At 46.4% G+C, this 144,179-nt stretch overlaps 1 protein-coding gene across 3 annotated transcripts; it reads left to right on the top strand.

Annotated features, from left to right (window-relative positions):
• The first annotated feature begins 45,326 nt into the window (after positions 1–45,326).
• Positions 45,327–102,970, top strand: LOC142493888 (membrane progestin receptor beta-like). Of its 3 annotated transcripts, XM_075598586.1 has the most exons (3): positions 45,337–45,464; positions 60,162–60,524; positions 98,735–102,970. In XM_075598586.1, the coding sequence occupies exon 3, from the start codon at positions 98,784–98,786 to the stop codon at positions 99,843–99,845; it is 1,062 nt and encodes a 353-aa protein (XP_075454701.1). In that variant the 5' UTR covers positions 45,337–45,464; positions 60,162–60,524; positions 98,735–98,783; the 3' UTR covers positions 99,846–102,970. The 3 variants fall into 3 exon arrangements, with proteins under 3 accessions (XP_075454702.1, XP_075454701.1, XP_075454700.1); XM_075598587.1 differs by lacking the exon at positions 60,162–60,524 and having other exon boundaries at positions 45,327–45,464; XM_075598585.1 differs by lacking the exons at positions 45,337–45,464; positions 60,162–60,524 and adding an exon at positions 89,791–90,052.
• The last annotated feature ends 41,209 nt before the right edge of the window (positions 102,971–144,179 follow it).

Genomic DNA, 144,179 nt, shown 5'->3' with positions numbered 1-144,179 from the left:
CACTTTAACATCCGCTGATAATGCTCGCCATACACTTTATTAACATCCGCTGATAATGCTCGCCATACAAAAACAGGCTTCACTTCAGACATTAACTGGTGTAAAAAAATATGGTTACTCTGTGCTTCTTCCCCTGAAGCTCTCACTCCGACGCTGTCGAGGTAATTATGCGTGTTTCCCTTAGTATTGTTCCAGTGGCAATCTGCTGCATAGTTTCAATAATGCCCCATCTCAGGTGGACCCTTGTTGGGACACGCACACTATTCTCTGGGATCACTATCCCGTTTCGGTGCACGAGTTTTACTTAGGACCAGTGGGGCCAATCCGATTATGCTCCGGATCATCTACTCAAAGAACTCCCTGCTGAGCACATACTCCTCTTCTGACCAGAGAACAATGTTGGGCCATTACTAAGGGGTTCCAACCAGGGCAAGGCGCCGCGTTCCCTCCTCTCGGCACCGGATCCAACTTTCCGGAGGAGGGAGTGTGGGGGCCCCCTCCACTCCAGCTTCTCCAGTCGGAAGTTGGATCCTTCAACCGACAGGAGTAAAGAGAAGAGGGGGGCCCTGGACCGGCAGAGAGAGGTAAGTGTGTGCGGGCATTTTTTGTTTCTTCCTTTTCCGGAGCGGGATGCCTCCTGTAGCGGCGTCACGTGACTATGGCAATGTGACATGACGCCACGACTGCATCGCTGCCGGGGGAGGGTTGCTAGTCAAGGTAAGTCCCCCTTTGTTTAAAGGGTGCCCTGCTGTCAGCATGCTGCCTTGGGCCCCATAAAGCCTAAGCATTCTAACTATATAAGGCACGTTAGTTAACTGAAAACATTGAATGGTGACAAGACACTTCTTAATACACATAACTACTCACAGACCTATTTACAGGACTCACGGGGAGGCTTCAGTCTGAACTCTGAGGAACCTTTTCCTAGAACATTAGAAGGATCTATATTCCGTTATATAGATCAAGTGACATCACTGGTCACAAGACATGCAAAGAAGAGGATTTTCTGGATAGTCATTCTGCATCACATGATTTCCTTTCCTATTGTCTGATTTCGCTGCACTTATTGTATAATTACAATTCCCTGTACTGTATTCTTTGTGAAGCGCCGAGTACACCTTTGGCGCTATATAAATAAAGACATATGTAACCCATATTCCCCCCCCCCCCCAGACACAGATGCTATATCTAGGGTGTAGTGAGGGCTGGCTACATGTGCTTTGGTGGTGCGTACCTGTGAGGAACAGGAGGGCCTGAGCTTCCCGCGATGTTGTTGGGGAGCCAGGACCAGGCTTCTGGGGTAGTTGCCTCATTGTGTTTAGTGGTGGTGCAGCGCCTTCATCCTCTATAACTCCCAGGAATATGGGGTAGGACCCTTATAGAAGAAATATCCCTGGTCCCAGGGGGTGCTCCAGAATCACACACAGTCTCTGGTAAATGCGGCAATGTCTCTTTATTCTCTTGCAACAGCAGCAAGGCAGCACACAGCAACCCAGTACACACAGCACTCCAAATGTATGTACAGGCTTCTCTCCTCCTCTCCTTCCCTCCAAATGTGTACTCCGACAGGATGGTCTGTGGGGTCTTTGCTCCATGCCTCCACCCCCAGCTCAGGGCGCTCAGGGTGGGGCTAGCTCTTCCCTCACCCCCTAAGCAGGGTGAGGGGCACTGGTCCACCTATTGCTAACTAGGCCCTACTCCACAGGAACGTAGCTAACTTACTCTGTCTGACTGTCCAGTCAGACACTCCAACACTAACTGAGCTGCACACAGACAGGAACAGCAACTAAGTTTAGTCAGCCCCACCCCTCATGATGTCAGCAGGACCTCCCCTCTGTCTCATGCCTGTAGCAGAGTCAGGGGCCTGCATCTATCACTCAAGGCAGGGCTTGAAGCAGGGAAATACCCATGATTACTACTGGTGCTTGCCATTAACAGGACTTACCACAGTAGGAGAAAGATATATAGCCCGTGCTGTTTACAGGGGGCTACACATACAATACATGATGGGGAGTAACCTGAGTGATCCCACACAGTTAACTCATTAAGGCTGCTAACCCCTTATACTAACCAGTAGTCCTCGAGGGGGGGGGGGGGGGGATACATACGGTTTTAGGCAACGTCACATTATGAGAAATAAAAACACAAAAAAAGCGCAAGACGCAAATGGTGAAGTATATCAAAGTAATCAATATTAGTATTAAAAGGGTAAGTAATCTGCGTACATCAATGTTGTAAAATAAGCGCATTTACGTGTTAATAACACGAAATTACCACACGGCAAGGTGAGACCTGATATAACTAACATTTGTGGATCTACCCCTAAGATTAATACCTTGTATTTGCTGTAATATGGTTATTGCACACACATTATTGTATGTTGCCACTTGATGGAGCCAGGTTAATGGGACACATGCCACTGTCGATCTGAAAAAAAATTGTCTATGCTTCCTAACTACAGTCCTTCCCCCTACATCAATGGACAGAGCTTGTTACTACAATATCAATAAACTGAATGACATTTTGTGGGTCATCCTCTGGAGTAGTCTGTCCGGGTCATGAATTCAATTGGCAAGATTTTGAGACCTGTAAATATTCCTTACATGTGAACTGGAATTCAGAGAAGACACTCGCAGGATTTACATGGGCTTATATAAAAGGAAAGGTATGCCTCATAAAGATAACGGAGCAGGAGAGTAAGCTTCTCTCAGGTGAGATATTCAACCAACCATTAAGCAGCTTTTTTTTTATTATCAGAGAAAGGTGATTGTTCCCTTGAATAACATACTTTGCAAAGCAAAAGATATCTATAGAAAGCAGAGATTATTCATTAAAATGACTTAATACGGTCAGCACTAAGAGAATAACGTGCCTCTGCTTCGCAGTTTTCTGTTCATCTATTTCAGGCAGATACTAAGAGTAATGTTTGACAGAGAAACTATTCATAGCTCCCAAGACAGCTTAGCTGTATTAATGAACAAAATCATGTTCAAATAATATATAGTCCAGAATGAGATGGCATAGAAGCAGCAGCGTTAATGTGCAGGTGTAGTGTAGTATATATATTGAGAAAGCGCTACGATAGCGTGAAACGCGTGGGAGGAGAACCCCTTTTTGTTTTGTGTTCCCTTTATGTTTTTTATGTAGTTTAATTAAACCATTTTTAACCTGCCCTTACCCGGTGAGTTGTGAGTGCTGTTTTGGCTTTTTTGGCTGTCCGCCAATCCCCTCCGGTGTTTCTAGATACTAAGAGTAATTTGGCTATCTATATCATGGCTGAAAAATAGAAAAACAAAATGACCCATAAGGCCTGGTTGGATTACAAAAAAAGCCCTAACTTTTATTAGCCACATTAGTAATGACGGTGCGGGTAATTAAGAACGTAATAAACAAACACTAAACTACTGTAACTCCTTCCATGCAGAAGAAGCTAGCAAGGCATTACAATACATTGATTTACTAAGCACTAAGGAATGCAAGGGGATAAATGCCCACAACTCGCCCCTGCACCTGTTTCGGAATTCCTGGGATTCGGGAACAAAAAGACAAACATTTTTATTCCATTCCCAATGTTTCAGTCCTGCACTAAGGCAGTGTTTGTTGTTAGGCTGCTGACTGTCACCTACCTTTACACCCTACCCTAAAATACTGGCTGTCACCAACCTTTACACCCTACCCTAAAATACTGGCTGTCACCTACCTTTACACCGTACCCTAAAATACTGACTGTCACCTAACTTTACACCCTATCCTAAAATACTGACTCGCCTACCTTTACAATATCCTAAAATACTGACACCTACATTTACCCTCTATCCTAAAATACTGACTTTCACCTACCTGTACACTCTCTCCTAAAATACTGTCACCTACCTTTATACTCTATCCTAAAATACTGACTGTCACCTACCTTTAAACTCTATCCTAAAATACCGACTGTCACCTACCTTTATACTCTATCCTAAAATACTGACTGTCACCTACCTTTAAACTCTATCCTAAAATACCGACTGTCACCTACCTTTACACTCTATCCTAAAATACCGACTGTCACCTACCTTTACACTTTCCTAAAATACTGACTGTCACCTACCTTTACACTCTGAACTAAAATTCTGACTGTCACCTACCTTTACACTACCATAAAAAAACTCAATTTCTGTTTGACTTTGCGATCTTGAAAATTCAGCATTAAGCGATATAATTGCGCACTAGTCGCAGGTCAATGTCTGCTATAGATGTGACGGAGAGGAGGGAAGATGTTTGCACGTAGCTATCATACAGCTCATCTCACAGATCCCTCCAGGAAACCGCGGCCTCGCGGAATCAATAGCACAGCCTCCCATAGGAGATGTTTGCATCAAGCTTTGTTGTTCCAGATGCACCAACAGACAATGAATTGACAATGGCAACTGTGTTTATTTGAACTAAAATACATATTATTTATTTATCTAGCAACAAAATCATCTGTTGTGCAAAGGAATAGACCACATAATGAGTAGTTCAGAAAGACAAAGTAGATAACATGAACACCATTGCTTTGCATTATCATCGAATACAACAGGCTCCGCTCCAGCAGCCCGCTGTCTCTCTCTAGTGCAGAGGAAGTGGATATACTGTACACCTGGCCTGTATCGTAGCTTGTCCACACTCCATCAGCTACTTAGTGACAGAGCTCTGATACATACTGCTCCTCTCCTGTGCTAATTACTAGTTCCCAATGAAAAGAAGACGTACGGGACTGTATTCATCAGGTAACAAAGTAGGAGTTTCCCAGACATTTCCCAGAAGTTCCTTCTACATTAGGTTGAGCGGCAGGCCCTTCTTGCTGGTTTCCCAGACATTTCCCAGAAGTTCCTTCTACATTAGGTTGAGCGGCAGGCCCTTCTTGCTGGTTTCCCAGACATTTCCCAGAAGTTCCTTCTACATTAGGTTGAGCGGCAGGCCCTTCTTGCTGGTTTCCCAGACATTTCCCAGAAGTTCCTTCTACATTAGGTTGAGCGGCAGGCCCTTCTTGCTGGTTTCCCAGACATTTCCCAGAAGTTCCTTCTACATTAGGTTGAGCGGCAGGCCCTTCTTGCTGGTTTCCCAGACACACCTAGTTTAAACATAAAGTAACAAAAAAAAATACCAGTGCTCCCGATCAACGGGGACTTTCCTGGACGTCCCCGGAGAATAGCTCGCCGGAAGAAGTGAAGAGGAGGACACATGCAACCTTTATCAAGGCCACAGTGCCCTCCTCGCTTCTTAAAGCATTTATCAGCGCACCATAAGCAGCTTAAGCAGAGGGGGGAAGTTCCTACCCACAGCTGCAATGTTACCTCTACCTGTGCACCATATACACTGTGTTAAGGAAACCCCCCTCCCCCTTTCCCTTTTAGTTTTTCATCATGTCTTATTTATTTCTCGCTCAAACCCCATGAAAATGTGCACAATTGTAGGTCGGTTACAGTATGGAGATTAAGGCCTGGGACATGGTAAAGCAGACCCCGCTGAGCTGCGCTGAGCAGGTGTACTTACCCCCTGCATCTGTAATCAGCGCGGCTTTAGGAGCCGCTTCCGCATGCGTGCGGAGGCTCAGAAAATTTCAGGAGACAGGCAGGTTTAAATTTCCGCGCTGAGGGGAGCGGAGGAGCGGTCACGTGACCGCAAACATCCAATGGGAGTGAGGGACTAGCCCCGCATCCCGCCACGCCTTTGCACCCGCCCCCAAAGTGCGCTCACTGCCTCGCCTGCCAGGACGCAAAAAAGCACCAGCTTGAGCAGGCGAGGCAGAGCAGGAGCACGGCTCAGCGCGCCCCGAAGCCTAACACTATACAGGTGGTCCTTGCTAGCCGACTGTCCATTATCCATCGAACAGCTTATCCGACCCTAGCTAATACATTCCGCTGAACGCATTCTCCGATGTTGGAACGGATTATCGGACCCTAGCTAATACATTCCGCTGAACGCATTCTCCGATGTTGGAACGGATTATCGGACCTTAGCTAATACATTCCGCTGAACGGATTCTCCAATGTTGGAACGGATTATCCGACCCTAGCTAATACATTCCGCTGAACGCATTCTCCGATGTTGGAACGGATTATCCGACCCTAGTTAATACATTCCGCTGAACGCATTCTCCGTTGTTGGAACGGATTATCGGACCCTAGCTAATACATTCCGCTGAACGCATTCTCCGATGTTGGAACGGCTTATCCGACCCTAGCTAATACATTCCGCTGAACGGATTCTCAAATGTTGGAACGGATTATCCGACCCTAGCTAATAAATTCCGCTAAACGCATTGTCCGATGTTGGAACGGATTATCCGACCCTAGCTAATACATTCCGCTGAACGGATTCTCCAATGTTGGAACGGATTATCCGACCCTAGCTAATACATTCCGCTGAACGCATTCTCCGATGTTGGAACGGATTATCCGAACCTAGCTAATAGATTCCGCTGAACGCATTCTCCGATGTTGGAACGGATTATCCGACTCTAGCTAATACATTCCGCTGAACGCATTCTCCGATGTTGGAACGGATTATCCAACCCTAGCTGATTCTCCGATGTTGGAACGGATTATCCGACCCTAGCTAATACATTCCGCTGAACGGATTCTCCAATGTTGGAACGGATTATCCGACCCTAGCTAATACATTCCGCTGAACGCATTCTCCGATGTTGGAACGGATTATCCGACCCTAGCTAATACATTACGCTGAACGCATTCTCCGATGTTGGAACGGATTATCCGACCCTAGCTAATACATTCCGCTGAACGCATTCTCCGATGTTGGAACGGATTATCCGACCCTAGCTAATACATTCCGCTGAACGGATTCTCCAATGTTGGAACGGATTATCCGACCCTAGCTAATACATTCCGCTGAACGGATTCTCCGATGTTGGAACGGATTATCCGACCCTAGCTAATACATTCCGCTGAACGCATTCTCCGATGTTGGAACGGATTATCCGACCCTAGCTAATACATTCCGCTGAACGCATTCTCCGATGTTGGAACGGATTATCCGACCCTAGCTAATACATTCCGCTGGACGCATTCTCTGATGTTGGAACGGCTTATCCGACCCTAGCTAATACATTCCGCTGAACGCATTCTCCGATGCTGATTATCCGACACTCACTGTCGCGGATTAACATTAGATCCGCAATCCGACGGTCCGCTATTTTATGGCCAATTGTGGTATGGATTCCGGCAGATAACCGAGGATCGCCTGTATAAAAAGCACAATGTAGACAATCAACTGATGTTAACTACATTGATGTCACTGTATTATGTCAACAAGTACCAGATACACTGCGGCAGGTTCATGTTCATTAAAAGAGAAATAGGAGTTTTTCCTTCGTAGCTCGTTAATGTATTAAACTGTTGTAATCTAATCTGAAAAACTAAGATTACTATAAAGTTTGAGTTCAAAGTATCATTGAAAGTGTGTATTGAAAATGTCCTCCATCTGCCGAAACGCCAGCCTGACGACTAGATCCAGCTGTCTCCCACTCCTTAACGAAACATTGTCACAGCTCATCAACAACTCGTATCTTCTCCCTGTAGACTCGTTCTTGCATGCTGCCCCTGATTTTTTAGTCGTCAGGATTAAAATCCGGGCTGCTGGGAGGCCAAAGGGTCGGTGGAATGAAGTCTCAAGCACTTTGTAATGTTCTTATCTTCTTCAGTAAACAAAGTTCTTATCCAAGTAGGATCAAAAGGATCCTCCAAATAGTTACATTCAATGCTATTATAATGATATATTGGACCACAATGGTCCGGCAGAAAGTATGTCTGCAAGGCTGTCAGTGAGACATCAGGATTAGCAGTTAAACTAAAATAATACAATTTTATTACATCCAAAATTATGGTGACAAGTAGTGATAACTATATACAGTGACAGAGAAGAATAAAAGAATATAGTAAAGAATCCCTGTAGTGTATGTAAGACCTTTTTTAAACTATTTTAGTTGCGTGTCTAAACATACAAGCCCAGAATTTCTACTCTACTCATCCAAGAAATGCAGAGGTGTATATATGCTGTGATCTCTGATAATGATCAGTAGATATAGGTCTCAGTGTGTATTATTGTATATAATCGCATGTTTAGAATGATGTGTATTTAATGATGGATAGATGTAGGTCTATCACTGCCAATGAAAACAAAAACATCATTTAGTAACAAGCACTCAGAAAAAGAGAGATGTCAACTCACATGTCTGTAAAATGGCTAGATAACAGTATTCACATAAGTGAAATAACAGGCGTATGAGGCTATTTTATACCACTCCTCTTACAACGTGTTTCTTGACCAACTGTCCCTTCATCTGGAGAGTCGTAATCTGAGCACAATACACCTTCCTCAGGATATTAATAGTAAAATGGTGAAGGAGTAACGGAGCGTAATCAATATATAGCGGGCAGATAAATAATAATCAAGAGGGCAATGCCATAAAAAAATAATTTATTAGATCACATATGACCAAAATCGGGGTAAAAAAATGCACCTATGCGTTTCGAACATAATGCGCTTTATCACCATGAGAAAGCGCATTGTGCGCGAAACGCGCTGGCGTGTTTTTACCCCGATTTTGGTCATATGTGATCTAATAAAAAAATTTTTTATGTCAGTCCCCTCTTGATCATAATTTTTTCTGCCCGCTGAATATTGTTTGGGCTTTGTTACTCCTCCTTTCTACTATTAATTACCATCTACAAAGGACTCTGCATACCGATGGACCTCCACGGATTCCAAGGATGGATAATGGGCACTCTGAAACTATGTGAGTTAGCCCTTTTTACCACCTTGAGTTATGCAATCAACTCCAATTTCTTTATTATGGGAGGTGTTTATTGTGCCACATTTTTGTGTATGTGCTGATCCGATTGAGTCATCACTAGGCACTATTCTTCCCACAAAGTGCCACCTATTTATATATCACATGTATTCTCTGGATAAAGAGGATCTGGACTTAAAATTACTTATCCATACTACTGGCATAACGTGTTGTGTCTGAAGCACAGGAGCCTCTGTGGATAATTGTTTCTCAGGATGATATAACCTCTCACCATCTCAGCTATCGATGAATACATTAGAGGACAGTATCCCAGCTACAGTATGCTAATCTTCTGAACACATCATTAAGACCACTGCTGTGATGAACCTCATGCGCTTAGTATTGAAAGGTGCAATCCCACACAAGTCAGCCAGTTGAATTTCTTAAAGGGCTCTGAATGGGGAAGTGTTTGCCAATCACGTGTTTTCTTTCCCCTTATCCGAGAACCAATAAAGTAAGGGGAGGTGGCTGTACGAACAGCCGCTGAACAACAGTGACATTACACAAAATGGAGCAGCCAGAGGAAAACAAAACCCTCCCAAATCTAACTTTAAAGAATAAAAATACTCATAGATGTAACAGGGTATGTCTATTCTGCCTGTCTATCCCCTCCATGTTACGTAAGTTCCTGCTAGCTGCAGGCTGTAAGGGGTTAATTCTGTGGGCTTGTGACCTCCCCCCCCCCACATGCTCCTCTCCGATGGACAGAAGTAAGGTGGTGACTCATGGTCTGTGTAAGACTGTCAGGGATAGGTTTAGACCATGAGCCCGTCCCTTCTGGTTCCTGATGAGGGGCAGTGCCAAATGTACCCAGTCCTGCTCTGGAAGAGGAAGAGAGCAACAGGGCTATGAATCTCTCCCATCGCGGGATGAGTGTGCCCACCTCAAGTCCCTGGGGCTGGGGGAACATCTGATCTGAGAGAGGAGACCCTGTACTAGCTGGGGTCAAGCATCATCCAGAGACCTGGAGCCTCTGAGACCTTGCACCGCTGTAAGACCATCATGCAGTGACTGCTGGAATAAAGATCCCCTTGTTCTATTATACACCTGTCTGGAGAAGGTGTGTGAAAGTGCTTCACAGGGAACTGCTCCTGGTACTTCCAGGATACCCACTGAAGCTGGAGGCGCTGACACTGAACTAAGATGACATCAAAAGTCTGTCCTGGTCTCCATTACAACGCAGACAGCTCAGGTCTCCACCACACAGTAGCAACAGCAGTAAATCTCCCAGAGGGCAGGGGAAACAGTGCTACATAGATCTCAGATTTGAGTTAAAAAAAAGTGTATCAATTACCTAGGGGGACATATTAAATATATCACGGAAATTGGTATACTTTGGTCCTGGAAGGGATTCCCTCTTCAATCCTCCCATATTCAGCTTAGAGATCGCATCTAATGAAGAGACATCGGCACTCCCGAAAGCGATTGCAGAAGAAATCAATTGAACAAGGTTATATTGATTCATTGCAAGGTATCACAACCTACAAAGTATCATTATCATTTAACAACGTATAACGGGATAAAATATAAACGAACTACACCTTTTATTCTCTGTTATACCATCTCTGCATGGGTAAAGAGCGAAGCAGAGGAATGTCTTAGTTATACATTTACAATGCTGCCACTATAAGGCCTCGGGAAAGTGAAAGCCAAGGAAATGCCTTGAAACGACGCCAAATCGTAGCTCCGCTAAGAGAAAAAAAAACAACAAGTAAATATGGAAAATGCACTGAAAGATAGGCCATTGAACTGAGGTATCAGAGTACTGTGCACGGTGTGATCTGTAGTGCACTCGGACATAAAAGACTGGCCGGCCCTGTTTAGTATTTACATTGCTGACCAGAAATAACCTTGGAGGATGTCCAAGGTTCGTTAACGTGAATGAAGTGTGGGAATTGGAGAACAGGCCATAATACCCTTAGCTTTCTTTAGCAGTCCCAACAAAGGCACTGTGGGAATAAGCACCTTAACAATGGTTCGTGAATAGAGCTTTTGTGGTAGATTTAAGCAAGCATAACCTATTTTCCCCTTTGGATTGATCCAATGTCACTGATCTGACGTATGTAGTCAGTGACAAACGAACGCAGCTGCAACTAAACTCCAGTGAGCGAGAGTCCCCAAGTTACTGCAGTCTTCAATATGTTCATATCTTAACATTATTTTATGGGATTTCAATCTTGTTTTGTGATATCTGATCATTAACTCTTGCGTGAACTGCAACATGTTAAGGATCAGCGTTTTAAAAGCCTCAGCTAAAGATGTCCATCCAGCTTCTTCTACACATTGGATATTAAAATAAAAAGTCTTCAACCAGTTTGGGCTTTTACAATGAACACCCCAGTTGGACATGATTGAGTTATCAGCGGCCAGGTTAAAACCCGCCTAGGAATTAACACCCCTTTGGGTTAAATTAGTCATTTAAAAAGGTAGCAAAGTACAATACAGCTCAAAACCAACTCGCAGTCTCCGACACATTTTGTTAAAGAAGAGCTGAACGAGTATAGTGGCAATGTTAGAAAAGTTTGCAGAAGATTTTAAAGACCATTGTCTTAGTATAGAGCAAGAGGACTTAAACTTGCGTTAGGAAGAGCTACGGAGCTTGTAGCTAATGATAGCAGCGACCCTCCTTAACTTCAATATTGATTCTTTGCATACAGTGTAATGAGAATGGAGTTTGTGTTTCTGATGGCGAAGGTGCATGATGGGTTAACTTTTGTCTCTTACAGACATGCTTAAATGTAGTTAGTTAGTTTTGCTGTGAACAGGATACAGAGTGGAAAGTTACCTTTATTATGAGAAACTCTCCAGAGATGTGTGCGAGTCCCCCGGGAGCGGGCCTCCCCTCTTGCCTCCCTAAGGCCTCGGCCAGGGTGGCACTGAGAGGGCTGGCTCACGCTGGCCGCGATGAAACACATTGCGGCAATGTGTGTGGCCAGCGTGAGCAAGCGCGGCGCTTAGCTGCTTGCCAAGCAAATTTGAATTTGCCGCTTGCTTGCGCCGCCGCGCATGAGCGCCTGCACGCTCAGCGCCACCCTGGCCGCAGCCTAACTGGGATGTTGGCTGAATGCCTGGATGTGTTCTCTGATACATTTGTACAGCACAGAAATGTGCCAGACTCTCAACTGTGGCAAAGCTGATAGTATACTCAGGACTGCGCGCAGTACAAATTGATCACAGAATAGCCACTATTGACCAGGCAGTTCATCTTTACCGATGATGGAAGTCCCCTGGTTGTTGATGACATCATGAGCGGTATCCTGAGTGCCATAGAATGCAGAAATATATCCGAAGCGAAGTACCCAATAAATTATATTTACTCATAACAACTGGTGTTGGTGTTATTCATGTGTGAACACTTTTACTCTCACCCCCATTGTCTCACTCCCTTGGGTGCATGCCACCAGGGCCAAGTGCTTTATTTACTTTCGTTTGATCAAGCCGCCTATGCACTTCTTCCTCAGTTAACTAATTGCTCGTTAATATAGAGGTTGTGGCTTCCTCATGTTGCAATATTTTCGCAATCGATTCTTCCCTGGTAAATACAGGGGCAGCTAATATATTTAATACCTCTGCTTTTTCCTTATCTCCAATAATCTGCCTGCCCATCTCACACTCAAAGGGTCCTATATTTTCTTTTCTCCCTTTTTTTGTTAATAAAAGGTACTTAAATAACTTTTTAGGGTTGACCTTACTTTCTATTGCAATCCTTTTTTCATTTTCCATTTTTGCTAATTTGATTGCCCTTTTGCAATTTTTGTTACATTCCATATAATTCTGATACAATGTCTCTGTCCCTTCTGACTTAAAGAATCTAAACGCCTTCCTCTTCTTGTCCATTTCCTCCCCCACCTGTTTATTTATTGAGGTTTTCAGAACCAAACTGATGTTCTGTTATAAACATGGACACACCTGAAGGGATTATTTGGCACACACGAATTTTCTTTACCCAGGACAACCTTTCGTTCGCACAAACCTGGGTATTATAAATGTGCAGGATGCACAATTTGCAGATATATGGTTACAGGTAAGAATTTCAAACGCTCACATAGAGGGACCATCATTAAGATTAAAATAAAAAAACACCCGTCACATGTTTTAGCCAATACGTGATTTACGTAATCATTTGTTCTAGCGGGCTTTATTATGGCGGTAAGACCGGTTCGCACATTGAGATAATGCCCGATACAACATCGGTCGGAGATTAGAGCAGCAATCAAGGAGCATCCCACTTACCAAGCAGGATATCAAATACCATCTTTTAGATATATAGGATTAATCGATCCAGTGATCGAATCTACTTCTGCGTAGTGAAGCAAGCTCTCTTTTCCGGACAGTGTCCTTGAAGGGGTTAAATGAAAATCTGTCTCTTGCGTGCTTCCTAACAGAAGGGCGATGACTGAAGTGGACTGTTGAGATCCTTCTCATCCGGCACGTGTCACGGGCACTTGTGTGTCTAAGGGGATCACATCTGCTCACTGACATCAGTCCATGGACTAAAACAGAAAAGCCAGCACATCATACAAAATGACACAACATATAGTGCAAGACCTCAGTGCTTATCTGCTCATGAAAGAAAGGGTCATTTAGTTAAACCCTTTGGCCAAAAGGTTATAAGCCTGCAGCCACCTCATGGCATGCCCAATCTGCAGGTCCTAACATTACCTGGCACAATTCTCATGTACCTCTCTTTTCTGCTGGAGGGAGAAAGACCATACTGGGTCTGTGATTCACAGGATCATGAGAAAAACTGCTAATTGGAAAGTGGGGCGGGGCGAGCTTTAAAGCATGGGGAGGAGGACCACACCTCCAAGCAACAACAGCTGCATAACCCATCAAGCTCCAGAACCCCAAAACCCACCCTCACATCATATATACAGGATATATATATATATATATATATATATATATATATATATATATATATATATTAGTGTCCATGGACTGTTTAACTGTATAACACCAGGAACCTGTTGAGCCTGTCCCTTTCTTTGGACTCGGAGTTATCTAACGACATTTATTTACATATTCTGATTAATTCCTTATATGTGGGCCATGTGCTTATATTCCAGCTGCTATATCTTTCTGTGTCGGGATCAGATGCACTTTTCAGACTGTCCTATTCCTGTGCGCTGCTTATCGCGCGCTGCACTGTAATTGTGAAGCACTTTCAGTCCTAGTTGGGAGAAGAGCGCTATAAAAAATAAAGTTAGTATTATTATCATTATTATATGTCTCTTTTGAATAATGCTATGACAGGTTCTCGTGGTAACATAGTACCCTCTCCCAGGCATTACATTAAGCTACTGACTAATTAGTTGTTTATCAGGGATTCATTAGTATCCCTTTCATTGATACTTTGTTACCTTTCAGATTAGTTGATATTTGTTTCTGATCAACCTGTGATACATTGTTTATATCATGTGTGGCCTGGGTTCCCAGGGACACGGTTGCGATGTTGCGCAGCACTAGATAGCGGTGGTCACCAGGACTGAAGTAAGGGACTATCTTCGTGTGGGACAATCCCGCGGGATACCACCCCACGCAGAGGCGGACTCATCGCGGAGGACATCTCTGGATCGGCGGATCCCATTGTTTCCTCAGTCGGCGCGCCCGGGTGCTGGAGCACCCGGCAGGTATCTATATCCTAAATGCACCAACAGAGAACACACACCATAGTGGCAGCGCTGGCCACATACAAGGGTGGGGCTGTTATTCTTGTGGATGGTTGGGTGCCCGAGGGCCCCTCAGGTACGGTGGACACGGTGTGGGTTACACGGTGGTGGGATAAGGCCCTGCGAGGCGAAGGGGTAGCTGAAACCAGTACAGTTATTATCGGTTCTCATTGTCTATTTGCATGTTCTTTAGTAAAAGGTTATTCTTATCATATACTGTGTGTGTATATCAGTGTTGTGGTTCCTGTGAGGGGCCCCTCGCACTATGTTGGGATCCCTCCTAGGTGGAGGCGCTGTACCAAGTTGTATGGTTGTATCACCCTGGGCTCCCCGTGGCGGAGGTTTGGGATCTCAGTGAACCAACAGGTAAAGCCAGCACCCGTAGACCCCTTACCCCGGGGGGGATAGGGGATAAACATGTATTATATCATTCATGTGGTGTGTTCTCAGGTTCTGTTTGTAACGTTTGCTCAGCCATTATTTGGTCTATTTGAATGCACATTGCTGTATGATTACACCACAGGGTGCATACTCTGGTTTCAAGTTCCCTTCCTGTTTACACTTGGTTACCATGGTAACACCAGGGGTCAACATCTGCGCCGGCTTTTTTACTTACGCACGAAGGGTATATATTGTGGGTTTGGTTTGTTCACATTATGGTCTTGAGAAAGGTACTGGACAGGACCAAAATGTTGATTGATAAAAAATCATCTGTTTTTCTTCTTAAAGCAGCAAAACATGTGAAATCTTATATATTTATATAAAATAAATCAGTTCTGCAGTATTAGATAATACTGTATATTTTTTATCAATCAACTCTTAATGCCATTTTAATGAGTTTTAAAGCATCCTTTGATTTCTATAGCAGGATTTACCACCTCCCCAGCAGTTCATCATTTTTGTAGCACTTTCCTGTTTGTGATACTTTGTTGCCAATATTCCCAGCAGTTTGAGCTGCAAACTGTAACAATAAATAATGTTACTGTAGTGATATAAGCAGTGGCATAGCTAGACATGCACGGGCCCCCGAGCAAAAATCTTTGCAGGGCCCCAATTTTTTTTCTCCTTCTCCCGTCTTCTCCTTGATCCTCTCTCTTATCTCACCCCATCCCTCCTCCTCATCATTATCATCATCTCTCCCCCCCTCTCATCATTATCATCATCTCTCCCTCATCATCATCATCATCATCATCAACACCACCAGCTCTCCCCCTCACCATCATCATCATCATCAGCTCTCCCCCTCATTATCACCACCTCCGGTGTTGTCTGCTGCTATAGCGCGCTCCTCCCCCGCCGTTTTGCTCTGCCGCTGTAACAACTGCTGATTCCTCTGCCAGCGTATCCTCTGTTTAACGCCGGGGCCCGCCGTCCCTGCATACCATTTCCCTCCACCTGTCCCTATCTGAAGAGAGATGGGCTGCCGACAAGGGGGTAGGGGGAAGGGCTTGGGGGGGGGGGGAGAGCCCCCCCAAGAGCTACACCCCTGGATATAAGGATACATTGTAGCTGGTGAGTTACACTGACTGAAGCAGCCATTATGTTAGGCACACAATCAGGATTTTGACAGATTTATAACAGGCGCACCAAACAATTGCCAGTTTAGGTAGGAATGTAGAATTATACATTGTAACATGGTTTACATATACAAATAATAAAAAAATTAAAAAAGGGGGAATTTTGCTGCTTCAAACTAAAGACTGGTGAGTGCCGACTTCATAAGTCAGTCATTCACTCTCTCTCTCTCTCTCTCTCTCTCTCTCTCTCTCTCTCTCTCTCTCTCTCTCTCTCTCTCTCTCTCTCTCTCTCTCTCTCTCTCTCATTATTCTTGCATCTTTTTTTGTTTCAATTTATTTTTATTGTTTTAGAGAGACATAACAAATATATTGTCCATACAACAAAGAGCATTAACAGTTCGTCATCTGAAATAAAATAATTGATATAACACGCGTCTCTCATGAGCTTAACAAAGGATAGAGAAGAACGTAGAAAAGAAGAAAAAGAAGGGTGGGAGGGGTGGAAGGGGGGGGGGGGGGTAGGACGAGCCCATTTGTCTGGTATTTCTGTATTTATTTATATAAATGATATATATTTATATATATTTCCCTAGTTTCCTGGCCATATTTCCCAAATTTTGTGAAATTTGTCAGTTTTCTGGTTCAACTGTGCTGTGAGGAGCTCCATCATCTTTATTTCCCTTAGTCTCCGTAAGACAGTCTGCCTAGAAGGCGCATTCACCTTTTTCCAGGCAGCCGCAATAACACAGCGGGCAGCTGTCAGTACATGAGTGATCATCTTACTTTCTGCCGTTCCTAATTCATCTATTGGTTTGGCCAGCACCATGGTCAGCGGTTCCACCTCAACCTCCACCCCCAAGTACTCTCTGATCAATCTTTGTATCATGACCCAGAATACCTGAATTTTTGGGCAACTCCACCAAATATGAACCATATCTCCTTTTTGCCCGCATCCCCTCCAGCACAAATCCGGGAACCCGGGGAAGATCTTAGCCAGCCTACTCGGGGTTAGGTACCAATGAAATAGAATTTTATAAATATTCTCTTTGATAGTGGTACAGATTGAAGTTTTTGCAGCTACCTCCCAAATGTCCTCCCAGTCTTCTCTATCGATCTCTGTATTCAAATCTTCTGCCCATTTGATCATATAGCTATGTTGGGAACCACCCGCTAATCGCGCCAGACCCAGATATATCTCCGAAATCAGTCCTTTACAGTAATATCCTTTCCTACACAGTCTTTCAAAATTTGTTAAATCTTTGAATGCCGAATCTTTGGAGACTGATTGCAGGTAATGCTTAATTTGGAGGTAACCAAACACTGGTATATTTATGATTTTGTGTTTCTTCTCCAGCGCTTGGAGTGGTAGAATTATACCGTTATCTACAAAGTCGTCAGCTACCATCAGCTTTAACGTCTTAAATTTATTGAGTCTCTGTGGAAGCCAGCCTGGGGAGAATTCAGGGTTATAGAATATAGGGGTTAGTAGTGTTGGACTGGCTGTCAGACCATATTTATTTTTATTTCTAGACCATATCCGCCATGTACATTTCATTGCTCCCAGTTTTAATGTTTCCAAGAAGGTCTCTCCTCCCCTCTCGGTCCACATAGCAGCCGGGAGAGAGAGAGGTCTTGTATAAGTAGACTCAAGTCCCACCCAGCAACTGGTGGCTGGATCATTATTCCAAATTATTGCTTGTTTGAGTTGGGCCGCCAAATAGTATTTAATGATATCCGGGACTGCCAAGCCTCCGCAATCTTTTGGGGCTAGCATAATAGATCTAGCTACCCTGGGTCTTTTATTTTGCCAGATAAATTGGAAAATTCTGTTTTGTATGTTTTTAAGCTCCGGCATTGGAATATCTATAGGAAGAGTCTGGAAATAATACAGGAGTCTTGGTAGGATATTCATTTTGATCGTGGCTATTCTTCCTAACCAAGATATCTGGTATTCGTTCCAGCTCTGTAGGTCATTTTTTAGCCTCTCAAATAATGGTGGATAGTTATGTTTGTATAGTGTATTATACTCCCTTGTTATTTGGATTCCTAAGTATTTGATCTTTGTGGAGTTCCACTTATATTTAAAATTTGCGTGTAATAATTTGATTTCAGAATCCGATAGGGTTAGATTCAATGCTTCCGACTTATCCATGTTGATTTTATATCCCGATATTTTGCTAAATTTATCTAGTTGTGAATGTAAATTCGGGAGTGAAATCAAGGGGTTGGCGAGAGTTAGGATAATGTCGTCGGCAAATAGGGATATTTTGTAGTTTGTCTCTTCTATTACAATTCCATTTATTTTTTTTCCGTCTCTAATTGTTGCTGCCAAGGGTTCAATAGAGAGAGCAAACAAAAGCGGAGACAAGGGACATCCCTGTCGAGTACCATTCTTTATGTTTATAGGGTTTGAGTCTCCTCCTGGGAGTTTCACTATAGCCGTGGGAGATCTGTATAAGGCTCTTACACCTTCTAGATATGGGCCCTGAAATCCATATTTAAGTAGGGTTTGGTCTAGGAAGTCCCACCTAATCCTGTCGAATGCTTTTTCCGCATCCAAGCTCAACAGGATGGCCTTTGTGGATGAGAGATGTACATGGTCGATTATATCTATAATTTTTCTAGTATTGTCTGAGGCCTGTCTGCCGGAAATAAACCTGACTTGATCTATATGTATCAGGCTTGGGAGTATGGGGGTCAATCTATTTGCCAGAATTTTGCTGAACAGTTTTAGATCCGAATTAAGGAGGGCTATGGGGCGATAGTTACCACACTGTAGTGGGTCTCTCCCCTCCTTTGGTATGATTGCTAAATTAGCTTTAGACATAGATGGTGGGATGACTGTTCCTTCCAGAAACGCATTAAACATATCGAGTAGATACGGGGCCAGGACCGCCTTAAATTTTTTGTAGTATTGATTGGAGAATCCATCTGGGCCTGGCGTTTTGTTGGGTTTTAATTGGGCAATTGCATCTATCAATTCTTCTAGAGAGATTTCTTTATTTAGGTCTGAGAGGTTACTTTCCGAAAGTGTCGGAAGTTTACACGCCTCCAAGTATGTATAGATAGCCTCTGCATCTGATGATTTATTTTTGGGAAAATTTAGGTTATATAGTTTGTTATAATAGTCCGAAAATTCGTTCGCTATTTGCGTCTCACAATGTGTCTTCGTACCTGATTTTGTCAAAATAGCTGTTATTTGGGATTTAGCTCTCATACCGCGCAATTTGGAAGCGAGTAATCGGTCTGCTTTATTACCTTTATCATAATATTTTTGTTTGGTCCACCGTAACGCCCTCTCCACTTCATCCATTTGGGTCTGCTTAAGTTCAGATCTAGTTTTATCTAGCAATTTGAATAGATTTTTCGAGGGATTAGTTTTATGTTTCTGCTCCAAAAGTTGGACTTTCTCCACTAGCTCATTATAGAGTTTTTGCTTTATTTTTTTCTTATGTGATGCTATGGAGATGATATTCCCTCTGATTGTCGCCTTATGGGCTTCCCATAACATTGCTGGTGACTCTACAGAGCCCTTATTCAGCATAAAATATTCTCTGAGTTTTTGTTTAATCTCTATTTCTACATCTACTTGGTTTAACAGAGAATCATTCAGTTTCCAATTATATTGGTTAGTTCTATAGAAGGGGAGGGAGAGTGTCAGCGAGACCGGGGCGTGATCCGACCAAGATATTGATCCTATGTCTGACTGGGAGGTTGCCTGGAAGATGTCTTTAGTACCCAGAAAATAATCAATCCTTGAGTAGGTTTGGTGTGGGGGGGAGAAATAGGAGTAGTCCCTCTGCCCCTGGTGCTGGGCCCTCCAAATGTCTGTCAGGGAGAACTCCTTCATTATCTGTCTAAATTCTCTGGCATTCTTTTCCGTGACACGGGGATGTGGAGTCCCTGAGGGATTTGTTCTATCTAGTTCCGGCATTGCTATCATATTTAAATCTCCTGCTAATAACAATGTAGTTCTAGTTTGGGGGTTGATAAGGTCACATAGATCTCTTAAGAATTTGGGTTGGCCTTCGTTTGGGGCATAAATGTTAACAAGAGTGACATCCACTCCCGACAGTGTACCTTGGAGAATAATGTATCTCCCTTCTGGGTCAGCATTCTCTTGTTTTAACAAGAATTTGACCGTATGCTTAAATAAGACTGCTACCCCTCTTTTTTTTGTGGGGCATGACGCATAGTACTCCTGTGGGAAAACCCTCTGGAAAGTATTTGGGGGGGTCGTAGTATTGAAATGCGTTTCCTGTAAAAACAGTATGTCGCCTTTTGTTTTTTTGAACTCTTGGAGGGCAAGTTTTCTTTTGATGGTTGAATTTAACCCTCTAACATTTAAGAATATTAATTTAAGTGTCGTTTTAAGAGCCATTTATGGTTTTGGCATGTGTATTGCGTCTTACCTTTCCCTCCATTTTCCCACGATGGAGGGGGGACTTGCCTTCGGAGCTCCTCTTGTGCTCAGCGTAGTTGCTTTGTGTAATCTCAATGTCTTGTCTTTCCTTTCGGCTCAGCTGGGTTTTGTCTCTGTTTAGTGTGGGCTGGGGGAGGTAGGTAGGGAATAATGAGGGGGTGATAGAAAGGAAGAAAAAGAAAAAGAGAATGAGTGGGCGATATGTACGCCCCGTCATGGGTACCCCCATCTCTCTAAGGATGGGGGGGTGTAGGGCATAGTGCCCCTTGAGAACCTCTCGGGATGCTCCGTCCATGGACACATCCGGATACACCCCGGACCCCCTGTGATTAGTCATGTGGTCATCTGGACTTAGTTAAAAGGCAAATACATTAACAAGAAAATGGACCTAGTTAAAAGGCAAATACATTAACAAGAAAATGTATAACAAGTTAACTGCATCTTCTTGGAGCTCCGCATGTCAGCAGGCCAGGCAAGTGCTCCTCTTATGCGTACTGCAGATGAGATGAGTGGGGGGGATTCCCTACTCCTCCTCTGCTGGGGCCCTCTGTGTGGCGATCCTTTGTGATGCTCGCTGTGGTCTCGACTGCTGGTGTTGGCGCTCTGTATCCTCCGCATCTCCAGCGTCATCCTCTTCTCCAGCTTGCGTCAGACCCAGGCCTCGTAGGAACCGCGTGCAGTCCTCAGGATAGGAGAGCGTATGGAATTTGCCTCCCTTATTTACCACAATTTTAAAGGGAAAACCCCAGCGATATTTTATGTTGTTGTCTTTTAGTTTTTGAGTCAAAGGCTTTAGCTCTCTCCGTCTGTCAATGGTTTTTTTTGAGAGGTCACTGTATATTTCAAGTTTAGTGTTCTGAAACTGCACTGTGCCCCTCTCCCTGCTGGCCTTCAGGATCGCCTCCTTTGTCAGGTAGTAGTGCAATTTAACTATGACATCTCTTGTTCTTCTGGGATCTGCAGACCTTGGCCCCAAAGCTCTGTGGGCACGGTCCATCTCCATCTTGTCGAGAGTGAGGCCTGGGACCAAATCCTTAAACAGATCTAGCAGATATGGGCGAAGCAGGTCCGTGTCAACCGTCTCTGGGATATATCTGATCCGAACGTTTTGTCTGCGGTCGCGGTTCTCCTGTTCTTCCTCTTGTTCATTGAGTGCCCGTATTTCGAACTGCATTCTGTTAATTTCATCTTCTACAGATGATTGGGCATGTTCCAGATTGTCCACTTTATTTTTAATAGTGTCTGTGCGTTGTGAGAGGCGATTCATGTCAGTTTGCAGGGTATGCACTGCTTTAGAGAGATCGTCCTGGAAGCCTTGTCTCATCCTGGTGAACAAGTCTTCAAGATATGCCTTATTTATTTCCCTACTCACACCTTCATTGTCAGTCGCACCGCTAGGCCCTTCCCGCGAGTTTGATGCGTCTCCATCTTGGAGTAGGCCACAGTTCCCTGCGGGTCTCTGACTTGTCGGGAAGTAGCTAGAGACGCTTTGCTGCGCCTGTTTCTTCGAGCGATTAGCCATATCTTGTGTGCTTCTCCTATTATTTACTTATATTACTTATACTTATATTTCTGGAGCGTTTTGGGGTCCAGTAACCTCTATTATGTTATATTAGACTTCAGGGGGTCGGGAGCTCTCCATCTATGTATCCATGTGCGGCATCTTTACCGGAAGTCCTCCTATATTGTATTTTTTAATTCTTTGCTTTGGGGTTTCATGTCTGTTTGTTGTGGACATTTGACAGGGGGGGGGGGGGGATCCACCTGGCCAGTATTGGTATTGTTCTTAGATGGATCAGATAATTTTATTTTATGTGTTTGTGTGCTTGTGTACTTATTTTTCTTTTTCCCTTTTTTTTTAAAAAAAAGTCTTTGTTTATTAGGCTGACTGAGTGCAGGGTTCCTTTAATTTTGTCCAGCGGCCATTTTGGAAATTTTTACTGTAGGGACACTGAGGTTGCGGTTCTCCTGAGCACTTGTCATTCACTCGTTTTGGGGCCTCTCGAGGTGCAGGTGAGTCTCTCTTGCTCTCTGGGCACTTTTTTGCTTCTTTCTTTTGCCTCTCCCGGTCGTCAGCCCTTTCTTCTTAACCGCCGAATTTCAGCTGCAGTTTCAGCAGTTTCAGCAGTCCCGCGCGGCTCCAGTGGCCATCTTAGTTAATGTCGGGCACAGAGGGAGATGAGGGAGTTTATTTATTTAATTGTTACTGGGTTTCTAGCGGCTCTGCAGCGATATATACGGGCAGGAAAGTACAGGGGTGGGGATAGGATCCACTCACTCTGCCTCCACCAAGCCCTTCTCCTCAACCGCTGAAATTCAAAAGTCCCGCGCGGTTCCGATCGCCATCTTGTTAGTGTCAGGCGCAAAGGGAGATGAGGGAGATAAGCCTCCAGCTGCCGAGGAATCCCAAATGCTCCCCGTTTTTATTTTATTTATTTATTTATTATTTTGTTAGGCAGCAGTTTGTACGGGCAGTAAAGTACAGTAAAGTACAGTAAAGTACAGGGGGAGGGACAGGATCCACTCACTCTCTCCGCTGAGCCTCTCCCCACCACCTCTCTTCAGCAGCAGGTCTCTATCTGGGCCCGTCTTCTTCAATATCTGTTTACAAGATTTCAGCTCCAATTCGTGAGAAACCGGATCCCACCGATCAAAGAGGGCTTCTTCCCCTAGCAAACCTGGCCTCCGTGGAGTTATTTCTCAATGTATTTTTTTCACTTTTTCCCCCTTATTTAGTCCTTTGGGACGGAGCTCTGCTGCAGCACGTCTTTCTCCTGTGGTGTCTTGGCCACGCCCCCTATTCTTGCAAAATAAACACAGGTGTGCGCTACCTGAATACAAAAATAAGCTATGTTAGATATATATATATTCCACCATTTATTGATGTGTACAAGCTCCTATGTGTCAACTAATCTTCCCATTCTCAGACGGACTCGTTTTATGTGATCTTGAGCAAGTTACTTTTTTCTCTCTGTGCCTCGCATAGCAATAATTAGACTGTAAGCTCTTTGGAACAGGGATCGATTGTACTTGTAAATCCTACAATGCATATCTCCGTGTACACTGTGTTAACCGTATACAAATACACAATTGTTATCATAACTATGTTTCTTCACAAAAGTATCGTTGCTTGTACTGGGGTGAGGGTCAGTTCCATGTTGACTTGCATTTGAGGATTTTCAAAGTTTCAGTAACATGTCTTAATTGCCATAAATTTTGTGTAGCATAAATATAGTATACCATAGACCAGCACTGTAGGGGTTAATGTGACAAAGCAATGTGGTTTCTAAAAAACAAGAGTCATTATTCCCGGTGACATGAAAGCTTCTCTCTTCTATGCCGGCATCCGAGAATGGCTTCCCCTTTTTTCCGAGTAATCTAACACAGAATGCTGGCGAAGCATCGGCGAGGAAATACACATCGTGACATTGTCACGATTGTCCTGAGAAATCACAGGGAGGTCAGCTGATTCAGGTTCGGCCCGTGCAGATATTGAACCCAGAAGAAGAAGACCAGGACCCTAACTAAGATACTACCATCACCTACTGGGAAAAACAAGGGGGTGATGCCACATTATTAGTAATCAGGGCCGCAGACAGATTTCCCGGGGCGCAGGACTAGAGTTACGGACACCCTCCCCCCCCCGGCGGTATTGCATCCCCCCCATTTCACACCTCACGAGTCACCTTCTGTCAACTGCCCTACTCTAAAAAGCCCTCCACTCCCCCAATACATTTTAAAAAGCTCCCCCCCGAATACATTTTAAAAAGCCCCCCCAATACATTTTAAAAAGACCCCCACTCATCCAATACATTTAAAAAAAAAAAAACAGACTTGTGGGCTTGGGGGGAAGGGGGTTAAGTATGGGTGGGTGATTGACTGCCTGGGTGGGTGACTCGGGTGACTGCCTGGGTGGCTGGCTGGGTGATCACGTAGAAGATGGCAGCGCCCTGTGGAGAGGGCCCGCCGGAGCCACCGGCGATCCTGTCGCCAGCCACACTCCCCTGCATCACGGAGGTAAGGGGAGTGAAAACGGAGGTCTGGGGAGTCAAAACAGAGGTCTGGGGAGCCAGAGGGGACCTGGCTACCTAAGTATTGCTCCTTTTCGCCATTACCCGGTTTTTAGCACTTTTTGTACTCCTTTTTGCACGATATTAGGTATTAGGTGATGTGTAGCCTATTCACTCATTACTCCATGGTGCTTTTTTAAAAAAATATATACTGTATCTCTCTTTAATGTGTGTTAGTGATTTATTTTCACCTTGTATTTCCAGGTAATTGTTTGTTACCTTTCATGACTGTGACAGTAGTTTTTTAACCTTATACTGTATGCAGTTTTCTACTGATATATAAAAATTGAATTATAGACAGTGCTTTGTCAGTAGTTTTCTTGTTTGTATGCGGGTCACATTTATTTATGTAAATACCCCAAAAGATCAGGGTTTAAGGATATCCCTGCTTGGGCACAGGTGGCTCAATCAGTGACTCAACCATTTTGACTCAAACCACCTGGTGATTCTTGAGGACGGAGTTGAGAACCACAGTGTCATGGGATAAACCTGAGTGATATACAAGAGCGTGCTTTCCCCTCTTCTGTACAACATGCCACAACAAATTGAAGGTTATGTGCTAATATCTGGACAAGAAAGATAAAGGAGGCAAGGTATAAATAATAGAGTTTTGGAAAATAAATTATGAGAGTGCCTTGCATAAAATGATCTATTATTCTCCTAAAATCATAAACAGTATATATTGATATGTCATATATTATGTTCTTACATTTGGCTCACGTTGTTTGCCAATTCTTGCATTTGTGTTGAGCCCGCAGAAAGACGACAGACAATGGTGACACATGTCTGATTTTATGGAGCATACGTGACGTTTATTATTACATATCGTTTGCATATGTGCTCCACAGACAACCTCCAGACCCCCCGTCTAACTCCACACTCTGTCATTGTTCTATTTGTGAAAAAGAAGGAGACGCACACCCCACACAAACACATAGCAATTGATTTTATACATTGGCGCACGGAGAAGCGCTAAATGGCTATTCTTCTGAGCGTCTGTGTTAGGACAAACTCTCTTATAGCGACGCTTTATGCATTGGCTCCAAAATGTGTGTGGGGTGCCTCTTCATTTTTGTGTGCAGTGGTATGACTGGTACCAATAACAAGGGGCAGGGCAAATATGTGTAAGTGCAAATTATAACCCCATTCACTTACAAATTCAAACCCTCATTTGCTGCCACTCTGATAGTGACGGGGTTAATGGTGTCCTCTGCCACTGAGACTTGTTGACCCCGAAGACAGATCTGGGTACTCTTTAACCTTACTGCACAGATGCACTGGCACAGAATGTGTATACTAGACACAGTCAGACACACGGATGCGCTGGCACACAGTACACATTCATTAACACACAGATACACACAGGGCACTGTAATACAGTCTAAACACACAATGATACTGTACATACACAGATCTGCACATGTACATTAACACGTGCAAATATATGCACAGCCTCACACGTGTATGTACACTGTTATAAACCACAGAACCGGTACGTCTGTGTTTCTTGCTTATGCAGCCCTGATTACCAGGACATCCCTTTCTGCAGCTGGAATCGCTATGAATTAGGGTTGGGCTCAGCTGCCTCTGCAGCTGTTACCGAATACTACAGTGGAGGTTTAAAAAGCGGAATGGGACATTTTGCCACGGCACTTCTCCGCAGCTATTATTCCGCCACCGAGGGCAGCTAGCCACCGGCTGTTTCGCCCCTAAGGTAAGTGTAGCCAGGTCACCTGATGGCTACTATTCTGCCCTTGAGCTGGCAGTAAACCCTGGTACAATCAGGTTGCCAGTAGTTGCTATGGGGTTTTTCCCCTCCAAGGAGCTGCATTTGAGTGACAGCGGGAGGCAGTGACATCAGGCCTGGGCATGACCAATCATGAGCCAGACCTGGTACCCTCTTCCTGTCTGTACTTAAAGGCAGTACCGTCCTAAATTTAGGCGTGTCTTTCCCCACTGAGGAAGGCAGGTCAAACAACCGGGAGCCTGAGATTGGGGTGTTCCCTTGTGCTCTTCCTTCCGGGGGAGAGTGAGTGTGGACCAATACCTCTGCCTCTGCTAGGGAGGTGGGGAAGAGCTAGGACGGCTGCGGGTGCCCTTGGTCTGTAGTGACGGTCCAGGGACCATCCTTCAGTGAGAGCTGAGAGTATTGGATCGGGCAGAAGCCTGCCGTGGAACTGTGATGTACACAAGACAATAAACCGTTCATGTTGTTGTATACCTCCTGCCTGGTGCGTGACCTTACTGGGGGGAGAAGTAATAAGTTCTACTGTGGGAGATCACCTTCCGTTCCTGGAGGCTATGGCAGATGGAGGCGCTGCACTGCTAAAGCCTGTTCCTGTGCCCCCACTACCATCGGCGGACGACTCAGCCCTCCTGTTGCCAGCAGGTATATGCACCATACACCGTAGTAATGGTCAAATCTCCCACTGGGTGGGGGAAACACCTTTACATAAGTAATTTACGTTAGCATTAGGGGTTTTAGGGAAAGGGGTTAAGGTTTTTAGGGAAAGGGGTGAGGTTAGGGTAATGGGTTAAGGTTAGGGGATTTAGGGAAAGGGGTGAGGTTAGGGTAATGGGTTAAGGCTAGGGGATTTAGGGAAAGGGGTGAGGTTAGGGTAATGGGTTAAATTTAGGGGATTTTAGGGTAAGCGGTTAAGGTTTTCGTGGTAAAGATTTGCATTAGCGTTAGGGGTTTAAGTGTAAGGGGTTAACGGATTTAGGTAAGGAGTCAAGGTTAAAGGCTTTTAGGGTAAGGGGTAAGGTTTCATGGCAAAACAGCTGGCAGCTAAATCGGTGGCGGCTTAATGGCAGTGCCGTAGTGGCTGTGGTGAGATGTCCTAGACACTTTTCTGGGGGGTCGCAGCGTTTACAGTCCAGTGCTGAGAGCGCGAGACCTCTGTAAACTTACTTACCTGGCTCCAGTCACGCGTCTCTATGACAACGCTGTGTCAATTGACACCTGTTGCCATGGAGACGTGACGTCAAATGATGCCGCGGGTCACGTGACGTGATGTCACATGACCCTGCAGCGTCATTTGACGCAAGATTAGAGGGAGGGTGGGTACAACGGAGGAGCAAAGCAGGTAGGGGGGCGCAGACGCGGGGAGTTTGCACAACGCTGTCCTAGACCAGGGCTGCGCAAACAGGTGGGTGTAATTTTCGGTGGGGGTGGGGCGCGGCACTTACAGAGACTCCGCACTTTTCCCCACAACATTTAAATTAAATGCCGGAGAAGAACGTGAGGCCTCTCGGACCTAATGGGAAGTGACTTGCATATGCCGGGCGCGCCATCGTCCTCCTTTCGATTCGCAGCGTCAAATAACGCCGGGGACGTCACCAACGTGGCGTGACATGGCGTCCTGTTGCAAGAGCAAGGTGACATCGCAGTGTCAAATGATGTCATGTTGTTGTGTTACCATGGCAACGAGACATCACTTTGGTGACGTCGGCGGCGTCATTTTGCGCTGCGAATCGGAAGGAGGAAGAGGGCGGCAGAAGGAGGCGGCCGGCATTTGTAAGTGCCTATTTATTATACGATCAGTTTACCAATACAACTCTTGTATTTCTAGATGTATCTGTATATAAAAGCAAAGTAATAATAACTTTTATATAGTGTTTTCCCCCTAATGCAAATCAAAGCACTTTACAATTAAAACATAGCACATGGCTGCACGCATAATTCTGCAAACACAGACACTGCCCTGGCAAGCTCACAATCTGATTCTGGCACCTGATTCATAGATAAGGGGACTTACAATCTAATTCTGGCACCTGATTCATAGATAAGGGGACTTGCCCAAGGTCGTGAAGTTCTGATAACCGGGTTGGAACCAGGTTCCCCAGGTTTAGAGGCAGCGCCTTTACTCACTGAGCCACTCCCTCAGCCCACGCGAAAGCTGATAACTTCCCTATAATATACAGATCATTTATCAAATCAGTCATCAGCCACAGGCAGTGGAGCGCTCCTCGACTCACACACGGGCAGAAATAGGTACAATTAACTGCGTTCATTTCAGCAGGACCCCCTGCTTCCCGAGACACTTAACTCCCTAGGGGGTCTAATTGTCCTCTGTCACGCTGGCCAATAGGAAGCCGCCAGGGGTGACATCACAGCTTCCTATTAGCTGCAAGACGCGGGGAATTTAAAACAGCCATTATGTTAGCCCCAACAAGCCCCGTCGCAGCTGCTACCTGCAGAGATACCGGCACCCGGTACGGAGGCAAGTACAGTGTCTCGGGAAGCAGAGGGTCCCTGGAGCTGAAATGAACGAAGTTCCGCTCCGGAGACACCCTGCTTCAACATTATAGCTAAAAAAAATACAAATAAAAGAAACATAAACTGCGTCTTGTAGTGCTGCTTTAACCCAAGCAATATATTTATACAGGGACAGGACTGAAAAGTGACAATAGGTCTGATTCCCAGGACCTGGTAAAACAGATTGCATGCTGGGATGTGCAGGCTTTGCTTTTGCAAAACACCGGAGTAGCAGCAGATCCGGCTATGCCAGGGGTAGCCAACTCCTGTCCTCAAGGGCCACCAACAGGGCAGGTTTTCAGGATATCCCTGCTTCAGCACAGATGGCTCTTGAGCCACTGATTGAGCCACCTGTGCTGAAGCAGGGATATCTTGAAAGCCTGACCTGTTGGTGGCCCTTGAGGACTGGAGTTGCCCACCCCTGGTCCATGGAGTGAAGTTTGACACAGAGGAAATGAATATGAACCGCAAACACTAGATATACAGAATATTTTCAGAAAGCACTACAGGGAAATGAACATTATTGCATAAGGCCTCATCATCCGCGGAATTGCAGGACAAAATATAATCTGCCCTACACTTCATTAAAATGTCAGAGCGAAGCAAGTTCAAAGTTCTCCTTCCCCAGAGTTATTGCTATAGTAACCTGCAACAAGTATAATGAAAGCGACTGATCTACTGTATGTAAATACAAATTAGAAGTGTCAGCAGAAAGCCTTGCAGAATACATATAACTCTGTCATCCACCAAAGAGGAAAGGGAGCTACAGATAATGTTATTCAATGATATAGAAACCTAAAATGTAACCAGAGAGGTAGAGGGGGAGAGGGAGGGAGGGAGAGGGGGAGAAGGAGGGAGGGAGAGGGGGAGAGGGAGGGAGAGGGAGAGGGAGAGGGAGGGAGAGGGGGAGAGGGAGGGAGAGGGAGGGAGAGGGAGAGGGGGAGAGGGAGGGAGGGAGAGGGGGAGAAGGAGGGGGGAGAGGGGGAGAGGGAGGGAGATGGAGGGAGGGGGGAGAGGGAGGGAGAGGGAGGGAGGGAGAGGGAGGGGAGGGAGGGGGGAGAGGGAGGGAGGGAGGGGAGGGGGAGAGGGAGGGAGGGAGGAGAGGGAGGGAGGGGGGAGAGGGAGGGAGGGGGGGGAGAGGGAGGGAGGGGGGGGAGAGGGAGGGAGGGAGGGAGGGGGGGGGGAGAGGGAGGGAGGGGGGGGGGAGAGGGAGGGAGGGGGGGGGGAGAGGGAGGGAGGGGGGGGGAGAGGGAGGGAGGGGGGGGAGAGGGAGGGAGGGGGGGGAGAGGGAGGGAGGGGGGGGAGAGGGAGGGAGGGGGGAGAGGGGAGAGGGAGGGAGGGGGGGAGAGGGAGGGAGGAGGGAGGGGGGGGGGAGAGGGAGGGAGGGAGGGGGGGGGAGAGGGAGGGAGGGGGGGGAGAGGGAGGGAGGGAGGGGGGGGGAGAGGGAGGGAGGGGGGGGGAGAGGGAGGGAGGGAGGGGGGGGAGAGGGAGGGAGGGGGGGGAGAGGGAGGGAGGGAGGGGGGGGGAGAGGGAGGGAGGGGGGGGGAGAGGGAGGGAGGGAGGGGGGGGAGAGGGGGGGAGGGGGGGAGAGGGAGGGGGGGAGAGGGAGGGGGGGAGGGGGGGAGAGGGAGGGGGGAGGGGGGGAGGGGGAGAGGGAGGGGGGAGGGGGGGAGAGGGAGGGGGGAGAGGGAGGGGGGAGAGGGAGGGGGGAGGGGGGGGAGAGGGAGGGGGGGAGGGGGGGGAGAGGGAGGGAGGGGGGGAGGGAGGGGGGGGGGAGAGGGAGGGGGGGGGAGAGGGAGGGAGGGGGGAGAGGGAGGGGGGAGAGGGAGGGGAGGGAGGGGGGAGAGGGAGGGGGGGAGGGGGGGAGAGGGAGGGGGGGGGAGAGGGAGGGGGGGAGGGGGGGAGAGGGAGGGGGGAGGGGGGGAGAGGGAGGGGGGAGGGGGGAGAGGGAGGGGGGAGAGGGAGGGGGGAGGGGGGGGAGAGGGAGGGGGGGAGGGGGGGGAGAGGGAGGGAGGGGGGGGAGAGGGAGGGAGGGGGGGAGGGGAGGGAGGGGGGGAGGGAGGGAGGGGGGGAGGGGGGGGAGAGGGAGGGAGGGGGGGGGGAGAGGGAGGGAGGGGGGGGGAGAGGGAGGGAGGGGGGGGAGAGGGAGGGAGGGGGGAGAGGGAGGGGGGAGAGGGAGGGGGGGGAGGGGAGGGGGGGGGGAGAGGGAGGGGGGGGAGAGGGAGGGAGGGGGGGGGGAGAGGGAGGGAGGGGGGGGAGAGGGGGGGAGAGGGAGGGAGGGGGGGGAGAGAGGGAGGGAGGGGGGGGGGAGAGGGAGGGAGGGGGGGGAGAGGGGGGGAGAGGGAGGGAGGGAGGGGGGGGGGGAGAGGGAGGGAGGGAGGGGGGGGGGGAGAGGGAGGGAGGGAGGGGGGGGGAGAGGGAGGGGGGGGGGGAGAGGGAGGGAGGGGGGGGGAGGGAGGGGGGGGGAGGGGGGGAGAGGGGGGGAGAGGGAGGGAGGGGGGGAGAGGGAGGGAGGGAGAGGGAGGGGGGGAGAGGGAGGGAGGGAGGGGGGGAGGAAGGGGGGGGAGAGGGGGGGAGAGGTAGGGAGGGATGGGGGGAGAGGTAGGGAGGGAGGGAGGGAGGGAGGGGGGGGGAGAGGGAAGGGGGGGGAGAGGTAGGGAGGGATGGGGGGAGAGGTAGGGAGGGAGGGGGGAGGGAGGGGGGGGAGAGGGAGGGAGGGGGGGAGAGGGAGGGAGGGGAGAGGGAGGGAGGGAGGGGGGGGGAGAGGGAGGGAGGGGGGGAGAGGGAGGGAGGGGGGGGGAGAGGGAGGGAGGGGGGAGAGAGGGAGGGAGGGAGGGGGGGGGAGAGGGAGAGAGGGGGGAGGGAGGGGGGAGAGAGGGAGGGAGGGAGGGAGGGAGGGAGGGGGGGGAGAGGGAGGGGGGGAGAGGGAGGGAGGGGGGGGGAGAGGGAGGGAGGGAGGGAGGGGGGGGGGGAGAGGGAGGGAGGGGGGGGGAGAGGGAGGGAGGGGGGGAGAGGGAGGGAGGGGGGGGGAGAGGGAGGGAGGGGGGGGGGGAGAGGGGAGGGGGGGGGGGGGGGAGAGGGAGGGGGGGGGGAGAGGGAGGGAGGGAGGTGGAGAGGGAGGGAGGTGGAGAGGGAGGGGTGGCGGCAAGATGGTGTGGGTTGTATGTACTGGGAAGGAACGGCTCTGTGAGTAAAGATGATGACTCTGTAAACAATGACACTGAGTTTGAACCTGGTTCAATTCCTGGTGTCTACTCCTTGGGATCTTGGGCAAGTCACTTTATCTCCCTGTGCCTCATACACTAAAATCATAGATTATGAGCACATCTGGGCAGGGACTGTGTCTGTAACACTCCTATTTAACATTTGGGTTGCACGTTGATACCCTGACATCCAAATCCCAAACCTGTGCAGTGCGCCGCCATCTTGTATGTGATGCACAGTACGCTTCGCGCATTCGTAGCCCAATAGGATTCAGTGGCGGCCATTACAGTAAGAGCCTGTCTGGGGAACTACAGTGCAGGTAACAGCCAATCGGGCTGCAGCAATCCTCTGTGGTGAGAATAGGTACACTTTGCGTGCTAGGAGCACGCCAGTCGGAGCTGGGACAAGGTCAGGGTAGGTTGTATGTGCAGGTGTCTATGGCACCTGCACTAGGCCAGAGACTCCCTGTTAGGCCCCGGCTAGGCCCCGACTCCCCTCAGTTTGTGGTTGCTGCAGGGACAGGCCCATGAGACAGGGACACTGCCCCTGTAGCATAAGTGGGTCACAGCCATATATATCATACTTTTTGAAAACAAGGGTTCCCCGAGCTCTGGGGGCCGCCCAGTTCCTCAAATATTTTATTTTAAATTCTCTGAGTGTTTGTACACATGTTGCTTTGCATGTACAGTATATGGTGCGTGGCACAGGGGCCTGCTTAGCATGCTACAGTCACAGAGGGAGGACGCACACTTCCCGTGCTCCGACCTACCCGTTGCTTAGCAATACTTCCTGTTGCGACAAGCAGACATTGAAACAGTCGTCCCACTTGCCAAGTAAATTAACCCCTTTGCTGCAAGACAGGGCAGGAAAGGGGTAAAGATATGGTATTGCTTTATCTTGCATGTAAATACCTGATGTTTGCAAAGCAGGAAACCCCCATCCAATAAAACGCTATGAGCTCATAACATGAGCCGGTCTGCTCACGTCGGGCTGATCTGTCTGTAACTTTATATTCTTTCCAAGTCTTCATTTCTCCTGAAATTTCCCCTGTTTTATTATTTCACGGGCACCAGCTGCAAGATGTGTGAAACCTGCAGGCTTCTTCTTTGTCTGGAAATGTAGCGACGTGTTTCCATTAATGACATTGGTCACCTCACCAATGTAGCCTGCATATTAGTCACGTGACTACTCCACACACACACACCAATGTAACCTGCATATTAGTCACGTGACTACTCCACACACACACACACCAATGCAAGCTGCATATTAGTCACGTGACTACTACACACACACACACACACACACACACACACACACACACACACACACACACACACACACCAATGCAAGCTGCATATTAGTCACGTGACTACTCCACACACACACACCAATGTAACCTGCATATTAGTCACGTGACTACTCCACACACACACACACCAATGCAAGCTGCATATTAGTCACGTGACTACTACACACACACACACACACACACACACACACACACACACACACACACACACACACACACACACACACACACACACACACACACACACACACACACACACACACACCAATGCAAGCTGCATATTAGTCACGTGACTACTCCACACACACACATCAATGCAAGCTGCATATTAGTCACGTGACTACTCCACACACACACATCAATGCAAGCTGCATATTAGTCACGTGACTACTCCACACACACACCAATGCAAGCTGCATATTAGGCACGTGACTACCACACACACACACACACACACACACCAATGCAAGCTGCATATTAGTCACGTGACTACTCCACACACACACATCAATGCAAGCTGCATATTAGTCACGTGACTACTCCACACACACACCAATGCAAGCTGCATATTAGTCACGTGTGACTACTCCACACACACACACCATTGCAAGCTGCATATTAGTCACGTGACTACTCCACACACACACACACACACACACCAATTCAAGCTGCATATTAGTCACGTGACTACTCCACACACGCGGGGCGGAAAATAGTGTGGTTCATATCGGGCCGGGGTGGCCAATTCCAGTCCTCAAGAGCCACCAACAGGTCTGGGTTTATGTATATCCCTGCTTCATGACAGGTGGCTTAATCATCCTTAAAGCCTGATCTGTTGGTGGCCATTGAGAACTAAAGTTGACAACCCCTGCCATAGGATAAAACAAATATGGGCGTTATTTAGGTGCGATTACTACAGTACTTTAAAAGACACCTCCCAATTATCTTCAGCATATGGGTCAGATTAAGCAAAGACAAAGAGGGTATCTTCCACAACCCCCCAAATATAGGAGAAATGTCTGATTTTAACACACTCCCTGGAAATCCCAGAACCAAAGATCTAATGATAATTACAAACTGAGATTATTTTACCCCTTCACCGCCAGCACCGCACTCAAAAACAAGGCATTGCTGACCTCCCTGGGAGTGAATTAAAGTTCCTATTTTTGTTTTGTTTATTACTTAAGTTTTTTTATTAATCATTTTTCCAAAAGTAAGAGGGGTACAAAAAGAAAAAAGGAGGGGAGCAATACAACGGTACAATATTGCAAATAGTCTGATTACGCATTAGGAGGGGAGGAGAGTATGGGAAGGGGACAGCATTTGAAACCATGTAACATATTAAATAACAGGTGAGGTACAACATAGATCATAAATCTTAAATCACTCTGTTCAGAATAACCCAGTCTAAATATGGGGATATACCTGTGTGTCTAAACCAAGGAGCCCAAGTCTCTGAGAATTGGGAAGTGGAACCAGTTAGGTACTGTAGGCAGTGAGTTTTTCCATGTAGACTATATGCCAGATTTTGTTATTGATTTGGTTTAAGGATGGGGGAGTCGGTTGTTTCCAGTTTTTGGTGATGGTGCATCTAGTAGCATTTAGAATTTGGGAGATAACTTTAATTTCTTTTTTGGTACGATTGGCAATTGGTTTTCCCAAGACTGTATATATTGGGTCCTTTTTTGTATATATTGACGCCTGTCAAAAATAGCCAAATCCCTGATAAATATATGACATCCTGGGAGGAGGAGTTAAATACCAATTTGGACCTTGATGTCTGGAAAGATGTTTGGGAGGCTGCCTCCAAAAATTCTTCCTGTGTGGTGATTAAGGAGAATATTTACAAGCTAATATTTAGATGGTATATGACTCCTACCAGGTTGAACTCTTTTCTCCCAGGTGTCTCTCCTTTATGTTGGCGTGGTTGCGGCGAAAGGGGGAATATATTGCACATATTTTGTTCGTGTCCAAAAATTCAGCAAACCTGGAGGGAAGTGTTTGCTTAAATACACAGGGTTCTGGGAATCACTGTCCTACAGGACCCAATATATAAAGTTCCTATTTTAAGTAAACACAAACTAAATTAAGGTGAGTTAAAACGCGATAAAAACCCTCCGTAGTACAGTGTGCAGCAAATAAAAATGTCACTAGTGAGCACATTCACAACCCAGACAGGTCAGCAACCCTGTTATCTCTCAGCATACAATGCTGCCACTGTTGCCAGGGATTCTGGGTAATGACATGAAAATGAGCACACTGTGCATCTGTGTAAAATGGACACGAAGCAAATGGTGACACTGTGTGCTCATTTGTATTTTAATGAAAGAAAAAGGATAAAACGTAGCATGACAGCATATATCAGCCAAACTGCCTAAAAGAAAAATATAGGAAATATTATTCATGTAAACTAGAGAATAAAAACACATGCTAATTAGAGATTGTACGAAACATTCGCATGAGGTCGCGAACCATGTGAAATTGGCAAACAGAGAGAAAAACAGTAACAATTTAGCAAATGCATTTTGGACAGTTTCACCTCATTTGTAATATTAATTTGCTTGGTTACTGTCACTCCCAAAATGCTCCCTGCCCACCACTTAAAGTGGCAGACCAAGCAATATTCTACATGTGGGATTTTCAATAAATCAGTTATGCACTATGAGAAAATACTTGTAGCATTTATAAAAAACAATTCTGAATTACATTTTTAATGTACAGTAACAAGCATTTTTTGTTTCTATAGCAACCATTTACAAAGTCACATCACTTTCCTCTTCTGAAACAGGCTCTGGCACACCACTTTTTGAGCCCTGCCCTCTCTCTAGCAGTGCACCAATTGTATCTAGTGACTGCCTGGTCACATGATCTTCCCCACAGAACTTTGCATCTTTGGTCCTCTCCTGCAGTATTGACAGCCATTTAATGAACCCCCAAGGCGAATCTTCGTCGATCGAACGGCAATTTAGCTAATTACTTATCATTGTGTGGATTGTATTGATGCACAAATTAATGGAGGGGGCAGGGTGGGGAGGGGGGAATGGCAGCTTGGACTGTTGCTTTAAGGAGCAAAATCAGTTGCAGCACATTGATAGCCCATCTTATCACAGAGACTGTTGGGACATTACCAGATAAAGATGTTCTTAGCCTGAAACGTTGTCATGCAGTTCTCAGCAAACTTGTGTTAATAAATTAGAGTTTTGCTATGATGTGGTATACTATCTCCAGTGGCGGATTAAGACCGTCTAGGGCCCCTATGCACCAATAATTTGGGGGCCTTTCCTCGTGGCAGCCCACCTCCTGCAGCGGCGCGGCATCATGGCGTTGCGGCGCACTGTGACGTCGTATTGTCATGGCAACGCATCGCTATGTGATGTCGCAGTGTCATTTGACGTCGGGTCACCATGTCAAGGTAAGAGACACCCCCTCTCTCTCTCTTACACACACCTTACCTCTGGTGAGGTCCGGGGACTCTGCAGCTCCCTCCTCCAGCTCCATTCTCCGGTCAGGTGGAAGTCTGATCCCAGTGCCGACTGGAGGAGGAAGGGCATGGCCCACAGTGACTGCCAGGCTGCTGCATGCCACAGCATCGGCCCGCCGCAGCCTACAGGGGCCACATAACCTTGGGGGCCCTTAGTCGGGTGCCTAGTGGGTAATCCGGCACTGGGTATCTCATAAGCCACAGTGCCTACTGCCTAGTTGGACACAAATATTTTCTAACAATTAGCAATGAATATTACTTGTACATTCAAGAATGGGGCTGGGTGGTGGCTCCAAAAGATTAGCTGCTGGTTACTCATTATTTGGTTGAGTGTATGAGGGGGTTTAGTGTATTCTGATGTCCCATGGAAAGTTTGTAGGATACCTGGCTCTAAGTTAAGGTACAATGATAATTCATCGGGGAGTAATACACCCAGCACCTGACACCTTTTATTCAAATTAAAATAGTGTCTGTATCCCTGGCAGTGATGTGATACAGTTAGTTGTGTTCTGCACTGTGCTATTGTATCACTGTATCCCTGGCAGCGATGTGATACAGTGAGTTGTGTTCTGCACTGTGCTATTGTATCACTGTATCCCTGGCAGTGATGTGATACAGTTAGTTGTGTTCTGCACTGTGCTATTGTATCACTGTATCCCTGGCAGCGATGTGATACAGTGAGTTGTGTTCTGCACTGTGCTATTGTATCACTGTATCCCTGGCAGCGATGTGATACAGTGAGTTGTGTTCTGCACTGTGCTATTGTATCACTGTATCCCTGGCAGTGATGTGATACAGTGAGTTGTGTTCTGCACTGTGCTGTTGTATCACTGTATCCCTGGCAGCGATGTGATACAGTGAGTTGTGTTCTGCACTGTGCTATTGTGTCACTGTATCCCTGGCAGCTGTGCTATTGTATCACTGTATCCCTGGCAGTGATGTGATACAGTTAGTTGTGTTCTGCACTGTGCTATTGTATCACTGTATCCCTGGCAGTGATGTGATACGGTGAGTTGTGTTCTGCACTGTGCTATTGTATCACTGTATCCCTGGCAGTGATGTGATACAGTTAGTTGTGTTCTGCACTGTGCTATTGTATCACTGTATCCCTGGCAGTGATGTGATACGGTGAGTTGTGTTCTGCACTGTGCTATTGTATCACTGTATCCCTGGCAGTGATGTGATACAGTGAGTTGTGTTCTGCACTGTGCTATTGTGTCACTGTATCCCTGGCAGCGATGTGATACAGTGAGTTGTGTTCTGCACTGTGCTATTGTATCACTGTATCCCTGGCAGCGATGTGATACAGTGAGTTGTGTTCTGCACTGTGCTATTGTATCACTGTATCCCTGGCAGTGATGTGATACGGTGAGTTGTGTTCTGCACTGTGCTATTGTATCACTGTATCCCTGGCAGTGATGTGACACAGTGAGTTGTGTTCTGCACTGTGCTATTGTATCACTGTATCCCTGGCAGTGATGTGATACAGTGAGTTGTGTTCTGCACTGTGCTATTGTATCACTGTATCCCTGGCAGTGATGTGACACAGTGAGTTGTGTTCTGCACTGTGCTATTGTATCACTGTATCCCTGGCAGTGATGTGATACAGTTAGTTGTGTTCTGCACTGTGCTATTGTGTCACTGTATCCCTGGCAGCGATGTGATACAGTTAGTTGTGTTCTGCACTGTGCTATTGTATCACTGTATCCCTGGCAGTGATGTGATACAGTGAGTTGTGTTCTGCACTGTGCTATTGTGTCACTGTATCCCTGGCAGCGATGTGATACAGTGAGTTGTGTTCTGCACTGTGCTATTGTGTCACTGTATCCCTGGCAGCGATGTGATACAGTGAGTTGTGTTCTGCACTGTGCTATTGTATCACTGCAGGGTTTCCCAAACTTTTTTTTCCGTGACCAGGTTATTTTTGAACTTCTCCTTCGTGACCCACTAAAAATTTTATCGCCTATACTGGCCTGTAGGGCCTGCACAGACACACACACACACAGCCACTGATACACACACACACAGCCACTGATACACACACACACACAGCCACTGATACACACAGACACACACACAGCCACTGATACACACACACACACACAGCCACTGACACACGCAGCCACTGACACACACACTGATACACACAGCCACTGATACACACACACGCAGCCACTGACACACACCCAGCCACACAGAGACACTGCTACACACACAAACACACTGATACACACACAGAGACACTGCTACACACACACACACACACACACACACACACACACACACACACACACACACACACACACACACACACACACACACACACACACACACATACACTGATACTGATACACACACACACTGATACACACAGAAACTGATACACAGACACTGATACACACACACACAAACACACACACTGATATACACACACACACACACACAGACACTGATACAGATACACACACACACACACACACACACACACACACACACACACACACACACACACACACACACACACACACACACACACACACACACACACACACACACACACACACACACACAGCCCCTGATACAACACACTCTGATACACACACACAGACACTGATACAGATACACACACACACTCGCTCTCCCCTATACGCACACAGACACAAACAGTGAATTACAGGCAATGACGGATGTGAGTGACTGGAGGGGGGGGGGGAGGGACTGGGTGGGTGGGAGGGGGGGACTGGAACTGGGTGTGTGGGAGGGGGGACTGGAACTGGGTGGGTGGGATGGGGGACTGGAACTGGGTGGGTGGGAGGGGGGACTGGAACTGGGTGGGTGGGAGGGGGGACTGGAACTGGAACTGAGTGGGTGGGAGGGGGGACTGGAACTGGGTGGGTGGGTGGGAGGGGGGACTGGAACTGGGTGGGTGTGTGGGAGGGGGGACTGGAACTGGGTGGGTGGGAGGGGGGACTGGAACTGGGTGGGTGGGTGGGAGGGGGACTGGAACTGGGTGGGTGGGTGGGAGGGGGGACTGGAACTGGGTGGGTGTGTGGGAGGGGGGACTGGAACTGGGTGGGTGGGTGGGAGGGGGGACTGGAACTGGGTGGGTGGGTGGGAGGGGGGACTGGAACTGGGTGGGTGGGTGGGAGGGGGGACTGGAACTGGGTGGGTGGGAGGGGGGACTGGAACTGGGTGGGTGGGAGGGGGGACTGGAACTGGGTGGGTGGGAAGGGGAACTGGAACTGGGTGGGAGGGGGGACTGGAACTGGGTGGGTGGGAGGGGGGACTGGGACTGGGTGGGAGGGGGGACTGGGTGGGAGGGGGGGACTGGGACTGGGTGGGAGGGGGGGGACTGGGACTGTGTGGGAGGGGGGACTGGGTGGGTGGGAGGGGGGACTGGGACTGGGTGGGTGGGAGGGAGGGAGGGGGGACTGGGTGGGTGGGAGGGGGGACTGGAACTGGGTGGGTGGGAGGGGGGACTGGAACTGGGTGGGTGGGAAGGGGGACTGGAACTGGGTGGGTGGGAGGGGGGACTGGAACTGGGTGGGTGGGAGGGGGGACTGGGACTGGGTGGTAGGGGGGGACTGGGACTGGGTGGGTGGGAGGGGGGACTGGGACTGGGTGGGTGGACTGGGACTGGGTGGGTGGGAGGGGGGACTGGGACTGGGTGGGTGGGAGGGAGGGGGGACTGGGACTGGGTGGATGGGAGGGGGGACTGGGACTGGGTGGGTGGGAGGGAGGGGGGACTGGGACTGGGTGGGAGGGGGGGACTGGGACTGGGTGGGTGGGAGGGGGGACTGGGACTGGGTGGGTGGGAGGGAGGGGGGACTGGGACTGGGTGGGTGGGAGGGAGGGGGGACTGGGTGGGTGGGAGGATCGGGGGAACGGGGTGGGAGGATCGGGGAATGGGGTGGGAGGGAGGGGGGACTGGGTGGGTGGGAAGGAGTGGGGACTGGGTGGGTGGGAGAGAGGGGGGACTGGGACTGGGTGGGTGGGAGGGAGGGAGGGGGGACTGGGACACTTGGGTGGGAGGCAGTGACTGGGTGGGTGTGTGGGAGACGGTGGGTGAGTGACTGGGTGGGTGGGAGACAGTGGGTGGGTAGGTGACAGTCACTGGGTGGGTGACAGTGACTGGGTGGGTGGGTGACAGTGACTTTGACAGTGACTGGTTGGGTGACAGTGAGTGGGTGGGGTGACTTACCTTGCCGCCGGACGCTTTCCCCTGCTGCCCCCGATATCCCCTGCTGCCCGGGACAGGAGGTGGGCTTGGGGGCACGGGAGGTGGGCTCGGGAGGGGGGGCACGGGAGGTGAGCTCTGGAAGCAGGCCGCAGAGGAGCTGGTACTTCCTCCTCTGTCCCATGTTGGGAGCGGGGGGGAGGAAGGGAGCGGGCCCTGCTTGCCCTGCGCAGGACCGCGGGGGGAATCGCTGCCATTTTTTTTAACTTGAGCGGGGGGGACGGGAGACACCGCGCGGCCAGCCTCGCTGCGACCCGGCAATTTTGGTGCCGTGGCCCGGTGCCGGGTCGCGACCCACCATTTGGGAAACGCTGGTATCACTGTATCCCTGGCAGCGATGTGATACAGTGAGTTGTGTTCTGCACTGTGCTATTGTATCACTGTATCCCTGGCAGTGATGTGACACAGTGAGTTGTGTTCTGCACTGTGCTATTGTATCACTGTATCCCTGGCAGCGATGTGATACAGTGAGTTGTGTTCTGCGCTGTGCTATTGTGTCACTGTATCCCTGGCAGTGATGTGATACAGTGAGTTGTGTTCTGCACTGTGCTATTGTATCACTGTATCCCTGGCAGCGATGTGATACAGTGAGTTGTGTTATGCACTGTGCTATTGTGTCACTGTATCCCTGGCAGCGATGTGATACAGTGAGTTGTGTTCTGCACTGTGCTATTGTATCACTGTATCCCTGGCAGCGATGTGATACAGTGAGTTGTGTTCTGCGCTGTGCTATTGTGTCACTGTATCCCTGGCAGTGATGTGATACAGTGAGTTGTGTTCTGCACTGTGCTATTGTATCACTGTATCCCTGGCAGCGATGTGATACAGTGAGTTGTGTTCTGCACTGTGCTATTGTATCACTGTATCCCTGGCAGCGATGTGATACAGTGAGTTGTGTTCTGCGCTGTGCTATTGTGTCACTGTATCCCTGGCAGTGATGTGATACAGTGAGTTGTGTTCTGCACTGTGCTATTGTATCACTGTATCCCTGGCAGCGATGTGATACAGTGAGTTGTGTTCTGCGCTGTGCTATTGTATCACTGTATCCCTGGCAGTGATGTGATACAGTGAGTTGTGTTCTGCACTGTGCTATTGTATCACTGTATCCCTGGCAGCGATGTGATACAGTGAGTTGTGTTCTGCACTGTGCTGTTGTATCACTGTATCCCTGGCAGCGATGTGATACAGTTAGTTGTGTTCTGCACTGTGCTATTGTGTCACTGTATCCCTGGCAGCGATGTGATACAGTGAGTTGTGTTCTGCACTGTGCTGTTGTATCACTGTATCCCTGGCAGCGATGTGATACAGTTAGTTGTGTTCTGCACTGTGCTATTGTGTCACTGTATCCCTGGCAGTGATGTGATACAGTTAGTTGTGTTCTGCACTGTGCTATTGTATCACTGTATCCCTGGCAGCGATGTGATACAGTTAGTTGTGTTCTGCACTGTGCTATTGTGTCACTGTATCCCTGGCAGCGATGTGATACAGTGAGTTGTGTTCTGCACTGTGCTATTGTATCACTGTATCCCTGGCAGCGATGTGATACAGTGAGTTGTGTTCTGCACTGTGCTATTGTGTCACTGTATCCCTGGCAGCGATGTGATACTGTGAGTTGTGTTCTGCACTGTGCTATTGTATCACTGTATCCCTGGCAGCGATGTGATACAGTGAGTTGTGTTCTGCACTGTGCTATTGTATCACTGTATCCCTGGCAGTGATGTGATACAGTGAGTTGTGTTCTGCGCTGTGCTATTGTAACACTGTATCCCTGGCAGTGATGTGATACAGTTAGTTGTGTTCTGCGCTGTGCTATTGTAACACTGTATCCCTGGCAGCGATGTGATACGGTGAGTTGTGTTCTGCGCTGTGCTATTGTATCACTGTATCCCTGGCAGTGATGTGATACAGTTAGTTGTGTTCTGCGCTGTGCTATTGTATCACTGTATCCCTGGCAGTGATGTGATACAGTTAGTTGTGTTCTGCACTGTGCTATTGTGTCACTGTATCCCTGGCAGTGATGTGATACAGTGAGTTGTGTTCTGCGCTGTGCTATTGTATCACTGTATCCCTGGCAGCGATGTGATACAGTTAGTTGTGTTCTGCACTGTGCTATTGTGTCACTGTATCCCTGGCAGCGATGTGATACAGTGAGTTGTGTTCTGCGCTGTGCTATTGTGTCACTGTATCCCTGGCAGCTGTGCTATTGTATCACTGTATCCCTGGCAGCGATGTGATACAGTGAGTTGTGTTCTGCACTGTGCTATTGTGTCACTGTATCCCTGGCAGCGATGTGATACAGTGAGTTGTGTTCTGCACTGTGCTATTGTATCACTGTATCCCTGGCAGCGATGTGATACAGTGAGTTGTGTTCTGCACTGTGCTATTGTGTCACTGTATCCCTGGCAGCGATGTGATACGGTGAGTTGTGTTCTGCACTGTGCTATTGTGTCACTGTATCCCTGGCAGCGATGTGATACAGTGAGTTGTGTTCTGCACTGTGCTATTGTATCACTGTATCCCTGGCAGCGATGTGACACAGTGAGTTGTGTTCTGCACTGTGCTATTGTATCACTGTATCCCTGGCAGTGATGTGATACAGTGAGTTGTGTTCTGCACTGTGCTATTGTGTCACTGTATCCCTGGCAGTGATGTGATACAGTGAGTTGTGTTCTGCACTGTGCTATTGTGTCACTGTATCCCTGGCAGTGATGTGATACAGTGAGTTGTGTTCTGCACTGTGCTATTGTATCACTGTATCCCTGGCAGCGATGTGATACAGTGAGTTGTGTTCTGCACTGTGCTATTGTGTCACTGTATCCCTGGCAGTGATGTGACACAGTGAGTTGTGTTCTGCACTGTGCTATTGTATCACTGTATCCCTGGCAGTGATGTGATACAGTGAGTTGTGTTCTGCGCTGTGCTATTGTATCACTGTATCCCTGGCAGCGATGTGATACAGTGAGTTGTGTTCTGCACTGTGCTATTGTAACACTGTATCCCTGGCAGCGATGTGATACAGTTAGTTGTGTTCTGCACTGTGCTATTGTATCACTGTATCCCTGGCAGTGATGTGATACAGTGAGTTGTGTTCTGCACTGTGCTATTGTATCACTGTATCCCTGGCAGTGATGTGATACAGTTAGTTGTGTTCTGCACTGTGCTATTGTATCACTGTATCCCTGGCAGTGATGTGATACAGTTAGTTGTGTTCTGCACTGTGCTATTGTGTCACTGTATCCCTGGCAGTGATGTGATACAGTTAGTTGTGTTCTGCACTGTGCTATTGTGTCACTGTATCCCTGGCAGCGATGTGATACAGTTAGTTGTGTTCTGCACTGTGCTATTGTATCACTGTATCCCTGGCAGTGATGTGATACAGTGAGTTGTGTTCTGCACTGTGCTATTGTGTCACTGTATCCCTGGCAGCGATGTGATACAGTGAGTTGTGTTCTGCACTGTGCTATTGTGTCACTGTATCCCTGGCAGCGATGTGATACAGTTAGTTGTGTTCTGCACTGTGCTATTGTGTCACTGTATCCCTGGCAGTGATGTGATACAGTGAGTTGTGTTCTGCACTGTGCTATTGTATCACTGTATCCCTGGCAGCGATGTGACACAGTGAGTTGTGTTCTGCACTGTGCTATTGTGTCACTGTATCCCTGGCAGCGATGTGATACAGTGAGTTGTGTTCTGCACTGTGCTATTGTGTCACTGTATCCCTGGCAGCGATGTGATACAGTTAGTTGTGTTCTGCACGGTGCTATTGTATCACTGTATCCCTGGCAGCGATGTGATACAGTGAGTTGTGTTCTGCACTGTGCTATTGTATCACTGTATCCCTGGCAGTGATGTGACACAGTGAGTTGTGTTCTGCACTGTGCTATTGTATCGCTGTATCCCTGGCAGCGATGTGATACAGTGAGTTGTTTTCTGCACTGTGCTATTGTATCACTGTATCCCTGGCAGTGATGTGACACAGTGAGTTGTGTTCTGCACTGTGCTATTGTATCACTGTATCCCTGGCAGTGATGTGACACAGTGAGTTGTGTTCTGCACTGTGCTATTGTATCACTGTATCCCTGGCAGCGATGTGATACGGTGAGTTGTGTTCTGCGCTGTGCTATTGTATCACTGTATCTCTGGCAGCGATGTGATACAGTTAGTTGTGTTCTGCACTGTGCTATTGTATCACTGTATCCCTGGCAGTGATGTGATACAGTGAGTTGTGTTCTGCACTGTGCTATTGTATCACTGTATCCCTGGCAGTGATGTGATACAGTGAACGCTCTCTCCTCCCTCCTCCTCTCTCTCACTTCTCATAAACACACCCTGTTTGTGATCTCTCCCCAGCCCGAGCGTTCAGCCCCTGCTTGTTCGCTGGACTCACTCATAGCGTAGGCAGCCCCTGTCGGGTCTGACCCAGAGTCAGAGGGGGACACTTCACACCGCAGGTACTGTACTCATGTGTGACTTTTTAGGAGTGAGTGTGATGTGTGTGTGTGTCAGGGACTTGCAGACAAAGATGTGATCATCAGCACTAACCGACTTCCCTGCACAAATCAGCGACTAACTTTAAGTGTGCATGTCGTGTAGGATCCTGCTGATCATCCTTTATTCCCTGAATCCGCCCCTCTTTGGGGCTGCACCCCTGGTACTCAGGGTCTGACTTCTGCAGGAGGGATGCAGGGGTCAGTGTGTACAGTATTAGAAGACTTGTTTTGCATTCGTCACTAGAGATGGTGACCTCTGGCAAGGGGTTGATTTCTAACTGCACATGAGCATCTTATCACAGTCTTTCTCATTGAGCTACAGCATGAGGATGTCTCAGGTTCTTTGGGTGACGGTGAGAGGGTAACTAGAGGTGGGCAAATGTGTCAAAATTAGAGCCGCCAATTCTTCGCAGTCTTTTGACCAAAAATCGAACCTCAGGCGGATATTCTTATGCGGATATTCTTATGCGGATATTCTTATGCGGATATTCTTATGCGCCATCATTTCCCCTCCTCCTGCCCTTTACGTGAATATCATTAATTCTGCCGATTCTTTTTCATATTAAAAAAAACGTGTTCCGCGCGCACATGTGCTAAGCCCCTCCCATCTGTCACTGTACTTCACATTTTGTCATTCTGTGGGCTACATGGCTAGAAGCGTGGATAGGTAGGGATCTTTAGGGAGTAGGGACAGGCCAGCACAGGTGGTGACAAGCAGGCAAAGGAGGTGACAGGCAGGCACAGGAGTGGGACAGGCAGGCACAGGAGTAGGGACAGGCAGGCACAGGAGTATGGACAGGCAGGCACAGGAGTATGGACAGGCAGACACAGGAGTATGGACAGGCAGGCACAGGAGTAGGGACAGGCAGGCACAGGAGTATGGACAGGCAGACACAGGAGTGGGACAGGCAGGCACAGGAGTGGGACAGGCAGGCACAGGAGTATGGACAGGCAGGCACAGGAGTATGGACAGGCAGGCACAGGAGTATGGACAGGCAGGCACGGGAGTATGGACAGGCAGGCACAGGAGTAGGGACAGGCAGGCACGAGAGTATGGACAGGCAGGCACGGGAGTAGGGGCAGGCAGAGAGATATTTGGTGGCACAGGAGTGGGACAGCAGAGAGATATGTGGTGGCATGGGCAGGAGGGGCAACAATAGGAAAAAAAGGGAATGTGCATTTTTGATCCTGAGCCACGAATACTTTTGGCAGAAAGGAACTGGCCAATTCACGGTGAATGTGAATGTCGGCTAATAATTCACCATCTCTAATGGTAACCCAAACTCCTGCAGTGCTTTTCCATGTTAACACAGATGGCATTCTGCAGCACTCTGGAAATGACTTGGCGATGCTCATATCATGTCTTTTTTTAAGGCTTTTTAACCTCTTTGCTGCCGGAGCAAAATGTTTTGTGATTGGGAGTAATGAGGGTACCTTATTACCTCACCCTAATAACACGAGAGACAAGAGGAGATTTCAGGAGTGAAACCTGTGCTGTTTTCTGCCAACAAGACGTTAAACGTAGCCACATTAGTGTGTTTGGCATTTGTGGGGATAGGGATTTTGTGATGATAACGCGTATCAGACAGGCAGTATAACCAAATATATACCTGGCGCATGACAGGCCTCGTAACGCCACAGTCCTGGGTGTGTTACAGGCGCTTCTTATATTGAATGGGTGAGCCATAAAACCTCAAATAAGGTTCCGGGAGGTTGCTGGTTAGCGGACTCCTAATGTGCCCGATTACCTCAATGTAGCCACATAGGGCAAGTGCAAGGTCCCGCAACACAAACAGCCATTTGTGAGGGGGGCTGAAGAACAAATGGGAAATTGCATGTTGAAAAGAAAGCAGCGAACGTCTCTCAATGAGTCTCTGTTTATAATATACAGCAGGTTCAACGAAAATACCACAGTACTTGTCATCAATATGTATTCTTGTCATGCTTATCACAAAGTGAATGCTTAACAGGATCAAAATCTACTGATTGATGGGGGTGGGATGTATTTCAGGGAGCGGTGATCAACAGGTTAGGGTTAGGCTGTGTCCCCGCTGGCTACTGCAGCGCCACAGGGACAAGAGCTGCCCCACAAGGGGGCTGGGTCCGCTGCGAGGGGGGACCCCGCGCTGCGCCGACAGAAACACCTGCTTTCAAGAAAATTGAGAGCAGGACTCGCGACGGAGCGCTAGGCCACCCCCCCCCGGCGGTTCAGCCAATGCGGGCGAACCACCCGGGTGACGTCACGGACGCGCCCCCGTCACTCACCCCCCTGTCTTTCTCCCTGCAGCTCACTGCAGATCGGGGGACTCCTCTACATGCGCCACCAGCCTTGCGGATTTGATGAGAGATTTATTTTTAACGAGGGAGCAGGAAACATAAGGGAAACCAGAAATGCAGAGTAACTAATGCTACTGTATTGCAAGCGACAGGAATATGTAGTTACAGATGTAGCAAACCTTATTGCCTCCATCTGTCACGCGACGGCAGTGGTGGCGGTACCGGAGGATTAGCGCCGTGGAGGGGCACATTCGGAAGCATGACCCCCCCCCCTGCAGTGCAATCACGACAGACACCGTCTCCGGCGCTGCAAACTTTTGCTTTTTTCCACCGTGGCGCTAGAGTCAGTGAGTCTTGCTACATCTGTACAAATAACTGCAGCTTCAACACATAGAAATAGCTTTAACGGACCCAAATGAGGGAGATTTGGGGGGTTCCGGCCCTAACAGCTGAATTTAAACCCCTTTGCTGGCCACGTGGCTACTGTTATCTTTCACAATGGGGGCGCAAGCATAATGGGGGGACGACAAATATAGAAATATATAGTGTAGGAGTTCTCAGAATTAATAGGTGTGTGTCTTATGCATGCGCAGAATCTGATGGATAATATGCCTTGTATCACGAGACGAAGATTCGTATAACCTAGAGATTCTTCCTAGAACTGACCAGATGGGTGAGCTGACCAGATGGGTGAGCTGGAAAAGGTGATAGAGGTGTGTTTTATTTTAAGAGGGGGGTCTTACCTTCTCTGGAGTGGCCCGCCTCCTGAAGCGTTGCCACGGTGACTGACGGGAAATTACGCCATGTCGTCATAAGAAGCTGCGTTGCCACGGCAACGTGATGCCACATGCCGCCGTGATGTCATGACATGGCGACAGGAGGGGCCCTGCTGCCAGCGTGCCGCCTTGGGCCCCGCAAAGGCTAAGGCCAGCCCTGCGACCTATTTCACGGTCTAGGTGTGAGTAACGCCACCTGTTGCTATGGCCAACTAATATAAATTTTAATCCCTCAGTTAAGTATATCGTAGTATATCTGTATATGGTAGTATATCTGTGGATACGCGTTGTTAGAGGGAACACCTCTCTTGCATATCATTAGCACTATTCTCCGTTATAGTAACACAAGGGCTCATTATGGCTCAAAACAGCACTTAGCACTGCGTTACTGAGCTTTGAAGATCCCCGTTTGCACTTAACGAGACACTAACTGAAGTTAACGTCTCGTTAAGTCATTAACGGAGCTCTGGGGATCTACCCCCTACGTGTTTAAATCGTTGGGAGATATGGTCCAAATAATGTAGCTATAACCCAATAAAAATGTTTCATGTTAGAAACGAACTGCGAGTGCTGGTTACAATAGAAATGAAGTCATGTCTGCGCGCCTGATGCAGTATTCAAGCAGACAGCAGGGGACGCGATCGGGACAGAAGTTGTGGGCGCTTCCCTTCTGTTCGCATCACTGGGGGCCTGGCTGTGACCACATAATTACTATCCCAATCTCGGGATCTTGAGCCGTGCGGCATCTTCTGGTAAGAACACTGCCTCTTTGTGGGGAGTGATCCTGGTTCGAATCCCAGAGTCGGCTCTCCCTGTGAAATTGAGCAAGCCACTTTATCTCACCAAAAATTATATTGCCTGCCATAAAGGGCCATATTTACTAAGCGATGCAAGTCCCTGACACATCATACAGCCCACATACTTGACAACTCCACTGTCCCCCCAATGGTGATGTAATAGAATAAGAATAAGATTTTGTTGTCATTAAAGAAGTTCATTGCTTTCCATCATGCATACAGTAGGACAGTAAATCGGGCTACATTTGTTTTTTAGAGAAGGGTGCACCACGGTTTTTAGAGAAGGTGCACCGCAGGTTCCAGATTGCAGTGATCGGCGATCACATTATAAAGCAGCTTTTAGAAAACCACTGGCACTTTTGATGGCGGCAAAGTGGTGATCATGGGATCGTTGTAGCAGAAGTATTGGGGCAAAACACGGACCCTGATTGATAAAAGAAACAGAACACAATGGAAAGTAATGCGATTTTTTTATTAACTCTGATAAATCTGGGGCCATTTTGTTTTTGCTTCTTTGAGATTCCTTGTCCCCTGATAAATATGGGGATATCCAGAAAAGCTGACCTGTTGGTGGCCCATGGGGACTGGAGTTAAGCACAAAATAAGCAGACAGTGCATGTCCAACAGAGACTAGTGAAGTAATGATTTGGATAATCTTCTGCAAGGAATGACATTATTTGTGGTCGGAATGCTCGCCTTCTCCCTCAGAACAGTAATGAAGACAGATCTGGACTTGTTTCTAATTGAATTGGCTTTAATGTCAAGGATGCAGGAAATTGTGAGGCTTAATACTCTGAATTTGCCTAGCAGGATCCTAAAGCATTTTACAGTTCTACTTAACTCATTCGGTGCCTGACGGTTCTTGAACAAGAGTCATTCCACCAAGCTGGTAACTAACAGCTTTTCAGCTTTATTTCACACAGCTTGATTTTCAGAAGACATAAACCAGTGTTTTTCATCCTAGGAGCCCTTGGGTTTCCCCGGGCATCCCTATTGGGGTCCTTGCATTTTTCTGGTCATTTGAAAACTGTATCAAATACAGAAGAATTTACAATGCATCTGATCTTAGACGTGCTATTAGAGAGGGTTGGGGCTCCTTACAATGCATCTGATCTCAGACGCGCTATTAGAGAGAGTCGGGGTTCCTTACAATGTATCTGATCTCAGACGCGCTATTAGAGAGAGTCGGGGTTCCTTACAATGTATCTGATCTCAGACGCGCTATTAGAGAGGGTTGGGGTTCCTTACAATACATCTGATATCAGACGCGCTATTAGAGAGGGTTGGGGTTCCTTACAATACATCTGATATCAGACGCGCTATTAGAGAGGTTTTGGGTTCCTCATAATTTCACTTAAGGTTACTTAACCAAAAATAGGTTGGAAACCACTGACATAGACATATGCCTTCCAAAGGAATAAATGTAGCCACTTCTGAAGTGGAATCTTAGAGAACGTCACTGGTTTTCTAGTGCACAATACAGAGTCCCTCTTCTTTTTATCTAAAACCACGTCTAGTGCTGTAGTCAGTGGTCGTGTTTATGCGTGTACAAGCGTGTCACACCTAAAATGTCAGCCATCAAAACAGACTAAGTGCGTATTCCTACGCATTCAAGCAGCAGTCCCTGTTTTTCCCCCTTTTTTTTAATTGTACGTGAACTGGAGGGTTCCCCAGAGTGATCAGCGGTATCCATGTCTAGTGGACAAAACCAGCTCCAATGGTTCAGGAAGTATGAAATCAATCTCCCCCCACCTGCTGCTTTACGCTTTCACTGCGGGAGAGCACAGAACCCCATCGGAGGCAGAGCTCTCAATCACCGTTCTGCTTGCCGAAGTTGCACCCCACAATGCCTTGCGTAGCACTACTCCAGCAAGAAGAGCAATGTTTAGTGAACCGCAGGAGGACTGGCAGGCAACCACAGTGCAGAATGGCGCACTTTCTTGCTGTTCTCAGTGGTCAGTGGCTGATTTCCCATTAGGTCTGATACGTCCAGGCCTTGGGCAGCAACATTTTTGGGCGGCTGCATCGGTGCTGCCAATCGTGCGCGATCGGTGCTTGCCGCCCACTCGTGCGCATGTCAGTGCTACACAGTAGTACACACCGCCATAAAATGTGCATTGTATGTATAGTATGAAGAAGTCACCCACATGAAGCATCATTTGTTGTTTGAAATTATTTTTTACATATCGTGTCATGATTGCTACAATTGAAATGAAAACAGAATGTGTTTATTTTGTATTATCTATATATATATATGACTGAAAAAATGTTTGTATGTCTGTTTGCACCCTCACATCATTGGCCTGTGGGGTGGCCTGACATCATGGCCACACCTACGCAGGGCCAGACAGTGACACCACCCTCACAACGCGTGCGCCTCTTCCACTCACTCTCCATTTGGTGACTCACTCTCCTCGAGAGCCACACGCTGTTCCTGAGCCTCCAGGTACCATCCACCCCCGCCCTCCACCCGCCGCTCCACACCTCAACCCGCCCCGCCGCCTGCCGTCTGCCACCCGACCCACCGCCTCACACACACCCCGCGCGTTGTGGTGCCGCGCTGCTCCACCGGGTTGCAGGTTGCCAGCGTGGGCAGGAGATGGCCACAGGGGTGGGGGGAACAGAGCAGTGGTGGGCGCTGCTGACTGTCTCCTGGGGTGCGTGGTGGGGGGAGACGGGGAGCCTCCTGCTACCTTCACCGCCTTTCCTACCCCCAACCCCCCTCCTCTCCCCACCGGCACTCACCTCCAAACTTGCGCTTCTTACTCCAGTCTATCTGTGTGTGTATGGGAGACACTGTGTGTGTGTGTGTGTGTGTGTGAGAGAGACACTGTGTGTGTGAGACACTGTGTGTGTGTCTGTGTGTGTGTGGGACACAGTCTGTTTGGTGGGGGCCGAGGGGTGATGCGGGGGGGGGGAGAGTCATCTGAGGTGCAAGGGGGGGGAGTGATGTGAGGTGCAAGGGGGGGGAGAGTCATGTCCCGTGCAAAGGGGGGTAGAGTGATGTGACGTGCAAGGCGGGGAGAGTTATGTGACGTGCAAGGGGGGGGACAGTGATGTGGGGGCCAGGTGGGTGGAGACTGATGTGGGGAGCAGGGAGGGGAGACCGCAGCTATGAAGGAGTGGGGGAGCTGTGAAGAGGGGGGGACACGGAGCTGTGAAGGGGAACGGAGTTTTGAACGTGGGGCCAGACAGCTGTGAAGGGGGGTAAATCACGGGCAATGCCGGGTGTATAAGCTAGTGATGTATAAATGATGAATGTAATATTATTTATGTAATCCTCCTTACCCGGAGGTCAGATCATATTGACTATATACATTGGCAGTGCTCCGTCTCTCAGGCCTTTGCGGGGTGCTGGGTAGGTGCAGGCTGGGCGTGGATGCTTGAATATAACAAGGATGGGCACCAGAAACTTTTATAAACAATAAAAGGCTTTATTGGACATCAGTCAATAATGTTTCACAGACAATGACATACTGATTACGTGACAGAAACTCGTGACAAGCAATATAATTCTGGACTCCATCCCCTGGTAGCTCTGATTCCTACGCTGGAGAGGTAATTAAACTTGTTACCCGTAGTAAAAGATAAATTGCCAGTTTCTTATTTGGGGTGAGTAATTCTCCATAGTTATATGCTGCACACCTTACAGTAGATAATAAAGAGATAAAGTGATACAATTACCGGTTCTCCTGGTCCAGGGAAAACCTGTCAGTGATCCAAACTCTGCAGAAAAAAAGTGAATCCTGGCACTCGGGATTTGTTATAAACTAATTTAATGTGCCAAATATGTGATGTTCCGACCGATGCAACAGCCTCTCTCAAGTGTTAGTGCCACTACCACTTGAACAAGGCTGTTGCATCGGTCGAAACATCACAATTTTGGCACATTAAATTAGTTTATAACAAATCCGGAGTGCCCTGGTTCACTTTTTTCTGTTAGTAATGCGCCACCACTTGACGAGTGGGCCCTTCAGGCATACTCTTTAGGCTCCCATACTCTTAGCTCCACACAATGCTGAGTGGTTTGGATGTTGGAGGGACACAACATTGACTCTGTTTATTACGGTTGACAACACAGGGTCCCTCATCACACGGGCTGCTGATACTAGGGGCATTACCAGGCCAGTGACCCTATTGCCCTTCTTATATCCCCATATACTTACCACACAGCCGGTCTGGTTTCTCCAAGGGGATTTTATTGACATTGCATTTTAATTACACTGTGTTTGTTACTTTCCTAGCATATATGTTAATAAAATGTTATTATTTTTTCTATTAGTGGGGTCTTTTGGGACCACTTTAGTACTCAGTCGTCCTTGATGTTTTGAGTATTATACTCGGCAGTCACATACTGCCATTATTATCATTATTAGGTTGGGTGCATTAATATAGGGATTCTTTATCGTGAGTTCCCCAAGGGGTTTCACAAAGTGTTGGGTTCTAGTCAGGTTTCATCCCTGATGCACCACCTTAATTCACAATCACAGATGTTCATACTAGGGGCATTACCAGGCCAGTGACCCTATTGCCCTTCTTATATCCCCATATACTTACCACACAGCCGGTCTGGTTTCTCCAAGGGGATTTTATTGACATTGCATTTTAATTACACTGTGTTTGTTACTTTCCTAGCATATATGTTAATAAAATGTTATTATTTTTTCTATTAGTGGGGTCTTTTGGGACCACTTTAGTACTCAGTCGTCCTTGATGTTTTGAGTATTATACTCGGCAGTCACATACTGCCATTATTATCATTATTAGGTTGGGTGCATTAATATAGGGATTCTTTATCGTGAGTTCCCCAAGGGGTTTCACAAAGTGTTGGGTTCTAGTCAGGTTTCATCCCTGATGCACCACCTTAATTCACAATCACAGATGTTCATTGTATTGTATTAGGTGAGCGGCAGATTGTGTTTGTTTGGTGTGTATACACTTCAGGCTCCTGATTTAGCGACCCTGCTACTATGTACTGGATACTTTCTCCATACCTATTTTACCAGGAATGCAAGAGAAACCTTCCAGTTGGGCCGATCCAAACACTCTCCAGAGTTACTATGCAGAGAATTCCTTACTAAAAGGATGCTTCTTCCTTTTCAGTAGCGAGGACAATTAAGGGCCTTTACTACTGGCGCTTAATGGGCACTTTTCTAACTGAAAATAACAAAGAGTGACAGGACACATCTTAATACATTTGGCTATAAATATAAACCTATTTACAGGACTCACAGTGATAACCCCAGTCACAACTCTGAAGAACCTGCTTCTAGAACATAGGGTGGAGTTATACAGTATATACCCCCTATACTCTCTATAGTGTCATCACTGTTCACAAGACTTATAAGGGAGTGGCATTTTCTTCTGCATAGTCATCCTACATCACGATGCCCACACAGTTAACCCAGTAAGGCTGTTAACTCCTTACATGAAATAGTAGGGGACTACATTTCTAATAGCCATACTGTGAAAACAAGACCTGTGCAAAAGAATTGCATCCATATTTATCAGGAAAAAAAATCCTCTTGCTTTCAAGGTTTTTTTTTTTTTAATACTGAATGGTGCTGTTTTTGTACTGACTTTGCAGCTGGTATATTTAATAAATAGACCCTTTTGATTGAGAAGGTAGCTTTGAGGATGGGAGATGTAGACGTGGATCGAGGGAGTGACTTTTTTGCGCCCTTATGCGAACTTTGTAAATTTCAACCATTTCCATTTGTCCAAAAATGTTTGCTTCAATCCAAAAGTTCGCTAAGATGTTAAAAGTCCGTTTCGATTACTTTTCGGTTTTACAAGTTCCATCGACAGTTTAAGAAAGAAAAGTTGGGGCTGTTACTTCGTCACTTTATAAAAGCGAAACTGCCATTTTTAAAACTATTTGCGCCGTTTCGCTAGAAAGTTGTATGAAAAGTTTTGCAGGTTTTTGGAACTGTAAAGTATGAGAGAAAGAGCGACCACCCAAATCTCTTAAGTTTCCTGCACCTCTCGTACTGAGAAGCAGAGAGTTTTTTGCAGTTAGGAAGTAGGGGTTTTTTTTTTTATCAATGTCTACAAGCTGCAAAACGGGAGTAAAAAGTAGCACCAGGTTTTTTTTTTAAGATAAAGAATCCCATAGAAATCCACGTCTGTTTTTTTGCCCTGTGTGTTGCCCAGTAAGTGAAAGGAACTTTCAGGAGAAAGAGGTAGTAGTAGAGACGAGAGGGACAGAAAGGAGACAGCCTTGAGAATAGCACTGTAGGCTGAGAGAAACCAGAGTTCAGATACAAGATGATACACAGAAGTATAAAACCTTGAAGGCGAGAAAAATAAAAATGTAGTTGATAGAGAATATCATTTTCATTTGATCAAAGGATTTATGGAGGGAAGAAAGCTTTATGTTATTTATTTATAAAATGATTTACCAGGAAATAATACATTGAGAGTTACCTCTCGTTTTCAACTATGTCCTGGGCACAGAGTTACGTATGTCTGTCTTTATATATAGCACCATTAATGTACATAGCGCTTCACAGTTGTAATACGTGACAATCATATAAATAACAAATACTACAAGTAACACATCATGGGAATATGTGCTTCAGACATAAAAGTAACATTTCGGAAGAGGAGTCCCTGCTCTGAAGAGCTTACAATCTAATTGTAGATAGTATGATAACAAATACATGGTTACAGTAAATGAACAGAGGCTATACATTATATTTACAAACATTTCCGGGACAGTTAGAGATAATGGGGCCTATGCAGAGAGCAGCGAATTTGAAAAATGGCGAATTTATTAAAAAGTAGCTTTTTTGGAGAGTTTTATTCTCCATATGCAGAAAAGTGCGAATTCTGCTATGTTTAACATGGATGCGTGTGGCGAGTTTAAATTGGCGAGATGCGCGCTTCAGAAACGTGTAAAAACAAATTCGCGCCTTTTTTTTTCCCTTTGCAATGGCCGCGAGCGGCCGCTTCTTGCCAATTTTTTCTGGCGAGGCAAAAAGGAGACAATCGCGCCATTTTATTGGCGCGAACAGCCGCTAGATGCCGTTCGCGGCTCTCTGCATTAGGATATTTTTAAAACTGGCGAGATTGAGGTTTTTGCCAGCCGCGAGGCGAGTTTTACAAATAGAAAAGAAAAATTGGCGCGTTTTTCGGAAATCTCCATTTTCTGCTGTTTTCTGCGCGATTTTCTCCAAAAAATGGCGAATTTCGAAATAGCGCTGCTCTCTGCATAGGCCCCAATATCTGTTATGGGCGTATGTAACAGTTACAGGCAAGATTAAAATGTGAGAGCTTTATGTAGTAAAGAAGGACGTTCAGGCTGTCAGCTAAGTGAAGTTTGATCCAATGATGCAGTAATAAGAGAGGAGTTATACAGCAATTGCGAGAAAAATAATGATAGAGATCATTATTAATGAGCACTACTAAAATCTTTATCTGTCATTTTGCAGAAGTAGATTTATTTATAAAAATGTTTTACCAGGAAGTAATACATTGAGAGTTACCTCTCGTTTTCAAGCATGTCCTGGGCACAGAGTTATGACAGATACATGGTTACAAATACTTAGTTACATTAAATGAACGTTATACATTTTATACAAGACATTGCATGCACAGTAAGAGATAATATATATGATAGGCGTATATAACAGTTACAGAGCAGATTAAAATGTGAGACAGCCTTAGTTTTGAAAGAACTTAGACTGGTGGTGGATGTGAGAGTCTCTGGTAGACTGTTCCAGTTTTGGGGTGCACGGTAAGAGAAGGAAGAACGTCCGGATACTTTGCTGAACCTTGGGACCATGAACAGTTTTTAGTTAATTTGTCAAAAAAGCAAAATATTGTGAATTCATAAAACACTGTTTCTACTGGGTAAAGTAACCAGGACTGGTGCTTTATAACTGATTATATTACAAGAGGTTTTTTATGACACAACTGCCGGTAATGATCCAAGTGCTGATCCATAAGACATTTCCAGGCCTTACAGCCCTATATAAGTGAATGGGCCATAAGGGGCAGCTTTTTTGCCAGACCATTCACTTGAATGGATCGTAAAGGGACATATTTGCGGAGATTTGCTGGAAGGGGTCTTCTGGAGTAGCACTGCTTAGTAAATATGGGCCCCACCGCTGACCAGTTAGCCCCTTTACAGTGAGGTCTGGTGACAGGCCGGCCAGGATCACACTGTTGACCTGGAGATAGTTGGCTGCTATGTAAAATATGCAAATGAGCATAATAGACCATATTTACTAAGCAGGGCTAAGCCTTATAACACCCCTTGTCCCAGTCACCTGAATAGGTTGTACGTTGTCTTACAGCCCAGCGCCATATCAATACAATTATTTCTGAGCCTTTTATGCAACAAAAACCCAATTTGTGTGTGAAATCTGGTGCTACGTATTTTGTTTTGTGAGCAGTGAGACTTATGAGGAACCACTTGCGACTTTCAGAAGTGCAACCATACTTAGAATTAGTTTATATTGCAGCATGTTCATCCTCAGTGGAGGGCCCAGGAAGTCAGTGCTGCTTCAGGGGTGCTCATTATTTTGGATGTAGGATGCAGCCCTTAAACTCTCCTCTGGTTTGACATGTGGAGGCTTTCAGAGCAGAATCTGTGACTAATTTACCTCTGACCTCTCAGTCTAATTCCCACTGGACAGCAGTTTATGTGAAGCACAAACATAAACGCCATCATTATTTCCCCTAATGAGTCTCACAAGGATAGGCCGCGAACAACTACAACCGTGAAAACTCTTCAGGGCTTATTTGTTGATTCTGCAACGATACCGTAGCAGTAAAACACAATACAAACTTAATGTGAATAGCTCGGTGAGCCAAAGCCAACCCTTAAAATTGTGTGTATATATCAAAAGGAAAAATAATATCCTCGTCTCTTACAACTCCCTTTACAGATGTAGCCAACGTTACTGCCCCCGCGGGCGTGCTGCAGCGGGACGTACACAATGCTCCAGCGACTGAAGCAACCATGTTTTGAATCAGCAGCACGTACGAAGCAGGCGAGCGGGCTACCGCGCAACCTCAACCGCGGGAGCGCGCCGGCAGCTGCCAGCATGTTGACTGCATCTGTAGTTCCCTTTCCCCTCCAGATACACAAAAAAAGAGTGTAAGCTCTTCAGGGTAGAGCATCATTGTGACTGCTTTCCTCATATTTACGTAGTTATTATGGTATTGCTAAAATATTATATACGTGCACAGCAATAGAAAATACCTTCTCTATATTGCTGATTTCACCAAAATGAATTCGGTCATATACGATATACCTGTATGAGAACATTATATTGCTGTCAGTGGTAGAAAGGATTCTGGGCCATAGCAAACCTTACGGCAAAGTGGAAAGAGCAGTCCCAGGGAAGACAACATTGAATGAATGTCAGTGATGCATTTGATAGGGTTAGAGACTGGTGGATTAAATGCTCGGCCTTTCATGTTTATTTGTTAAAGATTTTCCCCTTTACAGTACAATAGTGAATCTGAATTCACCTCCTTGACTTACCCGGCTCCCTTATTTTTAAACAGCGGTTGCTGATTCGGAGCTGGCTAACGGCAGTGGGGTCGTAGCTGAAACTCATTGCTCAGATGATACATTTGCGGTTTGCGCCGTGTCAAATTAATACCACGATTTAAAGTGGTCCAAAAATAGGACTAAGACCCTGTTTGCGTGGGGCTCGGTTCTCTAACGACTGGAAAGGTGGAGCGGAGGCGTGTCTCTGCCTAATTTAATTACATGAGCTCTGCGTGGCCATTGTGCTCGTTCATTTGCACCTGTGTTATATAAGCGGACAATTTAGCATTGGAATAACGGCTGTTCTTATTTAATCTTCTTAATTATGTGCCAATAGGGACGACCAGGTGCAAATGTTGCCACAATATAAGGACCCGCCATTTTCAGCACTTTGTTTTGGGAGTGATGGCTGCACTTGCTGCTTTTATAATACACAAGCGCTGCAGGAAACTAGACAGGGCCGCCAACACGTTCCCAGGGCTAGAGTGTCCATTCGGGCCTTGGGTTGTTGAGCGTGGTGGAGTATCCACTCCCCTCCTGTCTGCAGTCCTGCCAGTCACCCCCCTCTCTCATAGAGTCCCCTCTCTCGCCTCACACTCCCCTTCCTCTATTATACCCCCATCTCTCACTCCCTCTCCTCATTCCTCACTTTCTCTCTCAGGTGGCTCAATCATTGACTGATTGAGCCACTTGTGCTAAAGCAGGGATATCTTTAAATCCTGACCTGCTGGTGGTCCTTGAAGACTGGAGATGGCCACCCCTAGCCACCCTGGTCTAGAACCTAAAATATGTATTAGAACAGGCATTCCTCCAATGATCAAACTACTGGCTGTACTACACTTCTGTTCTACAGGCTCATTTTAGGTTACTGTAGCTTTTTATTTAGTAGTATTTAAAGACTTGTTACATTTCCTCAAGATCAACGGTTTATTAATGGCACCAAACAAAAATTTTGGTGAGCTGAATTCCCAAAGGTTGTGGAGCAGTAGGCAGCAGCCACATAACGCGAGTGCATCCACAGAGAGATAACACCATGAACCGAAATAATAAACTCTACTGTTCCATTAATGTCCCGATCACTTGTGATACTTCTCTTCTCATTGCCAATCTGGTTGTTAAATATCCTGGCTTCATCCAGGATCACTTCATATTTGGCCTCTCTGCCATTTCTGACCTACTGAAGGCTACGCAACCACAATAGGAATGGCTTCTTGGTGAGTACACTTTTCAAATATGACATATTACTACTAATTTCCAGTATACGCCCCACAATTAAGCTTCATTTTTCTCCATTTATTTACAGATCATAGTGCCTGCTCCATAATGCCTTGGCACTTAATATCTTCACCCAATCCAGTCAGACCCATGGAGATATGCTACAACTAGGCCCGTGCTTCCAGCAGATCTGTCAGAGAATGCACATTTGGACTACCTAAAAGTCTCCTCAGGTGCCGTGTCTGGTGGACACTTCTCGATGCTCCAGCTATAGTGTGTGAAATTGAAGCAATGTCCTGGATTTTGTACAGCAGACCTGTGAGAAGGGGAAGGCCAGTTGGGATTGAAAACGATTAGCCTGAGGAAAAGGAGGAACTTGAGGCAGACGTTGGTGATACAATGGAGGAAGGAAGAAAGACAGGAGATTATGTCATTCGCCAAATCCTTACTTGTAAGTGCAATTCTTTTACACTTTCTCTACATCATGTTCAAGCTTGCTTTATAAAACCCAAATGACGCACTTTCACTAAAGACTTCGTCTGACTTTACATTTTCTATTTTCTTAAACAAAACAAAAGTGAGATGTTAAATAAGTTTCACTTATTCCTTGTTCATAAAGATTCCAATACTTCAGAAGATTGTTGTTCAGCAGACAACGTTCTAGTTTATCCTTCTAGCATTACTTGCAGATGAAAGTTCAATCAATGATGATAACGTGCTTTCTCAGCTGGTGATGATAGAACAAAGACAAAGAACCCCTTGCCTCTCACATGCTGCTGATGTTAGTTGCAGAAAGAGTCTTGGAGAAGAAGTCTTGGAGAGAGCAAGTTGATCAGGGTACAACTGTATTTATTGATCACTAACTCCGCCCCCTTTCTCCTCGTGGGTTCCTAATAAAGAACTTTTCATGTTAGAAGTCAGACTAGGCCTTAAAATGTGATGGCTAAGCCAACCTCCATCTGTTATGCATTAAACCTTAACTGGAATTCAACTCTTTTGGCTACATATGAATTCTAAATCTTACAACATATTCTCATTCAATTGTCTTGATATAAGTTCTCATTCATACATTTTAATATAATAAATGGATTTCTAACATAAGTCATACCGTACAGCTTAACCAAACATTCTTAGTTGTATAGCCTGGGCCCCTTGGTCCCCCATAAGCCCCTTACTTTGCGGCTGCGGCTGGCAGCGAGTGCGGGCGGCGCTGCAGGGGGGGAGGGTGCGCTGGTGCCATCAGTGGGCTGTGCGCATATCCGTAAAGTGCAGGTGCATTGTGAGCAGTTGAAGGGGCGACCGTGTCACCGGCGGGACACCCGGGAAGGGCACCGCCATATTGGGAGAGTTGTGCATGCACAGTGTTAAGCGTGCGCGGGGCCATTACATACAGAGTGAAGCAGGGGAACTACAATCCCCAGCAAACCCAGGGGCTGCTTGTCAGATGGGGAGATAAAGCCAATAGGGCTGCAGGATTCACGGAGGACTGCCGTTGTTACATTTGGTGCGCTGAGAAGCACGCCAGTCGGAGCACGCCAGTCGGAGCTGGGACAAGGAGAGGGTAGTGTGTGTGCAGGGTGTCTGTGACCCCTGCACTAGGCCAGAGACCCCCTTATGCCCCAGATAGACCCCAACTCCCCTAAGCTTGTGGTTGCTGCGGGGACAGGCCCATTAGATAGGGACATTGCCCCTGTAGTGCCAAGTGTGAGGGACACAGCCAGGACGCGGCAGCAAACTGGCAATTTGGTGGTCTCGGAGCAGTTCATCCCACAGATAAGAGACTCTCTTCATGGTGGGATCCTCCAGCTGGCCGCCACCCCACGTGGAGGCGGATTCATCGCTGACTAAGGTGTGGGACCGGACGGCCCCTTTATCTTCAGTCGGCGCTACCGTGTGCTGGAGTGCCCGGCAGGTATCACACCTACACCTTCAAGTGCACCAACTTTCACGGGTTGTGGGCAGCGCTGTCGCACACATTGGGTGGGTTAACTCTTGTGGACACCAGGGTGGTTGGATGCCCAGGTGCACCTCAGTATTTTGGGGGGATATCCCATCCGAGTGTGGACATTTTGTTGGAGGACACTGTGGGGTTATGGCCGTGCGTGGCATATTGTGTGTGGGTGTCATATTGTTGTTCCCTTTTCATATGCATGCAGTAAACTATTATCTATATCATTGCGTGTGTTATTGCATTGGGTCCTGTGACTGGGATATCCAACATTGTAGGATCCCGCTGTCACCAGACGGATCAGATATACCCCAGGCTCCAAGCAGCGGAGGTTCAGGCCTCCTGTGAGCCACAGGTAATGCACCACACACCCAGTAGCCGCCATATCTCCCATAGGGTGGGGGAAACTGCGCTATACTGTAGTTGCAAAATTAAATATAAAACGAAAACAGAACCATAATAAAACACTGGATTTCCACATCACTCCTCAGAGGACCTCTAACAAAACATATATTTGAGCAAAACTAGACAGCACCACACAGTTTATGATATCCATTTGGCCTAGCAATAGAATGTTCTAGAGTTATCTCCTATTATTAACACAATATTACGAATAATTTTTTTTTTCCACAAAAACATGGAGAGCAGCAATTCTTCATTCTGGTGACCTGGTCCATCCCAAAAATGGAGAATACCAGTGTGGTTCATGAGTAATGGAGGATACCAACACAAGCCAAACAAGCACGGACTCATAAAAAAAAATGGTATCTATAGATTACAACAAGGAGATGGAGTTTTCCATGAGTACATCACTGTGAAGATATGATGTGAGCTTCAGTATCATGTTTGGGACCGAGTTCATGTGAATGGAAAAAAACCTCCTACAAACGATACCAAGTTAAAGGAATATTATACAGCCTCAAGGGAGAATTTCCCCAGCAAAACTATTTGAGGGTCACATTTTACCTGGAAGTTTATACAAAAGTCTGGTACACACCACGGGGAAAATATAAGAGCACTAAATGAGCTTTATTGTTGTATTCCTATTCAAGTTTTCAAGCTGCAGATCCATCCGGAGGAGAGTCTAAGAACGCTGTTATCTGATTACAAAGAGAACAGAACCAACAACATGTGTCAATAGTAATTAGAACTTGGTTTAATGAAGCAATTTCTGCCAATTGTACTCGGTATTCATCGGAATGGAATCAACGACATGGGCTGAGAGGAACTCAAGCTTTGTTAATCAGCATTTTGTACAATGAAATCAAACGTCCGTTTTCTAGTGCCCTAAACTCTGTGTGAACATCAACCCAGGTCTGGTTAATATACTTCTTCATGGACGTGTGGAGGGGAAGACGTGTTTGTACGAATCCAAGCCTCTGGGAAGCAGCTACTCTCCTCTTTGGTATCTACTGATCATTAACAACTGTGAGTTAGAAAGCAAAAACGAAAAAGGGCAACCACCGTAGTGTATTATTTAATGTAAAAAAGTATTAAATCAGCATAAAAAACTTGAGGTATCAAACTCGTGAACAGCCGTAGAATATGCGCGTTGTTGAGTTGTATTAGCTCGGATCTTTGCCGTCCTCTGGGGAAACTTCTTACTGGGACCTGCATCAGCTCCTGGTTCACTGAGTCCTGTGTGGATTATCGCGTCAGACGTCACACGCAGTCAAGCTTTCACGTGTACTGGCCATCTCATCAGGCACAAGCAATCAAAGGTCCGCAATTAGGTAGTCCTCTCTCACAGGATTTTAAAGCAGTTCAATTCCACTTTTATCGTAAGACAGGCACCAAAATGAGGCCCTTCACAGAGATCAAATGGTCAGCTGGACAAAACAAACCGACGCATTTGGTAGCAGTTTGGCTGCTTTATCCGGGAGGGGTGGGGGGGGGGGGGGGGCGTATTTCCTGTCCTAACTGTGAGTTAACCTGTGATCAGTTTCTGAAACAGAGAATATGGGTCTTATTTTATATACGCCGAAAGCGCACGTTTAGGCTGTTTTTAGCCGAAATGTCCCACTGAAGTCAATCGGCTCCTTCAGTAAATATACAATATACAGTAAAAGGAATGTCCCGCTTTATCTAAAAGAATAGCACACCACTCAATAGATGCACAACAGGGCAGTGCTGGATTTACTTCCACCAGTGGCTATGAAACATTTATTTTATGTTTGAATACAAATGTTTAAATCCCGTGAGATTTAATTTATATCAGAAAATGTGAAATGTTAACGTTTCTGTCAAACTAAGGCCGGATTCACTAAACGATGCTAAGCTTTATCTCATTGTAACTCCCATTGAAAACAAATGGAAGGATATAGGCGTGCTAATGTTTAGCACCCTTTAGTGACCTGGACCTAAGTGTTAACCTCCTGTGAGACATGTTTTCTGTATTTTTCTTGTGATATTATGTGTGCATTATATGACTTTGTTTTATACTTACCTACTGGTACCAGCATTTCTTAATATACATCTGTCACGAGAGTCCAGTACTTTTAACACTTTTACCTTCCGGGATCAATTTCACTAGACAGGGCAATGTAGGGGAATAAAATGAGGTTTATTCTGGTAAAACCAGCAGGAATACAATGTATCACAAAACAAGGGAAAAACACCACAACTGGGGCTCTGGGGGGGGGACACTAACCTCAACTAGGACGCCTGCTTCAGGAAGGCTAACCCTGTCTGCTCCATGTCCAGGAACACCACGGTACTATCTACAGGATAGATACCTGGCTTACCCCACTGGCCGGGTCTTTGTTCGATAGTAGAACTTGGCCGCGTCTCTAGCACTTGTCCACAGCTTGGCCAGGCTTCTCCGGCACCTCAATGCCGAGTGCTTTGCTATTGCAAACAAAGCACCTTTGAAAAGCCTGCCTCTGCTTCATCGGACCAAGCCTAAGAATAGTTTGGTACTCTGATCGGACAGTCCCCTTACATAGGGCTCGGTGTCCTATGTCTAAAATGGAACAGGGACTGGCAGCCAATCAGAGTACAGATCATAATGAAACAACCACACACAAGTGGGAGGCTTGGCTTGTTGCACCTGTCAGAGGAGGGGGCGTACCGAGGGGCTCAGTTGGCTGGCGAGCGGGAATTTCGAACGTGCGTACGAGCAATGGCTTCCCCTTGCCAGCCACATACCTCCCGCTGGATAGAATCCACAGTGTCTGAGAAAACAAAGGGTCTCCCTCGCAGGGAGCCTGGTCTCTGGACCTTGTTCTACACCCTTCCTCGCTCAACCAGATGGCCCAACACATCGCTACTCCCACTCTCCCCTTTGATCCACCATCTCTATGCAGGCATCCCGGCTAATCAAATTACTGGGGCTGCCTCCATAGCAATGAATACTCATTTTAAAACACATTTCTTTTCTACAACTTGGGCTCGGGAAGTTGGATGGTAAAACTTGTCCTAGCAGCAAAGTTTTAAAAACCCAGTTCTGAGAACTTGCTGGTGGGGCAATACACTATTTAATAGGGAAACATAACGTTATTAAAATGCATACGTGTACCAGCAAATCAGGCGTGATTCGCGGGTAAAATTATGGGAAATTATGGGAACATTTTATATACATTTTAACCCTTTTTGCCCCCTAGTATCAACTATTAAAGTCCCGCTCCCGAAGTCCCAGTTTTGTACCTATATCGCCTAAGAGGTCCAAAACAAACACATTGTCCCCCGGCTTATTGGCTCTGATAAGCCGCCGGGGAACCATGGTTTTAGGGGTAGCTAGCCAGGCTTCCCCTTTTATTATGAAGGCTGGCTACCCCCACGTCACAACATCCAAACTATGTTTTATCATTTGATATTATACAATAAAGGATTATTACAATACACATTTTTCTATTTTTCTATTTAGAAAGCGAATCACCATCTCAGGATACATCGGTGCGATTAGACCCCAGTGTTATAGTTTAAACCTTTTTTTGGGGGGTTTAGAGAGGACCTACGCATTACAGTTTATCACACATTTCTGCTCCCTGTATTGTAACATCTATGTTTTATTTTGATATCATACTGTAGGTTGAGCGAAGTAGATAAAAATACATATCTTCTGGTGCACTTTGAATGTTATCATCGGTTAGTGTAGAAACAATTAAATCAGCACCTGTTTGTTTTGGGGGTGTGCGCTTATAATGCCTCATATGAGGGTGTGGATCATTAAACATTATGAGTGAGTCAGGTGCATCCTGGGACCTGAGGCACAATATTCACAGAGCATATATAATTCCGTAGGACTATTTTTGTATTCGGTTATTGAGCACCCCTAAAGTATTGAGTCATATGTATGTTCCCCAGATAATCTATAAAATATCTGATTTTAAATTAAACCCCCCTCCCTATTTTTGTTTCAGTATCAGCACTGGAAATGTTGAATAACTATTTTGTATCAAACTTTATGTATCGAAGTCTCCCAAGTGCAAAACGACAGGGAAATGAGTGCAAAAAAACCGAACAGATTTCTTACTGAAAAATAATCCCACTGATATAAATTAGATTTTTTTTCCCCTACAAGTTTTACAGCTGGGAGGCGTAAACACAAACCCCTTTGTTTCTATGTAAATGGAGTATGACATCATCTTGTTGCTGGGATATCGCTCAGTTCTATTTTTCAATCATTAGGAACAAACAGTGTAATTCATCCCTAGTGACAATTCCTCCAGACAGGCCCGTATTTAGGCATAGGCCTACTAGGCCCAGGCCTACAAATTTCAGGGTGGTGGAGGGGAGGCAGGCCCGACGCTGCAGTTTCAGAGGCCCCGCTATCTTCCCCACAACAATGAAACTGCTTGCCGGGGGGAGCGTGTGGGGCCTCTGTAGAGGTCTCTTACCTCCTGCAGTGTCGCAGCGTCAAGTGATGCTGCGACGTCCTGTGGTGACGCGCTGCCATGACAGCACATCATGGAAACACTTCGCCATGTGACGTTGGAAGAGGAGGAGGCCAGGGCGGCAAAAAGCTAAGTGCCTATGGGCGGCAAAATGCTAAAACCGGCCCGGACTCCAGATCTCTACATGTAGGCTCAGCCAGTCATGGTTTTGCATTTCTTATTCCATATACAGCTCAGTACTATTTATCCTAAAGAAAGCAATAGGGTGGGAGATGTTTATCTACTTCATTTGGAAGATCAGTACAAAATAATGGCTGATTTGACTTTATTTATGAGCCACCATGTTGTATGGGATGGTCTGGCCCCGATTTAATATTTTCCTATATGTTTCCCTATGATTATATTTTGGGGTTATATGATTGCAGGATATGAGCACATAGCATTTCACCCACATCATTGTTATTATACGTGGCATTTCGGTTTCTAAGACGGCTATGAATCTAACGTTAAGTGGCACAGAACATCCTGTGATGTATAGCCAGTATCAATTATTCAATATACTTTGCTAAGACGGAGGTTTTACAGCGTAGCTGTCAACATTTACGCACTTATCACGGAGAATATGTGATTTGTGGCTGAAAACGTGTGGTTCTACATTCTCGTTCTCCTAGCCCGATACAAGGCAATGAAAGATGAATACACCGCTCTAATTCCCCCCTTCCCCTCCATAAGCATTACTGTAATTACAGGAACGATTAACCACAGCAAGATCTGGGAATCCTGTACCAAACAAAACAGGCATTTAAAAGAACAAGTCTGGTTGTAAAAGGAGACTGAGCTGAGATTCTCTGGCCCCTGTTTGAGATTCCGTGACAGTGTCTTCGCTTGCCTTGAACGGGGCGCACATGTTGCTGAGCATGTCTTTACAGGATATTGCATGGGGGGACCTTTGGGTTTGAGATATTATAAATGAATGAGCAGCAACTGACAGATCTTTAGCTGCTCGCCATTAGTTACAGGGCTTAGAGCACGGCTGGCCAACTCCAGTCCTCAAGGGCCAGGTTTCAGGATATCCTAGCTTCAGCACAGGTGGCTCAGAGGCTCAGTCAAAGACAGAGCCTCTGATTGAGCCACCTGTGCTGAAGCAGGGACTGAGTGAGCCACCTGTGCTGAAGCAGGGACTGAGTGAGCCACCTGTGGTGAAGCAGGGACTGAGTGAGCCACCTGTGCTGAAGCCGGAACTGAGTGAGCCACCTGTGCTGAAGCAGTGACTGAGTGAGCCACCTGTGCTGAAGCAGGGACTGTGTGAGCCACCTGTGCTGAAGATATGGCTATTTGAGCCACTTGTGCTGAAGCAGGGACTGATTAAGCCACTTGTGCTGAAGCAGGGATATTCTGAAAACCTGACATGTTGGTGGCCATTGAGGACTGGTGTTGAGCACCCCTGACCTCGGCAAAGACATGAAATGCGTTGATGTTGGGAAAAAAACTCTATAGCAGTAACAATAACTGTATTCTATACCTCTCTGATCTGAAAACAGGATGTGAAGGATTAAAATCAGTGAGACTGACTCCAAATCAGGGAGACTCTCAGACAATCAGTGAGACTGACTCCAAATCAGGGAGACTCTCAGACAATCAGTGAGACTGACTCCAGATCAGGGAGACTCTCAGACAATCAGCGAGACTGACTCCAAATCAGGGAGACTCTCAGACAATCAGCGAGACTGACTCCAAATCAGGGAGACTCTCAGACAATCAGTGAGACTGACTCCAAATCAGGGAGACTCTCAGACAATCAGTGAGACTGACTCTAAATCAGGGAGACTCTCAGACAATCAGTGAGACTGACTCCAAATCAGGAAGACTCTCAGACAATCAGTGAGACTGACTCCAAATCAGGGAGACTGACTCCTAATCAGGGAGACTGACTCCAAATCAGGGAGACTCTCAGACAATCAGTGAGACTGACTCCCAATCAGGGAGACTCTCAGACAATCAGTGAGACTGACTCCAAATCAGGGAGACTCTCAGACAATCAGTGAGACTGACTCCAAATCAGGGAGACTCTCAGACAATCAGTGAGACTGACTCCCAATCAGGGAGACTCTCAGACAATCAGTGACAGACGACCTGTCTGTGAACGGCGAATGATATTAATTAGTGGTGTAGAAAATTGGGGATGCGTGGACGAGGCATCCACGGTGTCTTGCTGGGTGCTCAGTCATAAGAGCAGGCACTTATACATTAGCTATGTAACGGTATTTCTGAACCGGCCTGACCCACCCAATCTCACATTGGCCCCTGTGGTCTAACCGGTCCCCATTACAGTGTGGTAGTGTCGGGTGGTGCACCTGTTGGCAACAGGACTCCTGAGTCTCCCGCATGATGGTGTGTGGGGAGGACCCGTCCAGACAGGCAGCTGAGGTAGTGTGCTGAGTCTCACCTAGTTCCAGTGCAGCGCCTCCACCTCATCAGGGTCCCTGCGTCCGCATGGGGATGGTCCTGGTGAGGAACTCCTCGGTGGTGCAACCTCCTGTGTAATCATACTCTCACACACAGGGGTCTTTCTGATCAGCTCCATCTTTATTGTACAGGTGGGCATAGCTGCCCTCCACAATGGGGTGTACTTAGCCAATCATTTTCCAGCCACTTCCCTTTGGTAGGTATGTCTCCTAGATTAGGGATTCACTGCTCTGTGCCCGGTCCCTGGACACAGACTCCTATATCAGCTACTATAACATAACTGTTAACTATTCTCTGAACTCTGCCATGTCTCTACTCCTGATAGAACGGGAACGCTGCAAACACCTTGCAAGAACTTGAACTCCTTCCTCAACTAACTGTTAGTCACAGTGCTGTGTCTTATGTAACTTCTGAGGCTGACACACCTCTGACATCACTAACCATGGAGTCAGAGCATGTGACCAGTCCCATCCATACACAGGGCACCCCACCAGGGTGTGAGGGAAAACCTCCATGATTACTGCTGGCATGCCCACACTTACCAGGCCTTGCTGCCAGCAGGAGAGATGACTGTTGGCATTTTACATGACCGCTACAGCTATAATTGACATTTTGGTGTATCGATACACTGCCTGAAGTCCTGATGAAGGTGTACTCATCCACTGAAACGCCAACATAGCTAATAAAAGTAATTTCTCTGTGTGTGTGTGCCAGTCTCTGTTTGCAGTGCTCTGGTGCTCACACACTACAGCCAAATGGGTATTAAGAAGCAATCTGTGCCACATCCTCTTTCAGGATTGTTATTTAAATCAGACATCCACGTGCCTAGTATCCAGTCGTCCACGTTACACGTCTGGCGCCTAAGGCTGCGCTTATAGTGACGGCGACGCGCCTGTGTCGTCGCGGCAAAACAAATGCATTGTCACCGTCGCCGGCGCTTATAGTGCACGCGACGGCGACAAAGCGACGGAGCGACAGTGCTACTAGAAATCTGGTAGTCGCTGATATTTGATTTTTTTCGGCGACGGCCTCCCCTTGCGGCCAATCGGGAGCTTCTCCGTGCCTCTGCCCCCCTTTATGACGTCGCTGGCCTTGCAGCCAGCGACGTCGCCTTTAAACCAATTGCAGCTATCGCAATGGCGACGGGTGACGTCATCGGTCGCGCCGCCGGCTGTATAAGCGCAGCCTAAAGCTCGGCTGTACCTGTTACGCCTGTGCAGTGCTGCGGACACTCTCTCCTTCCTGCCAATGCCGATCATTAGAGCTGCCCCTGTACTGTATGTACCTCGATTCCCACCTTTTCCTGGGACCACATCTTAATTCCCTCCCCGAACCCGGAACTACATCTTAACCCAGAGGGTCTCAACCCCCGTCCTCAAGACCCCCAGCAGGCCAGGTTTTAAGGATTTCCCTTTGACTGAGCCACCTGTGCTGAAGCAGGGATATCTTTAAAACCTAACCCGTTGGGGGGCTCTTGAGGACTGGAGTTGAGAACCCCTGTTTTAACCCCTTCCCAAACCTAGAACTATATCTTAACCCCTTCCCCACCGCGGGACTGCATCGTAACCCCTTGCCTTGTCTGTCACTGTATGCGTGTATAATTGGATAATATTGTGCCAGCCATACACTCAACGGTTTGCAACCGTACAATAGGGAGTACATAATGAACATGACAAACAATGGGAGCCAGTGCAACCGGTAAATTACCACATACGGCTAAAGGAGACCCTGCCCCAAAGAGCTTACAATCTAAGTGTTATGTTGGGAGGCTTACAGGCAGGAGGAGAACCTGTATTAGAACGGCACACAGGGGAGGTCAAGCGCGTCCTGAGTGCATAGCAGAGGCGTAACATGTTTAGTGAAATGCTTCTTTAAGAGGGGGAAGGGAAGGTGCTTGACCAGTATTGAGTGGAAGAACGTTCCATAGGTAGGAAGTGAGCAAGGTAAAAGACGGGAGAGGGCTGTGGAGGAAAAGGTGCAAAGAGGAGAATCTTGGGTAGAGCATAAGGGGCGAGCAGCGGCGTGATGAAAGATCAGAGATGAGATATATGGAGGTGCAGAGAACATCAAAAGTAAGGAGAGAGTTCAGGAGGTCAGCAGCAGATACGCGCCCAGAAGAGCAGGATATGGTTTGGGCTGCAGCATTTTGAATGGATAAGGTTGCGGCCAGGCAGGGAGCTGGCGCTCGCGTGCAGCGTCCTGCACGGCCGGGCGATTCGGGCTGGGTGCGGCTATTTGCGCGCTCGCCTAGGGGTGCGGCCACGACGTCACGAAGCTGGTTCGCCCTCATTGCGAACCGCTCACGTGACGCGCTTGCGGGCGGCACATTCAAATTTGCTTGCTCTGCAAGCATCTAAGCGCCGCGCGTGCTCAGGCGCTCGCTCACGCTGGCCACACACATTGCCGCAATGTGTTTCATCGCGGCCAGCGTGAGCGCGCCCGCCTGCTCCGGGTAGGGTTGCCAGGTGTCCGGTATTGAACCGGACAGGCCGGTATTTGGGTCCCATGTCCAGTAAAATATGAGAGATAATACCGACATTGGATAGAGCAGGGCTGCTGCTGCTAGGGGGCTGGGCAGCTTCTGATTGGCTGAATTGCACAGCAGAAACCAATCAGGAGGTGGCAGGAGCCTGGGGGTGGGGCCAAAGAGCGGAGGAAAAGCATGCAGCAGAGAGGTAAGGTTGTGTCTGTGTTTCAGTGTCCTGCCTGTGTGTGTCTGTCTATCTGTGTCCTGTGTGTGTGTATGTGTGTGTGGGTGTCTCAATGTGTCTGTCTTTTTGTCTGTGTCCTGCCTGTATATGTGTGTGCCTCAGTCTGTGTTCCTCAGTGTGTGTGTGTGAATGTCTCAGTGTGTGTGTGTATTTATCAGTGTGTGTGTGTGTGTGTGTGTGTGTGTCTCAGTGTGTGTATATGTCTCAGTGTGTGTGTGTATGTCTCAGTGTGTGTGTGTGTGTGTGTGTGTGAGTATATGTCTCAGTGTGTGTGTGTGTGTGTGTGGTGACAGACAGTACATACACTACTGGCAACTTTGTTTAATTGCTCACTCACCCTCACTTTTCTTTTCCTATACTAACAGTCCTCCCATTTTCAAGATTTATTAAAAATAACCATCATTGTAAATTCTAAGAGGCTCCATAACTCAGCTCTCATCACAGCAGCATTGCAATCTCTGCAGCACTCTCTTAGGGGGCGGCCCCAGTCACTTCTAGGTGTGTGCTGTGCTATCATGCCCCGCCCCCCCAGTCAGGCCGGTCCCAGTCCCTACCTCGTCGCCCACCTTTCCCCAGCGGTGTGCTACAGGTTTTCAGGCAGGCAGGGGAATTTGAAATTAACATCTGCGACGGAGGTGTGGCCACGCCCCCGCCGGCGGTTCAGCCAATAAGGGCGAACCAGCTGCGGGACGTCATGGCCACACCCCCGCAAAACCCACAGCCACGCCCCCTCCCTCTCCCCTCAGACCGCCTATCGCGGTGTAGCGCTGTGCACGCGCCGCCCCCCCTCCCCCCTCCCGCCGGGCGCGCGTGTCACAGTGAAGACTGGGGACTCAGCCTTACAGATCATCCCCAAGAAGGCAGAGCAGGTTACTTATTCACTGGCATGATTCAATATGCAATTTAACGCTGGATTTTAAAGTCTAAATTTGAAAGCTACTGTACTGATAATGACAGGGAGGGGGGGTGAGAGGATGAAGGGATGGGGGGTAACAGAGGATAAAGGGAAGGGGTATGAGAGGATAAGGGGGTATGAGAGGATGGGGGTGAGAGGACAAGGGGGGGTAGGAGGGTGAGAGGACGAGGAGGGGGTGCAACAATCTAGGAATGTGTGGGAGGAGCAGTAAGATCAGTATTGCTCGCCATGTACCGTATGACTGCAGGTCAGTTATTTATAAATGATCTGACCATTACGTCATTTGTTCTAAATTTCACTCCAAGCGTGCACCAATTTGCACTATTTCTTATTCTATTTCCTAAAACAATCCTCGGAAGGGCGCTCCCTCCCCAGTCTCCTCCCCAGATTTTTTATGAAACAGAATATAAATTGGTGCAAATGGGTGAATACTTGGAGTGAAATTTAGAACAAATGACATAACAGTCAGGTCATTTATAAATAACATTCTTCCCCACCAGCGATTCTCCCGTGCGTCACACCTTTCACCCTTGTGTCCAGTATTTTTGGACAAGCCACCTGGCAACCCTAGCTCTGCGCCACCCTGGACGAGGCCTGAGAGAGTGAGATGTGAGGCAGGAAGGCCAGATAAAAGAATGTTACAGTAACCAGTACGAGAGAGAACTAGGCATGGATTAGTGCTTCAGTGGTTGTGAAATTTAGGAAGGGACGTATCTTAGCAATGTTGCGAAGGAAAAAGCAGCAAGATTTAGTAACCGCGTTTCTATGTGGGGAGAAGGAAACTTCCCCAACCCTTATTTAAATCAGGTAGGTGGGATGAAAGCTCGTGTATGTGAAACGTTTGTTTGCTGTGTGGTACGTTCCTTTTCTGAATGAAGGTAACTTCTTGTATCACTAACCATGTGTGCTGTCTGATACGGATCCGGATGGAGCTACGAATTGTGAGTGTAACGTTTGCTTAGGATTGAGTGCTGCCTCTTCTCTCTTGTTTTCACATGCTTGCAAGTGCGGCCACAGTTAAAGGGACAAGCGCCTCCCCTGTTGAAGACGGTTTGACTTCCTGCTGGGGTATATTGGGACAATGTTCCTTTCTATTTCTATCACCCTCTTCAACAAATGAATACAGAATTGCTTGCAGTTTTTGTGTGTGCTTACCGTTAGGGCTGGTGATTAATGATTTATACCAGGGGTATGCAAACTTCCTGCGCTGCGCACCCCCGCCTGCTCTCTCCCTAAGTCGCACCCCCCCCCACTTACCACAAATGTAGCGTCAAATGCCGAGCGGGGTCATGAGACGTCACGCTGCCCGCGGCGTCATTTTACGACACGTGTCTATGGCAACGGCCGTCAAATTACGCAGCCAGGTCATGTGATTTGACGTCACATGACCCGTGGTGTCATTTGACACCGCGTTGCCATGGAGACATGTGGACCGAAGCCGGGTAATTGAGCCGCCCCCCCCCCCCGAAAAGTCTCGTGCCCCCAGTTTGCACACCCCTCAAGTATACAATGGATAGAAACAAGCAGAAAAACAGTTAAATGTGCTTTAGTTCAGTGTAAACAGTTTGCGTGTGGGAACTCTGGGGAACTGCTGGGACAGGCTTCCTCCAGGGACAGCTGCTTTAATAACTGAGGAAGCTATCCCCAGATACCTGCCAGAGACGCTTGCTACACAATATATGTTATCATTCGGGTTTTGTGTTACTTAGTGCAACCTGTGTGTGTGTGTGTGTGTGTGTGTGTATCGTTGTAATGCACAGTTAAGAATGTCAACTCCCATGGAAACGGAGTCACCTAATAACTGTGTTACCCTGTGGCTCACTATATTGAGTAGGGTCTGCTGAGTGGTTTTACTACAAAAGATAGCTTTCTTCTATATAGCACTCTTTCTTCTGTAACGGTGTTTCTGGCCCGGCCTGACCCACCCAATCTCACATTGGCCCCTGTGGTCTAACCGGTCCCCATTACAGTGTGGTAGTGTCTGGTGGTGCACCTGTTGGCAACAGGACTCCTGAGTCTCCCGCATGATGGTGTGTGGGGAGGACCCTTCCAGACAGGCAGCTGAGGTAGCGGGCTGAGTCTCAACTAGTAGTAGAGGAGATCCAAGGATTCCAGCGGTGCACAGCTCGTAGAAATGGGAGACCAGCAGGGTGTTGTTTAAAATTTTTTTTTTATTAGGACAACATGGTATGGGGGACACGCTCTGACGCGTTTCGGACTGGCATAGTCCTTAATCATAGAGTCTCACCTAGTTCCAGTGCAGCGCCTCCACCTCATCAGGGTCCCTGCGTCCGCAAGGGGATGATCCTGTTGAGGAACTCCTCCGTGGTGCTCCTCTCTGTACACTCATTCCACACATGTACACGAGAGGGTTTCTGAATGAACACATCTTTATTGAGTGATGTGGGCTAGCTGCCCCTCGCAGTTGAGATCTAGCCTCTCATGATTGTTCACTCTGCTTCCCTTCAAAGGTGATTCTCTCCTTAATAGGGATTCCCTATCCCCGCAGGGATCACTGCCCTGTGCCAGGTCCCTGGACACAGTCTCCTCTGGAGTTACTATAACATAACTAACACTCTGGCGGAACTTGAACTCCTCTCTGAACTAACTAGCACTAGAACTAACTTTTAGACACAGTGCTGTGCCTTATGTAACTTCTGAGGCTGACACACCTCTGACATCACTAACCATGGAGTCAGAGCATGTGACCAGTCCCATCCATACACAGGGCACCCCACCAGGGTGTGAGGGCAAACCTCCATAATTACTGCTGGCATGCCCACACTTACCAGGCCTTACTGCCAACAGGAGAGATGACTGTAGGCATTTTACATGACCGTTACACTTCTATATAGCACCAGATAGCACTCTGGTGCAGCTGTATCCCTTGGTAATGTAAAGGTAAAAGCAGCATACTCCCCACACCCTCATCCCCCCCCCTCTGATCTCCGGGTAACCCTCGGTTTCTGAGATATTTGCAGTTTGTTTTGGCTGGTTTTGTCACGGCACAGTCAGCTGCTTTGATAGATGCCGTGGTCAAAGTGTGGTGGTACTAGAGCAAGGTTGGCCAACGCCAGTCCTCAAGGGCCACCAACATTCAAGGTTTTCAGGATATTCCCTGCTTCAGCACAGGTGGCTCATTTAGTGGCTCAGTCGGTGACCCCAATGCTCTCCGACTGGTGGATGTCCTTCATGTGACCTTTGGATTCTGTGCTACTGCTAATTTCATACTACAGCAGGGCCTCGCTTCTCCGCGCTCCGCTTTTCGGCGATCCGCCGATACGGCGGCACCAAGAAGGGGCCCGCCATGTTGAATACTAAGTCGCGCATGTGCAGAACGGACGGGTGTGCCCGGCGCGTATGCGCAGACCGCAGTTTCCACGCGCAGACCATAGGTCGCGCATGTGTAGAACAGTGGAAAATGCCGGTTTGCGCATGCGCAGAACTGAAAATCGCTGGATCCGCTTTCCGCTGATTTTCACTTTACGGCGGGCCTCTGGAACGGAACCCGCCGTATACCCGGGGCCGTCCTGTAGTTACTTAGGCAGCTGCAGTTTTTTTACACTGAAACTCACGTATAAGTTGCTACAGATAGTATACATGCTCGCACAATTTTTAAATATTATTTTTTCAATTCTTCATACATACTGTTCATATATATGTATGTGTAACATGGTATGTCCATTCTACCTGTCTTTCCCCCTGTTACGTAAGCCCCTAGTAAGTTCATGGCAATAACAGGTTAAATCTGTGGGCTCTTTACCCCCCCTACAGGCTCCTCTTTGATGGACAGGAGTGCGGTGATGACTCATGGCCTGTGGGTAGCCTATCAGGGATAGGTACAGTCCATGGGCCCGCCCCTGCTTCCTGGGGAAGAGTAGTGTCCAAAAGTGAGTTAGTCAGTCTCTCCCATTGTGAGGATGTGACACACACACACACATTTTGTTTAAGGGGAACATGGTGGAATGCAGTTCCTGTACCTTTTCTTAGACCACGTGGTACATTTTATAGCATTGTGATAATGTAAGAATTAAAAAAAAAATGTTTTATAAAACCATTATAATGTAATAAATGTTTGTGCATGCCCAATAATAATTGCCCCCCCCCCCCCACCCACCTACCTCGCCTTTTTGTTCTAGAAAAAAAGTGTTTCTGGAATGTGTTCCATAATATAGTTTTATAAAAGTTATTGGCGGCCATTTCTATTCCATACTTTCATCCACACCCAGCCAGCACCACACACACACACACACACACACACACACACACACACACACACACACACACACACACACACACACACACACACACACACACACACACACACACACACACACACACACACACACACACACACGGAGGGGAGTTACACTTATAACACAGATATACCCTCAAAACGTTTTATTTTAATGTGCAGTAAGAAGAGGAGAATGGATGGAGAGAGAGGAGAATGGATGGAGAGGGAGGAGGATGGATGGAGAGAGAGGAGAATGGATGGATAGGGAGGAGGATGGATGGAGAGGGAGGAGAATGGATGGATGGGTAGGGAGGAGGATGGATGGAGAGGGAGGAGGATGGATGGAGAGGGAGGAGAATGGATGGATGGAGAGGGAGGAGAATGGATAGATGGAGAGGGAGGAAGATGGATGGAGAGGGAGGAGGATGGATGGAGAGGGAGGAGAATGGATGGATGGAGAGGGAGGAGAATGGATGGATGGAGAGGGAGGAGAATGGATGGAGGATGGGAGCGGGTGTGTATAAATCTGGGTCCAGAATTCAGAGAGATATCCCCAGCAGCAAGAATGAGGCATCGAGTGAAAGGAGGTGACAAGGATGTGTGGGTGCTTTTTATTTCGGGGTGTAGGTGATGTTGGGAAAGAGGTTTGTAAATAGTGGTGCGGTGTATGGGCATATTCATAGGGGGAGGGAAGGAGAGATGAAGAAATGTGGGTAGAAAGAGGAGAGAATGGGGAAGTTGGAGAGAATAGAAAAGTTTACAAAAAGTGTGGAAATAGCAAACAGATAAAGCGTAGGGAGGGCAAGGAGAGAAAGGTAGGAGAAAGTTCACAGGTATTGGGGGATATGAGGAATAGAAGTTGAAAGAGCTGGTGTATAAATTAGGCCTGGGAGGGCAGGGTAGCACTGAACATTACACAGCTGCTTGGATAGGTCATTTGTAGATTTGTAAAATGTCTCACAACATTTTGAAACCAAAGTTCTCACAGTTGAAGAGTTGGTAACGAAGTGCAGCTCCTCTTGTATTCCTCACCGCCAATTTTAACTCCACAAACACTTCATATGTGCCAATATAGACGGACTTAAATATTCTTAACAAAATCACATGACAATGCACATGAGGGAGGGGTTGTGCCTAATCAACTCAGGCACGCATACCAAAGAGATGTTAATGTGATAATAGCTCTGTTGGGGTTAAATTGATAGAAGAGAAATCAACTGGGACAGACATATCTTTGTGAAGAAATGAATAAGAAAGCAAATCCAGTAAAGTGTATTCATCTTGCGCCTCTGAACCAAAGTAATTGTTCTACTTTGTTCTCTGTGTATGCACGGTTGAAATTTGGGGAGTGACAATAAGAGGAGTTAGCTATACAGATACAATTATAGCAGGACGTGAACAAATTCTGCAAGCGTCTTGCTCCATTTTGTCCCTATTACTTGAGTGTGGGCAGAGTAAAAAGCAGAGGTGCGCCTTTTCCTTGCCAAAATGTTTTGCTGCATTTGCAATGCTATGGTCTGTTCAAGTTTTGCAGAGGGATTTGGGGGGAGGGGGGAAGATGAGAGAGGCAGTTGTGTGCAGTCAAGTGTTGGGAGGGGCTGCAGTAATCTTGTATAGATGAATTTGCAGAAAGATCCAGTCTACCTCTAGTAGTACCTCCAGTCTCCCCCTACTGTCTAACTACATTACCCACTTAAGGCCCACTTTAAAATGCAATTCTCTTAAAATGCAATGCTTGACCCAGCAATGCTTCCCTTAAGTGATAAAGTTACTACTCTGTCAAAGCAGATAAGAGATCCACTACAGAAAGATAAATGCTTGTTACAGCTGATGACGACAATGTGTCATTTTGTTTGTACCATGATTGCACATTGCACATTGCACAATATGTTCTACTTTATGACTATGTAATACAAATTGTAAGCTTCTTTACTTTCTTATAGAGTCTCTTTGAATGCATCACTCCTAATTATACAGATTAGCCTACTCAAGTGAATTAATTTTACAACAGGGTTCTGACTAAAGCCAACATTGTTCAGTAAAATGTGTCGCTGACTCATTGTGATGTCATTCTGCATATAATGTCTTCAGACTGGATGGCGTTCAGTATTTGCTGTGGTTCTGGGCAGTGTATGGTCCACGTGCCATTAATACAATAAGCAGTGGCACTGTGTACTATGATTTAAATTCTGCTAAATACTGTAAGTGTAACATCCTCCCTCCCCCACACACCCCCTAAGGGAGATTTGCATACAATGGGTGTTATGGTGCTAACCTGCAGGCTTACAGAAAGCCTGAACCTCCGCTCATAGGGAGCTTGGGGGTGCCAGGTGCAGTGCCTCCACCCATGGGGATCCTGGCATAGATGGGATGGCTCCTCACGGGAACATATGTAGGTATACATCAAATAACCACACACACTGTAGTAATAAACAATAACTCCTTACCAGCAGGGTCCCACCAGATACACATATACAATACAGCACAGCTACAGTATTGCACAATCCCTTCCTCCTATCCCAGGAAGAAATTATACCCCTAAGGATCCTGGTTGCACCCTATCCCTTGTTCACTTAAGAACACAAGATGTCCGCCAAGGCAATCCCCAAATATTTGTGTGAGGGCAGCGCTACGCTCTCTTGTGTTTTGGTGGTGCACGTGGGTACCTTCCTGGTTATACTTATATAACCAGGGAATCCTTCTCCAGAAGAGGAGCCGCATCCGTGATCCCATGATGCAGGGCCTCCCAACAATATCCCTTCTCTCCTTCCAGCAGCTGGGGGGTAGTACCTCCAGGCCTGGGGAATACTCCCTTGCAATTTGTCCTGCTTCACCGCAATTGCCAACAGGCAAGTCCCTGACGTATGGTCATATCTACAATACTCTGCTAGGGTGGCTCAGGGCACTAACAGGGTTTCTCTGGCCTAGTCCTAGGCAGCCTGACTGGCTCCCAGGACACAACCTTACCCTTTGCGGTCTCAGGCAGCTCTGACATTGCCCCTGCCTTATCCAGAGGATATCCTGTTCCTGCAGGGGATAACCCTTCTCCAGTCCTTTTCCAACCACAACATGGCTGCCGCACTTCCGAAGTCCGAACAGCTGCATCAGCTCCCTCCAGAGGTGAGGAGGACTACAGTAGGCAGGAAAAACCCTTTGGTTTCAAAAAGGCCCAATTTTCATCAAATAATTTTTTTAGCCTACATGATCCAGTGTTCCCCGGAGCTGGACACAAAGCTCTAGGGATCCACCGATTTTCTGAGATTTCATTCTTTTTTACTTTTGCCAGCATTTGCAAGGAAAAATACAGAGGCTGCTGGGTCACCCAATCGCAAGCTGCAATGTCATCTCACAATGGTATCACAGCTTTCTATTGGTCAGTGAGGCTGACCCAAGTGGCCATCTTGTTTCTCCCCGCCAAGAATTATTGTAAGAGAATTTCAAAATGAAACCTCCTTGGCTGCGTTTATAGTAACCGTGACAGGGCACGCGTCGCGAACAACAAACCTCAATCCAATAAGGCCGCCGCTCGACCGCGTTTTGGAAAGATGATAAAAAATGTTGTCCTTTCAAGCGATGGCCGCGTCACGTGAGCGGTTCAGCCAATGAGGGCGGACTACCTCTGTGATGTCACGGCCACGCCTCCCCATTGCCTGAAACACTATGTTTAGCAATCACTCGATTCTGTCACGCGCGCGGCTGCTATATAGGATGTCTTAGGAACTGGGGAGCGTAGCTTGGAGTACAGTGGTTCAGCACATGGAGACCCCTTTTTCAAATAAGGTAAATAATGTATATTATATTCCAGCAATGGGGGCCTCACTTTTTGCAGTGTAGTTATCTTGCAGGTAGGGTTTCCAGGTGTCCGGTATTGAACTGGACTGTTCTGCACTTGGACACTCTTCCAAGTAAAAAATAATGGGAGGTGATACTGGACATGTTCGGTATTACCTCTCTGTACATAGTGACCTGACGGCTTGCGGGCATGGGTTTCTCCAAGCAGGGCTGTTGCGCAGGGACTACGTTTCCTAAATGTTACTTTTATGTCTGAATCACTTATTCCCATTATGTGTTATTTGTATTATTTGTTATTTATATGATTGTCACATATCTTACTGCTGCGAAGCGCTGTGTACATTAATAAGCCGCACAGATTGTTGGATGGAGTGGGAGAGAAACTATTTTTGTAAACTCTTAGAAAAAAGCAAAACAAGTGTAGGCCTTGTGCATTGGCTGGTTTGCAGACAAAACAATGCATTGTGCAGGTGCTTTCCACAGTGACGGGGTTACCAATTCTTTCTAGATTCCGGAGGAGCCTCTATGACCCTCCCCTGGATTCCTCCCCTGTGACCCTCCCCTGGGTTCCTCCCCTGGGTTCCTCCCCTGTGACCCTCCCCTGGGTTCCTGGACATATTTCCCTTATAACTTGAGGAGTGTTTGTTATTCTAAACTCCCCTCAGGAATGTGCTTCTCACACTAAAGCTGCGTCCACGCTGCCGCTGAGCGCGCTTGGCGCGTTTACTTCTGTGAATCTCAATCTGTACGGCCACTCTCACGCGGTTCGCGTTCGTGTACGTACGCTCTCCCAAGATCGGGGATTGAGGAGACAGAGAAATTAGATTTTCAAGTTCGCTGAAGGGTCACATGACCGTTCAGCAACCAATGCACACAGACACAGACACACACACACAAACACTACACACAGAAATAGCCTGAGCACGCTCAGCGGCAGCGTGGCTGCAGCCTAATAGCACATATCCCCAAAAGCAAGTGTAGTTCTCCTCCTCTGTGACAGAGGGCTCTGCTCCACACTCACAACTGCGTGTTTGGCATGCGTGTACTGATTGATCTGTGTGGTTGATTGAAGTGCTGGTTGGTTAAAGTGTGTGCAGTTAGAACCAGAAGGAAAGGGAAGTACTGGGTATACTAGCAGGGGTGGCTGTTTTGGGGGAGTGTGCAGTGGGTTAATCTATTTTTAAAGTGTGCTGTAATTTGAAGCCTGTAACTTTTTTCCCCTTTCTCCTGCCTGAGGCAGAGTGGGTGTGGTTGGTTAATTGGCTGGCCTAACACACCTGCAGTGGGTGGGGTTAGTTAATTGATAACCTAACACACCTGGTGGGTGTCCCTATTTAAACAGAGGCTTCTAACGAATCCTGAGCTTGCGTGTACTGATTGATCTGTGTGGTTGATTGAAGTGCTGGTTGGTTAAAGTGTGTGCAGTTAGAACCAGAAGGAAAGGGAAGTACTGGGTATACTAGCAGGGTGGCTGTTTTTGGGGAGTGTGCAGTGGGTTAATCTATTTTTAAAGTGTGCTGTAATTTGAAGCCTGTAACTTTTTTTTCCCTTTCTCCTGCCTGAGGCAGAGTGGGTGAGGTTGGTTAATTGGCTGGCCTAACACACCTGCAGTGGGTGGGGTTAGTTAATTGATAACCTAACACACCTGGTGGCTGTCCCTATTTAAACAGAGGCTTCTAATGAATCTTGAGCTTGCGTGTACTGATTGATCTGTGTGGTTGATTGAAGTGCTGGTTGGTTAAAGTGTGTGCAGTTTGAACAAGGAAGCAGTTAAACAAGGTATAGTTTATTGAAGTACAGTTTACTGTTAGTACTTCTAAACTTAATAGTTGCTAGAATGAGCAGGATTGAAAATGCCACTCAATGCATATCTTGCCACATGTATGTGCACTTGGAGCATCTGTTCCAAGGAGCATACCGCTGTGAGAAGTGTGAGCGTGTGGTCTCTTTAGAATCAGAGATTGCTGATCTGAAGAGGCAACTTGCAATATTGAGGGACATTGGCAATCTTGAAAGGGAATTAGAGCTCACTGAGCAGGCCCTTGTTTCGACTAGTGGTGCAGATGGTGACGCTTTTAGTGAGGAGCAGGTAGGTAGCTTAGTTGCTGTTAGTGAGGAGCAGGTAGGTAGCTGGGTGACAGTTAGAAGGGGAAGCAGGGGCAATAGGGAGAGGAAGGTCATTTCTGAGCTGACACATCCCAATAGATTTGCCATGTTGAGTGAAGATATTGGGAATGTTGGGGCAGAAATGGCAAGGCTGGGGGAGACTAATTCCTCTAGCAGCCAGGGGAATAGTTCATCCAGCACAGTCGGGACTCAGGATGGTCAGATGCAAAGAAAGATTGTGGTGGTAGGGGACTCCATTATTAGGAAGGTAGATAGGGCAATCTGTTGCTGGGACCGCATGAACCGAACAGTTTGTTGTCTCCCGGGTGCTCGGGTTTGGCACATTGCGGATCGTGTAGACAGATTGTTGGGGGGGGGGGGGCTGGGATTGACCCGGCGGTCTTGGTACATGTTGGCACCAATGACAATGTTAGAGAAAGATGGAGGGTCCTAAAAAATGATTACAGGGATCTAGGCCAAAAGCTTAAGGCAAGGACCTCCAAGGTAGTATTTTCTGAAATACTACCAGTGCCATGCGCTACCGCAGGGAGACCGTCAGAGATCAGGGAGGTTAATGCATGGCTAAGAAAGTGGTGTAGGAAGGAAGGGTTTGGGTTTTTAGAGCACTGGGACTCCTTTTCTGAGAGGTGCCATCTATATTCTAGGGACGGATTGCACCTCAATGAAGAGGGATCTTCTGTGCTAGGGGGGAGAATGCTAAAAAGGTTGGAGGAGATTTTAAACTAGGATGGAGGGGGGAGGGGAATGAAACAGATAATGAACTAAATGGAATAGATGAGGATACAAGGTGGTATGGAGGTAGAATGGGGGCAAGTGCAAGTTTGACAAGCAGTGAGATACCCATAGTAAATAGAGATAATACTAGAAAACTTCTAAAGACTAAACCAAGTGGGAGCAGAAAGGAAGGAGCAGATAAGATAATAGTACAGGCTGAAAAAAAACTTAAATGCATGCTTGCTAATGCAAGAAGCCTGACAGATAAAATGGGGGAGCTTGAATTAATAGCTGCAAGGGAGCAGTATGATATCATAGACATTACTGAAACATGGTGGGATGAAACTCATGACTGGACAGTTAATTTAAAGGGTTGTTCTCTTTTTCGGAAGGATCGAACAAATAGAAGGGGAGGTGGAGTATGTTTATCTGTTAAACCGGATCTAAAAGCTATTATAAGGGATGATGTCAATGAAGGGATTGATGAAAATGTAGAGACTTTGTGCATAGAAATTAGCAGTGGAGATAAAAGTATAAAGAAATTGTTTGTGGGAATATGCTATAAACCACCAAATATCTGTGAGATTGAGGAAGCTAAAATACTTTTGCAAATGGAGAAGGCATCAAAACTGGGTCATGTTTGCATAATGGGGGATTTTAATTATCCAGACATAGATTGGGGCAATGAGATTAGCGTTACAACAAAAGGAAACAGGTTTTTGGGGGTGCTTAAAGATAATTATATGACCCAAATTATTGAGGAACCAACCAGGAGAGGGGCAGTTCTGAATTTGGTCATATCAAACAATGTAGAAGTAATAACCAATATTCAAGTCCTGGAACATTTGGGTAACAGTGATCATAACATGATCTCATTTGAAATAAATTATCAAAAAACAGATTACTTGGGTTCAACAAAGACCTTCAACTTTGGAAAGGCAGATATTAATAAACTGAGGTCTAATCTAGTAGTAATACAATGGGATGATGTTTTTGCAGGGAAAAATGTAGAAGATAAATGGGCAGTCTTTAAAACATTGTTAGAAAAGCACACTTATCAGTGTATACCCTTGGATAATAAGTATAAAAGAAATAAGTCAAAACCAATGTGGCTAAATAAACAGGTAGGGGAGGAAATGGACAAGAAGAGGAAGACGTTTAGATTCTTTAAGTCAGAAGGGACAGAGACATCAAATCAGAATTATAAGGAATGTAACAAAAATTGCAAAAAGCAATAGGATTTGCAATAGCAAAAATGGATAATGAAAAAAGGATTGCAATAGAAAGTAAGGTGAACCCTAAAAAGTTATTTAAGTACCTTAATAACAAAAAAACGAGAAAAGAAAATATAGGACCCTTTCAGTGTGAGATGGGTAGGCAGATTATTTGAGATAAGGAAAAAGCTGAGGTATTAAACAAATTCTTTGCCTCTGTGTTTACCAGGGAAGAATCAAGTTCAATAGTAGTGCTGCAGGAGGAAGCCACAACCTCTATATTAATGAACAATTGGTTAACTGAGGAAGAAGTTCATAAGCGACTTGAAAAAATTAAAGTTAATAAGGCACCTGGCCACCATGGCATACATCCAAGAGTTCTCAAGGAGTTAAGCTTAGTAATAGCAAAACCATTATATTTAATATTCAAGGACTCCATTTCCACAGGCTCAGTACCACAAGATTGGCGTAAAGCAGATGTGGTGCCTATATTTAAAAAGGGAGCTAGATCACAACCGGGAAATTACAGACCTGTAAGCCTGACTTCAATAGTAGGGAAACTACTTGAAGGTTTAATACGGGATAATATTCAGGAATATCTAATGGAAAATAAAATTATTAGTAATAGTCAGCATGGATTTATGAAGGATAGATCTTGCCAAACTAACCTTATTTGTTTCTTTGAGGAGGTAAGTAGGAATCTAGACCAGGGTAATGCCGTTGATGTGGTCTACTTAGATTTTGCAAAGGCTTTTGATACGGTTTCACACAAGAGGTTGGTGTACAAAATAAAGAAAGTTGGACTAAGTAATAATATATGCACCTGGATTGAGGGCTGGTTAAAGGACAGACAACAAAGGGTTGTCATAAATTGAACTTTTTCAGGTTGGGCTGAAGTCGTGAGTGGAGTACCTCAGGGATCGGTACTGGGACCCCTGCTTTTTAACTTGTTTATTAATGACCTTGAGGTTGGGATCGAGAGCAAAGTCTCCATCTTTGCTGATGATACTAAATTGTGTAAGGTAATAGAATCAGAGCAGGATGTAATTTCTCTTCAGAAGGACTTGGAGAGACTGGAAACGTGGGCAGGTAAATGGCAGATGAGGTTTAATACAGATAAATGTAAGGTTATGCATTTGGGATACAAGAATAAAAAGGCGACTTACAAATTAAATGGAGATATATTGGGGGAATCCTTGATGGAAAAGGATTTAGGAGTGCTTGTAGACAGCAGGCTTAGCAATAGTGCCCAATGTCATGCAGTAGCTGCAAAGGCAAACAAGATCTTATCTTGCATCAAACGGGCAATGGATGGAAGGGAAGTAAACATAATTATGCCCCTTTACAAAGCATTAGTAAGACCACACCTTGAATATGGAGTACAATTTTGGGCACCAATCCTAAGAAAAGACATTATGGAACTAGAGAGAGTGCAGAGAAGAGCCACCAAATTAATAAAGGGGATGGACATTCTAACTTATGAGGAGAGGCTAGCTAAATTAGATTTATTTACATTAGAAAAGAGGCGTCTAAGAGGGGATATGATAACTATATACAAATATATTCAGGGACAATACAAGGAGCTTTCAAAAGAACTATTCATTCCACGGGCAGTACAAAGGACTCAGGGCCATCCCTTAAGGTTGGAGGAAAGGAAATTTCACCAGCAACAAAAGGAAAAGTTCTTTACAGTAAGGGCAGTTAAAATGTGGAATTCATTACCCATGGAGACTGTGATGGCAGATACAATAGATTTGTTCAAAAAAAGGTTGGACATCTTTTTAGATGGGGAAGGTATACAGGGATATACCAAATAAGTATACATGGGAAGGATGTTGATCCAGGGATTAATCCGATTGCCAATTCTTGGATTCAGGAAGGAATTAATTTTTCCCCTTAATTGGGTTTTTTGTTTGCCTTCCTTTTGATCAATAAGTAAGTATAGATATAGGATAAAGTATCTGTTGTCTAAATTTAGCATAGGTTGAGCTTGATGGACCTATGTCTTTTTCAACCTCATCTACTATGTAACTATGTAACTATGTAACAACTGGGTTTTTTTTTGTAGCCTGGTAGATGCTTCCTACGCTAAAATATATTTAACAGGACGTAGCACTCGTATAAGTCGAAAAGCACAGGCTGTATATACTGTACCTGTGTACAGTGTCGTTGTCAGGCTGTAGAGCAGGGGTGACCAACTCCAGTCCACAAAAGCCACCAACAGGTCAGGTTTTCAGGATATCCCTGCTTCAGCACATGTAAAGTCGTTGACTGAGCAACCTGTGCTGTAGCCGGGATACCCTGAAAACCTGACCTGTTTGTGGCCCTTGTGGACTGGAGTTGAGCAGCCCTGCTGTAGAGCATCATGGGCTGGGTTTAGTAGCCACCAGATATAAGGGGCGTAGGGCACCATTGCCACTAGGGTCCATGAACAATTATTTTACAGGTTGTTGCTGGCCCACCTGATAGTAATCGTTTACATTTGTACTTACTAAATATTTGCCCTGTCTGGCCCTCTTGATGTTGGGCACTGCCAGGGTTGCCACCACTCCGGGTTTCACCCTGAGATTACGGGTTTTGAACACGTATCTCTGGGTTATGGGTGTACCTAGTAAACCTCTGGGTGGCGGCGGGCAGCATCCTCGCTGTCCTCCCGGCATCTCCCCCTGTAACTACTGCCAATATGGCTGCGTGGCGTCAGATGGCCCAGCGTTGCCATGCCAATGGGAACACTATGTGACGTAACAGCATCACGTAACGGCCGTTACCATGACAACTTGACACCCGTTGTCATGGAAACTTGACGCATCGTAACATCACGTGGCGCCATTTGACGCTACACAGCCATATTGACGGGAGTTGCTGGGGGAGATGTCCAGAGGATGCCGCTAAAAGTAAGCGCTGCGTATAAATAAATAAAAAAATTCTCCGGGTTGGCCTTCAGCAGAAGGTGGCAACCCTGGGCACAGTGGATCAGCAGGATTTGCAGCTGAACACAAGACGGATATGTTATGTCTTTTGTTGAAAAGGGTAAGGCATCCTGTGACCAAGGGAATTCCTGTATCTCGCCTGACACCTGATGTAGCAGAGTGTTGGAATCTTGTGAATCCCTGGTCTTGAAGGACCAGGACCTCTCTTAGTTAGTCCTCTGATGCTCTTGGTCCAGGATTCTCTTTTCTTCCTACAGTATACAAGAGCTTCGACCCTTTTCCCATATCTAGCTGTCATGCTCCAGACATGATTCCTAGCTCCATAACACAGGAACCTCCCACTTATAGCCCAGATATGCCCCACATTACAGTCCCACCTGGAAGTACAGGGGTTGAATAATAATAACAGTAATATATTTGGACACAGAGACATTTCATATATTTGAATTCTTTGCTTGTCACATAGTCACCCAACACATTGACAGAAAATGTCAAGTTGAATGTATTTGAAAAGAAGGTTTCTTATACGAACTGGGAAAGCAGGTCAACCCATTCATGTCAAGTAAGAAGCAGTTCCCAGTCCAGTTTGGCCAGCTCACATCACTTGGAATTCTTCGTGTAGCACGGTCACTAAGGGGCTCTGGAAAACCGGTGTGGAATGTGGAGTCTTCAAAACAAAGGCCGGCACAGAGTATTACACCCCTTTCCGGCAGCAACGGCTGTTGCATTAATGAGAGACCCTGCATCAGCCCTTGGTGAACGTTCTACCAAAAAAGTGAGATTCTAAGTGGATCTTGGGCAAGGCCTTTAATCTAGCTTGGCATTCTTTTCTAAAGGCTACAGCAACACCAAGGATATATTACTAAACTGGCAGGAGATACTGGCACCCCCTTGGGAGGTAAAGCAGGGGGTCTCCGGAGCTGAAATTAATGGGGTTCAGCTCTGGAGAACCTCTGCTTGAATTCTATATTTAAAACCACTTGGTTTGCTCCTTTAAGAGTTTAACCTAAAATGTTCACCTCCATCTTACTTGTTTTTCATCTGCTTCGGGATATATAATCCACAGGCCACTGTTAGGGCGTCTGTATGGCCCCTTAATTCTCACCTATAGTCAGTGTTGCCACCTTTTACTGAAGGCTAACCTAGAGACAACTTTTTTTAAATAAGCGCTTACCTTTGTCTCCCGGCATTATCTGGCATCCTTCCGACATCCTCCGGCATCTCCCCCTCTAACGCCATCAATATGGCGCCGCAGCGTCACACAGCATCTCGTTGTCATGGCAACAGGCGTCACGTGACACTGTGACGTGGCATTTCCGTTGACATGGCAACATGGCGCCATTTGATGCTGCGCGGCCATATTGACAGGAGTTGCAGGGGAAGATGCCGAGATGATGCTGAGGAGGCCAGGAGACACCGCCGCCACTGAACGCCGTGACCCGGAGGTTTACAAGGAAGACCCGTAACCCGGAGATACGTGGCCATAACCTGTAGTCTCCGGGTCAAACCCGGAGTGGTGGCAACCCTGTCTACAGTGTACATACTTCACAGACCTCTGTGGATGTAGAAGACATGCAAACACTATCTGTATACTTTTATTTATAGCTTTAGAGCATTTCTATGGGGTCCAAAGCTTGCAGATGCCCATATATATGCATTACAGTTCAACCCATAGAAAAGCCATTAACTCCTCCATTCCTGCAGGATATTCATTTCCGATAACCAATATCAAATATATTATAATACTAATTTCTGTGGAGTGGGGTGGCATTTGTAGGTAAAGGAGCAGAGCGTTGGCTTCCAGAATGCTAAAGTGTAGGAGCTAAAAACCTGCTCTGGATCCATTTGTCCCGAGATTGAGTTACTGTAGTTGACATTCCAGGTATGCAGAATGTGTCATTCATTGTTTCCGACGCCTTCACAGGGGACCAGCCTAGTAACAGCACAGGAGTAGAGCTGGGAGGGGTGTTGTGCCTAATAAAAAAAAAGTGCAGTTGTTCAGCAGGTTGGTGGGGTATTGTATTTGAGCTGTTCCATGCTTCACAGCTCGTGTGAGAACTGCACAGGAGAGACATAGTCCCGGAGCATGGTAAGATGATGGGTTATTTTTAGTTTAAGGTTGTTGGACATCTAAACATTATTTGTCCCTTGTCCCTGAAGGGGCCAGTGATGCATTGCATGCGGCGCTGGTCATATCTTCTGCATTGGCATGTTTAACATTGAGGATCGTGTACAATAGGTAATCAGACATACAGGATCAGCACTAGAGAGCAGCTTATTCACTACTCCAGGGGTGAGCCACTCCAGTCCTCAAATGCCACTAATATGTCAGGCTTTTAGGATATCCCTGCTTCAGCACAGAAGGCTCAACCAGTGGCTCAGGTCTGAGTGGGCAATAGAATACAATTTGGGAAAGGCGGAGGTGAGAGGCATGTTTCTGAGATTCAGCGCCTGCTCGTTTCGCCTCCGGTACTAAACTTACACAGTGATATCTTCGTGGTAAGGATGTATGGTGTCTTTGTTATACTTTGCTATATACAAATAATCATAATACATTGATTATCAATTCCAAGAAAATACATTTTGTTACCTGTTTACCCAAAATCTACAGTACAAGCTTTGTACAGATCTGCAGATTTCAGAAAGATAAGTTTGGGATCCCACGGGAATAAAGATTGTGCTTTGTCCTTTCACACTTTGCAGACCTCGTAGTTTCTCTAGCAGATCTCTCTGATTGTATTCTCCATATTCAATATGCTGTCAATGCATTATTGCCTCATTACCAAAGCCAAACACTTAACAATGTAAGGGAATTGTGTGTGTGTGTGTGTGTGTGTGTGTGTGTGTGTCAGCAGTCTCTTAAATTGTGAGAAAAATACATTGATTGCAAATGTCCTATTTTAGACCGAAACGTCCATTCTGTAATAAATCTAAGTATTTTTCTCACAATTTAAGAGACTGATGGTTCCTGTTCTAGTCCGTCCCATTCCGTGCACCTCGATGTGACTGCTGTTTTTAAGTCATTAACCGTCCTGTGTACTGTATGTTTGTGTATCTGTGTATGTGTCTGTGTCTGTGTATCTGTGTATCTGTGTATGTTTGTGTATCTGTGTATGTTTGTGTATCTGTGTATGTTTGTGTATCTGTGTATGTTTGTGTATCTGTGTATGTTTGTGTATCTGTGTATGTTTGTGTATCTGTGTATTTTTCTGTATCTGTGTATTTTTCTGTATCTGTGTATCTGTGTATTTTTCTGTATCTGTGTATTTTTCTGTATCTGTGTATCTGTGTAGTCTCAAATAAACAAAGCAAAGTTGAATGCAAAAAGATCGACAACACTGATTTGTTTGGTGCCATTTTCTGTTCCCCACCCCTACATTCACCCCCCTCCCTTCTTTCACCTGGTATCCTGAATGTATAAATAGCAGCACTGTATCACTATTATTTATATTGGAACGGGTCCAAAGTGGGACTGAAACATTAATCACACCTGTTTAAATAAATGTATTACATGTGTAACAGGTTTCCCCCACCTCTGGGAGATCACGCTATTACAGGGTGTGTTGTGCTGGTTACCTGCTGGATCACAGGATGCTGAGCTTTCCACCGGGGGTATGGGGAAGACAGGACAGGCTTTTGGGGTGATGTTGAGTTCTTCTCTCGGTGGTTCAGCGTCTCCATCCCTTGCAGACTCCAGGAGTGCCGGAGACAATCCCTGCAGGAGAACCCTCTGATACCCCCCCTGATAGATTGCAGTCTCAGGCAGGAGTATATAAAAATAACTGGAACTTTATTATCAACTTCAGATTACAGCCCTCAACTGATTAAATTATCTTCCAAGCCGCAGGGTGGTCCCTGGACCCAACCCCCAGGCAAAGGCCCCAAGGGTCGGTCCTAACTCTTCCCCTACTCCCTGATAGAGTAGGAGGTATAGTCCTCACTCCCACTCCCCTTAGGTAGGAGATAGGTGGCCAGAGCCCTGCGCACACCCTTCCTGGGACAGTCTCTCTCTAGGGGAGAAAACACTGATTACATTTACATGTGCAGCCCCTTATGTACCCTGGGGGAGGGTCCGAGGTCTGAGCCCAGGATTGGGCAGAACACAGGCCTAGTCCCTCCCCCCTTGTCACTCAAGGGAGCTGCTCACTGCAGGGGAAAACCAGGATTGAGCCTTAGGCCTGGGACCCGGTGCGCTCGGCGGCGCGGGCGGCCACACGCGAGTTCCCCACCAGCAGGGGAATCCTCCCGAGCCGGTCCCGGTCCCACTTGGCTGCACAGCTCACTACACGCTGTGACGCGTCAGCCGCTACGGGATACAAGAGAATTGTAATCCCTAGCGTTGACGCGTCACGTGGTGTGGCTGTGAGCCAATGGGGAGGGGAGGCTTCGGGAGGAGGAGAGGCTTCGGGGAGCGGGGAGGAGTGTGGGGGGAAAGCAGCGTGAGTGCCTGTCCGTGTATATGTATGTGTGTGTCTGAGTGCCTATCTGTGTATGTGTGTGCCTGAGTGCGTGAGTGCCTGCCTCTGTGTGTGTGTATGTGTATGAGTGCCTGCCTGCGTGCGTGTGTGTGTGTGTGTGTGTGTGAGAGAGTGCCTGCGTGTGTGTGTATGTGTGTGTCTGAGTGCGTGAGTGCCTGCCTCTGTCTGTGTGTGTGTCTGTGTGTGTGTGTGTGTGCCTGAGTGTGTGTGTGTGGGTGTCTGCATGTGTGTATGAGTGCCAGCCCGAGCCCGTGGAGGGAGGGAGGGGGGGGGGGGAGAGTAGCGGGTCCCTCCGCTCAAGCCACGCCCCCCCTCCCGCTCAAACCTCCCACTCCCGCCCACCTCCCGCTCCGGCTCCCGCTCCCTACAGACCGCATATCGCGGTCTGTGTCTGTCAGCGCCCCGCCTGTCTGCAGTGCGGGTGCGCTGACTCTGGGAGCGGGGCCTTAGCCTAACACTGCTTGCACTGATACCAGGATTTACATGTTAGGCAGGGCAAAACAGTAGCTAAAACCAGGCATGGCTACACATGTTTGATACAAGTCCCAGTGGAGGGCCGCCAACTCTTCTCTTGCTAAATAATTGCCCATAACTCGTTGGACCTTATTTTCCAGAATGTTAGGCTATATTTAGCCCATAAGGACAAAAAGAAGAGACTGCTTAAAAAAATACCCCTTTTCTGAAAAAATGTTCTTCTGTAGGTGGGTGCATTTAAAGTGGGGATGTGCCGTACCCCCTACCACCACCCGACTCTGATCTAGCAAGACTATCATGAATTATTATTATTATTACTATTGGGTTATTTTATTATACAGTAGCATAATATGAGATACATGTACAGCATTGGATAAACAGGGCAACATACTGTGCGTGTGTGTGCGTGTGTGCATGTATATTTGAGACATACATATATAGGTATGTAAGGGGAATTACTACCTTAATGAGCTCACAATCGAAGTAGCACTGAGACAAATACGGGCAATAACATGATATAAAATGTACAGTAAGCGCATATGGGAAGGGGCCCCTGAGGCTGATAGCAATATCACATGTGGGATATAATTGTAGGACAGTAAAAGAAAGTGGCCGAATGATTGAGCCTCTGCAGGTCAAGATTAACTCAAGCGAAGAACAAAATCATGACTTACAAGTACATTGGTAGAAACATTTGAATGCCCCTTGTATGTTATCTATGCAATATAAATCAATACCAAGTAACACTGCTTTGTAAGTTTAAATGTATGACGCCTCCCATACAGTACAGAGAGAACCAGTTACTGTAACACTATAAACATGACAGCTGCTGACCCACACGGCCAGTCTGTAATGTGGGTAGCTTCTTTAATCCTTATACATACAACCCACTCTAATCTGAATAGAAGACCCTGCTGTGAAGGTCCGTTATTGGTGTGTTACTATGTGGCACCAGCAGGCAACTCTCACCAAGTCCGTGCAGACTTGGCACCCACCGATAGATTGGCTTTAATACCGGCAGGCGATATTCCTGGAAGAGTCAAAGACATTGAAGCATTTCAATAGCCCGGACTGTGCTCCCCACACCAACACAGAGGAACTTACCCCCCATCATGCTCTGGCTTTCACCCCTTCCCCTTCTGTCTCTATCTCCACTTAGATTGTAAGCTCTCTGGGGCAGGGATTCCCGTTCCTATTTTTTGCTTTTATGTAGGGGGCACTTATTTTATTGTATTTCACTGTTACTTTAAAGCAGTAATCGTGCCAAAAATAACACTGGATTTATTACAGAATTGGAACCGGTGGGGGGGGGGGGGGGGGGTGGGGGAAGTAGGATTGGATCCTCCAGAGACAAACTGCAGGGGGGGGGGGGGTGAGGAGGTTAGCTCGGAGGACCCCCTTGTTTCTGAGATATTACCAGTTTAGTTACCAGCGCTTCCTCAGAGTATTTAAATGTACGTTCTATAGGACATTGAGACTTCCTAATGGACTGCGGGATCCGGAAAAGATTACAGCCATTTTGTTTCCCTAGAGGGAGCAAAAGACCAGCAATTACACCAATAAGTATCTTGGGATACGCGCCACTCTCCCCCCTCCCCCCCCGTTAGTTCCAATGCTGTAAAATAAAAGTGATCGGGTGGAATTGCTGCTTTAAGTGATTGGAGCTTTCTAAGGAAGCCAGTGAAATGAATACTTTGTTTCTACACTGATAAAAATGCCTTAGGATGTAGACCCCCCACTGGTCACTTTCCCCCTTCTGTCTCGCTCCTCTCATTCTGCCCGTTTTCTTTTTGACCAGTCTGGTCTCTGCCCTCTTCCTCCAGCTTCTCACCAGACCACATATTTCCATGCACACAGGGCTGCCACCACTCCAGGTTTGACCCGGAAACGAAGGGTTTCGGCTAGTTTTCCCCGGGCTACGAGTGGAGATTGGAAATCTTCGGGTTACTGCAGGGCTGGCTGGGATGTTTGGTGCAGGGACATGTGCGGGGCCTCGACTCTTACCTTCTCCGGCGGTGGCATCTTCCCCTGCATGGTCCCATCAAGATGACGTCAAATGGCGTTGTGTTACTGACAATGGAACGTCACATAACGTCACAGCGCCATGAGGAATCATGTTGTCATGGCAACGTGACATCGCGTGGCGCTGCGACGTCCCATTGCCATGGCAACACAAGTCTATTTCACGCCGCAGAACCATCTTGATGGGACCATGCAGGGGGAGATGCTGCCGATGAAGGTAAGACAGATAAATATAAAAATAAAAACCTTTTCATAGAAAAAGGCTCTGGGGAATCATTGAAGGTGGCACAGTGCAATGTTCCTGCTGAAATACTGAACATGTTTGTATGACGTGTCTAGGTAACTCAAACCCTGCATACCTGATAGTCACGCAATGTGTTGTGGCAACTCAGCAATTTGTGTATGCACTGACAAAGCAACTTGCGAATCTGTTTAAAACAGCAGTCCAAGCTAGAAAATGGCTTAGCACAGTAAGTAGCAAGTTAAATGTACAGCAGCTGAATGACACTTAAAAAAAGTATAACTATGTCAAAATATTTTGTACAATTAACATTTCTATGGTAAACAAATGGTTTTATGGTGTTTGGCATCATTAACAGACATTACTGTATATAGCTGTAGCTAGGTCCCCTTTGGCTCCCCAGTTCCCTGTTCCTCTTCCCCTTACCTTCACCAGTGAGAAGGCAGTTGCGGGGGCGAGCGTGTCTCCTGGTGGCGTCTGAGGCACGGCGTCGCCATCCTTGTTATGTCGCAGCCGACATAGCGCACGTGGCCCCAATAATAGAAAGGCTCTCCAGGGACTACAGCAGCCCCAGGGGCTGGAGCCCAGGTGACACAGGGAGCCAATGTAAGAGTGAGATTCTCCTGGGCAGATTGATATACATTTTTGCCAGCAGTGAGAGTGTCAGTTGGTGCTGGGATAAGGTAGGGGAAGGGTGTGTAGGTGCAGGGAGCAACTGGCCCCTTGCACTAGGCCAGAACCGCCCCCCCCTTAGGCCCCAGCTAGACCCCACTCCCCACTAGGTTTAGTGGGTAAGTTTATAGGGGCGGCCCCTTAGGTAGGGACCCTGCCCTTAGCTGAGAGTGAGTTTAGTCAGATTAGTCAGTGACACAGCTGCAGTGCTGTGTGCTCTGACAAGAAGAGACAGTGTGGCTTTGCAGTGCAGCCACAGCAGTTAGTTTGGCAGTTTCAGGAAAGGCCCCTTTCTGTGCAAAGGGGGGTTGCTTTCTACAGTACAGTGTTATGTGATATCACCGGTGCCAGTTGCATGTGGTGATCGCGGCCTGCGTCTGGGCTCAGACAGGCTCTACTGCAAGAGACATTCTGTGGGTGAGACGCTCCACGAGGGAGACACCTCACACGGAGGCGATTTCCTGTTCCTGCGTCAGACCCTTTTTGAAGAGCTTTACACCCGGGCACGGACGTGTGCCCGGGCAGGTATCTATAAGGGCACCAACTATACACACGTGAGCAGCGCTGCCACACATCTGGGTGGGGGTCCAGGACACTGGGACGCTGGTGCCGAGCACCCAATTATTGTGGGCACTGTATGGTTGGGTTACTATTGGGCGGAGAGGCCAAGGGCCTGTACAAGGGGATATTGGTGCCCTTGCACCCAATGTATGTTGTTATGCATAGAGCTGTTGATACTCTATATGATGATACTGTGTGTTATGTTACTGATCCCTATAGTAAAACCTTTTAGCCATAACCTTTGGTGTGGGCTGGTTACTTTATGGATGTTCCTATGTGAGGGCCATTCTACACTCCTAGAATCTCACATAGGTGGAGGCGCTGATTGAAGAAACGTTCCAGAGAAGCACCCCAGGTTCCCAGCAAGCGGAGGCTCAGGACTCTTGTGAACCTGCAGGTATACGCACCACACCTGGTAACACATAGGTTCCCCCTCACATGCACTCTATCTGCGATTGGGGTAGGGGGAATACCCGTTACATAGCCATTAACATTCTTAGCTTTGTTCTTTTGTTTATAAAATAATCACAGTGCCACCATTAGTCAAACAGATAAACATGTGTAGCTGACAGGCTTAAATCCAGTGTTCCTGCTGACTATATCCACTACCTTTCAAAAGGTCAGGGGAGCTTGTCTCGTAGCCATAAAATAGAAGAAAACATTACATAGTGCAATAATGTTTAACAGTGAATGGGTGCAAACTCAGTCAAAATTGACTACTCACATTCAAGTAATCAAAATCACGCAGTCATCCAACTTAAGGGGTGGATGCGCCCTATGTGATTGCAGCAGCCACCAGCCACCACCTCCAAGGAAGAAAAAATGAGAGACCATATAGTGTATCGGGTAAAAAATTCTAATAGGGAATACACAAATGAAGGCTTACACTTAGTACAGTCGAAGAAGGCAGTAATGGATAGCGGATAACGGTTATCCCTTGGGTCGCGATCCCCTGGGTTGCTCGTTCTCCACTCTTGAGTTTTCCAGCCTACCAACAACCAAGAGAAGAAACACCAAGGACCCACTTCTACCATCAGATCCGGTGGTTCTCGGCACACCGGAAGTGACGCAATGGGAGCCCCGGCGTGGATACCAGCGTTTCCGGGGGAGCGGAGGAGAACGAGCAACCCACAGGGATCGCGACCCAAGGGATAACCGTTATCCGCTATCCATTACTGCCTTCTTCGACTGTACTAAGTGTAAGCCTTCATTTGTGTATTCCCTATTAGAATTTTTTACCCTCTACACTATATGGTCTCTCATTTTTTCTTCCTTGGAGGTGGTGGCTGGTGGCTGCTGCAATCACATAGGGCGCATCCACCCCTTAAGTTGGATGACTGCGTGATTTTGATTACTTGAATGTGAGTAGTCAATTTTGACTGAGTTTGCACCCATTCACTGTTAAACATTATTGCACTATGTAATGTTTTCTTCTATTTTATGGATCCGAGACAAGCTCCCCTGACCTTTTGAAAGGTCATCTGAGAAAAGACAAGTGGAACAGTCTTTTGTAAAGGGTTGTAGTCTGTTTTCTAGTCCTTTTCACTTATATGCACTTTATTGAGGCACGTGTGTTATTATTAATATTGTTTTATTATTCACGTTCATTATTTTCACATTAGTGGTTATATATATCATATTTTATTTTGGGTTTGTTAGAGCGCTATTGTCACTGTTTTTCTTATATCCACTACCTATTTATCCCAAGCTACAAGCTAGAAATAAGTAGGACCGGAGGAGGAACTTGGTAGGTTTGTGTCCGCAGCATGCTCCCTCGGACACAACCACCCCCCACACCCACACATTTTCCATCTTTCCACCTCCTTCTCTCTCTCTCCCTCTCTCATCCCCACTCTTCCCCCATCCTCTCTCCCCCCCCCATTCTCTCTGACTCTCTCTCCCCTCTTGAAGGTGTTAACGGCCAGTTACAGAACCTTATCGAAATTAACAAATGATGCTATAGTGATGCAGTGATTTGACATTTCCCAGACAATTGAGAATAGCGGCTCTACATCTACTACACTGTTCTTCTGCATGCAGCTGCTGCTGGGTTTACTGATTCATTAATAGGTGAAAAGGTAAAGACCATTTCTAACACCGGAAGAGGCACTGGGCCCTTAAAGCAAAACTAAAAAAATGTCTGGCTGAAAATAATACCATTGTTGGCTAAGTCTTGACTTCTCATATTTATTCAAATTATTTTCAAGCATCTACTTCAGTTTTCTAATTAGATTTAATGGGGAAAGATACACAATGGATATTCTGCATTCATTTGTGTTATCTTCATATCATTTATTGTTATGTTTGCTCTTCTTCACTACAGGTCAATATCAAATTGTGCTAATTAATTCCTCGAACATCACACTCTTACCATGACTACAGCAATTCTTGAATGTATTAGCACTCTATCCATCAGTGCCCAGCAGATTCGTCACCTGCCCAAGCTCCTAGAAGACGGCCTTCCAAAGATGCCCTCTACTGTCAAGGACTCCGACGTCCCTCGCCTTTTCCGGGAACCCTACATCCAGACAGGGTATCGACCAACAGATCAAGACTGGCGGTACTACTTCCTCAGCCTCTTTCAGAAGCACAATGAATCCATCAATGTCTGGACACACCTCTTGGTGGCCTTGGTCGTACTTCTTAGGTTCAGGTCATTTGCAGAGGCCGAGTCCCTTTCCTGGGAATCTATATCCTGGCCTCTGTATATCTATGTGCTAGCCTCGATTACCTATCTCACTTGCAGTCTCCTCGCCCACCTGTTGCAATCCAAATCGGAGTTGGCTCACTACACTTTCTACTTCATGGACTATGTTGGAGTTAGCACCTACCAGTATGGCAGTGCCCTGGCACACTACTACTACAGCTCCAACCAAGCCTGGCATGACAAGGCCTGGCCCTTCTTCTTACCAGGGGCTGCTTTCTTGGGTTGGATGTCCTGTGTTGGTTGCTGCTATGCCAAATATCGGTACCAACGACCTTATCCTGTCATGAGAAAAGTCTGTCAGGTGGTTCCAGCAGGTTTAGCATACATGTTAGACGTAAGTCCAATTATTCACCGAATAATCACCTGCCATATGGAAGGCTGCACAGACAATGCTATCTGGTTCCACTGTCTACAAATCATCTTCTTTGTCTTCGGAGCATATTTTTTCTCCTGTCCTGTTCCTGAAAAATACTTCCCAGGCGCATGTGACATTATTGGGCACGGGCACCAAATATTCCATGTGTTTTTGGGCCTCTGCACACTTTCACAGCTTGAGGCTGTGTTCCTAGACTACAAAACCAGGCATGAACATTTCACAGCGAGATACAGCCCAGCATATACCCAGCTGGCTTGCGCCTCCTTCTTCATGCTTATATTATGCAGTGCTGTTACTGCAATGTATCTACGACGAAGGATAAAAAGGCAACTGACAGGGAAAGATTTGTGATAGAGATGCAGGTGTTTTTATTATAAATGGACCATTTATTCCAAATTGTGAAGAAAGATAGGACGCGCTGCATGGTCACTGCTGAAAGGAGCCTTAGGCTGTAAGGAGTCCAGAAGTAACTACTCCCCAGGTTAATCCCCATTTTACAGCCAAAGCTGGTTTGTGCTGTAACCATGCAGATAGAGCAGTCCTTGTTCAGGTCTCTTAGACTCATCACCTGCAGAACGCATGATCTTAAAAAATATTGTAATAATCTATACATTTTACAATTGGCATATTACAGTAGCAAAGAGCTCAGACTAATGTGGGCGTATCTATGAAGCATAAAAAACAATACTTTGCACTAGTAGTACAGTATAGACCCAACTTTACCAGTTGGAGACCTGCATTTTTATTCTGAGGAGATATCTGCAATTGGATTTCCAGTACCTTTGAGCCCACGACTTCCTCTTATATATAGGCAGCTGGTTTAAAGAATACCTGATACTTCCCCCCGTGGGAGACACTTTGTACTCGCAGTATGTTTTAACAAATACCGATATGTGAAGATGCTGCCAAGCAGGACATCTCTGGTTAATTGAACTTCTTTATCATTGTATGTTAAGCGTCTCTATTATCACATGTTCAGCCGGCCTCCGTCTCCTTGGCAAATGTTTTGCTTATAAAGTGCAACTTTGCAGAACTAGTTGGTTGAGTGATCTAGGTCATCCAAGGTTAAGATAACCGGAGATGCAATGAGACCAGCTCTTCCAAGAGACGCCACGATATTCTCAGAGGACATTTACACGAGGTTAAAGCAGGGGTGGGCAACACCAGTCCTCAAGGGTCGGCAACAGGTCAGGTTTTCAGGCTATCCATGCTTCAGCACATGTTGCTCAGTCTTTGATTGCACCACTGATTGAGCCACCTGTGCTGAAGCAGGGATATCGCGAGGACCCGTTGGTGGCCCTTGAGGACTGACGTTGCCCACTCCTGGGTTAAAGGCAGAGACTAGTAACACTGTCACTTGCCTTCTTAATGGGCTGACAATGCGCTGGTGTTTAGCACCTTTTAGAAAGATAACTAACATGGTGTCTCTTTCACAAAAAGCATGACCTTCCGGGCACTATGTACTTATATGAAGATAACATGCAAAATGAAATGGCAAGTAGATGGGGGAGGTTAAATGTGAAGATCACAGTAATCTTACCCAGACACCAAAACACACATGTACATTCCTTTACATGAGCATTGAAAATGAGCATGATCTTGATTCTTGCAGTTCGCCTGGAAACTCCCTACTGTACCTGCCTTACGTGTTGGTATGCTGACAAAATTATGTTTGACATTCACTAGCTGCAAAGTGTTTTTTAATCACCATACTTGAATAGTTCAGACTGCACAGAATATGCCAGTGTGTGTGTAGCACACCTGAAGTTGGCATCGGTCAGTTTTTACAGTCAGGCATATCTATGGGGACCAAATAAAAGAATGCAAATGATTTCATTTTCTTACTCTTTCATACAGCAGCTGTATGAATGATTCAGTTTCATTATAATCTTATTTATCTGTACAGTTGTTGGGTACTTGGTCACACAGCGAAATGGGATCATTGGCTCACCACAAACAATACCGGAGAAACACAATAGCTGGAAAAAAATGTTGCTAATAATAATTGAATAAAATGTGTGTAATATAATTTAGAAGGCCTTTATGCACATAACTAATGTTTATTATATGGTGCCAAAATAGTGTGTAGTGTGTTGTACTTACAATGTATCTTAACAAATACTGATATGTGAAGATGCTGCTAAGCAGGACATCTCTTTGGCTACTTGAACTTCTTGATCATTGTATGTTATGCGTCTCTATTATCACATGTTCAGCCGGCCTCAGTCTCCTTGGCAATGTGTAGCTTACAAAGTACGAATTTGCTAAACTGCTAGTTGGTTGAGTCATCAGGTCATCTAAGTGGAAGGTAACCTGAGATGCAATGAGACCAGCTCTTCAAAGAGACTCGGGGATATTCTCTGAGGACATTTACATGAGGTTAAAGGCAGAGACTGGTAACACTGTCACTTCCCTTCTCATTGAGCTGACAATGCACTGGTGTTTTACAAGTCATGTTTCTAACGTGGTGTTTCTTTCACAAGAAGATGACCTGGCTATGTGCTGTACTTGTATGAAGAGAAAATGCAAGCACATACCTTGGACCTGATACAGCGCAATGTTTTCATACTATAAATGTATTTATTGGCAAATCTATGTGAAGATCACAGTAAGCTTACCCACACATCAAAACATGTATGTACATTGCTTAACATGAGCATTAAAAATAATATTTCTTTACTTTATTCCTGCAGTTGGCCTTGAAACTTGAAACGTGCCTTAAATGTTTGTATTCTTACTAAATTATGATTGAAATTCACCAGCTGAATGATTTTTTATTCACCATACTTGAATAGTTCAGACTGCACAGAATATGTCAGCGTGTGTGTAACACACCTGAAGTTGGCATCGGTCAGTTTTTACAGTCAGGCATATACTGTATATGGGGACCAAATAAAAGAATGCAAATGACTTTTCATTTTCTTCCTCTTTCATAGCTGTATGAACTATTCATTTTTATATAAATCTGATTATCTGTTCAGTTTTTAGGTACTAGGTCACACAGCAAAATTGGATATTTGGCTCACCACACACAATACCGGAGAACAACACAATAGCTGGAAAGATTTTTACAAACTCCGTTTTTGTAACACTATTTAGTAGGCCTTTGACATTCACTTCGTGCACATACAGTAATTAATGTTTATTTATATGGTGCCAAAATAGTGTCGTACAGGACAGTATGCCCGAGACAATACTGCAACAACTTTGAACAGATATCTAGAACACAATTGCAACCAGATACCTGTATATGAGTGCTGAGACCACTGCTCAGGATAGGTTAGGATTTACCCGAAGCCTCGTGATAACATGGAAACGGTTTGGCAATACGGTCATACGGTGCCATTTAATTTCACAGCTCAGGGTGATATTTGGCACAGTAGCCATACAGTAATCTGTAAAACAGCAACTTACATTTAATGTTTACCTCTAATTAAACTGTACAGTGCTGTGTCATTTTATTATGATACGTTAAAGTGACATAACCTAATAATACTTGTTTCTTGTATAACACTGCCGGTGTACACAGCAGAGACATTTTGCAGGCACGAGTCCCTGTCCCAAAGAGCTTACAATCTATGTTTTTGCTGCCTGAGACACAGGGAGATAAAGTGACTTGCCCATGGTCACAAGGAGCCTGCACGGGGATTGAACCAGGCTCCCCTGCTTCAAACTCAGTATCGTAGTTTTAGAGTCAGCGCCTTTACTCATTGAGCCGCTCCTTAGGCCAACTGGATGAAGGACCCTGAGAGGTTGGAAAACTTGTAACAGATCAACTACTTGTTGGTCCAATAAAAGTTATCACACCAACTCCTCCCTCTCCCTCCTTTGTTATTACATGGAAGAAAGGACCAACACCCTTCTCTGTTTCAAGATAACTAATGTGTATAATGACATGATGTGCTGCCTGGAAGCAGCGACATTAAAATGTGGGTGTTTCTGGTGGGTGGAAGAGGGGAGGAAACCGCTCACGGTTTCTAGTTCACCTATTATGTTGTCTTCTCACAGCGTACTCGAAAACTGGCTGTTCGCCATCATCACGGACACCAAATCGTATATGTGAAACAAAATAGTTTCGACACTCCCAACCACTCAGAAATATATTGAGAAAAATTCCCCTCTTCTTTGTTGTTGCAAAAAAACCCCCAAAGCTTAAAAACATTCTCCGGGGTCGCAAGATGTCAAAGTTTAGAAAAAAAGCAACTATAGCCCCTATGCCATACATGTAAGACTGGTGCCCCTGGGTCTCAATAGAGGACCCGATAAAAGGGTCCAGAGACGCCAGTCTTACATGTATGGTATAGGGGCTGTATCTGATTTTTTCTAAACTTTCCAAAATACAGCTCAACCCCGTTATAGCGCGAGCCGCTATAACGCGGATCCGCTTATAATTCGGTTTGAGCGTGGACCCCGAATATTAAAAAAAGAATTTTTTTTTGCACACACACTGCACTTTGCACACTGCACACACTCACAGCATGCACACAGCCCCCCCTACCCCCCTACCTTTGGTGTCAACTGCTGGGGCATCGGGGGGGCTGCTGGCAGGGATTGGTTGGGGGTTGGGGGGGAGATTGGTGCGGGAGTTGGAGGGGTCGAGGAGCTGGGCCCTGGCAGAGGCGCTGTCTGAGAGATTGCACTCATTGGACGTCTCTCCCCAGGGTGCTGAGCTCTCAGGATGACCAGGGCAAGCTGCACACATTGGGCCTCCTCCATGATTACCTCCAGCTGTTGGGTCCGCGGCTCGCCCTCACTCGTTGCATCCTCCGCCGGGCCCACCCTCAGTGACATGAGCTCCAACGCCTGCTGCGGAGCTGGGGAATTGGTGCGGGGGTGGGTGGTGGGGGATCGGTGTGGGGCTGCTGGCGCGGATCGTGCGGGGCAGGATCGATGCGGGCCTGGCGGGGGGGATCATGTGGGGGTCGGTGGGGGGACTTGTATGGAGCTGCTGGGGGAATTGAGGCTGCTGGGGGAAGTGCGAGGGGAGTGCGGGGAATGCGGGGGGAAGTATGGTGGCTGCTGGGGGACGTGTAGGGTTGCCGGCGCCTCACTCCAACTCTTCCTCCCTCCTCCCAATCGGGCGTGCGGCGGCGGCCATTTTTAAAAAAAATTAGCAGGACCCCGAGGACCGCGCTATAACGGGGTTGAGCTGTATATATATATATAATTATACATGCACTCAAAAATTAAAGATACCTCTGGGTGCTGAAACTCAATGGGGAAATCCCATAGCAATTAAACAAAAAATACCATACCAAACTAGTGATCAAGTGGTTAGTATTAATTCCGTGAGGTGAGGACCGAAACGTTGGGTGAATAAATACTACTTGGCCACTATTATGGAGTGCTACTTTTTTCGCTACAGTTTTTATGAACTTTTGACATATTGAGACGTGTGAGAATGTTTTTAAGCGTTTTCCTTTTTGCAACAAAGATTGGAATTTTTTTAAATCTATTTTACAGTAGGTTGGAGTGCGGGAACTATTTAGTTTCATATGATGAATGGAAGGAAAATGGTCTGAGGCAGCCATTTTAAATGTTCCCACAGAAATTGACACTATGTATTTCAATTTCCGAGATTAATTTCAGCACATTTATTCAACCCCTTTGCTGAGTGAGAGTATAACGAAAGATCCAGAGGCTTAATCATATTTTTTTTATATGTGTAAGGCATTTTTTTTTGGTCAACTTATATTTTATTGCCAATTTTCAATTGGGATACAGAGGAGAAAGTAGGAATATTAAGGATGTTATATGACAATAACCATGACATAGACTATCCGTGCCCACCAATTCAAACATAATGGTTATCTAAATTGTTTGGTTCCTCCCTAACACTCCATAATAACTCAGCAGCTAAATAATAGTGAATAGAACATTATGGGCACAACAATACAGAGGGGACATGAGAGGAAGGGGGGGGGGGGGAGGGGGTGGTAACAATATTTGCGAAGGTCTAAGTTTAATTTACTTGTATACTCTGAGTCATACCCATTATTCCAAAGGGATAGTCATTACACTAGTGCATTTGAGACATGCCTCTGTGCTAGATCAGTCCGAGGGGCTCAATGTCACCCAAGCCAAGTCTCTAATATCTCTCTGCCCCCCCCCCCCCCCCTCTCCAGCAAACCACGGGTCCCAGGTCTGAGAGAACCTGTCGCAGCGTTCCCTCAGGTAAGCTGGGAGTTTTTCCATCGCAGGCATAATATGCCAAATTCTGCGTTTTACCATTTCTAGAGAGGGGGCTTCCTGTTTTTTTTCAGGATGCCGCAATACAGAATCGTGCAGCTGACATAATGCGGGAAATTAGTGTAAGGCATTTTTAATGGAAATGGTAGACTTTTTCACCGCTCTGTTACTCTCAGAAAGCCAGAAACCTCCTGAGATCCAATTGCAGTCTTCAAAACTGGAACTTCAAGAGAAAATAGCAAAGTATTGACTGCAAAGTTCAAACCATATGCCCTGCTTGGTCCTGTTCTTATATGAGGCGGCCAGTTACAGCACGTTCGGCCTATGCTTCCTTCAACACCGTAGGTGAAGGGTGCAATGCTGTACTTTTCTTTCTGGCACTGAAAGTGTTAAATCTGAAACCTCAGCGGCGTTAGAATGCTATGTTCTGCCTCCTGGTGGTTTTATAAGGGTAGTGCAAAGACTTTGATTTTAAATAATCACCAATCCTTCTGGTGCTCTTGTTGCATCCAGTATAACGCCCAGAGTGCAGTCATGTTAATGGGCAGGATTACTGCTGTTTATGTATACTTACAGCAACTTAGAAAGTAGAAGCACTCATTTCATCTGGTGGCATGCCTCAGGTGTAGGGTTGCAAGGTGGTTTGTCCAAAAATACTGGACACAATGGTAAAAGATGCGACCCCCCCCCATACATATAAAAAATACCCCCACGCCCCCTGAATACATATAAAAAATACCCCCACGCCCCCGAATACATATAAAAAATACCCCCACGACCCCTGAATACATATAAAAAATACCCCCACGCCCCCGAATACATATAAAAAATACCCCCACGCCCCCGAATACCTATATAAAATAGCCCCACGCCCCCGAATACATATAAAAAATACCCCCACAACCCCAATACATATACAAAATACCCCCACGACCCCGAATACATATAAAAAATACCCCCACGCCCCCGAATACCTATATAAAATACCCCCACCTCCCCAATACATATAAAATATACCCCCACCTCCCCAATAAATATAAAATATACCCCGACCTCCCCAATACATATAACATTTACCCCCACCTCCCCAATACATATAAAATTTACCCCCACCTCCCCAATACATATAAAATATACCCCACCTCCCCAATACATATAAAATATACCCCACCTCCCCAATACATATAAAATTTACCCCCACCTCCCCAATACATATAAAATTTACCCCCACCTCCCCAATACATATAAAATTTACCCCCACCTCCCCAATACATATAAAATTTACCCCCACCTCCCCAATACATATAAAATTTACCCCCACCTCCCCAATACATATAAAATATACCCCACCTCCCCAATACATTTAAAATATACCCCCACCTCCCCAATACATATAAAATATACCCCCACCTCCCCAATACAAATGTAACCATGATGTAAAATGGTTGCAGTCATCTCTCCTGCTGGCAGCAAGGCCTGGTAAGTTATGGGCATGCCAGCAGTAATCATGGAGGTTTGCCCTCACATCCTGGTGAGGTGCCCTATGTATGGATGGGAGTGGTCACAGGTTCTGACTCCATGGTTAGTGATGTCAGAGTTGTGCCAGCCCCAAAGAATACATAAGGCACAGTACTGTGTCAAAAGTTAGTGTGTTGCTGGAGGAGGAGTAAGAGAAGGAGCAGTTAAGAGTTATGTTATAGTAGCTGAATAAGGAGACTGTGTCCAGGGACCTGGCACAGAATAAGATATCCCTGCGGGGATAGGGAATCCCTATTATCAGGAGAACATTACCTTTCGAAGGGAAGTGCGGTGAACGATGGAGGGCTGATTTCACCCCATTGTGGAGGGCAGTCTTGCCCACCGTGCAATAAAGATGATGCTGATAACAGAAACCCTTGTGTGTAAGAGTGAAGTGATTGCACAGGGGGCCGCACCACAGAGGAGTTCCTCACCAGGACCATCCCCATGCGGACGCAGGGACCCTGATGAGGTGGAGGCGCTGCACTGGATATAGGTAGGACTCAGCACACTACTTCAGCTGCCTGTCTGGACGGGTCATCCCCATACACCATCATGCGGGAGACTCAGGAGTCCTGTAGCCAACAGGTGCACCACCAGACACACTCACACTGTAATGGGAACTGGTTAGACCACAGGGGCCAATATGAGATTGGGTGGGTCAGACCGTTTCACAAAAACCGTTACATTTGGAGGCGCTGCTGAGATGCCAGACCTGTCAACAGGACAGGCTTTTAGCTAGGTCACTTGGAAACAGGGAGAAGTGTCTGCTGCCACTTTGTGCTGCGTTGGGACGGTACCTAGGGGTAGTCAGGGGGCTGATGGTGTATGTCAGTTCTCAGGGACGACCTAGGGGCTGGAAAGGAGTGAGGGGTTTGGAGCCAGGCTATAGCTGACCGAGTCACCTTGAGGTAGTGCTAGTTGGTAGGATGCCAAAAGGGATAGCCTGTCAACGAGGTCGGGAATCCTGGAGAGGGTCTGCGCTAGGCTAACCAAGACAGGTAGACGCCCAAGTACTGCATGGAAGAGCCAGAGTACTCTAGCCCATTCCAGATCACTCACCGTAGGGAGCACAGACTGGAAGAAAGGAGTTACAGCAGACACTGAGAGAGTGAACCTAGCCTGAGGTAGTGCAACATGAGTCCAGCCTACATTAGGTACATGTGGTGGTGCATCAGGGCAATCTTTATTGTACCGGTGTGGTGGCTGCCCCGCAGAACGGAGCCCCATGTACGAAAATTGTTATGAGAGGATGTCGACCCCAAGAATGGAGGATCCGCGCGGTGCGGATAGTCCACATTGGCGATCAAAGGCTGATGGGGAAAGCACACGTGGCGTGCACCCCACTGAAGAGCAAACTGTTACGGACATGTCCCTTACAAGCCTGCTCTGGAGTGGAGCGAAAGCTGTGGCCGCCCCGTTTTGGTCCTGCCTAGGACACCGAGGTGCCACCCTGGAGGAATGTGTTGAGGACATTGTGGTCACTGGGGAACAACACAGTGAGAGTGAGTGTCAGTGGACTTGCAACCAGACGAACGCTACCTCATTTATGGATCGGACTGACAGTGCTACCCAAAATGGCGGCTCCCGCTTCCCTGGGAGACCACTTGGGACAGTTGCAGAAAATTCTGCTAGTTCAGGACTTACAGAAAGTTGGCCGGGAGCAGCGCGAACAGGAGAGCCCCGCCCGGATGGGGGATATGGCGCGAAAGCTGTGGCCACGCCTACAAGGACAGTAACTCACTCAGCTCCAGTGCTGAGTCAACCGACGAGTTTATGGGAGCCTCCCCTGATTTCCACCAGGGGGAGTGGCTTTCCACTATGGCCTGTGGGCATGCAACCCAGGGACTGAATTACGGACATCGCAACTACCTGCAGTAGTTCCCGCCGCGGAAGTGACTTGCAAAAAGGAGGGATATTTTGCACGCAAGGCAGCTGCAAGGAAAAGGCAGGAGTTGGCGGCAAAAGAAGAGCCCCACCCTGTTGGGGACAAGGGCGCGAAAACGCTGACCGCGCCCTCTAGGACTGAGAGGGGCGCGGCCTTAATTAAGGGGCATCCTATTCCCTTGTGGGACCCGCCCATAATTGCAATTATTGGGGGTGGGTTTCAACTGTGTCAGAGCAGGGATGAGCCGAACCAGGGAGTGGCTGGCCCTGCAACTTCTACTAGTCAGTCGCGAGGAACCAGCTTCCAGGACAGACTGGTGCAACGAGTGGCTCCCACTAAAAGCATGACCTGCTCCGCGACGGTGACCACCATGGTGTCCACACAGCCCTACGCGGTGCCCGGTGGGGTACTGGTGGTCAGGGTGGCCAACACAGAGACTGTGGTAGGGCTCTGCTTACAATGCAGGCTGCCCGGAGGTACTGTGAACACAGAAGCGCGTTGTCCACAATGTGGAACCCAATACCTGTGGCCAATGCCTACGTTTGTGCCCATCCAATTTAATGACCCCCCGGGGGATACGGCTAGGCTGTCCGCCGAGTCCCCTGGTGCACTGTGGCTTGGCAGTGCAGGTCCCGGAGAACAGGGATCGGAGCCGATCAAATCGGCTGGGTCTGGAGTGAGCGAACCGGTCGGTCAGTACGCGGGCCGAGAGCACAGGAGGTGGTCGCCCCGGTCGTTGACCCCTAAGCCGGGGAAGGGAGACTCCTCTGATGAGGATCTCCGCGAGCTATCAGAGATCAAGGCGACCTCCGGCAAGGAGAAGGGGAGAATGACACCACTCGCTGTGAGTAGCGGAAGGGAGAGTCGGGCGTCAACCGCAGATCGGCGGGTGGAGAGACGGAGTCCTTCTGTTCCAGGGACCCGCGGATCCAGCGGCAACGGCCGAGACACGCCTAATCGCCTGCGGAATGGTAAGAGCGGCCCCTGCACTTACCTAGCTCCGGTCGCAGGTGTAACGGAGGAGGGGCCATGCCAGGCCCGGACAGCACGTGCGGAGACGGCGGAAGAGCTTCCGGATGTTGTAGTGGAGGAAGAGATCCCGCATGGGGGTCCCACCCAAGATGGCGGCACGTCCGGATCCGGTGAGGACGTCACATCCGGCAGATGCAGCGGAACGGTCGGCAGAGGGGAAGCAACGCTTCGGCGATCGGGTGATGGTTCCCGATCACCACAGAGACTCAGGAGCGGGCCAGCTGAGCAGCAGACTGCGGAGGGTGAGGTCTCATCCCTAGAACAGTCCACTGACAGCCGGGAACGGGTCGTAACCCCGTGGCGGCCTATTGCTTTCCCCTACGCCCACAACCACGCCCTAGATAAAGCCCCTGCCCCAATCACTTGTCCCCAGGGGTCCCCGCCTAGTCTGGAGCTGGTGGACGTGCCTTTGGGGGAGGAAGAGAAACGGACTGGGGAGAGACTAAGCAGTTGCGCTTCAGAGGGTATTTCCAGGGGTGGTGGGCAATTAGGTAAAGCAGACAGATTTAAGGAGAACCGGTGCTGGGCTCCCTTATTTCAGGGTTATGTGGCCTGGATGGACCGCACGCGCTTCCTCATCCGCAGGGAAGACGTGGTCGATTACTGGTGGGCCGAGGGGGAATTTACACCTGTACAGAGGGATAGGGAACTACAGGAGAGGTGGTTCAAGATTGAGCGCAGGGAAATAGAGCCCATGGGACCTGATATTATATCAGACCCTGTAGATCCTGATGAACCCCTATCATGGGTGCTGCCTGGGCGAGCTGGGAATGCAGAGCTGACCAGGATAAGCAGGGCTGAGAGGGCCATTATCGCCAAGTACAAGGCGTCCCACGGGTTGGAGTACCCGTATGTCCCAGAACCCCTCATGGAGGAGATTGAGGAGAATAGGGATAGATGGTTAAGAGAAACAATAGAAAAGTATATGATAAATAAAGGGAGTGCAATTGTTGGGAAAAAGGCTGAGGACCCAATAGATCACCTGATGAGGGTGTGGAGTATTGGGCGGAATATCCACAAGCACAGGGTGACCTATAGGCCTGAAAGGGGATTGCCGCGCCACTATCATGTCACTGTTCTAGATATGGTTGGTAGGGAAGTCAGAAAGCCTGACCCTAGTCACTACTTTTAGGAGGTACAAGACATATATTATTGTGCGAGCTTGCGGCTGCTGGACGGGGCGGGTTTGGCGCATAATATGTTGAATAATGTTGTATTCACTAATGATGTGTGTGTTCCATTTTACAGTGCTCCCTGGAGAAAGGTACTTCAAATTTAGGTCCCAGCCGGGGACGTTGGGGTTCACCAGGGGGAGAATGTAATCATGATGTAAAATGGTTGCAGTCATCTCTCCTGCTGGCAGCAAGGCCTGGTAAGTTATGGGCATGCCAGCAGTAATCATGGAGGTTTGCCCTCACATCCTGGTGAGGTGCCCTATGTATGGATGGGAGTGGTCACAGGTTCTGACTCCATGGTTAGTGGTCAGAGTTGTGCCAGCCCCAAAGAATACATAAGGCACAGCACTGTGTCAAAAGTTAGTGTGTTGCTGGAGGAGGAGTAAGAGAAGGAGCAGTTAAGAGTTATGTTATAGTAGCTGAATAAGGAGACTGTGTCCAGGGACCTGGCACAGAATAAGATATCCCTGCGGGGATAGGGAATCCCTATTATCAGGAGAACATTACCTTTTCGAAGGGAAGTGCGGTGAACGATGGAGGGCTGATATCACCCCATTGTGGAGGGCAGTCTTGCCCACCGTGCAATAAAGATGATGCTGATAACAGAAACCCTTGTGTGTAAGAGTGAAGTGATTGCACAGGGGGCCGCACCACAGAGGAGTTCCTCACCAGGACCATCCCCATGCGGACGCAGGGACCCTGATGAAGTGGAGGCGCTGCACTGGATATAGGTAGGACTCAGCACACTACCTCAGCTGCCTGTCTGGACGGGTCATCCCCATACACCATCATGCGGGAGACTCAGGAGTCCTGTAGCCAACAGGTGCACCACCAGACACACTCACACTGTAATGGGAACTGGTTAGACCACAGGGGCCAATATGAGATTGGGTGGGTCAGACCGTTTCACAAAAACCGTTACACATATAAAATATACCCCCACCTCCCCAATACATATAAAATATACCCCCACCTCCCCAATACATATAAAATATACCCCCATCTCCCCAATACATATAAAATATACCCCCACCTCCCCAATCAAATTCAGACTTACCTTGAGGATGTTGTCAGGTCGGGCACGCTGGCTGCGGGGGGGGGGGGGGCGTGGCTGTGGGAGGGAGGAGGAGGGACGTTGGCTTCAGAGAGGAGGGGGGCAGTGGCTGCTAAGGGGGGGGGCGGTGGCTTAAGAGAGGAGGGGAACAGTGGATGCGGAGGAGGGGCAGTGGATGCGGAGGAGGGGCAGTGGATGCGGAGGAGGGGCAGTGGATGCGGAGGAGGGGCAGTGGATGCGGAGGAGGGGCAGTGGATGCGGAGGAGGGGCAGTGGATGCGGAGGAGGGGCAGTGGATGCGGAGGAGGGGCAGTGGATGCGGAGGAGGGGCAGTGGATGCGGAGGAGGGGCAGTGGATGCGGAGGAGGGGCAGTGGATGCGGAGGAGGGGCAGTGGATGCGGAGGAGGGGCAGTGGATGCGGAGGAGGGGCAGTGGATGCGGGGGGCGGGCAGTGGATGTGGAGGGGAGGCAGTAGATGCGGGGGGCGGCTGGTCAGAGCAGTTACTGCCATGCCCGGCTCCCCCCCCCGCTGCAGGCTTCTCTCTCCCTGTCTGTCCCATTCCGAGGTGTCTGAGGCTGACGCACACCGGGCTTTCCTCTCACGCTGGCATGCACTGGAAGCCCAGCTGACTTCCGGCGCTGACGTCAGAGGACCTGGCGCGCGTCAGACACCTCGGCATGGGACAGACAGCAAGAGAGAAGCCTGCAGCGGGAGAGAGCAAGGCATGGTGGCAACTGTTCTGACTGGCCGCAGCCCCCCCCCGCAGCCACCCTGCGCTCGGGGAGAGGTAATACTGGACACATACATGTCCGGGATTAACTTTCATTTTATACCGGATGCAGGTTCAAAATACCGGGCTTTCCGGTTCAAAACTAGACACCTGGCAACCCTGGCAACCCTACGTCAGGTGCCCGGTTACACTTTGCAGGGGTAATCACTGCAAACTGGATCCAAAAGGACTTGGCAAATGTAAATAGTATTTAATAGGAGGACAAATGATGTTTCGGTCCTAACATGGACCTTTGTCAAGATACCACACTGTTAATGAAATGCAGGTTTTATACATGTGAAGTGAGCATGCAAGCATCACCCGCTGCATTGAATACATAAAAAATGGCGTAAATTACACATTTTATATTGTGACAAAATACCCTTTTTGCCTGCCCCTTGCTGCAGCGGCAGCTTGGGCAGCGTTCGTCTGCTGCTGTGTAAAGTTAGTTTCTTGTTGTGCAGATGCAGACTGGATCAATGCCTTGACAACTTCCTCTATGGTGAGTTTGAAGTAGTTTTATACCCTCAGAAATATAATATGGGCACCCACATTCTCCACCAAATGTGACAAAATACCCTTTTTGCCTGAAGGGTTCATGTCTGGTAACCTTAAAACCCACTGTCTTTTACAGTAGGGTAAAGCACAGTCACAGGACCATCCAGCTCTGGTTTAAGTGCTTTATTTTCGTTGTCACTCTAGCAGGCAAAATCAAGACAAACAAAAGAATTAAAATAAATCCTAGCTCAATCTGAGCATTAACTAGACAGTAATTCTCTAGCTATCTTTGGGTGGCTTCCCCACTTACCAAACAATAAAACAGATATCATAACTAGGACCTGTTGCCGGCCAGTGCCTGCCTGTACCATCCAGCTCTCTTAGCTGGTATCAGGGGAGAGGGGAGAACTGATCCACCCTGGCCTTTCTTACACTCTGTTCATTAAGGTCAGGTTATATGCACCTGGCTGTGCTTGCAGAACCTCCCCTGGACCTTTAACCCTTAGTAGGGCAAGGCATTGTTTGCTAAAGCAGGAGGTATATACGTCCCCTCTACAGTTTTATCACCTTTCCTCTCACATATCCTCCCCCCAGTTTATTTCTACTGGGGTGAGCGACCATGGACATCAAGGAGTGTACCCTAGAAATCCCATCAGCATTTCCCTGTTTCACACCGGCCCTGTGTTCCACAGTGAAATTCAAGGGCTGGAAACTAAGGAACCACCTTGTCACCCTTGAGTTTTTCTCTTTATTCTGGGACATCCAAGTAAGAGGAGCATGGTCTGTAATTAGCCTGAATTTTCTTTCTAAAAGGTAATAATGAAGAGCCTCTAAAGCCCACTTTATTGCCAGACATTCCTTTTCTACTGAGTTGTTCTTTTCTTGTCGGTTTAATTTTCTGCTCAAAAAGTAAATGGGGTGTTCCGCACTCTTGTATTCTTGGGAAAGGACAGCCCCTAAGCTGCCTGTACTACAAACTCTCTAGAAAAGTCTGTAGTTACCCAGACAGGTTGGGCACAGAGAGCTTTTTTCAATTACTTAAAAGCCTGATCTGCCTCTGGAGACCACTTAACTGTAACTGGGGATCATGCTTTTGTGAGGTCTGTTAAAGGGGCAGCAACTGTGGCAACATTTGGGATAAACCTTCTGTAGTAACCCATCAGACCTAGAAATGCTCTTACCTGTTTTTTGGTAAGTGGCTGGGTATAGCTTCCACCTTCGCTACCTGTGGTTTAACCAAACCTCTCCCAATTGAATATCCTAAATACTTTGCCTCCTCCAGGCCAATGGTACACTTGGGAGAATTAGCAGTTAAACCAACGGCGCAAATGGAATTAAGTACTGCTTGAACCTTTGGGAGATGGGACTGCCAGTCTTCACTGTGGATAACAACATCATCCAGGTATGCCTCCGCATATCTAGTATGGGGTTTTAGAATCCTGCATCATTCTCTGGAATGTGGCAGGGGCACCATGTAGCCCGAATGGTAATACTGTATACTGAAATAGGCCTTTGGGTCTTGAGAAAGAGTTTTTCTCTTTTGCCTGTTCAGTGAGAGGAACCTGCCAATAACCTTTTGTTAGGTCTAGAGTTGTCAGGTAACGTGCTTTTCCCAACCTTTCTATTAACTCATCATTGGGTATGAGTCAAATTTAGAAATACCATTTAATTTGAGATAATCATTGCAGAACCTTAAAGTGCCATCAGGTTTTGGAACCAGCACAATAGGATTGTTCCACCCACTATGTGATTCTTTGATTATCCCAAGTTTTAACATCTTTTCCACCTCCAAGTTTATTGCCTCCCTTCGTGCTTCAGGAATCCTATAGGGTTTAAGATTAACCATTTTCCCTGGTTCTGTTATTACAGAACACTTCACACATTGTATATCTGGGAATACCCATGTCATGGCACGCGATTTCTTCCAACTGTACCGCCTTAAGACGCGTGTTGACTCGTGTTTTTATCATGTGCAGAAAATGGCATTTTAGCGTTGTCTGCAATACTGTCCAGAAACTCAAGTGGGCAATCGCGATTCTTACAATCAATCACTAGCTTTTTAATTCTACAGTCCTGTATACAGTACTTTATGAGGTGGGTGGCATACTGTAATTTTTATTTGGGGGTGGTGGGGTTCAAAACATGAACTGTTCAAAAGATTTCTTTGAACTAATAATCCTGCATACACACCTCTCCGCTCCCCCTCTCCCCACAGACACACACACACACAAAGCCTAACAAATCAAAGTGAATTGAACTGCTTATCGACACCTCCCCCAGAGCCATTCATTATGTTCCAGGCATTCTTTAACTGTGTACTGTAGAGTCTTCTTGAGGCCGGTTTCACACACGCATGTGCACGTGTGATAAGCCCTTCTGGGGGATTTGGCGAGAATGCTCAGGGACCCACTGCACTAGGCCCGGTAATCCACTAGGCCCCAGCTAGCCTGAGGCATTGTATGAGTTTGTGGCTGCTTTAGGGAAGGCCCTTGCAGTTAGGGACTTTGCCCTTTAGCAGTGAGTTAAGTTCAGGGACACAGGTGCAGTGCTGCGCGGCCCTGATGGTTGTGATCTAGGACCAGACCCCTAAGAAGATAGAGATTGCTGCAGAGTTGGATTCCCCCAGCGGACAGCTCTCGTGTGGAGATCACGTCGCTGACGAGATTGTGGATCGGCAGATCCTTTGCGACAATATCGGCGGGCCCAGGTGCTGGCGCACTGGGCAGGTATCGTACATAAGTGCACCAACAAAGTACATACACATTGTGGGCAGCGCTGTCTCACATACCAGGGAGGTTGGGTGTGGGACTTTAAGGTGCTGTGGACATAGTGTGGGGTACATGGTGTGGGGTTACAGCCCCGCGAGGTGTGTGGGCAGTTGTGCTAATAGTTATGATAGAGTTATGGAGTTTATAGAGTGATACGAGTATTCATATTGTTCCAGTAAAGACCCTTGCTATTTTACATCATTGTGTGAGTAATGTGATTGTGTTCTGTGAGGGGCTGCTTCCACTCTGCTGGGATCAATCACAGGTGGAGGCGCTGCACCATATAGTAAGTGGTAAGAGTAATTCCCCCCAGGCTCCCAGCGGCGGAGGCTTAGGCTCCTTCGAGCCAACAGGTAAAGGGCAGCACCAGTAGCATAATTACATCCTACCCCGGATCTCACTTAGGGGTGGGGGAAACAGAGCTACATATGTGTATGGTGTACACATGGTGTCTAGCCCAGTCAGCAATTTTGCAAGGATACTGTAGGAATGTAGAAAAAAGCACAGAGCATTGAGTTTTATAAGTTTTTATTATGAAACACCTACATTTGATAATGTCTTCAGCGTCTTCAAGGACCAAAGTCGATTCACAATGGACCACTGTGGTAGACTTGGTATTTATCTGTTTTTTAAACACCTGCAAATTGACACAGTAGCACAATACTGTACACATTACAATTCATTCATTTCTGCCACCTGGCGGATATGCGAAGAATTGCACCCAAAGAAATCTGAAACTATTAAATTAAAACAGATCAACCGCGGTAAACACAGGGGTGCCTGGTAGCGTGGATACGGCGTGAATGCGGTGTGAATACCCCGTGCAGTACAGCAGCGCACACGAAAACGGCTCCGTAATTTGTTCGAATAACGGCCGCTGCATCTGTATGTTGTGTTTAATGACATTAGTTTTCCCTGGGGTCACAGAGAAAACATCCCTATTTCTCCTGACAAAACCCCTGACTTATTGTTTCTGATGTACAGGCAGAGTGTTTGGTATGTTCACCTCAGGATCAGTGGTGAGACGTTCTAAGGGCTTTAAAGCAACCTGGACTTCCCTATCCTTCCAAGGTTCTAACATGTTTACATGAGACAATTGTTCAGTTTTTCTTCTTCCTGGCTGCCTTACTTTATAATTAACAACACTCACTTTCTCAATGATTTCATATGGGCCATGCCACTTTGCAAGAAAGTTGTTCTCCACTGTAGGGAACAACATTAATACCCTATCACCAGGTTAAAACACTCTGATTCTGGAATAATGGTTATAGCTGTTTTTCTGCGCTTCCTGGGCTTTTTGCATATGTTCCCTGACTATAGACATGATAGCGGCCATTCGATCCTGCATCTGGGATATATTTAATCACACTACGATGGGATGTTGTCTCCTGCTCCCAGGTCTCTTTAGCTATATCTAGTAATCCTCGAGGATGTCGCCCATACACTAATTCAAAGGGGAAAAACCTGTAGAGGCTTGGGGTACTTCTCTAATGGAGAACATTAGGTAGGGTAACAAAAAGTCCCAATTTTTCCCATCTGTGTCAATTACCTTCTGTAGCATACTTTTAAGGGTTTTATTATATCTCTGGGCATCCTCTGGCTGCTTTGAACTCCGATGTCCAGCAGACATACCTGCGCCTATGGGTTTGCACGGGCTGCCTGTTTGATATGGGATCCGAATATTTCAACACATTAAAAATATGTTTGAATAAACTCTGAGTCTCTGGTTACAGGGAACAGAAAAGGAAAAAATGTAACTCTTTTTATTTCTGTCTACATGATGTCCCCCCATGCTTTCCCTCTGACTCAGGTTGGACTCTCAGAGTCCCCCCAACTTATGTAGGGTTGGGTACCCATAAATCATATACTGTTTGTGGGTCACCTTGACACTAGCTGGGGAACCCCCTTAACCCAGGGATTCCCTCAGCTCAAGAGATTGGCATTTATTCCTGTGAATCATTCTCCTTTCTGAGGCCTGGGACATAGTGATTTCATCCGGGCTGAGGCAGCGGTGCTTTCCCTGGCCTTACACAGCGCGCCATCAGGGGGCGGGTCGGGGGCGGGCCGGGGGCGGGCCAGTGATGTCACAGAGCTGGTTCGCCCTCATTGGGCGAACCGCTCACGTGACGGGCCCTGCGCTCCGGCAAGCAGGAAAATCTCAAACCTACGTCAGACACACGCTTCCCCAAGCGTGCGAACGTGTGCGCGAGCCCCTGCTAAAGCCGCTCTCATTGCGGCTGCAGGGGCTCAGTGCTGAGCAGCAGCACGGTTCAGCACGGGTCAGCGCATAAGCGCTGACCATGTCCGAGGCCTGAGTTGTGCTTAAGCATGGTACCCTAGTGGTGAGTCGTGCTTACGTGTTGAAGGGGAGGTATTGCTGGACAATGTGCCTACATGTATCCGAGAATCAGGCATGATTCCCAGGTAGAAATAAGCATATACAAATTGAGTGGACAGCACTCACCAAGACTATGGTAATGAACCTGCAGGGTGCAACGGAACTAGGAGAACCCAAATCCCCCCTAACCAATAATCACAACCAAAAGATCCAGCACTCACTGACTAAAAGATAATCTAGTACTACGGGTAATGCCACAAGAAGAAACGATTTAATGTACACACAAAATAGTACAGGGAGTAATGCAGCACAATTGCAAACACAAACACATATAATCAAGTGGTAATTGGGGTGAACACAATAGGGAAGAGGGAATGCAACAATCAATGGGAACAAACAGTGGGGACAAAACACACATAGGGGTAGAGTAATCAGGGGGGCAACATTTCGGGGGGGACCCTTCCTAAGGACCGTTCCCTCAGGTCTGAAAAGACCATAAGGTACTTCCCTTTACCCTAACACCCCAAAAACCAGAGCAACACTCAGTGACCTATGCACTGTAAAATGAACGCTCACAAAGGGCACAGTCAGTTCTGAGTACACCAGAGCAAGTATCAATAGAACAAGTCAGACAAAACGGTTACATGTCCCAGTATCTCTCATCCTCTCTCTCCATGGGTGTGCTGCTAACTGTCACACTGAGTACCTGGATACTTAAAGGTCCTCTCCTGATGATGTCATCGGTGCAAGGTGCCATCAAGCGCACCGATCCGTGAAACTCCACAGCTGATCCCCCTCACAATAGTTGGACACTGACGCGCTCACATCAGAATCCTGCGCATGCGCAGTAATGTCCAAACAGTTCGAAAGAGTTCCCAACCCTCAGGTAGAAATGATTCAGCGCACAGCCAATGGAGTGGGTCCCAAACAAAATGAATAAAAAATGATCTTTATTGGTCCACAGTTAAAAAACGGAGGTAAGTACCCTGCTACGCGTTTCGTACCTAAATGGCACTTTAGATTCCTATAAATGTACCTGGGAATCATAGAGCAAATTAGTGATTCATGCGCTCCAGCGCTGGATTCTTATCCTTCATACAATTGACATAATAATATAGACACAAACACTGGACACTGGGGCTAGTGAGGTATAACAGCATTAATCTTGATAGAAGTGGAGTCAGTAGAAGGACATGTTGATCCCTGAAGGTCAAGGCTGGGGGCATGACCCCAGTCAAGAACCTCATTGGGATAGTCCTTGGCTCACAACTTAAGATAAGTAGAATTAGATAGTTGTACTCACATACTATAGATATACCCCAGTCCAATGTGTCTTGGTAGGCGTGCAACCAGAAGAAGTAGTGCAAGTCCAAAAGAGAAATGATTTAGCGCACAGCCAATGGAGTGGCTCCCAAACAAAATGAGTAAAAAATGATCTTTGTGTTTTTATCTTTCCGGCATGTCAGTGAGCAGGGATTGCTAGGGCATGAGTTTCAATGGGGATTTTGCAGAGGAATTATTGTGAGAATATGTCTAGGCAGTTGGGGTCCGGAGTTGTCGGTTCCCCTTCAAATGTACCGGGGAATCATGCCTGATTCCCGGATACATGTAGGCACATTGTCTGGGCAATATCTCCCCTTGAAAACGCTTGCGCGACTCACTGCTAGGATTCCCTGCTTCAGCATAGCCCAGAAAGGTAAATGGGGCACAGGGATGAAACGTGTACCTGTAACTGTGGGGATCCCGAGGTTAAGTGGGGTACCCCATGTAATGCCCAGGTAGGCAAGAACCTGTATTGAGTTAGTAGGTGCTCCAACCGAAGCTAAGTTTGTGAGGGGACTCTCAGAGTCCAATCTAAGTCCTCTAGATAGTGTGTGGGGAATAAAGGCTGATAGGAATAAAAGTACATATTTCTATTCTATTCCTCATACCCAGGGCTTAGGGATGTATTAAAGTCTATTTTATTAATACATTGTAACATACTGTAGTGTACTGTATGCTCTTGGGACTTTCAGAACTGATGCCCAGTCAGGCTGCCAGGGCTACCAACTGGTGCCAGTACTGTATGTCTGCTGGACATAGGAGTTCAAAGTAACCAGAGGATGCAGAAGGTGTGAACACCATTTGGGTAACAGCGAAAAGGCTCAAGTACCCAGGTCCGGAGGATAACGGCAGTTGTCCCGGCTGCCATTTGTTCTGCCAGACCTAGTGGAGCCTGACCAAGCGGGTGGCATGAGATAGCCAGGGACGGAGGTGGCAAACTTGCGCATGTCCCTTGGCAATTTCAGATTTCCCACTGACCCGGCTTTTCATACCTGGCTTGTCTCTGATTGGCTACTGAGAAAGTTCCCAAGCGATAATTGGTTGCTGAGTTTCATGAGCATGGTTGCTGAGTTACCACAAGAGCACTGTGGACACTTCATGCAGATCAGTCCCTTGGTTAAGTGTTAGTTGACCTGAAGCGAGACTGTGAACTTGGGAGACGTGCTGCAATGCGTCATAATTACATCTGAGTATTTATTATTATTTGTAAATCTGTATAAATTGGTCAGGGCAATGTTGGCTCTGATGGCTAAAGTTTATACTTTATGTTAGAAGCCGCAACATTTTTGTAGTCTAGTCAAATTGTTTTCAATCCGCACTCTTGCTTCCTAAAAGGATCTTGTAGTAGATCTTCTCCTTCCTTTTGCAGCTCCTAGTGCGTGGAGGTACACCCCTCCTCCTCCAGAGTAACTCCGTCAGTGGACCAAGTACCAAGAAAGAAAGCACAGGAGTGCACCAAGGTCAGGAGATATGTATTCAACAATACATTAATAAAGCAAGTGGTTACTTACATATTAGTAAAACACAGTCCCGTATAAAATGCAACCAGGCTCAGTGTCACCACATCAGTGTATCGGGAGGGATAGTGGGATGTTGTGTTTGTGTTGGTTTCACCCGCGCGCTGGGATCAGCCGACACCACCTCACAGTTCCCCTACTTCCGGGCTCACGCGTCACTGCGGTACCCGTATGGAGTAGGTCTCCGTCACTGACTGCCCCAAGCTATGGGAATATGGTGGCTATGTGCAATGAAAGCACACAAATGGAATCTGGCAACCAAATGGCGTGGAGTCTAGGTATATGCAATGTATTCCGCGACGCGTTTCGCACAATAAATGTGCTTCATCAGGCGGTAAATGTTTCTAGTCTAATTTAATAGCCTTTTAGCATGTAACTATTTTGTATATAGGAAAGTACGATGCCCTCTAATAATATATTTAGATTTGAGAAGGAGTTTGGGTGTAAGCAATCTATTGAGTAGGAAAAGCACAGTGCGGTAGCAACAAATAGTTTGATGTAATTCACCTTTTAGACATGGTAATTCTTATTAAACGGTTGCAGATTTTTAATGATGAGAAACAATGGCATATCTACTGTAGCATGGTAAGTGCAATGTATCCTGATATGTTCGTGGCTTTTACAGCAAGTGTAGTGGTCTTTAAATTTATAGTAGGTTAAAAGGCACATTAAAACAGCAATGCAATATAAAAAAATAGACTTTTTAAAAGTTTTTTTCTAGTCCATTTCTGGATAGGAACCAAGGTGTCCTGAGCTGTGCGATTATCTGCTCCAGGAAACCCTCTGATTCCCAAGATACCAATCAGGAACATTACTGGTTACTTATCTTTAAAGGGGGGTGGTGTGTGAAGGACCTGAGAGCGAGCTGCTGAGGCACATGATGGGTGGGGGAGAGAGGCAGAGAGCATCGACACTGTCCCTGCCCCTGCTCTCTGTGAGGTCTGTGACAAAATAAGTGAATGGGATCAGTGTGTCAAAGATACACCGCCTCTTCCGCTCACAGCCTTTGCCGCTCACAGCCTCTGCCGCTCACAGCATGGAGACACACAGCATGGAGAGAGAGGAAGAGAGAGGGGAAGAGAGGAATAGAGAAAGGGAGAGAGAGGGAGAGAGAGGAAGAGAGAGGAAGAGGGGAAGAGAGGAAGAGAGAGGAAGAGAGAGAGAGAGGAAGAGAGAGAGAGAGGAAGAGAGAGAGAGGAAGAGAGAGAGAGGAAGAGAGAGAGGGAGAGAGAAAGGAAGAGAGAGGAAGGGAGAGGGAGAGAGAGGGAGGTATATAGCATATAGCAAAAGCAATTTTTCGGCTGTGCCCAGAGATAGTTAGATATTCAGCAGACCGCATCCATAGTGCATATCAGGAAGACACATACTTATAAGTAATGGAGCAAAATCAGTCAGATGAATGGGGAAAAGACAAATCCCTCATTAAGGCCCTGTGGAGACAGAGTACCTAAATTATAAATCCAGCGGGATTATTTCTGTAGGATGTCTCTGTCCCAATCGCCCCCTCGAATATTTTTGGGGACTGACTCTATTCAAAAAAAATGTCAGGTCTGTAGTTTCACCTTGATGCTGATTATGTATGTGATTTGCTAGTGGCATCTCTCTGTGATTTTCTAATATCACCCAGATGTTCTAAAAGCCTGTGGCGGAATTGTCTGGTTGTCTTACCGACATATTTTTTTCCACAAACACAGGCGGCTTGGTAGCCAAATCCAATTGTTTTGCCGTTTATAAAGTGATTAATCCTATAACTGCGGCTATTGTCCCAGTTAAAGAAAGATTTGCAGGGGCTTAACGATGAACACGCTTTTCACTTATTGCATTTGAAATTCCCAACAGCTCTGTTAGCTAGCCAAGTGTCTTTCACTGGTTTTTGAAAGTGGCTATGGACCAATAGGACCTTGATGTTGGTGGCCCGCCTGCTGACAAGTGTCACTCGCTTGTTGAGTACCTTTCTTAAATCATCATCTGCCAACAGGATATACCAATATTTATTGATAATATTGGATATTTTTTACCATTGGTTATAAAAATGTTCAGATAAATTGCACAATTTGTTTCTCCTCTTTTTGATGTATTTTATCTGCCAATAGATCATTGTCAGTGACTCGAGCTCTTTGATATGGTTTTTTTTAAATTCTTGTTGCTTTACCCCCTCTCCTTAAACCTCTCCTTTAGTAAAGCTGACTCTTTCCCAAATTCAGAAACCGATGAGAAATTCCGTCTGATTTGAAAGAATTGTCCTGTGGGGATGCCCGTAACCTGATGGCGGGGATGATGGCTGTCTGCTCTTAAAAGGCTCTTGGTAGCTGTGTGTTTGCGGTGTAGAATTGTCATCAGTTCTCCTTGAGGTGTTCTAGTAATAGTTAGACCCAGGAAGGTAACTTGAACCTTACTGACCTCCGATGTCAATCACAGGTTAAGTGTATTGTTGTTGAGGAGATCAACGAATTCCCCAAACATTGTCCTTGTACCCCGCCATAGGATCAGGATATCGTCTATGTACCTCACCCATAACAGGATGTGTAAGGTATACAGACGATACACCTCCTGGAAGACCATCTCTGCCACTCACCAGCCCAGATATAAATTGGCATAGGTGGGGGCGCAGGCGGTGTATAGCAATCAGTAAGGGAGCGTGTGTCTGAGTGAAGATACCAGTGTCTGGATTTTGTTCTTGGTGTTCAACTAAAATACTGGCCATTTCACCTATTTTATTGCTTTTTAAGTAATTTTTCCCCTTCAAGTACACATCTGCCCCATACTCCAAAGATCCTAATAAAAACAATCACTAAACAAATGTCACTATTCAAATGACAATAGCTATTTCTGTCAATTAATTATAGTAGATGAGGCTGAAAAGACACGTGTCCATAGAGTTCAACCCATGTTAAATTTGAATGACTGTGCTACTGTCCTATATTTCTATTTGCAGTATATTAATCAGGTGACAGGTAAATAACAAACGTGTGAAACATTATCCAATGTCTCATAAGGGGAGTGGGGGGTTCCCTTCCTGACTCCAGTAATGGCAATCTAATTTCTTCCAAATGTCTGGGTCTTAAAAGATCTGTCTGGCACCCAAGTATTTTATATATTTGTTCCACCTCAGTTCTAGGTTGATCTAAAGATGTAAAGATGTAAAGGTTAAAGGTCCTATTCCAGGAAGGTTTAAAGTGTGTGCCCTTACTGTATATAATTAGGTTTTTATTCTCTTTAAGTAGTGTGAGGCATATGCCATCAAGGTATTTGTCTGCTGGGTTAAATAATGCAAACTGGAGATTTAGTCATCACTTTATTTTGTTCATGTCGATAAATAAGTGAAAATAAAATAATTTACATATGGTTATTGTTTACATTGCTAAAGACCAATTTCGTTTGCTTAATTAGAGAAAAGTTTGAATACATATTTGATAGACAACAGTACGTACGACTGAATGTATTTAACAATGTTAATAGGTGATAACAAAAGCACCATTAAGATCAGGCTGCAATGCGTAGCTGGATCGCCATTTAGTGATTACGGCGCAGACACCATTTTGCAGCCAAAACATTATTTGTTTACAACTGAAAATAAGCATTTTCTTCTCTTTCCTTTAACATTGAAAACTAAACCAAACTACAGTTGTTTTTGTGAAGACAAAATAAAGCTGTTTAGTCATTTCTATAAGTAGGGAAACGCCAACATCAACACATTTTTAGCTGCAAGTGAATGAATGTCTAATGAGGCATTATCAATGCATTTGTGATCCTGTAAGTACAGGAAACACTTGTACAGTCACATCGTCGTCCCCAATCTGAGAATGTATTCAGTGTGGACAGGCACAAGATAACACAGATAGGATTACAGGCACACGTTAATAACAGCAATGTAAGTGAATTGCTAATAAGTCACCATTTTTGCAAGACCGTGTGCCTAGATGCTTTACTCCTGCGACATGCACAAGATATCACTTTTTTGTTGTTGCTTCCAAACCCTTTTTTAACCATTTCAAACTTCTGCAGTAAGAAGCTCATACAGCAAATCCTGTGCTCACTTCAGGGCCAGCAGGCGACTCGGAGCTGAGCTTCCCTTATGGACGGCACAGTTTCTGCCTGTGCAATATGATGTTTGTAGTCGGCTACACACTAAACATATACACTTTGAACCTGTACATCTGTACTTTTCTTACCGTTGTACAACCGACTTACTGCAGCAAGCTGAGACTTTAGGGGAAATCCTGACTGCAATTCAATTGGAAGCTAAATCCAAAAAGAATGAAATCTCCTTTCTGCTATATGGTATGTTTTAAAGCTCTTTTTACTATTTTTGAAAGATTTACAACTGTGTATACTGTAAAAATAAAAGGGGTGGAGGCTTTTAACAAAAAAAAAAAATCCCCTAATACAAAGGAAGCAGATAAGTAATCGGCCAAGTTCCAAGTGCTTTGAAGCAATTTTACTCCTTGAAATTGCAAGAATTCTTTTTTTTTATTTTTCTGTTAATTCATGCATTTCAGAGAGGATCCTTGCTATGCAAAGTTAGCGATTAGATACATGTTTTTGGATAGTATAGATTGTTCTTTGTAAGGTTTTAAGAAAAAAAACAAAACCTTTCTTGAAACAGTGATGCGTTGTGACTGTAAATGTTACTGGGACTTTGTTTTGACAATAGAGGTGCGTGAAGAGGTTCAGACAACAGTCCTATTATCCCCAAGGCTTCTGACCCTAGTGTGTAAATACCAATTTATACATATCATCCTGCAAATCAACAATAAAACACAGGCAAACGCAGAACTGTATACACAGGCTGGTTGTGGGAGGCTATGGGAAGCTCTATGGATTTCTAAAAACATTCCAGCATTACAAGCATTTTATGTAATTAACACCTCCTCCTAGCACCCTGAATGGCTGAGTGATGCTTCTGGAATGTATGCCTGTGATCTCAATACAATGTAACAGGCAGCCTGTACCACACCTGGTTTGTCCCATTCATCTGAAGCAGGTTTTTTTTTGCATCCTTTTGTAAATGTAGCTGCAAAATGTTAAATTTCTGCAAAGGATATCATCCTTTGCGATTTGCCGTGTAAATTGGGACATTAAAACGAGAGTCTGCAGTGTATTGGAATTCATTGCTAATCCCCCTCGTTTGTGTAACACGATCAATTTGTTGACAATAATAGAGTCTTTCTTTTAAGTGAAACACTGAAATTCTTATGCACATTGTTTTGGCTTTTTCGAATTAGGGTGTCGAAGAAACAAAGATAGGTGCGTGGTGAGGGTAACACTTTGCTTGGAATACAAAGAGTCACAAAGCCTTATCTCCAATCAATGTCTAAATTGTAAAAACCCTCCATATAATGGGGGGGAATAAAAGATTACAAAAATCTTTCAGATATTTATATTTGCCGGATTTTTGTTCAAGCATATTTCTGTTTTCTTTATAAAATGCGGCTGGTTAAACGTCCGTTGCATGTTTTATTTACATTTCTGTCTAATTTAAGAACTCTTCTTGCCCTAGAACAGGTGTACTGACATTGTGATTGTTTGACTGACTTTGAAAGCTTTCAAATGACCTTTTTCTTATTCAGCATAAATACAAAATTATTCCTTATTATGAATATAACTCTCAAAATGCCTGTGGCCTTTCAGCAAATCTCATAATATAATTGTAGCCCTGTGTAATTTGGGGGTTACATGTCTTTCTCCTCCTGTGCAATAATCCCTGTTAAAGGGCAGGTTTGCCAGGAGTAATCATGGGGTTTGCCCTCACTTCATATGCTGTGTATTATTCAGTGAAGGAAGTGACATCAGGCTCTGTGTCCACTAACAGTGACACAGGGGTGGTGCCTACTGAAGCTATATAATATGCAGGACTTCCTCTATTTAGTGTGTGTGCCTCACCATCTGAGTGAGGTGAGTCTATCCAGCAACCTGTCAGGGTTCTGGCATTTTTTGTGGCCCTCCCATAAGGGAGTGGTGTGGAAGACTATACCTCTTACTTCATTAGGGAGTAAGGGAAGAGCTAGACCTGCTTTCAGTGCCCTTGACTGGGAGTGTATGGTCAGGGACTTCCTTTGGGTTGGCAACCTGAGAATGAGTGGCTAGACAACCAGCCACTATGATGGGCGGCTGTCCATGTCTGCTGTTAATAAAGGATGCCAAAGAGAAAGATATCGCTTCTGTCCTGATTGTGGAGTCAGTTGGGAAGAAGGTGCACATAGAGGTTCTCTTTCAGAGACTCCTCCCTACTACGCTGGGGGTCTGGAAGAGATGGAGGCGCTGTACCATGAGTGAGTATTACCTTACAAGCCAGTCCTGATGCCATTCCCCATAATACCATCAAGCGGGAGACTCAGGAGTCCTGTAAACCAGCAGGTGCACCACACTATAGCCATGTGTAACCAGAGTAGTATTTCTCTAGGGGGCCCTATCTGCGATTGGGGGGGATGATCCACACTATTCCCAGCTCTGTGGACCCCCTGTTTCTCACTATATTTACCTTCTGCAGATGCAGCGGCCGTTATTCGAACAAATGACGGCGCCGTTTTCGTGTGCGCTGCTGTATTCCACACGGCATTAACGTGGCCAATCACCCCAGGCACACGTGTTTATCGCGGTTGCTTTGTTTGAATTTCATGGATTCTGTTCCGTATCTGTGGCAGAAATTAATGAATTGTAATGTGTATAGTACTGTGCTACTGTGTCAATTTCAGGTGTTTAAAAAACAGAACACTAAAATGCCATTTTCTGCACTCGCGTCTTAAGGCGGGAAGGTTGGAAGAAATCCCGCGCCATGACGTGGGTATTCCGAGGTATACAACGCGTGAAGTGTTCGAATAACGGCCGCTGCATCTGTACGTGCTGGTAAAATTCAAGATGGTTTTAAGGGCCATCCAATAGGAAGTTGTGGTCATGTTCTGCTGACATTGCGGCTTCCTGTTGGGGGAGAGAGAGGCAGCATGAGAGGGGGAGAGAGAGACATGGGGGGGGGAGAGGCAGCATGGGGGGGGAGAGAGGCAGCATGGGGGGGAGAGAGGCAGCATGGGGTGGGGGAGAGAGGCAGCATGGGGGGGAGAGAGGCAGCATGGGGGGGAGAGAGGCAGTATGGGGGGGAGAGAGGCAGGATGGGGGGGGAGAGAGAGAGGCAGCATGGGGGGGGGAGAGAGAGAGGCAGCATGGGGGGAGAGAGAGAGGCAGCATGGGGGGAGAGAGGCAGCATGGGGGGGAGAGAGGCAGCATGGGGGGGGAGAGAGGCAGCATGAGAGGGGGAGAGAGAGGCAGCATGAGAGGGGGAGAGAGAGAGACATGGGGGGAGAGAGGCCGCATGGGGGGGAGAGGCAGCATGAGAGGGGGAGAGAGAGGCAGCATGAGAGGGGAGCGAGAGAGGCAGCATGAGAGGGGGAGAGAGAGGCAGCATGAGAGGGGGAGTGAGAGACATGGGGGTGGGGAGAGAGGCAGCATGGGGGGGAGAGAGGCAGCATGGGGAGGGGAGAGAGGCAGCATGGGGGGGGAGAGAGAGGCAGCATGGGGGGGAAGAGAGAGGCAGCATGGGGGGGAAGAGAGAGGCAGCGTGGGGGGGAGGAGAGAGGCAGCATGGGGCGGGAGGAGAGGCAGCATGGGGGGGAGGAGAGGCAGCATGGGGGGGAGAGAGGCAGCATGGGGGGATGGGGAGAGGGGCAGCATGGGGGGACGGGGAGAGGGGCAGCATGGGGGGGAGAGAGGCAGCATGGCGGGGAAGAGAGGCAGCATGGGGGAGGAGAGGCAGCATTGGGGGGAGGAGAGGCAGCATGGGGGGGAGGATAGAGGCAGCATGCTGGGGAGGATAGAGGCAGCATGTGGGGGGAGGAGAGAGGCAGCATGGGGGGGAGAAGAGAGGCAGCATGGGGGGGAGGAGAGAGGCAGCATGGGGGGGAGGAGAGAGGCAGCATGGGGGGGAGAAGAGAGGTAGCATGGGGGGGGGAGAGAGAGACACACGCACAGAGAATGGGGGAGAGAGATGCACACACAGATGGTGGGAGAGACACAGAGAATGGGGGAGAGAGAGACACACAGAGAATGGGGGAGAGAGAGACACACAGAGAATGGGGAGAGAGAGAGACAGAGAATGGGGGAAAGAGAGACAGACAGAGAATGGGGAGAGAGAGAATGGGGAGAGAAACAGAATGGGAAGGGTGGAACGAGAATGGAGGGATGGGAGGGAGAGAGAATGGGTGTGTGTAAGGCTGCGTCCCCTCTAGCGCTGAGCAGACGGCGGTTACGTACATATATAGCTATATGTAAGTCCCCACTCACGCTGTGCGCACAGCGCTCGTGCGCGGGCACACCCGCTCACCCGCGCTCGGCGCTTAAGTAAAAAAAAACTATACGTACCCGCGCGCTCAACTACCCTCTATGCCCCCACCTTCCCCCCCACGCGCGCGTACATGCAGGACACCACTTGGAGCACTCTCCAAGCATGAGCACCCTCAGTGCCAGCGGGGACTCAGCCTAAAAGGGGGGACAGAGAGCGGCGGAGAGACATAAAGGAGACATAAAGCGCAGTTGGTGATGTCATTTGTTTTATAAATATTTTTTTTTAATGTGTCCTGGTTTTTACTTTTGTAAATCTGGTCACACTAGATATGAGCAAAGTCCCAACATCAAAGATAGTCACCTCCTTGCCCTGGAGGCTAAAGCAAAGCGGTCACAACCTTGTTATTTCAGATGTACCTTTGTGTGACTGCCTAATGGTATATTCCTAACACATTTTAAAGGGAATAGCACAACAATGGAACCAAACCATGACGTTGGGGTGAGGAGGGGGTGGGGGTGCAGAACCCCCCTCTTCCCCGGATGTATACTGTACAATTTGAAGTTATGGTAATGTATGTTACCGATCTTGTATGTACAGCGCCCCCACCCAAAATGTAGCTGCTGAACCAAACCAGTGGCTTTACAGTACATCGATATTCTCGGGTATGATGCAGGTGCAGCCCACTGTGATTGCCATCTTTACCAATGTATACTTATTGCACCGTTCTTTCTCCAGCACATAGATATCCCGCATTATTGGAACCGCATTCAGTTTAGTTTCGAAACCTACGCAGTGAGGAGAACACGTGACATTAATGATGTGCTTCGGGAACCTCCTTTCATTGTAGATTACCCTACGGACACAAGAACAAAGTGTATTGAAATGGAACGTTTCTTCTCATGTTATCTCTGGACTATTATATAACTGGTGACAGGATGTGCTACAAACGTCTCTTGTAGTTACAACGCTAACAAAATGCAATCAGTGCTGCTAGAATATTGGAGTGTGTTAATTTAATGAGTGTTATATGATTTCAAAGGTAACTAAAAAAAATCAATGTGCTCAATAATTCTGTAAATACTGTAATTAGTTTGTCTCAGAAAGGATTTTGATGGATTGAACCTCTAAAGCAGCAGTCCTCAAGGGCCACCAACAGGTCAGGCTTTATGGGTATTTGTGCTTCAGCACAGGTGGCTCAATAGTGACTCAGCCTTCTACCACCCCTGCTCTAAAGGTTATAGCACATAATAGCTGACTGCTAATTTCTTAATTAACATAACCTTTTCACTGCCAGAGGTGTCAGCTATGCGTTGGTTTGCAATGCATTGCTACACCTTCTGCCAGCAAATGGTTAAAAACAATGATATATACTCTCCAACCGATAACCAGGTTCAAAAGTTGCAATTAATGGTACAATCCGCTTCGATAGATTAAGTACATATAATCAGCAGAAGGGGCAGGCACTCCATGATGTAATTGAATATGAATTTATTCAACTTTTGGGCTCTTGACGGAGCCTTTGTCAAGAACGTTCTTCCATCACGTTGAATAACTTCATGTTAAATTACATGATGTTTTGCCTGTATGTGTGTATATATTTATTTATATATTTATTTAGTAAGCGATAAGCTACAGATAACTTTTGCATTAGTTAGATGGATTGGGTCTAAGAGATTGCACTGTAGCCAGAACATTTTGAAAAACAATCCCATAAGTGTGACCCAAGTTTGTTTAAGCCACTTTCATGGAAAAGACCAGCTAACAGCCAAGGCCTTAATTGATGCATAGACGTCTAAGAAAAAAAACGATGGCAACTCATTGTAAGTAATGATTTCATATAACTCCCACCACGCTTCCCCCTTACAGCTCCACATAACCAAATAGAAAATAAATAGATAGGTGTTGAGATGCATATAAAGGCTGATTCAGTGAATGCCAACTTGCCAGAACAGCTTTATACATAGACGTCTTGCTTGCGTTTAATAGTTCAGGTTTTTGTTTTACTTCCACATATACTAATTATTAGGGACGAGGCAGGGATACTAGTTGTGGGAATGCATTTTTCTCACATTTATTTAATGGTCAATTATTGCTCTGGGCTCTAGCACCTTCTCCCTACAGACACCCCACTGCATGGCGAGAAACCAGCTACATTGTAGGATTAGTTTGTAACCACACATTACACACTCCTAATGCATTTGTAAGCCAATCAAACGAAAGGGTACCCTCATATGGCCGAAGGAGCGACTCGGTGAGTAAAGGGACTGACTGAGAACAACAACACAGAGTTTGAAAGCAGGGAAGCCTGGTACAATTCCCGGTGCCGGCTCCTTGTGACCTTGGGCAAGTCATTTAATCTCCCTGTGCCTCAGGCACCAAAAACATAGATTGTAAGCTCCACGGGGCAGGGACTGTGCCTGCAACAATCCTATGTGCTGCGTACTGTGCACTGTACTGTCATTGTTAAGGGCTTTGAGTCCCATTGAGCGATATATGAAATAAAGGTATTATAGTTATACCCCTGTACAGTGCATGTGGTTGTCAATCACTTTAGCAAACAGCACAGATTATTAGCAATCGTTCAATAAACACTGCGTGCCCACAGCTCAGAATAAATGTAATGAAGTAAAGACTAGCTGCATAGACATAAAAATATGGTATAACCAACTGCACCAGCAAGCACTGCATATTGTTGACTGCAGCCGAGGTGGCCAACTCCAATCCTCAAAACCCACCCCCCCCCAAACAGGTCAGGTTTTAAGGATATCCCAGCTTCAGCACAGATGGCTCAATCAGAGGCTGAGTCGAAACTTGACCTTAAAACTTGACCTGTTGTTGGGGGGGGGGAGGGGTTGGAGTTGAGAACCCCTTGAATCATTAATATACAGCAAAGCGTTGCCTCTTTCCATTGAGCTGCTGACATACAAGAATATTGCATTTGAGAGCAAAATTCCTCGTGCTGACGCTGGTACAGTATACGACGAGGTGCGTGTGATTCACGACTTACTTACAGCCAGAGGAGATGCTGTGTTTTGCTGGCCTCTATGGCAAGGAAAGGATTGACACATATACCCAGGGCTGGTTGTATGGGGGGAGCAGCACCTTTTTATTTAAGTTTCATCATATTTTTCGGGAATCAATAAGAAACTCCACATCATGGCAGGGAAATGATTATTAGTAGAGATTGTCTACTGCTCTATCACTCTATTTAGAGCTGAATCATTTATGGTCGTTTAGATATAAAATAATTGATGTTTATCTAGGGGTTTTTTTTCACTTGCAAAAACAGCATTGTGCATAAACCCCAAAGAAAAAACAGAAACAGTGGTACAGTATATGTGGGCGAGAAAATATGATGCAATTTATTATCTAGAATAAGATATACACTATGCGGAATTTTTAGTTTGAAAATATATTTGTACTGTGTTTTGCCAATGGCACAGTTTGGTTTGCTGCCGCAAGCATATACACAATTATTATAGCAAGACACAGAGAAGTGATTCTTACATAAAAATAGTTAGTATTGAACTAAAGAACGGGAATGTTTAAAATAAATAAATAAATCATTGCAGTGCCCCTGGCAGTGAAGGGGACAAATGATCTTATCTCTTAATGAGAGCTTTTCTATTTGATACAGAAAATTAAAAAAAAACAGCAATCACAGTTGAGCACACATCCAGAGAACATTACTCACGTATAATTCCATGGAACAAGGGAGCGCTGATTGATGTTCCTGATACCAGAAGGAGACGGATGGTCAACGGTTGTGTTTAACGTTATGGAAATACACTTTTTACACGTCTTCCTCCTGCCTTGCTTTCTAGACTGTGTGTTAACATTCACTGATTGAGAAGACCGATGGTTCATTTGCTTATTGGAGAGATGTGTTCCAGTAGTAGTTTCTGTCGGATGAGCAATCGACACAATAGCCATCATAGTCAATGCCTTTGGAAATAAGAAAATAGTTTTGTCATAAATAGAATATTTATTTCCACAACTTTTAACACATAAACGTAAAGTCCTGAACGTTATCCTCATCTGTTGCCTTCGATGAGTTTTTAAGAACACAAACACTTGTACTTGATATCTGTTGCCACAAAGGTTTCTTCTGTCGAACAGGTCACATTAACAAGATAAACTGGTAACATCATTTTGATACTTGATGATTATTGGTATAAACCAGCATGAGGTTATTGATCAGCATCTCTTACTGTAGCTTTACAATCAAGGATATACCAGTATTCCTGGAGCAATCCATTAAATCTAAAGTCACTTGTCGGATCTTGAAAGATAGCATAAAACTATATTTATATGAAGAGTTTGTTTCTCCATTAAATTGTGTACAAACCAGCAACACATCTATAATGAAACAGAGAAGCATGATGGCAGATGTTTACTGTCCCTTTTCTTCAGCTAATAACTAACTTTAGGCCATATTTTTCCATATTAATGATACTTTTGTGTCTATTCCATACAGTTTTGAACTCAGTCTTTGCCTCTGTATTGCCCCTTCCCAACGCGTTTCAAAGCATAGGCAGCAGCGCGTTTCAAAGCATAGGCATACCTTACACGAAATGAACAACATACTGCTGTACACTTTGTCAAAGATATTGTACCACATTAGGAATGTTTCTCTGGCTTACAAAGGGTACCAATTTGGGAATACTGGTAAATTGCTTTTAAAGGTTACTTTTTAAGCCAGATTGTGTTCATTTTTCCTTTGCATCAAGTATGTAACAGAGCTTCATCAGGTCTTATCTTTAACTATAAATGTGTGTATTTTAAAAGCGAGTCCATAAGCATTAAATAAATAACATTTGCAAGAAGTCACATAAGGAGATGGTGCAATGTGTTTTCATCATGAATTGCTTAATTTTCTTTGCATTTTATATAAATCAATGTATTTCTTACCTGCCATAGAAGTCTCTTACACAGCAGTGCCATCTTTGTGCTTGTGTAGTGAGAGCACCAGTGATGTTGTCGTGATGATTTCATACATCACTTTCTTATATGACCTCGTGGGACCCTCCCACTTTGTATATGGCCCATGAATACTCATGCAACACTTATACGATAATATCTGAAGTACGATGCTCAAAACTGAAACCATAAAAGCCTTGCAACGTTTCCGCACTTACCTCAAAAGCCACCAGTAAAACTGCTAGCCTGTGTAACTCTACGAACATTAATTTCCCTCTGCGTGGAAGGAAAAAGCAGTAAGGCCACGGGTAATATTTTCCTGCCTAAGAAGATGCGTGCCCTAGATTTCTTAAAGGAGATGGGTTAATTTTTTATTTTAAGTACAATCTTCAGTTCAGCAGGACCCAGAGATCAGTAGTTGATTTGAACAGAGTTTCTTATTAGACCAGTTCAAAGCAAACAGATTAATTGTTGGTCAAACCAGCTAGGGACTTTTCTGGGAATAAGGATTAGGATGGCATAAGGGTCTTGCAGATCGATGGAGGTTGAATTTGAGAAAAGCACATGGTCTCATAGCATCCATCAAAAATGACATGTCCCGGGAAAACTATTTTGTGCGTTTTATACTATGAATGATGAACTTAAACACAGAATAGAAGTATATATGGAAACTTAAATTAAATTAGCAGAACATAGAAAAGCTGCTCAGTGACATTGCAGACCTCCATGGTCCTTTACCAAGGGGAAGTGTTTTTCAATTGTGAGAAGCTGGTGCAATTGGAGAATTTTTATACTGTGAATGTTGCAAATTTTGAAGCAACATTGATGAATTTAGAGGAATTTCAATGTACTTTATTCCAATATTCTACCATGTGTATCAGCTCCCTATAGAGGGCAAAACAAAGTGTATTATACAATGTGCGTAATGTGTAATGGTGTTATTAGCTTTCCAAGAAAGATGTAATCAGCTCTAAAATAGCAAATTCTTCATGTTTTCTGAACTCAACTGTGTCATTTGCGCATGTTTACCTGTCTGACTATTAATTACATCATAATTACTCAACAAGTAGCGATAAAAAAAACCAAAACCCCCCCCAATGTATCTGTATGTAGCACCTGTTCCCCCTGCCACGGAAAATCTGGCCACTACATGGGTGTTTCACTGGGTACTGTAGCTCACCTGCTGGTTCAGGAGGTCTCAGTTGCTCCACGGTTGAGTTTGGGAGCAGCAACAGGGCAGGTTTTCTCGTTGTTCTTACTGTGCAGCGCCTCCATCCCACGTGGACCCTACTGGATGCAGTACTCCTCTTCAATAACCACACACCATAGATGGTCCAATGGCAGTTTTGTAGTACAGCAGCATGATCATCATCCAGCCCTGGAGCAGACCCAGGGGCTTGAGGACCCAAGAACCCCTCCCAATCTCCTTAACCCTCTGATAGGGAAAAGGGTATCACACCATCCCATGATCATCAACACTCAATTTGGTGGAGTGTCAGCTTTTATACCTGGGGGAAGGGCTTGTAACCCCGCCCCATAACAGGGCAGGTCCATGTACTGACAGGCATCACTCCATATACATGTGACCCAGTCAGTACCCTCCCCAGGTATGACACTCCAACTGCCGGTTTAGGCCTGCCCTGGATATGGCAACATTATACTCATCCAGGCTGCAACTGCAGGCTAGGCCCTGCACAGGAGTTTAACCCCACCACTGCCTGTTCCTATCAGGACTTATAGTGTTGAGGCCAGAAGAAGGCTATAGCCAGGGGCACTTGGCTACAAGAATATTTAATTAGTTTCCCGAAGATTGGACTGGAAAAATATCCCCAAGACCTCTTCCTCTACAGTGATAGCAGAAAATAGCTTTACAGCGGCAGTCCCTCGTAGCAAGTCAAAAACAGAGAAAATATTACAGCTTGTCAAGGTAACCCGCTTCCATACATTACTTTTTCATCTTGTTTTATTTAACTGTACCTTGCAAAACTGAACATTTTACTTTTCTCTGGAGTTCAAGCATACTGCACCAGCTAGGGTTCGTCTTTATCTATCTGACTATTGAGGGCATCAAAATTAAGGGGGGCTCTTGATGAAGCCTTTAAAACCCTTTAAAAGCAAGTGGTTCTGTGTGGTGTAGCAAATTAGATTTTTAAGACACAAAAACTCGTAGTCGCCGATTTAAGTTTCTGTACGGTATTGAGGACGACGCCAGATTTCATTTTCTGCCTGCCTTCTGTCCACTGTTAACCCAGGTTAAATCTCGGATAACTCGCGGAAATGTTGGTCCAAATATCGCAAAGGGCACAGGCTTGGCTCAGGAAACCGTGCGGCGTAGCGGGAAAACAAACGGGCCACATCTGTATTTGGTGGCACTTGTGCTTGTGTGTGTGCAGAAAAGAGAAACATTGACCTGATTATGTCAGCAGGAAAAAGTTGATCCCGCAGATTATCACCTTGGCTCATAGGGTTCCCAGAACTACAGTGGAGAACCCAGACTCAGAAAGCACATGCATGGATGAGGAGCCTTGAAATCTAAATAATGACACATTGCAAGCAGCTGCACATTGCAGTGAGATGCATGTTCCTGTGCAAAGCTACAAGAGAACCTACAGTAGACATTGTGCCTCAAGAGATGCACTATCGTGCAATACAGCCTGCTCTCATATGTCTGGTTTCAAATGTCTGACGTTGGGCTGTTTGCTCCTACGCACTAAGAGAATGAATACTCCGCTTCGTCATATAGAACAGTGGTGCCGAAGTTCAGTCCTCAATGACCAACACCAGACCACGTTGTTAGGATTTCTCTAATTGACACATACCCATTAACCCAGCCTTAATGATCACTAAGACAACATGCTGATGTATACTGCCCTGAAGACCTGTCCTTTTTGGAAGCCCTGAATGATTGACCTTGAACTCCACTGATTTAGAGAGGAACCTGATTTAGTGGAGTGACTGCCGGTGTGGTCAGGTGTCCTTAACTCACGTTGGTCTCCAACACCCGGGAGAATAATTACTTGGAATTTTAGAACATGGGGGCTTTGCTCGTCACAAATATGCTTTCATCCAGGCAATTTATTTTGCATATGAAACAGAGACGAGAACAAGATGGATTGAAGTTTGTATTTTAATGTTCTGTATTTTTTTTAAATTGTATTTTATTGTAGTGTTTAATGATCATTGGAGGTGATATTTAAGATAGTTATTATACATTTTATATTGTAAATCATTTGACAAGGTCTGTGTGGATTGATGTATCTATTAGATCAGGGGCGCTCAAAGCCAGTCCTTAAGCCCCCCACAACAGGTCAGGTTTTCAGGATATGCCAGCTTCAGCACAGGTGGCTCAATCAGTTCCTGCTTCAGCACAGGTGGCTCAATCAGAGGCTCAGTGGGAGACTGACAATAACACGCAAATTCTTTCAAAGTCAGCATTTTGCTATAGTATGTTTATTGCCCTGAAAAATACAAACAGCCAGCGTTTCGGTGTCTAAACCCTCTATTTGCGGTGTAGGACATTTTGTCGCGCCCATTTCGTCGGGATCAAATAAACGCCGGTGCATTGCTGTGACTCACCCTGTCGCCGGAACCTGTTGCTGCCTGCCCTAAGCTCTTACCCTAAACCCCTACCCTAAGCCCTTACCCTAAACCCCTACCCTAAACCCTTAACCTAAACCCCTACCGTAAGCCTTTACCCTAAACCCCTCCCCTAAGCCCTTACCCTAAACCCCTACCCTAAACCCTTACCCTAAACCCCTACCCTAAGCCCTTACCCTAAACCCCTACCCTAAACCCTTACCCTAAACCCCTACCGTAAGCCCTTACCCTAAACCCCTCCCCTAAACCCTTACCCTAAACCCCTACCCTAAACCCTTACCCTAAACCCCTACCCTAAGCCCTTACCCTAAACTCTCTACCATAAGCCCTTACCCTAAACCTCCTACTCTAAGCCCTTACCCTAAAAAAAACCCTAGCCCTTACCCTAAACCCCCTACCCCAAGCCCTTACCTTAAAATCCCTCCCCTAAACCCTTTCCCTTAACCCCGTACCCTAAGCCCTTACCCTAAACCCCGTACCCTAAACCCTTACCCTAAACCTCCTACCCTAAGCCCTTACCCTAAACCCCCTATCCAAAGCCCTTACCTTAAAATTCCTCCCCTAAGCCCTTACCCTAAACACCCTACCCCAAGCCCTTACCCTAATCCCTCACCCTAATATCCCCTACCCCCAGCCCTTATCCTAAAACCTCTACCTAAGCCAGTAACCTAAAACCCCTACCCTAAGTTCTTACCTAAAACCCTGTACTCTAAGCCCTTACCCTAAAACCCCTTACCCTAAACCCCTTACCCTAAAACCCCCTACACTAAGCCCTTACCCTAAAACTCTTTACCCTAAGCCCTTACCCCCAATCCCCTACCATAACCACAAAAATCACTAAAAAAAACCCTATACACTAACCGCGAAAACACCTCCTCCTAGAAGTGTCCCGCGGCGGAGATTCCAACGGCGGATCCACCTGAGGCCGAACATCGGCGGTCACATCGTCGCAGCGGGATGGATGCGACCACGTCCCAGGGTGTCTATTTCCACCTGCCGAGACATAGCGGTTAATGTATTTTTCTGCATAATATACATAGCAAGGTGCAGACTCTGACTAATTGTCGCGTTATAGTGCGACGGGTCATCCTAAACGTTCATTAATGTCTGTATACCGTCTGTATCATTCCAGGATACATGGGATTTGCTAGGAATTAAAATGCCTCACGTAGTGGATTATTCATTAAAGTGAATTGGGGAAGGAAATTGATAAGCAATTTGCTACTGCTGAGCACAGGCATCTTCAGGACATTGCCTTGCTTTATATTTGCAGACGTATACATTGTATTCTCAAATGCAGCTGCAGTGAATGGGAACATTGACAATAATAATTTGCATTATCAAAAATATATAGAGAAAGAAAGATTTTCTCCTTGAGAAAGGGCAGTGCATGCCCGAAACGCGTGGGAGGAGGTTGCTCTATTTTTGTTCGTCCTGAGTGCTCGTTTTTAATGTTGTTAGAATAAACTTCAGTTTTATTTTTACCTGGTGAGTCCCCGTGCTTCTTGGAAAGGCAGCGGCTTCGATCTTTTTTCTTTCTCCAATGCTCCGGATCGAGCCAGCGCCGGGGAGTGATGTCATCTGTGTGCGCACACACTGACACCAGGAGAGAAGGAGTGAGAGTCACGGACACACTAAGGATGGCTGTATCGTGAGTTAAGTGTTACTCCAGGCTGATCCTGTCTTCCTGCATGATGTATGGACATTTTGTCACACATAGCAACATTACTCTCTGTATCTCTCCCCCAGTATCTCCCTATTTCCATTGCTAAAGAAGGCATTGGCAGACGCCATTAGGTGTTACCTTTGAGCTCCTCAGTCGGGTTTTCTCTTACATTAAAAATATATAGGCATGCATCGTATAATAAAGTCACAAATTACATTAACTCAAAGCTCAGCATTTTGATCCCCTGCGACTCTGTAGTAAAATAGTGAAGGTACAGTATACTCAGTGCTTTTCCCTTGCCAAATAGAGTGGGTGAAGTAGGTTAAAAAAAAGTCGTGTTATTGTTCCGTGTCTGACACAAAAATGCCAGATATATGAAGTAAATGCTGCACACCTTAAAAAATGGTCAGAATGATACAATTACCGGTGCTCATGTGCTTGAACGAAAGCCTGTTTCCAGTCCTAGATCACTAGTAGAAGGAACAGAGGGCACAACGGATTTCTGCAAATCTAAACTCATTTATTGAGCCAACACAACGTTTCGACCTCAAAGGTCTTTATTAAGTGACATAGTGGCATAACACACAATCCCAAAAGACAGCATTTAAATAGCAAAGTAATCTCCATAATGCAATATGTCCAATTAGCAAAGATAGAAAAGGTGTGCTGCATATCTCCATTCCTCCAATGTCCACACCCATGATGCAATCATATAACCTCTAATTCAGCTGCCTCAAGGCTGCCTCCACAGATTTTTCCTCCATCTAATTTAGTTGGCCTGTCTACAATATGTATTAAACAGATGCTGCCGTTCTCGCAAAAGATCAGAGCTACACGTATTGTAGACAGGCCAACTAAATTAGATGATACCTTGAAAGAGATTGAGGAAAGGTTTGTAGAAAGGGGACACAACAGAGTAGATATTATTACATCAATGAATAAACTCCACAACAAACGTTAAAAAGTGATCGTCTGACGCTTGTTAGTAAGTTCACAACTGCCAGTGGTTTTATTAAAAAAACTTTGAAAAAACACTGGAGAGTACTACAAACTGACGACACTTTAAAGAATGTCTGCAAAGATCTGCCACGCTTTGCTTATAAGCGTGGAGAGAATCTAAAAGACATTTTAATTAAAGCTGACAACCACTACTCCTCATTTCTTAAGTACACCCAAGGCAGGCTGCTATAAATGTTATGGATGCAGTATTTGTAACAGTTTGTATACTGGGGATAAGTTTCATCATCCTAGGAGTGGCAAACTGTTTAAAATTAAGGAACGTATCACATGCACAACCACCAATATAATATACATGATTAAGGGTCCATGTGGACTGTGTTATATTGGAAAGAGTAATCGTATTGAGAAAGTTGTGAATAAAAACACAAGTCTGAGGATATGTTTTGCATAATGACAGATAAGTTTATTGCTTTGTGCGGTGCACACGCAGAGGAGAGTTTCAAAATAAAACTCTCCCAACGACATGGTGGCATACAGGCCTTATTTATACACAAAATACTAAACCCACGCCCCCTATACAAGGTTGCGTGTCGTCACTACGTAAACAAAATATGAACATGAACATATTGAGTTAATAACATTATTATGGGATGCCTAAATGAAATGAAATGACTCAGCTAATATTCCTTATACAAGCCGGTGACTTTTACTCTACATACAGAACTTCACCCCCCCCCCCTCGTAATGCAACAGAGCCTATCAGTCTCGTATTTTCATAACATTGGCACTTAGCACTCATTCCCAAGGTTTTGTGGCTTAAGCGAACCGCTCAATATCAATTGGAACTTCAGCAGAAAAAAATGTATTTAAACTCACGTCCATACCAACTTTCATACAGACAATATCAAGCACCTAAGATGGATGCTGACTTAAAATGGTTGCTTAGATCCCAGTGCTGTTATGTCAGACACCCCCCTTAAATCATATTCTCACTTTGTCACTCCCTCCTTTTTTTATTCTTAAAACATAGTTTTTGAGAATTAAGTTTATGATGATAGTCCAGGGATAACTCAGAGGACAAAGGCGCGTGCCCTTCACTGTATTAGTCTCGTAAGGCGCTGCGGCCATTATGTCTTTTGATGAATAACTGTGATCGGCATCTTCATTCTTCAAGGGACTGCTGTTTCTGGCATCTGTAAAGAGTGGCATCAGATTGGGGGAGGGGTCGCACCCTTGTGGATCATACATTTGCAATATGTGACACCCACATATATGACAACAAGTAACACCCCCAAACACATCAAAACATTTTGCTCCAAGTGATTTAAGCCATTCACCTAACCCCAGAGGGTCCCATTCCATCCCATCTTCCTTTCTAAGCCTCTTTTGAATCCCTTCTATTTTATCTAGTTCATGCTGCACATTGCTACTCTGATCTGCAATAAAAACACAACATTGTTCCTCAATTAGGACACATACCCCTCCTTTTGAAGCTAAAACATAGTCTAAAGCAATTCTGTTTTGTAAGGCCATAAGCCTAATCTGAACCTGTTCTTGGTTTGATGAAATTAAAAACTGCAAAATTAAGGCTACATCCTTCCTGTAAATTGTTATCTAACTAAACATACATTTTTACTCAGGTTTCATTGGTTGGTGGAGACACTTGACCCATAAATTGATTCTTGTTCCTAGTGTCTGATACACCCTTTAAAGAGGTTCCCTTAAAAAAATTGGAAAAATACAAAAATTATACACATAATACTAAAAATCTTATTTTATGCAAGCAACCTTTCTTTGGATATGCAGTTGCTAGATAAAAAATGGCATCTACAGTATCTCTATCATCATATATTTTCAGAATCATCACAACATTCTATTACTGAGAATTGAGGGGGTTTGGTATCTGTGGAAGCGAAATGCATGATCCTCACCCCTGCACGCATTGTATACATCATTCACTCAGAATATCAGAACAGACAATGTCTGCGATGGTCAACATGGCTGACTTATGATCCTTTCCTTGTAGCTGACACACGCCCCTGGGTGACCCCCTCCTTTCGGTGGAGGTGCAACACACTTCTGGATCAAAGTTTTGCTGCACATGACACATACATAGAGAGTGATGAGTACTGCCAAAACACATACAAGAGCATTCACAAGCCACGTTTCCAGGAAACCAATCCTCCCATCAAGGCTCAATTGAACATACACCTTAAATTTCTAACTTAAACACACTCTAAAGAATAAAAATATTGAGTCTCTGAAAAAATGAAATGTTCTGATAAAACCGGGCCTTAGCCTGGTGTCTTATTTTCCTCGTTGGTTAACGGTTAGAGTTTTGACTCGGCAAGACGTTAACTTGCTGCGGCTGTGCTTTAGGTGACTTTGGTCTTTGGTGGCGCTGGAACGTTTGGTGGAGCTGGAACGAGCTTTACGTGCTTTGGGTCCAGGAAAAGAACTCTGCCACTTTAATTGCTGTATTGGTGGTTACTTTAGGCTTTTTCACCTGAGATGAAAAGCATGCTTGCGCAGGAAATATGTGACTATTAACCCCATCTCGAGTAGGTGCACTTTCAACTTTGCCTAGAGAGACTCAAAAAAATGTTTTAGTTGCATACAACTTATTGTTTTATTACCAATAACATGGTCTTTAATTTGTTCCTTTGGACTGCTGATAGTCACAAGTCATCCCATATGTGTCTCATAGGGAGATAATTTATACCTACTGTAGGAATAAATTCTTGTATCAATGTGTTTACTCCTGTCTTAGCATCCACATATAGACAGAGGTATTCCCTATTAATGTTCCTCAAATTAAATCTTAAGTAGCCACTGTGAACCTGACTTTGATACAATCTAAGTTCCTGAAACTTTGGGGCCTCATCCCTTGCCTAACCACTTGCTTCCATAATTAATTCTATCTTGTCTGCAGGCCATATCCCTAAGACCTGGGAAACTGCCAGAGTTTATCCCAATCTTCAAAAGTGGGGACAAAAAACACTGTCTCAAACTACAGGCCAATCTCTCTTCTCCCCATACTATCCACTGCCATGGAAAAATATTCCCTCCCAATTAAGCCATTATTTTACCCATACAAATTTCCCTAGCCAATCCCTATCTAGTTTTTACCACAAACACTTCACTGTAACGATTCTGCTAAAAAATTGAAATGCATTGTATATAATGCATATCTTATT

Source organism: Ascaphus truei, chromosome 4 (assembly GCF_040206685.1).
Source record: "Ascaphus truei isolate aAscTru1 chromosome 4, aAscTru1.hap1, whole genome shotgun sequence".
Taxonomy (NCBI): Eukaryota; Metazoa; Chordata; class Amphibia; order Anura; family Ascaphidae; genus Ascaphus; species Ascaphus truei.
This window is presented reverse-complemented; position numbering and strand designations above follow the sequence as displayed.

Bases quoted from the DNA above. Each gene is read 5' to 3' on its own strand.
- LOC142493888 (XM_075598587.1), top strand. From the start codon at position 98,784: ATGACTACAGCAATTCTTGAATGTATTAGCACTCTATCCATCAGTGCC.